Here is a 144,179-nt window from a genome sequence, read left to right as displayed (position 1 = left end):
AGCCTCCATAGTACCCCATTCTCGGCTCCTAGCGTTCACACGCCAGATTCCGATCCTGGGATCCTATAAGGAGGATTTTTTTTGTATAATGTACGTTTAACTTGTAACAAGCATAACTACAAGATTACCCAATTCACAAAGGCAACATCATCATCATATATCCACTAATATAATCATTTGGGTACAATGCTGAAAGGAAATACATAATTAAAAACCAAGCTCCAGAAGACCGCTGCATGCTCCAAGCTCAACACTACTGCAACCTAACATCACCTGCACGCATCTATCGTGCATAAGCTTATAGAAAGCTTAGAGGGTGGTGTAAGTGCGTAGAAGGTAAGTGCCAAGTATTCAACATAATGACATCATCATATAAGGCTAGAAATACCGGTAATCCATAAATCATACAATATCGGAATAAGCAGAAATATATTGATAAGATCATGAATTATCAAAGTAAGCAGGAATATTGACAAGATCATGAGTCAATTAATGTCAGAATATGCAATATAGAACCACTATGCAAATGAGGAATCATAGATAGCTAAATATCAGATGCAGAGGATACAATACAATATACATTCCTGACGGGTAACAGGAATAGCGTTAGCCGTACCTAAACCATATAAATGCAGAGATTCAATAGCCCAAAATGCCATATGTCATGAATGTTCTGCAATATGCGATGCGAATGGAATGACCATACTGGAGTGTGAAGTCGGGATGATATTATGTAGTGTTGTAAGCTATGGAGTCCATCACAAGGGACTTCTATCCAAACCAGTCCCATACCTAAATTTGGATAGTTAGACTCAATGTGGTAAACTCCTGATCTCAGGTTAGTCGCGCGCCCCAACCGAAATTCTGGCCATTGCGAAAGCACTCGTAACAAATAGTTGCGCACCACCAACCCGAGTGGATAGTGAATGAATGAATGCATGAATGAGTATGCAACTCCTACTCACTAAATCCACATATCAGTACAGTTCATCTCTAGGATCATCACCGGGGTTTAGTACACTCCAAATGGCACTGCCGCTCTCCCAGCCGCACAGTCCAAGTGAGCATAAGAAACCTCACTATCCGCCTTGCCAATAGTCTGCCAATACCTATCCGGCACGTCGATAGCGGACCCATTCACGAGCTGGTCAAACTCAGCCTAGTATTGCCCCTACCCTCGGGCGAGTAAGGCCACACCCCCTCCCAACCGACCACGACACAGTGGGAGACGCGGCCTCCTGGTATTCGGCACTCGGGCGCTCATGTATCCACTCGGTCTCGACGTTGGGGCGTCTCCTGGCCACGGAGGTTTAGGGATTTTCACCCAGGGACATCTGTGGCGCCCGTATGCTAGAACCAAATATTTCCGGTGTCCTATTTGGCCATCCACGATATGTCTGTGGAGGTTACGACCCTGATGTCGCTAGGGCATACAGTAATCATAATGCGAGATGCATGAGTCATACAATCCAGTCATGCATCAGTCCTGCACATACCGCGTGCTCATGTGAGATAACCTCCACCTATCAGGGAGTCTCATAACAACATGCTCAATGACATATGCAATGATCAACCACCTCTCATAACAAGCATGCAGATGATGTGCATGGGCATGTATCATGATGCTATGCTGACACATACTCATAACCGGTATCCACAACCAGCATCGATAATCGACCTCGACCATGTGGACATTTAACCAACATTGCCCCCAAGGAATGACCTACATAGAGTCAAACTTATAATGGGCCCACGGCCTCACACAAGGCCTAATATACAACACAATGGGTCTTACTCAAGGGCCACATATACACAACAGGTGGACCTTGCTCATGGGTCTAATACATATCACAATGGGCCTTGCCCATGGGCCATGAATACATCACAATGGGCCTTGCCCATGGGCCTCAAACACAGGACATGTGGGCCCTACACATGGGTCTTGAATACATCAGATGGACCATGCATCATAGGCTTAATACATATCACAATGGCCCTCAACCACGAGTCACATATACATCATATAGGTTTCGACAATCGGTCTTGGCAGTCGAATTCGACACTCAGAATCGGCCTTGACAATCGGAACCGGCCAATACAATCGACTTCGACAATTCGATACCGATAATCTACATCGATAATTGGCACCGACAATTAGCATCGATAATCAATACTGACGACCGGTCACATAGACAAGACTGGGTCCATAAATGAACATCTGATCAACCATAATATAAAGATTAGCCATCGGCCGTGGTTATATCAAATCTGGTAGCATGGAGCCATTCGTCCATGGTAAATGGGGCCCACTTATTTAGGTTAACCCACAAAGAGAATGATGAGAATGGGCCTGATAAGGCCTAAGGAAGGGTCACAATGTGGACATCTAACCATCACTGCCCAGTAATGTGGACATTTAACCAACATTGCTCCCAAGGAGTGGTCCACATAGAGTCAAACATAAGGTGGGCCCAAATATCCAACAAGTGGGCCTCAAACAGTCATCACAGGTGGGCCTTACACATACAGCACGTGGGCTTACACATCACGGTAGGTCGATACACTGGGCCTTACCATTGGGCCTAATATACACATCATGGTGGGTCGCATCATTGGGCCGCACCAATGGGCCTCATGCAATTCAAGTCGGGCCTCAATAAATGGATCGGAAATATATCACGATAGGCCACGCCATACGGCCAGAAATACGTCGCAATGGGCCGCACTAATACATCAAGGTGGGCCTCTTTACATGGGCCGCACCAAAAATCATTTCAATAGTTGTAGGTATAATATGTGTATCACTACACCCATGGCCCACGTATGATGATTCGCACTGGTACAAACATATCCATGTAAATCGGCGCCAACCAAACATTGTCCAGCACTATCCCAACATTATGGACGGGGTGGATACCAAATACAAACATCTAGGCGGGCCGCACAAGTAGACGGTGTGGGTGAAGTACACACAGCATGGTGGACCTGTACAGTGTAGGCGGGCCCAGCACATGCAGCAAGTGGGCCCTGCGCCATCAAGTCGGGTAGACGGTGCGGGTATACAATGCATTTATCATGGCGGAATCACACATTGAAAAGGTCCTTATATACATCATATTGGGCCTTGACCCATGAGCCCCAAATACATATAATGGGCCGCATCACAGGGACCTTGTATATAACAAGGTGGGCCTTAACAATGGGCCATAAATATGGTAAGTGGGCCACACCACATGGCCACGTGTATATCAATTGAGCCACACTCAAATATAAGTGGTGATTATGATTTCCACTACTAAAATTTCCAAGGCCCGCTATAACATTTATTTCTCATCCAATCTAATCATAAGATCTCAAGGATTTCAAAGAGAGTCGTTCAATCCTCACCGTGCACTATGGTCTACTTGATAAATAAATCTGTCTTATTTTCGTCCCAAACCTAAAAATCATTTTCCAAAAAAAATGGTTGGATGGTTAGTTGAAACACATGTCCCATAGGGATGGAAGGTATAGATAAGTCACATATTCCATGATGGAGGTCCATAATTATAGACACAACACATACATAAATGGGTCTTAAGTGAGACCCACCAAAACGTTTACTTTCCACCCAACCTAGGGCCCAACATACTGTCCATCCAAACTGGGGCCAACATAATGTTTATTTTTCCATCCAAACTGGTCGTAGGGTCACATGGGCCTAGGGCCCACTGTAATATTTATTTGCATCCAACTTGTTGGTGAGGTCAGATAGACCTGGGGCCCACTACAGCATTTATTTTTCTCCCAACCTGATGATAGGGTCACACGATCATGGGACCCATTGAAATGTTTACTTGCATCCAATCTGTTGATAAAGTGGCATGGGCCAGGGGCCCACTGCAATGTTTACTTACCATACAACCAGTTTATAAGGTCACGTGGGCCTTTAGCCCATTGTAATATTTATTTGCCACCAAACTTTTAGTACGATTATGTGGTCCTGGGGTCCACCGTGATGTAGTTCACAAATCCAACCCACTCATTGTGTGTGTCCCACCAATTTAAGGGTCCAAACCGAATTTCAGGTGGATCCAAGCTTCATGTGGACCCCAGCAGTTGATTCCATGTGACTTGGTACGCCGCTGCATGAAAGGTGATGGTGCGGGCCATCCGAGAACTTTTTATGACTAATTTTTTTGGAACCAACGCATCATAAAAGGGGACCTACTAAATGAACGGCATGGATGTAGAACATACATCATGGTAGATCCACAATTGAGGCCAAAGGGGCCCTCCCTATTTCACGCTGGACGTCCAGACCCTTCTGGACGTCATGGCATATTTATTGTTATTATAAATTTTTTTTTCTTTTTTTTATACTAGGTGGGGCCTACATTAATCAGATCCACTCCGTCCATTATAGGTGTCCCATATAATTAGGGGTCCAAACCAAGTTTCAATCACATCCAAAACTCAAGGAGGCCCTACCAGATTATTTTATATTTTTAGACATGTTATCACATGATTTTAGATGGTATGGCCCGCCTGAGTTCCGTATACAGCTAATTTTTGGGATGGACGGCTGGTCCATGGGGACCCATCAAATGCACGGTTTCGATATTCAAAAACCATCACGTGGGGCCCATGGCTGGAGCCGTGAGGTCCAGCCAGGCCGTCCGCCCGCCCATGCAGCCTCCTGACAGCAGCGCTGCCTCATGATTTTGTGTTTTTTTTTTTTTTTTTTCTAAATCCAATTTTTCTAGGGAATTTCTTAGGTGGGGCCCTCATCAGGAAAATCTATCCTGACCATTGCATCTCATGGCTCAATATTGACCAAACAAGACCAATATTGAGTATTTTTCAGCATGTAGAATCATTGGGTGAGTTTTCAACGGTAAAAATTACCATTTCCTACGGTATGGCCCGCTTGATTATCAGATCAGCCTCATCTTTTGGCTCAAGGCCTAAAATGAGATGAGAAGTGAAATGGGCGGCGTGGATTTTATACATACATCAAGGTGGGGTCTGCATGAGCAGCCCACCCCAAAGCACTCTTCCTTTTACTTTTTTTTTTTTTTTACACCACCATGTCCATGCCCGCTCCTTGTCCAGCGTCCAGGGGACGCTGGACAACGTGGATATAACATAATCATCATGGTGGGTCCCATGTATAAGTGGCCCACGTGTCATTAGGGTGGGTCCCACATGAGCGTGGCCCACCGTTCTTAAATTAATCTGATGTATGTGTGTTTCCACCACCATAAGGTAGGGTCCACATGATTTGGACGGTTTGGGTGAAACATACCACAAGGTGGGGTCCATCCAAGTGGGCCACACATCACACATAAAAAAAGAGGAGGAGGAAGAAAGGGCACCCACCTTTGATCTGCTCGGACCTCTTCTTCCATTAATGCATCCTAGAGCTCCAAATGGTGCATTTGAACGGTGGAGATTGATTTTGGAGAGTGGGATTGGGTAGTAGAGAGTGGGCCACACCAAGCTCCTCCATGGAAGCCATGGACGATGGAGCTCTTGGGGTTGTTTTGGAGAATGAGAGAGAGATGAGAGAGAGGAGTGAGAAAGAGATGGGTGATGGGAGAGAGGGATGGTGCATGTTGACTTTGGATAAAAAAAAATAATGGGTGCCATGCCTTGTTGGTGAAAAGGAGATGGCTAAGTAAGGTTGTGTACTTAAACTTGATTAATGATTGATGTGACATTTAGGCTAGAGATTCTCTTGGAAATTGCTACGCGCGGTGTTTTCTCGAACCGAACGCGGGCCCACATTTCCTGGCCTGAGTATCGCCTCGGCGAGCGAGACGCGGCGTCGGAATCACACCGACTGCGCGGTCGCAAGGGTATAGGTCTCGGGTCGAGCTGACTCTGGAATACGGGATACCACTCGGGGTCGCGCGCAACTGCCAATAAAAGATCGCGGGTCACCGGAATTCTACCGGGAGGACCACAGAAGCCTACGGGACGGTACGGGCTAGAATACGGGTCTTACACTAAACCTCTTAGCTAGGGCTAAGAGGTGAAGCTTGTGGCGTGATGGGAGCTTCTACAGGTTAGATTTGAACTGAACTGATTGACTCTGTTTTCATTTAAGATATTCTTTTAGTCATTAATGGTTTGTTGTAATTTAAATTACAGAAGATCTGTGATGGCTTGAATAATTCCTTTCCTTTTATTTTGATGTTCGGAAACCCTGTTGTTCGCCATCGTCTCATAGACATGATTGGATGATGGAATCCTTCCTAACACTCATACATCTTTTAGTTGGTTATGGATTGGTCTAAGTTCTGTTGTTTACCTTATCTCTTAGGCATGGATTTGTGATGGAATCATACCTAATTCTTATACCTTTCATCTCTTGAAAACTATATCAAGTAAGTTCAGTATAATATCTATAAAGCAGGCATAAGATCTCCCTGATCTCTACAAGTGGATCCTCTGAATCCCTAGTTCCCTTTCTCTGAATTCTTTAAGTTTAGATTAATATTTCACCATTATTCCTCAAATCACAATTGGTTTAGATTTCATCTTAGCCTAGTTCTAGATCTGGTTATTTTCAGATAACGTACAGGTTTCAGTCCCTGTGGATTTGACCTCGGTCTTACCGAGTTTATTATTACATCACAACCCTGCACTTGGGTGTGAACAACAGGGTATTACATTCTACCCACCTTAACAAAATTTTCTCCTCAAAATTTATATACCTAAAAGAGGTTAGGATACTTTTCTCGAATTTCTTGTTCTCGCTCCCATGATGCTTCTTCCTCGCTGTGATGACTCCACTGTACCTTCACAAGTGGTATAATTTTCGTCCGAAGTACTTTCTCCTTACGATCAAGAATGAGCACAGGTTGCTCTTTATATGTGACATTTTCTTGAATCTCTAGCGGCTCCCATTCAATGACATGAGAATCGTCCGGCTTGTACTTTCGAAGCATGGAGATGTGAAATACATTGTGGATATTGGATAACTGAGGCGGTAGGGCCAGCTTGTATGCTACCACTCTTACTCTTTGTAGGATGTCGAATGGTCCGATAAAACGTGGCGCGAGCTTCCCTTTCTTTCCAAAACGCATAACTCCTTTCATTAGGGAAACTTTTATGAACACATGATCTCCCATACAAAACTCTAAGTCTCTGCGTCGATTATCTGCATAGCTCTTTTATCGACTCTGGGCGGTGCGCATACGTTCCTGAATGATGTCAATCTTCTTGGAGGTCTCTTGAATAAGTTCTGGTCCCAACAATGTCCTTTCTCTTACTTCGGTCCAACAGCTTGGTGATCTGCAGGGTCTTCCATATAAAGCTTCAAATGGTGCCATACCAATACTGGCTTAGTAGCTATTATTATATGCGAATTCCACCAGCGGCAGATGATCGTCCCAATTACCCTTGAAGTCGAGAATGTAGCTATGTAACATATCTTCTAAAATCTGGTTCGTCCTTTCTGTTTGCCCATCAGTCTGTGGGTGAAATGTTGTGCTGCAATCGAGAGTAGTTCCCAAAGCTTCCTGTAGACTTGCCCAAAATCACGATTTAAACCTGGGATCTCGGTCGGAGACGATGGATACTAGAGTGCCATGAAGTCAAACGATCTCTTTAATATAAATTTTACTCAACTCCACTGCAGATGTAGAAATTTTTATCGGGATGAAGTGTGCGGATTTGGTTAACCTGTCCACGATCACCCATACAGTGTCATGGTGTCGACTTGTCTTCGGAAATCCAACTACGAAATCCATGGATATATGCTCCCATTTCCACTTGAGGACCGGTAATGGCTGCAATAGTCCTTGTCACGCCCCAAACTCGGAAACCGGGCTCACAAAATTCCCGATCGCCGAATCCGGCGCCGACAGCCTTCGTAGAACCCCATTCTCGGCTCCCAGCGCCCATTCACCAGGTTCCGATCCTAGGATGCTACAAGGAGGATTTTCAACATCAGTTTAATTCGTAATAAGCATAACCAAAGGCATAACCCACAAACAACAACTAAAAACTCTATCACATTTCCACTATGATAAAAAACTTTACAAGTACAGTGAGCATAAAGGGAAATACAAGGATGATGAACAAAAACTCCAAAATGATCTGCCACGCGTCCAAGCCTAAGCGCTGCTGCGATCCAACGTCACCTGCACGCAACAGTCGTGCATAAGCTTATAGAAAGTGGGTGGTGAAAGTGAATGCTCAAGGTGGTAATGTAGTTATGCAGTATCAGAGTAATGCGGAACATGCTGATGAATGCCAAGAATCCCATTAGCCGTACCAAGGCCATGCAATGCGAAATGCAACTCAAGCATGCAAATCCTCATCTAAGTCCACATATCAATACAGCTCAAAATCTGGAATATCACCGGGGTCTAGTACACTCCAAGCGAGATTGCTGCCCCATCGCGTGCAATAAGGTGAGTGGAAAAGACCTCACTATCCGCCTGCTAATATCGGGCTCGGCTCGTCAATAGCGAACCCATTCCTCGAGCTGGTCAGACTCAGCCTAGCATTGCCCCCTACTCTCGGACGGGTAAGGCTGCACCCCCTTCCAACCGACCACGACATAGTGGAAAGCACAACCGTCTGGTAATCGGCACTCAGCGCTCATGCACCCACTCGGTCTAGACGTTGGAGCAACCTCTTGGTACCATAAGGGTTTAGGGACTTTCACCCAGGGATATTTATCGCACCCCATGTAGAACAGTATTTCCGGTATCCAATCTTGCCAACCACGATACGTCTGTGGAGGCTACGGCCCTGATGTCGCTAGGGCGTACAGTAACCATATCACTCAATGCGAATGCATGAATCACACTATCCAGTCATGCAGCAATCCTGCGTGTATCGTGCGCTCATGTAGGGCAACACCCCTGTACGGGGCCCTTAGACAATCTGCCCGAAGGCATATGCTATGATCAGTCATTTCTCATATCAAGCATACGTATGATGCATATGATCATGAATCATGGAACTAAACATGTTATATAGGATGGATGATAATCATAACAAAGATGGGCCTAGACGGCCTACACATCAGACGTACGAGCCTAACAATGGGCCCTAGGGAAATTCATAATGCGGACATTTAACCACACTATACTTGCAATGTGGACGTCAAACCACCATTGCTCCCAAGGCATAGCCCTGACGTAAACATCATTACATAAATCATGTTGGGACTGCACATTGCAATGAACCTTAGGTATATCTCATTGGGCCTTCAATACATCAAATGGGCCGTATCATATGGGCCTCATGTTCATCAAGTGAGCCACATCAATGGGCCACACCAATGGGCCTTATGTGCATTGCAATGGGCCATAACCCGTGGGCCTTAGAATGCATTAAATGGGTCTAATCTCATGGGCCTTATGAGTATCAAATGGGCCACACCAATTGGGCCCCATATGTACATCAAGTGGGCCTCAACCCATTGGCCCCATTACATCTTAATGGGCCTCGACCCATGGGCCCCTAATGCATTAAATGGGCCTTGCATATACATCAAAGTGGGCCTCAATCATGGCCCACAAGTGAACTGAAATGGGCCTCCCACCACCTGAATATTAAATATGATATAATATATATAATATACATATATAGTACATATAATATTATATATAATATAATATTATATATGTATATATATATATATATATATATATACACACACGCACACACCACACCCTACATGCACACAACAGGCCCACACACGCACGCACACAACCATCACAGTGGGCTCCACCGTCCGCCTGGACGGTGGCAGCACACCACACAAGACTGTGGGCTCCACGTGGGGCCCACCATAATGTTTATATTCCATCCAAACCCTTGATAAGGTCACATGGACCTAGGTGAAGGGTAAAAATAAATTTCATGTTGATCCTAAACTTCTGTGGGCCCCAAAAGGGTTTCAAAGGTAGAGGTTCAATCCCACTGTTTCATACGGTGTGGGCCACCTGAGCCTTAGATCAAGGTGATTTTTGGAGTGGGCCCTTGTCAGGGGGTGGCCCACCCGATGAACGGGTCAGATGAGAGATAAACATCAAGGTGGGGCCCATGGCTACAGCCGTGGGTGACTGGCCAACCGCCAGTCCGTCCCCTGGATGATGTGCGCAGGCGCTGCCTGCTGCTGCTGTGTTAGTTTTTTTTTTTTTTTTTGATTTACAGGTTTTGTGTGGTTTTCACCGGTGGGGTCCACCTTTTGACGATCTACTCCGTCCAATGGCCTTCCATGGCTCAACAGGAGCAAAACAAGTCCAATATTGGACATATTTTGGCGTATAGGAAATCAGGGGAGGTTTCAATGGTGAAAACCATCATTTGGTATGGTATGGCCCGCCCGAAGGTCTGATTGATCCCATCTTTCGGCTCAACGCCTAAAATGGGCTTGGGAAAGGAATGGATGGTGTGGATTGGAGACATACATCAAGGTGGGGCCTACATGAGTGGGCCTCCTCCATTAGTTTATAACCAAGCTTGCATTTGTGTTTTCAGCAAACGTCCAGCGTCCCTGGACGCTGGACTCTCTGGCCGAGCAAGGTGGGCCTACTCATGAGGGCCACCACTGATGGATGGTATGGGTACAATACACGCAAAGTGGGCCCCACTTGTAAATGGTTTGGATAACATACTAACTTCATGGTGGGGTCCATTCAAGTGGGCCACACAACATCATTATCATCACAAAAATAAAATAAAATAAAAGAGAGAGAGATAGAGAGTGAGACTGTGTGATGGAGGGACCCCGGCACTATGGGCCTTCCCTTGCACTAAATCATACATCAAGTGGGTCCCATTACATGTGGATCCATGAAATCGAAATCCAACGGTGGAGATCCCTTCTCCACTAAAATAGACGGTCTAGATGACCCTGAGCATGCAAGGAAATAAACATCATGATGGGGTCCATGGAGAATGGCCCCATCATGGAATGATCATGATGATCCAAGTGGGCCATCAGCCACATCTTAGGGTCCAAAGTGAGATCCAAACCATTGATCGGTTGGCCTCACTTGGCCCATCATAAAAATATCAAAATCTACCCTATCAAGGCACCCACCACTTGATCTTCTTGCTCCCTTGGCTTCCTTAGCTATTTGTGCTTCTCTTTGATGGAGGAAGATGAGAAATGGATGGTTGAGATGAGAGATCTAAGGATGAAAAGGTGGGCCACACATGCATTTTCTCACCATGGGAGGACTCATACGTATGGATTTTTTTTTGCTTAAGGGAGAGTCGCAAATGAGAGAGACTTGTAAGGGAGAGAGAGAGAGAGGGAGTGATGGGTGATGGAGTGATGGATGGGAGAGAGAGATGGGTGTAAGAGACTTTTTGACTTTTTTGGCAAAATTTGTAAGAGAGGGTATGGGTGGTGTAAAAACTTTTTGACTTTGGGGTTTTCTTGGAAAAGGGTGAAAGGTGATGTGTACTTGACATGATGGGATTGATGGGATTGATTGATTGATGTGACACCTCATAGAGATTCCCTCAGAATTCACACGCGCGGCGTTTCCTCGCACCGAACACTGGCCCACAACTCCCGACCAGAGCATCGCATCGCATCAGCGCGCGAGTCGCGGCATCGGAACCGCAGCGACGACGCGGTCGGTAAGGTATAAGTCCTGGGTTGAGTCGACTCAGGGTGACGGCACGAGAATCCAGGTCGTGTGCAAATACCGGTTAAGGGTCGAAGGTTGCCGAAATTCGACCAGGAAGACCGCGAAAGCCTATGGAATGGTACGGTCTAGGATACGGGGCTTACAGTCCTGGTGGTCATCGATGGTTTGCCTTCACTTGTTGACATGTCGCACATTTAGATATGAACTCAGCGATTTTTCGCTTCATGTTGTTCCACCAGTATTGGCGCTTAACATCGTGGTACATTTTAGTCTCCCCTAGATGGATAGTGAATCTTGATCTATGAGCCTCGTCCAAAATCTCTTGCTTCAAGTCAGGTTTGTTTGGAACACATAGCCTTCCACGAAACCTAATTCCTTCATCAGTGTCAATTCGCCATTCTGCATTCTCCTTCCCTATTCTTTCTGCTCCTTTTTCTTGTAACCAAACGTCTTCCTTCTAAGTTTCTAGAATATGCCGAATCTAAGAGAAAAGTTTATCATGATCTAATCTCAATTATAAAGATTAATAAGTTAAACTTAACTATTAAACTTAAGAAAATAAAAATAAAATTACACACCAGGGCAAGTTGTGCTATTAGTTTACTTAGATGCGTCTGAGGTTCTTCAAGCCGGAGTTGCAGATTGAAATCCTTGATAACATTTAGCATCTCCCACTCTTTGATCATTAGGCTGGCCACAAGTCTTCGTGTCTTTCTACTTAGGGCATCGGCCACAACGTTTGCTTTTCCTAGGTGATATGAAATATCGAAATGGTAGTCTTTCAAAAATTTCATCCATCTTCTCTGATGCATATTTCATTCATTCTGATTAAGGAGATACTTTAAACTCTTATGGTCTAAATATAAGTCGAATTGTTCCCCATATAGGTAATGCCTCTAAATTTTCAAAGCAAAAACTACTGCTGCTAACTCCAAATCATGCGTCGGGTAATTTCGTTCGTGAGTCTTTAATTGTCGTGAAGCGAATGAGATAGCTTTCCCTCCTTGCATAAGAACACATCCTAATCCCTGATATGACGCATCGATATAAATGACGAATCTTTCTTCTTCCGTCGATAATGCCAGAACTGGGGCTGATGTCAACCGCTTCTTCAGTTCGGTAAATGCCTGCTCACAATCTTGATCCCACTTAAAGTTCGTATTCTTCTTAATTATATTAGTTAGAGGTCTTGATATATTAGAAAATTCTTCTATAAATCTTCGATAGTAACCAGCAAGGCCGAGAAAACTTCGCACTTCTGACACATTCGAGGGCTGCTGCCATTCTAATATTGCTTCAATTTTAGTTGGGTCCATAGATATCCCTTTCTCTGACACCACATGCCCCAAGAATTTTACTTCATGCTTCCAGAAGTCACATTTCGATGACTTGGCATACAATTGATTTTCCTTTAACGTTTGTAGCGCAGTCCTGAGATGTTCCTCATGCTCCTCATGAGTCTTAGAGTATATAAGAATATCATCGATGAATACAATAACAAATCAATCTAAATAAGGTTAGAATACCCGATTCATAAGATTCATAAATACTGCTAGAGCATTTGTCAATCCAAATGGCATTACTAAGAACTCATAGTGCCCGTAACGAGTCTTAAAAGCCGTCTTGGGCACATCTTCATCCTTTATTCTCAACTGATGGTAACCTGACCTCAAATCAATTTTAGAAAAGAACCTCGCTCCCTTAAGCTGGTCAAATAAATCTTCAATCCTAGATTGTTACTTTATTCAACTGACGATAATCGATACATAATCTCATAGTTCCATCCTTCTTCCTTACAAATAAGACCGGTGCTCCTCATGGCGACATGCTTGTTCTAATGAAACCCTGATCTAGCAACTGTTGGATCTGATCTTTTAATTCTTTTAATTCTACAGGAGCCATGCGATATGGTGCTCTAGAGATGGGTGCAATTCTGGGCATTAGATTGATACCGAAGTCCACATCTCTCTTTGGAGGTAACCTTGGAATGTCCTGAAAAACTTTTGAAAACTCCTTAACCACGGGTATTTGTTCAATCCCTTCTTCTAATTGCTCGATTCCCACCATAGCCGACAAACCAATCGGCACTTTCCTTCTTCGTGTCCTATAAAATTTCAGTGAAGATCGTCCTTCTATGTTTAATGCAATCGTCTTCCTGAAACAATCTATCTTGGCACGAAACTGGGACAACCAATCCATTCCTAAGATGACATCGTATTCCCTCATAGGCATAATTATGAGATTTGCTGGTAGTATTTCATTTTCAATTATGATGGGGCATTCTTCACATATTTGCTCTAAATTCATGGACTTACCAAGAGGGGTTGCTACGATAATTTTCTTATCTAATCGTACGGGTGATATACCAAGTGAGCATGCGAAGAAATAATATATAAATGAGTGTGTAACTCCTGAATCGAATAATGCTCTGGCAAGAGATGTGTAAGCTAAGATAGTACCTTCCACCACATCATTAGTAGCTTCAGCACCATGTTGAGGAGTGATATCTGCAGGTTGTGCTGGGTCCTCATAAGCAGAAGCAGTAGTCTCATACATTTGTGCAATATCATCTTGAGGTGGCGTTGGATCATCATAGCTTCGATTTGGATCCTCATACTCCTGAAGTTGGGCTGGATCATTTGGGAATGAAGACAGAGAGTAAACACGTCCTTGAGCTTGAGGTCGGGGCACCTGACTTTCTGGCCTCAGTTGTTGATATTGGGGAGGCTTGACATGTTGTTGCGATTGTTGAGGTGGTCTCGGATAAGCTTGAGGGGGTCCAGGCGGCTGGTATCGTAGATGTAGCTATACAGGTCTCTGAGAGTAAGGTTGTGCCGGTCTCGCAGTTGACTGAATCATTTGAGGGGGTGACGGAGGTCATTGATACGATGTAGACGGTGCATAATGAAGAGGTGGCCTATAAAACGATCGTGGCAGTCCTTGATTCCCTAGATATTGATGACGAGGTGGTAGAAGACAATGGCGGGCAGGATGACCCACCTTTCCATAGTTATGGCAAGTCCCAGTGAATTGCGTTGAAAGTTGTATAGTGGCATGACTGAGTATTGATGTTGGCATCATCTTCTGCCGCTTAGTTACTTCATATTGTGTGAGAGATGAATGGGGCGTGGTCCTAGCTCCACTCCTCATGTCCTTCCTCGGTTCGCTGTTCTTCCAATGATCATCAAAGTCCTTTTCCATTGCGTTAGCACGTTCCAGTACTTCTGCATACATTTTAATAAGAAATGGCGCCAGTCGAGTATGGATAGAAGGTTTCGGTTCCTCAACAAACTTCTGCCCTTTATGAAGCTCATCCGGTACGAGAAATGTCGCAAATCGTGCCAACTCTGTAAACTTTGCATCATATTGACGCACCGTCATATCTCATTGTTCTAATTTCATGAATTCTGTAACCTTTTGAGCACACACATAAGCTGAAAAATATTTATTTTCAACTTTTGTGCAAAATTGGTCCCATGTCCACCTTTCTATTCTCGGGTTCTCCCTGGTCGTAGATTCTCACCAATGATCAGCTTCTCCTTCCAATATATATATTGTTAATTTAGCCTTTTGTTGTTTGTTACATCTTATAGCTAAGAAAATTTTCTCCATATGCCTTTTCCAACCCTCAGCTTTACTTGGGTCTGACCCACCTTTAAACGTAGGCAGTCTCTGTCTCTTAAACTTTTCCAACAAGGATTCCGTCCCTTCAGGGGCTACAAGTGTCGCTTGAGCCTGCTTCTGAGATTGAGTTATAAGCACTTGTATTCCCATAAATGAGGCAAATCCTTTCATCGCCTGGAGGATCTTGTCAATAATTGCTCCTTGCCTAGCTACATCGGGTACTTGAGTCTCCAATGCGGCCTCAAGGTTCATACTTTGATCCGTCATAGCCTATGATAAATAAAGGGAATTATGAATTTCACTAAATAATTTTAAGATTATAAGAAATTAGATGGTTCAATGTAGAAATACATGAAGATCTAAGAGAAGTTGAACTAAGATGTAGTTTAGAACTATGTGCAAAAATTTATGGTCATAAGGGTGCTATTCTAATTGATATTTTTGATACTTTTAGACATTATTTTAACTTAAAATTTTTTTATAGATATATTTATAAGTCTATTATACCCCTATAAAATTTTATAATATTTCTAAGCCTATAAAATTTTTAAAATTTTAAAGAATACACGCTGTCCAGATTTAAACGATTTCTGGACAGGTTTTTCTTAACCTCAAATATGTATATAAAGGGTCAGTATTTTTAATTTTTAACTATTTTTTATAAAATTATACTTATCAATCTTTAATTAAGTTTTTGAATCACCTCAATCGGAGTTTTACTTAAATAGTTATGATTTTTCAAAGTCAGAAATTTTATATTGATTATTGCTGCCCAACTTAAGAAATAGTTAGAAAATTTTCAGAAAATTCCTAATGTTCAGATTTGATTTTTTATGTTAATATACAACCTAAATGGGATCTAAGTATTATATCACAATAGATTAAAATGTCCTACGTATGTATTCTAAATTTCTCATCTCCTAGTTAAGGTTGTTTAGGAAAACTTATAGTTAAATATTTATTTTAGGTCCAATATTTAAGATCAACCTGGCTTTGATACCAACTTTGTCACGCCCCAAAATTCGGGTACCCGAATAGGGTGTCCAGGACCCGAATTCCAGACCCGTGACCTATATAAAAATAAAAAAATAAAATACAATTAAAGTATGACAATTTCATATGCATTTCATTTTTTTTTCACCATAGCCCAAAACTTTAAAATCCAAACACAAATTAAAATATCCAATTACATAATCTGTTATTACATCGATGCATAATTATTTAACTTAACTTGAAGTAAGAAAGTCAAGTCCAAACATTACTACACTCAGAGTTCTAAAATAAAATAAAATTTATTCTATGTAGAATGACATGCCACGTGCATCTAACCACATTCCATGCTCCACTACTAATAGTATTACCCTGCATCTTCAAAATATTCATAACCTGAAACGGTTAAAATATAATGAGTTGACAATTTAATAGGATCACGTCAATCCCAAGTTGAAAATCTCACAAATATTACCAAATTTAATCCCAACATATTAATCAAAATAAGATGAATATTGGATGTAAAATCATAATAAATAATTTGACATTCATGAATATGGAATGAATAAATTATTTAACATAGCTTTTCTAAAGATGCTAAGATTTGGAGTAGGCAAAAAACTCATGTGTGCTGATCCTTTTAGGGGATGACCCACGGCAGAGCACTGGTGTTGATTCTTTCAGAGTATGACCCTCGGTAGAGCACTGGTATAACCTTTTAGGGACAAAAGCCCAGGGTAGTGCACCCATGTGTACTGATCCTTTTAGAGAATTGCCCAGGGCAGAGCACCCGTGCCGATCCTTTTGGGAATGACCCTGGGCAGAGCACCCGTGTCGTGCTGATCATTTCGGCAATGACCCTGGGCAGAGCACCTATAAGAATCATTATATAAAACAAATAATTATTCACATAAGATGCATCTAACTTACAAGGAAACATTATAACAAATAATATCAGAGCACCCGTAAGAATCATTGCATTAAAAAAAAATTAATTGATCACATAAATATTCATCATCCCACTAGATAATATCAAATGCAAAAAAAAAAATAATAATAATAATAATAATAATAATAATAATATTATTATTATTTGCATTGGTTCAGTAGTCACATAAAGAATATCCTTCAATAGGGAATTCCTTATGAATATTTCAATGTCTAGATTATATAAGACAATTTCTTATGAATTTTTCAAATAGGGAATGATTACTTACCTGTTATGGAAAAATTGCGTGATAAGAGGAAAATAATTTGAAATGATGCTGATTTCTGCGTGTACTAGCTTGGATTGATCAACTCTGAACTTGATGTTGAACCCTCATAGATACTCTCCCTTCTCCTAATATCTCTTTTTCTTCTCACAATCTTTCTTTTATGATTTTCTCTCTTGTTTCCTCTAGATAGCATGAGAAAAATGGGGTATAAAAAAAATACCAGGTGATTTAGTGGGTTGGGAATTTAATGAACGGTTTAGATTGAGGACTGGGTCCCACCATGATGATAGCAATCATGGTGGATGGGTTCCCATATGCAACCATACCGTGGAGTAGTGGGAAGAGAGGGAGTCGTGGAGGAGAGGGGGTTACTTTGTGGGTGATGTGCGTGAGCACGTCACTTGCTTTGCTTTTGTTTTATTTTTTTATTTTTTTTTGAAGAGTTGGCCCCACAGCTATGATGTGATAAATCCACACCGTTCATCAGTTTTGCCCGACAGGGTTAGGGCATGAGCCAAAAATGAGGGCCATCCAAAGCTTATGTGGGCCACATCATATGTAACAGTGGGTTAATGGTGGAACCAACCGTTTAAAAGAAACAGGGTATTACAGGAGGTGGAGGAGTTTGTAGGGACCACTATGGGAGACTGATCTTTGCCTTCTACAGACAATACAGAATTGAAACTAATACGGTGGCGGAAGCTCAGGCCATGCTTGATGGCTTGTCCATTTGTTCTAAAATGGGCCTGACAAAAGTGATTGTCGAATCGGACTCCAATATTGTCGTTAATGCGGCAAGGGATCCTCAAGCGGCCTATCCTTGGAGTATTGGTATAAGATGGGGGAAATTCAAGCAAAGACGACTACTCTTAATCTCATCTTCACTCACATTTTCCGAGAAGGAATTAATGTAGTTGCAGATGAGCTAGCTTGAATGGCCAGTGAAGGTTGCCTAGGCAGAATTTTCTGAATCATTTCTGACCTTCCATGTAGTGTCCGAGGAGCGGCGCTTGTCTTGGACAAATCAGGCCTAGGTTTTTTAAGGAGCTCAAGACCAGGAGATCTTGGTTTTTCTTTTCTTCGTCTGCACAGAGGTCCATTTGGATCCAATTAATTTTGTTTTTCTTTAATCTTTTAAGGGGCTACACGATAAGAGAGGTCCGTAGTCTTTTTGTTGGGACCCTCCCGAAATCCTGTAAACTTCTCTGATCAATGACCCCCCCCCCCTTTAACACCCTGTACTTTCCAGTACTCGAGTGTTACCATTTAATTTAATTTAATATGAATACAAAAAATAATACGACCTAAATACATGTACTATGAAATATTATTTATATATTTTATAAATATTTAAAGTTCATATTAGAATGATATGTAACTATAATCCATATTATATGCGTATGCTTACAATATCATTAATATAAATTACAAACTATGGAATTTGTAATACATAAAAAAATAAAATATACTGAAAATTTTTATAATGAGTAACATATTTCAAACAACTTAATGACTTGTATAATATTTAAAACCTAACACCTATATACCATGCAAATAATATACAAATAATATGTATATTAATTTCTGCTTACTAATATTCATATAATTTATATATATTAACGAATCCTGATAATATAAATTATATATGACAAAATATGTAAAGGAAATAATTAATAATAAGAATAATAAAAATAGTAATAACAATAATAATAATGAATGTTGAATTAACCCTAATAAAACCATTTAATGTTCAAAAATCATAAATCAGGTGGTCCTGGGTGTCTAAATAAATCCCTAGGACCATCTTGACCGTTGAGGTCCAAGTTCAAAACGATTCGATCACCAATTCAGTGGAAACCCTCAATTAGAACTTATAGCACCTAAACTTTAGATCTACCCCATCCTTAGTCAAGGGCCCTGATTAGAGCCTCCCAAAGTGAATGAACAGAGTGGATTCCCCTAAAACATCACAATGGGTCCCGCACTGGAGTGCATGTACACCGGTGCTACAGCACCTGAGGTGCACGAGACCCTCAACTTGGTCAGCTATAGGCTAACCTGACATTTCTAAAACTATGAAGGATTTCCCTCCTTTTCCTCGTTTGAAAGAGCGGATGGACAGGCATCCGCTATTTTTGATCACGGCCCACCATATGATCGTCCCATGAATGATCAAAACTGTCCATCGTGTGCATCCCTCAGCCCTGACAAAACTCTAGGTGGTTTCACCTGATGGTGTGCACCCACATGCACACAGGAACCGGCGTAAACAGGGCCTGGAAGCACATTGTTTCCAAAAATGGAAACTGCCCCTGCTGCCGCCAGCTTGGCGATCCATGTGAAGGGTCTTCAACTGATCTCGGTCGTCCGTTTAAGGGGCTCTCAGCCATCCGATGTTGGTGGTTTAGGTCTTGCAAACAAAACCACGACCGGTTTTTCCAACCCATGGTATTCAAAGGTGGTTTCAACCAAAGAAGATCCGGACCATTTGCTATTGATCCAATGGTCTAGGAAGGGTTAGGAGATGCATAAAAGGGCACAATGATCAAGAGATAGGGCACTCCTCCATTTTCGCAGCCGCAACCAAGGAAATAGCCATTTTCTTCTCCTCCCGAACCCACCGCCCAAACGATCCTAGAGCTTCGAAAGAACTCTCCCGTAAGCTCCCTAGGGTCCATGCGAACCACCTCATGCTGTTGGATTAAAGGAAGAAACAGTGGGTGGAAATCCGCCATTAGAGTCGTCACCTCCTTCTCCATTCGAGCCACCAAATCGCACCGGTTTGGGGCGATTTCTAGTCAGGTTGGAGCTCTCCCTGGCCAGAGATTGGAGGAGGAAAAGAAACGAAGAAAATGAAAGAAAGAAGAATGAGCGAGAGAAGGTAGTGCGGCTGTTGCACCGCACCTAACTGTCGGCTTTTCCTTGTCCATCCCAAAGCCTACTCCTCTTCCTATCTCTATGAATATATACGCGGAAAATCCTCTTTGCAATCCCCATATCTTTCATCTCGAATATCCTGATAACCGAGTCTTCGGTACATCGATTTCAGACATATTATAATTGGTGATCAACATGTCATCAATATGCAATACTAGGATAATGGTTCCAGGTTCTAGCCTTGTCGTGCCTTGTAAGTGACTGTTTTACTCCCAAAAGTATCAAATGTATCCTCACAATTTTGGAGGGTGAACGTTTTGTGTACATTATTTCGAATCAGCCCATCTAAATCACGGATAGAGCTGATTTTTAGGTACTTGAGCCTAATTGGGAGTGATTCACCTAGAGGTTTTGGTGGATTTCACATAAACATCCCCATCGGGCTTATCTCTTTGCTTGCATGAATTGACTCAAACCTGTTAATAAAAATCTAATTGAAGGTACTCTATTGATAATTATTGAGATTGAGGCAGCTCAGTGGAAACCTTTTGAAAGGAGACCAAAATGTAAATTCTGTAATGATTAGGCAGTTTTTTCTATAAAATCTCTTGGCATTATTCAATTTCTATCTGGATTGTACTCAGGAGGTATAAAGGCAACAGGTGGGGCCACATGATTTGGGAGTGGCCCGGCCTCACCCAAGACTGTGCAGCCTTTACCGTGGGGCTCATTTTGATGTACATATTCTGTATCAACGCCATCCATCCGTTTTAGGGAACGAGCCCAAAAAGGAAGTAGATCCACAGAATTTTGTGGATCAAGCTGATATTTGTTTTATCTCTTTATCAAGGCTTATGTGACATTATCGACTGATGCCAACCTTAAGCTTTCGTAGGTGTTACTGAGCTTCATCATCCCACCTCTACGATTGAGGGATCGAAGTTGGCAAAAGGGAAAAAAAAAAAAAAGTCTAGATGACAGATGAACATTACAGAAACCTTACAATGGCCCTATCAAATTTTTTTATGGTAGGAGGTGAAATTAGCACTGTTTCCCATTGTATGTCCACTTGAGAATTGGATCTTCTACCATTTTGGGCTCATGCCCTAAAATGATCTGGTAAAACAGACAAACGGTGTGGATATAGATTACATAATCAAGGTGGCGCCCACAGCAAGGACTGCACGAACTTGGGTGAGGCCAGGGCCACATCTAATCCCCTCCCATTCATGACAGGATCCATCAGCTGTGTCCCATAGCACAGGAGACAGGTTGGGAGGGCATGGCCACCATGTTGTCTATAAGCAGTCCTGATGCTTCATCTTCCCCCGATGAAGAGTTAGGACCAAAAATCAGCTGTTCTGCAACTCATGTGGGCTCTAGATAAAGTCAATGGTGAGTGTCCCCTTCCGACTTGTTCCCATGTTGTGGTCCACCCAAGCTTTGTATTGAACTAATATTCATGACATCGGATATAAACTGAGGAGATTCAGTGGATAGACGGGTTGGATATGATACATAAATGTTGTTGGCTCCACACAAGTACTAGTGGAGCATACTTTCTTTCCTCTTAGCCAGACCCACGGACAACCTTAAAAGGAAGTGTACTACAGTTGGCCACGTATCTTTGCACACCATAGACCACTAGACCGGCTTTTAATTATGGCAAGTGGGGCCATGGTTAGGTAAGCCATTCCATTTGTCTGTCCTACTGTGAATGGACCATACCTCTAAAATTTCCTCCCTACAAAAAATTCACCTTTTGACTGTGTCCTGATAGTAGACAGATGGTTAAGAAGCAAAAGGAGAAATATAACAACGGTCCATGTTCAAGTACTGAAAGGGACTTTAATTTCAGGATCGGGCATACTTTGAGAGAAGGTAATTTTGAAGTGGATGGTCTGGCTAAGATTGGGAGTGGTCCTGAATGGGGTATGGATGGGGTATATAGAAGCAAAGAGGAGGTCCCCAAAGGGATCAGGGCTTGATTAATTACCTTAGTCTATGAGATGGTAGAGGCGGAGAGAAAGCAAGGTGTTCGACCCTAATATTGGCTTGTGACAGGTTTGTGTTGGCTCGTATTGGTTGGTGCAGAGGGTTAGTTAGGTATTGGTGATTTTGGGTAAGGGTTGTTTAGTAGAACGAATGTAAGGGCAAATGATAGGTTGCACTATGTTTTCTTTTCGGTGTCGAATGTTTGTGAGGATATTTTCGTACTGATAATAAAATTATTGGTGGTGAGCTCCCATCTTTATGGAAAAAAAAATAAAAGTCATCGGGAGATATTGTTCGGTATCTTTGGAAAGAGTTGCCAAATTCAATGACAGTCCACATCAATGCATAAAAGTCCTAATTTTAGTTGTTATAATGTGAAAGCCATAGAATTTTGGGCCAATCAATAGTAGGATTCAGCATCAGTGACTTGACTGGTAAATAACATGCAGTCATAGAATTTTGGGTCAATCAATAGTGGGATTCAACATCAGTGACTTGACTAGAGAATAATGCGGAGAGCAGCGTTTTATGCTATGAAATGTGAGGCATTACCTACATAGCGTGTGGTGTAAGCTACACATTAGTTTTAATTTTTTTTAATGAAGGTTATGCTCGATTGCATCAAATATCATGAAAATTTATAATATTTTGTACCAAATTAAACAAACTAATAATGAAATTTTATAACATCTGATGCAACCAAACACAATATAAAATAACAGGAAAAGCAGATAAAAATTAACTAAAAAAATTAAAGAAAATTGTTGAAAAGATAAATTAATTTTTATTGAAAAATAGAAAATATAATAAATTATTGAAAATATAAATTAATTTAATTTTAATGAAAAATAACTTGTAGTGTAAACTATACAATGAGTAACATAAACTATATAGCTTATAGCATATGTAAATTCATCGACGACTGAAGCTATTTAATTGAGATACATGGCATTTAGTCCAGATCTGTAGCTTATTGGTCGATATACTACGTTTCAACATTGAGATCAAGAGATCAAGTAGATGTGATATGGCTGTGTGTTTTTTCTTTTTTTTTTTTTTTTTATTAAACAAAAAAAAAAAAGACTTATACGGTGTTAAGACTAAGATATATGCGTGGCATATGCTACATGGCACATAGCTACTTAAAGCAGCGCTTAGCATGCTAATGGTATGAATTATCCAAACATTGGACCTACCCGTCACAATTGAATAGGATGGTATGAATTATCCAACCATTGGGCCCCACCTGTCACAATTGAATAGGACCCATGACAGAGGTGGACTCCTTCACAGAGTAGGACCCGTGGTCGAGGTGGACAGTAGCCTTATCAGGATTCAGATTTCGTAGTAACCCCTCGGGTACTGACCTCATTCTGGAAAATCTGTGGGGCCATCATGATATATGTTTTTTTATCCATCCGTCCATTCAGATTTACAGCTCATTTTTAGGCATGATCTATAAATGTGTGCATAAAAAAGAGGTTATGCCATTGCATACTGCATGTGACGCAGGGATGAACGTGATGAGGTCAATCACCGTCTTCCTCAAGGATAACTACTCCGAATCCACGGAGCTTTTTAGGACTCATCACGGAGACTTTTCGAATTCACGAGGAAAGAAAGCAAAAAAATTGAAATAAATTCTAATAAAATTTAAAATTGACTAATGAATGAATAAAAACGAGTTCACAACCCTTTAAATAAATAGGGGTACTAAGCAATGGGAAAGAAATCAGAATCAAACTATAACTAAAACTCCTAGAATTTGCGACTTACTATAGATAGTAAACTTATTATTTATACACAGTTATGATGTCTACTAATGCACAAGGTTTTCGGCCAAAAATAGTAAGTGTCCTATTTGGCTTCACCAAACCGTTCTCCTAATTATTCTAAGCTCTTTTCACGTTGGACACAACTCCTAAAGCCCGACGGATGACGAGTTATAATCAAACTAAAACTTACTATTTATAGTAAAAATGAAATTAAAACAGGGAAACGACCGTCAATCCAGGGGTATTTTGCAAATCCAGGCTACGTAACCCGGCGTAGCGGGGTTGGTTGGCTAAAGTAGCTTGTTCTACCCCAAAACCATATATTTTACGCCCGATAACTCATTCCGGATTGTGAGATACGCCCGATCTAAGGTCCAACGGTCCGGATCACTTCTGTCATCGACCAGACATTTTTTGATCCATCTTGGCCATGAAACTGTCCGCAACCTGCTCTACATCAACGACACCACATGAAATAGTGGTGATTGAGTGCCCACCATTAAAAAATTCTTGGGGCCACACAAATTCATTGAGAATTTGCACATGCATCATGCAAGTAATTTTAACTAAACCATTTAAACTATTTTTACTTGTCCGGATGTATCATGAATACAAAATTACTTTTATGCCATTTTATAATTATTATATCGTTGAACATTTATTGAACAGTTTATAATGAAAATATCCATTAACCTGATTTAAAAAAACAAGGGTCCACGATTAAAAGTTAAGATTGCCGGAAAAATCTGAGTTTTAGATTTAAATTTAGGGCCTGTTTGGATACCACCAAATAAGTTAGTTTTTTTACTTGCAGCAGTAGAAAAATAATTTATTTGAGATAAGTTTGGTTTAAGATCAATTACAAGTAACTTTTCTAATTAAAAGTTACTAAATTACTTCAGTTTAATAAGTAGAAACCAAGATAAGTTAAAATAATAATAATAATAATAATAATAATAATAATAATAATAATAATACTTGCCAGATTTCATTGATAAACAGAGACATTTACAAGTGACATGCAAATCAGATTTGGGCTGTGCCTAGTGCAGAAAGGGCGGAGGCATCCTATCATATGAAAGAAACCAAGATAAGTTACTTAACGCATAAGCAAAGTTACGATCTAAACCCCCCATCAGAGATAGCATGTTCCACAAATTTAGCCCATTTAAATTGAGTTAATATATGCCGTGTGTACCATTTCAGGTGCCTAGGTATCGTTGAATTCCTCGTACAAAAGGGCTATGGTTTGGTAATCCGGATGGCGGGTCCTTTGCCGCTCACAATGGAGGGTCATGACCAACTCCTGCAAGTGCATTTTTACTCAGGGCATCTGTTAGGTGGGTCTAGCTTGATGAGAAGGTCAGATATTACAACTGTGTGCCGCATTGGCAAGGGCGGGCGGCAAGTTTTTGACAAAGTGCACTCAGGTAGACTTTTGCTTTTCTCCACACTGTAATAGGGGTGCACACCGAACCGCTAGAACCGGTAAATTGGACCGGAACCGACCAGACCGCACAAGTTTGGTCCGGTTCTGAAGTGTACCGGTTTCATTTCAGTTCTGAAAAAAAAAAGAAGCCGGTTAGTTTGGTTGGCTTCTCGATCTACATAACCCGACTGTAAAACCAAACCTGTAACTGGACTCCTTTGTCACTAAACATTTAAATTCTATTTTATTTTTTAAATATAAAAAATAAGACCATTCATCAAATGGATCACAACACCCATAGACATTGGCAGCAAAATCATTTTGGGAACACCAAAGGGTGGTGAACCGAACCGAGTCAGTTTTTTCCGATCCGGTTCCAATTTGGTTCTAGAGTGCAAACAGTCCGGTTCTGGTTCTAGTTTTATTGGAACTGTTGGAAACGGTGCAGTTCCGATTTCACCCCAGAACTAGACCGAACCGAACGGTGTCTACCCATGTTATGCAAGATTGGATTTTATTAAGAATAAATTTTGAAAAAATATTTATATATTATTATATTAATATTTTAATAAAATTTTAATCAATAAATATTGTAAACATAAATTTATTCCATCTCAAAAATAAACAAATGTGCATCATGATTCAAGTATTTAAATTTAATCTTATGCACGTACCTGATCAAACAATGCCTGATTAAGCATGATCAGATTAATGATTGATGAGAAGCGGTTGGAAATTTATACGATTCATGTATGGTCCACTCGTGCATTAACTGCAATGTTATCCACTAGAGAGGATAATAACATCAAGGGTCCCACACTAGATGTACCTGTTGAAAGGTGTAGATTGGGATTTTTAATTGAAAAAAGCGTGGTAATTCAGTATACCTCATTGCCACCATAACATGAGATGTACAAGATTTTACATCTAATTGGATTTCACTTATGAAGGAGGCTAATATAGATTTTATCTTTCCAAAATCTTAGTTCACCAAATATTAAAATCTCGGTGTCTCGTTTTTTCATCCATCATGTCGTCGAGAATCAACATTTTTAGTAGATTATTATTTTTGTACATATTCTAATAATATGAAGAAGACTATCATAGTTATGCATACAAACTAATTTGGTTCCAAAATTTTTTAAATCGAGGTATTTAAGGTAATTCCACTTCAAAAGGTACGCTGATGGTCGGTGAAAAGCAAAAAGGGTTCGCCCATCCTAATTTCTCCCGTCTCTCGAAGTACATAGATGAGCGGTTCTAATCTGTAACATGATTGTCAAGTTTCCACACGTGTAACAGGGCAATGGTGTAAATATTCCACCAAACAAGGAATACCATTTAATGGGCCAAAAGCAGAAAGTAGCATTTTCTTATTTAAATATATCATTGTCTAATCTCCAGATGCCTAATTTCCAGTAATAATGTGGTATGAACGCTGACAAGTTAATGCATGATTTCGGACCACAAGACGAGGGACCTGGCATAATAATTAAGACGTCTCCAGTCCTCATCACGTATTTAACTATTTCACCCAATGTTCAACCATATTTCGCATGTGTCGGTCCAACTATACGTGGAATTATATATATGGAGGCATGCTTACCTGCGCACCTGTGCGACTTTGCACATCTGTCATTGGTATCTAATCAGAATGGTCCATGTGATGCCGCATTCCATGAAATCTCAGGTAAACAATTTTCACCCTCATAATTAAATCTGGTGGCCCATAACAAAGAGAGATGTAAATCAAGGGAGGAAACTGTTTTTCTTTTTCATGGCCCACTAAAATTTTGGATCGAAGTAAAAGTTGAGCCCTGGGGGTTTCATGGGGTGGTGCATCATTGGACCGTTCAAATTTCGGACTCAGATAACGTATGATGAGTTGTCAAAAAGTTCCCACGAGTTTGGTGCAGTTGGTGGGAAATGGCACTAGGCGGTCTAGCTTTTATGTTCCGAACATGTACTATCCGTTCCATTGATTTATTGGTCCAGATTTTATTTTCTAGTTATTTATATTCTTTCCATGATAGGTTTCTTTTCTTTTTCTCTGTTCTTTTTTTTTTTAAAGGTGGAGACTCACCACCAAATATTATTAATCCAACACGGCAATATTATTAATCCAACAAGGCCACTAGTACTATTCTTGGGGCTGGCTCGGACAAAAAGGAAAGGAGTCTCGCCTATCATTTACTCACAATCTCATATTGCTATAAACGCAGCCACACCTACCCAACCAGAAAAAGGGAAACAAAAGAGGAGAGAGAAACTAATAGTGCACTCTTAGGACGTTGATCAAACTTTTTAGCCCGATTTCTTTCGATTGCAGTCATTTATATGATTGTCTTTTATTTTGACATACAACAGACTCCTCTAATTAAAATTTTAAACTTACCCCGAGTTTAGAATGGTAGTAGCCCATTGTGTTGACCCATCTTTATAATTCGTCTTCTGTATCTTTGGCAGCAAGTAATAATTAAATCATACACAACTAATTAGAATTTTATACTTATGGTATAATTTCAGAGACCAAAACATCACCTTTCATTTCATTGCCATCCTTCATATCCATGGTGTTAACTTCCACCTCTTTTGTAGCAATTAATTTGTGATTAGTCACTTTGGATTAACGTTGCTAGATACACTGTTGTTCTCGTCACTACCAGCCTTGCATCTATGTACTTTGGTCCTTATAAAGAAGGTAGAAGACTGTTCATCTTCATCATGATGACTGAAATTGTCCACATCCTTGGCCATCAAGTTGTCTTTAACAGTCGGTTCATTGAATCAATTGATATTTTGACTCCATCACAACTTTATGTATGAGGACCGTCAATCCATCAAGCAATTTGATGGTAGAATCTTTTTCTTGTCATGATGCATATGTCTTAAGTAATTGATCCATCCATGGATTCAATAAGTGGTCCGATGATGCATGTTTTCTTAATGAGGTTATTATTCCCCATCATATTATCCATCTCATGGCAATGTATCAGCAACAACTATCAACGGGGCCACATTCAAACTGAATCAACCATGGAAGCCCGCTCTTGATGGAGAACGCATGTGCCCCAGGCACATAGATACACCCATGCCCGGGGCTGTGTGGGTTCCACAGAAATGTCCGTGACAAATCCACTCCGTCCATCTGTTTTTAAAGATCACAATAGGATAGGATTATAAAATATCAGGCAGAACCAAAACTCAGGTGCAGTGGGAATGGAAACATCCACCGTTGAAACCTTTATCTGCCATCCAAACCATTCATATGGTTATTACCACTCAGATAAACCGTAAGAACAAGTATCATCCTAATAAAAAACTTCTGTCACGCCTAAGCGTTCAATCCCCACTGTTTCATGTGATATCGCCCACATGACATGAGTTTTGGATTTGCCTTATTTTTAGATTCCAATCCTATTGTGTTCTTTAAAAATAGATGGACAGTGAATTTGTCACAGACATCTCTGTATCATCATACACTCAACAGAAAAAACCAAGCATATAAAGAAATTTACCAATATAAGATTTAAACAAAACCATGCATAAAAACTATATTAACTTGCTACACCGATATGAATACATAAACCAAAAACCAGCAAAACATTAAACTAAAAGTCAGATATCTTTAATGTTGTTGGGGGGGACCGCAGAAGCACACAGAGGTGGATCTAGGATGGCGACCCATTGAGACCAAACAAAAGGGAGAAGTACATGAAGATTTTAATGTGGAAAAACATTTGCAGGAAAAACCACGGCACAAAATGATAGATGAATACTTTGAAAGCAAAATTACAAAGAGAAAGAGCTTGCCCGACTAGAACAACCTCGAATCTCACCATTGCTACACCCTTCGAGCCCCTTGGATGAATTTGAGAAGTCCTAGTAATCTTGTTTATACCCATATATATAACCTTGGGAAGAATCCCTAACGGAAAAGAAATCTAGGAAGAATCTCATCCAAAACCGAAAAGGAAACTGTGAAGAATCTCAAGCAGAAAAGGAAACTAAAACTTGATTAAAGACATCAAATAGAACCAACGCATCTCTTGCCTCAAGTACCCCTTTGCCTACAAGTAAGCAGTATTAAGCAAAAAAATCTATGCCTACCAATGGAAGGATGACGGGGCCATAAGGAGAGATACTTGACCTGTCTCTACTTGGATCTCTGCCTTATCTTTTGGCACTTCCTCTTCAGCCTCCTCATGCATTTCTTCTTATACTTGATCTTCATCTTTATCTTCTTCGGTCTCCATTTCATTTGTTGGTTGCTTCCACAAGACATGGCCGATTTTGGTTTTCTGTCACCCTTCTCTGTTGCTTTCAATTATGTTTGTCTGCTATTCTTCTGTCCTCTAGAGGCATTCCTTCAACATAAATTTTTATTGATTGATAAGATTTTATTGTACTTTGATTATTAACTCTATTGCAAGGATATACACCCAAATATGCCCTATGGAAAGGCTTTTATTGATCTGGGAAGAGAATACATTTCAGGTCTTGGTTTGACATAGGTTCATAATTGCATTCCTTCAAGAAACAAGCTTGATTAAAATACATGGCATGATTCGAAAATTTAAAATTATGTTACCTCTCAGCATGCCAAAGTGATAACTATGGCCTGGCCTCTACCATGCTAATCGTCAAATCATTTATAGAATAATTCCTGGATTCACTAGAAGATGGATCGACAGCAATGGAGCTCCTACTTGTTGAAAAGGCTGGTTTCTTGGGCGTTGGTGGTAGCACAGTTCCATTTCCCAACATAGAGATAACGGAATACATTGTTGGGCGTTCACCTGGGTCATCTTGGACACACAAAAGCCCCACATGGATGCATCTCTCGACTTCATGAGTGACATGCGAACTGCTTATCGATGGATCCATCAGCTCCATGGTCTTACCTTCTTTCCATAGTTTCCATGCCTGAAGAAATTAAAATTCACCATTGGCATCATGTAAATTTCATCTTTATGGAATATGCAAAACAAGAATCAGCCCAAGGTGGAAAACACGGCATGCTGCCACATTTTCATTCATGAAAAATGGCAATCGTTGATGAATAAAACAAGTTGGATTGGACTGTCGCCTGTTTGGGATTGATGTGCATTCCAATCCCATTTTCAATGTTCAAAGGGATGTGCCCATTTGGGATTAATGTTTGGTTTGTAAGGGGGCTACGCAGAAATGTATCCAAGTTCAACATGAGGTACGGTCCTCAGCCAGCCCAAACCAAATTGTTACCCTACAAAATGCATTACTGCTAGCTGAAGCATGTCCAACTCCAACACGAGCTATGGCCCTCAGCTAGCCCAAAGCAAATTGCCACCCTACAAAATGTGTTAGTGCACAATATCATGTGTACAAAAGCTGGGCGGGAAAATAAAATAATGTATGCTACTTACATATACTAAAGTATTTGACCATCGATCTGTGGGATAAAAACCTGCATTCCTCTTTCCAGTAACTATTTCTAACAGCAACACCCCGAAACTAAATACGTCGGATTTCTCTGAGAAGTGACCCGCCAATGCATACTCGGGGGGCATATAGCCACTGCAGAAATTAATACAACCAATCTAATTAGAAAATTGGTTGAGTAATAAGCATCAGTTTGTGGTGCATATGCATTCAGACGTTTGAATGCAAGTGAGTCTCCAAAAAATGGCACTTACTATGTTCCCATGATTCTATCAGTACTCGCTTCAATCTGGTTTCCTCCAAAAATTCTAGCCAAACGAAAGTCTGATATTTTGGGGTTCATTTCACCATCCAGTAGAATATTGCTGGCTTTTAGATCTCGATGAATGATTCTTAACCTCGAATACTTGTGAAGATAAAGAAGCCCTTGAGCAATACCTTCAACAATGCAGAAGCGTTTCCCCCAATCTAGTTGTGATTTTTGGGTTGGATCTGATGGATATTCTTTATTAGATATTTTCATTTAAAAAAAATTATATAAATAAATTCCTAAATCAAATGGAATTGAGATATTCTTTTGTCATGTGCTAAGTAACAAACCAAACAGAAGTTTATCCAAGCTTTTGTTGGGCATGTATTCATAGATTAGCATCTTTTCTTCCGCATGAATGCACCAACCCAACAGTTTAACGAGATTCTTGTGCTGGAGGTTTGCAATAAGTTCTACTTCGTTCTTGAACTCCTCCAGGCCTTGCCCAGAACTCTTGGAAAGTGCTTTTACTGCTATTTCTAAACCTCCTGGCAACCTTCCCTGAAAACACCAGAATCGTTGTTATTAATCCGCTTTGCATTCACTATTTCCACCAACCTTTCTTTATGAACAAATGTTTAAAGTTCGACTGGTTGGAGCATAAGTTAAAGTTCACCGATAACTTAGAAAATATTACTTTCATGCAACATCCAACCCTTCCGATAGGTTTCCTCCCCATGAGGATCACCTATTGCAAAATTCTGCCTCATATAATCATTGGGTGGGCCACAACATAGAATACAATTTCTATATATCCATTGATAAATAGAAATATACATGGGTGGTCCACTTGATTAGTCAATGTTGCTAATGCTAGTGTTCACACAAGATGATTCTAACTAACTGCCCAACCTAATGCATGGAGTAGATGTTGGGCAGGCGCACATGAAAGGTTCAAAGTTATCCGCTGGGTGAACAGTAACTTATAGTCCAACCCCTACTTTATAAACACCCATCTATTATACCACTGACAAGATACTTAAACAAAGTTGAAAAAAAAAAAAAAAAAAAAAAAAAGAAAAAGAAAAAGAAAAAGAAAAGAAAAAAGAAGAAGAAGAATATCCATCAATATGTATTTTATACCACCCATTTGTAGAATATCCATCAATATATATTTTATACCACCCATTTGTTTTCCCCAACTTACAAATTTGGTCATGGCGATTGGACGTTACCTTGTAAACAGGACCAAACCCACCTTCCCCAAGCTTATTCGCCAAAGAGAAGTTTTCTGTAGCGTCTACAATGCTACCGAATGTGAATAGTGGTAACTGATCTGGAATATACTCCCCATTTAGAAGTGTATCATCACTTCTAAACTCGGTTGCAAAATAATTAGCTCTTTGATCAAGTGTTGCAGTATTTGCATCTCTCTTCCCTAAAAGACAATAATTTAGTGCTTTTAATACTAAACGAGAATGTAATTAAATCTCCGTGATGCAAAGAAGGTTTGAAATCTTACACCTAGGGATTAATTACTCTATTGAGGAACTATGCAACCCTTGAAAAGAGGAAATTCAGTCCCTCATGAAAGTGGTAACCATGGATGAATGATCCAGTCTATTCGTTTATCAGCCCCAGCTACGGATGGAAGATGCTGTAAAAGTCACCGTCAAAAAAGTTCCGTGATTGGTGGCCAGAATCTTTCAAGTTAGGAGATTTTTGGGGGCACAGCTAGTCCAGGGTGGCACCCAACAACTCATTTGTTTGTATCATTAAACCATTGGGTTTAATGGCCCCACTTTTGCCCGAAGGCCTAGTCATACGGATGCATATATATTCACTGCTACAAATACATATATTTCCGCTAAAATGGTGATCAGAAGATACTAGAATTACCTTGTTTCTTGAGTCTCCTCCATAAAAAATAGCCAAACATTCCCAAAACAACCATGGAAGTAGCAATTATGGGTAGTATAATCCGAAGCAAACGGTTTCTCTTACTAGAGACGTCGCTTATCTGATTGCTTCCACCTGCATTGAAAGGGAAGACAATTTACCACTTCATTAGAAAACTATCTTCACCTGCCTTCCATTTAATAAATGACATTGTGGTAACATTGACTGATTATTCTCGTTAATGTGTTCAGGTCCATATTGATCTAGAGCTCAAGTGGGCGAACTTGTGATTGCGCATGGTCCTAGAATTATCCTGATCAAGTGGTCACAACAACCTAATTAAGGGCTTGCAAAAGGGATTGTAAGACTTATTTTCCAAGTCGTAATTGGATGTTTATAATTGTCATGCTTCGAAATTCGAATGCATAGAGTGCACCTTCGGACCCGAGTTATGACACATGACTTGTACACCATGTGTACTAAAACCATTTTTAAAAAATAAAATAAAATTAAAACCCAAATTTTCAATTTATATATCAAAGAAAGTTGTACAACCACTTTACATTCGGGCCCGATAGGCAACCAGCCTCTCCGGAGCCTATCGTAAAAGGAAGAAAAGGACATCAAATTGAAGGAAAGAGCAAGGAATCATCTCTTTAGAACGCCTAGGTCCGTTCTATCTAGAAAAATTCTACCCTTCACTTCTATCGGGAGATCGTTCAGGTGCACGAAGAGAGCGGAGGTTTGCAAGCCAGTACCCAGCCTTGCTATTCATCACTGAGAGTACTCATTTATTCATACCATTTTCCAGAGGGTTAATTAAAATGTACACTAAGTTTCCAAACTCAAACCTTTAACAAAACATTTCACATTCATTTATTTCAATCACATGCACATATATCCACCATCGAGATCATTTGTAAGCATTCAATTTACATATTCATAATATTCACAAAAGTTAAGCATGATACCACCACCCACCCATTTGGGACTCTATTAAACCATTTACAATTAAAAATTTAACTATTCATAACTTTTAGTTACTCAGCTTAAAATTTATTTAGACACATAATTAAAGGAATAACATAAGTTCAACTAGATATGTTAGTAATTTAATATATTCAATTCATCTTCATTAAGATAGGGCCATAACCCTTGTAAATCATCCACCGATTCACCTTCTTGCCTTGAAACTTGAGCAGTTGTTTCATCGTTCAGTAAATATGTATGATTTTTCCATTAATAAAATATCACCTGGCTAGGCCCAGTGAGTGAACCCATCATATTTCATGCACATCATAATTAAAATAAAAATGCATGAATGTCATGAGATGCATGGATGCGTGAATGCATCAAGTCGGTTAATCAATCCATTTGCTTGAGTTAGATCTCATCAACCCACATCTCTCCCTTTTTGGGCAGGCTTCTACCATCTTGGTATGCTTCCACATATTGTGGGCATCCATAAATGGTCCCCTAGGTCACTCGATACTGTAAGTACTTACAGGTAATCCGAAGAGTGCCCACAGGTATTCAATGTGGATATGCAATGCATGACATAGATGCATGAGAATGATTTATACATCATGCTGACAATTGTCACTTATATAACAATAATATCATTTTTATTTTTAAGTAAACAAGCATTCAACACAGAGAATCACAATCAGTAAAAATAATCAGATGACTAATTTAATCACAATGGAGAAGAAACATATTAGGATCACTCACTTGAAATCTAGTGATGTGGATTTCAATATGTTATATTGAGATCAATCAGTTAGCAATTACCTAATTACATAGTTCAATTAATTCCTTATTTACATCTTTCTAATCTATTTGATTAATTCATATTTGGTTAATAAATTCTCAATTTAGATAGCCCACATGGAGAATTCAATCGTTTGATTCTAAATTCTCTTAGATTGAATACTAGCAGTTAGTAATCTTATCATGTGGGGTGCACTCGATCAACCAAGTGTGCTGATCGTCATGTTAATTTTATATGATTAATGATTGTTATTAATTTAACTCACAAAATTTAAAATGTTAAAGTTTAGAAAAATAAAAAGTTTTAATTAACTTTTTAAGTGTCATTATTTATCTTATTGTAAACATTCCACTGATCATATGGTATAGATCCAAGTCATCCATTGGCATTGTAAAATTTTAAATTAAGAATGGGTCAATAGATTGCTTAAATCCAAATCATTTATGTTTCCAAAAAAAAACTTATTTAAAGTATAATATGTATGATACTAATCTTTTATCTTTATGGCCCATCAAATGGTTAGATTGACTCATATTCTCTTGATAATAATTTATATCTATTACAGAATGAGCATACGTAGTGGGGATCTAATGTAATATGTTTGATCACCATTTTAGAATCTAAGGTATAAATAATCCGTATGGTTAAATCTAGTAAAAATGGCTCATCCACTGATCAGATTGATTTAAAATTTAAGGCAAGCACTAGTATCTTTTACCACTTGGGATCCAATGAGAGGTTCATATTTATCTTAACACAATCAGATGTTAACAATTAAATTTATTCCTAAAATACTATTGCCCATATTTGAAAATACAAATAATCTCTTTGTTAAAAAAGTTCCACGCACCTATACAATGATTGTGTGGATGATTCACATTGTCCATTGCATAGATCAGGAGGAGATTTTAAAAAAAAAATAATAATAAAATGGATCTAAGGGTTGGAACTTACCTATCAAGCCCTCTTAGAATATCCTCTCTTTCTCTATAGGGTTTTCTTTCTCTTATTTGTTTGCACATCCTCAAGCTCTTTCTCAACCAAAATATCTCTACCAATTCAAATATTAAATTGTGTTCATTTCTTAATTAAAATAAAAATATTTATTTATTTATTTTAGTTCTAAGTATACTAAAATTCAGGAACATTACATTAATAATCTGATTAGCGTTGCATTTTACACATCATAGGTGTTCTACGATGGAATTTTCACCTAAGAAGTCATTATGGACCATTGTTTGATAACATTACTATGGCTGTCTTTCCCTTACTCCTATCAATTTAGGGTCGACCCTTGAATGGACGAAAAGGAAAAACTACAGTGCAAATGAAGCTTGAAGGAGAATGAAAATTCCGGCCACCCCATTGTGAGTGGAAAAACAAAGTACCACCACACATGCCAACATGGTCTACGTGTGCACGTCCTGGGACAAACTTTCCCCTCAGTGCATATGTTCTATCCTGAAATCATATTGGCCCACTTGTCAGAGACATATGCAGGTGAATGTAGACTGTCCATCTGATTCTACGTGTGTACAACCCGTGTAATGGGCCAGATGAATCTTTTACATAACAAATATTTCATGCGGGGACACGTTCTGGATTCTTCACACGTGCCTTGTTGGCATATGCAATGAGTTTGCACTTGTGATAAAACTTGGGGCGTCTGGAATTAACATTCCTCACCTCGAAGAGATCTCAGACATACCGAATTCGGAGCCGGCAAGGCGTATGTAGATATCCGGAGTCATTCCAGAACCCTCCACAAGATCAATCAAATCCCCATTCCAAATCAAGCATCTCCAAACAACCGAGCCAGTCGGATTACTGTAAACATAAGCCGTGCAAGAACAGTTGTTGTGGCATTGTAGTTCACAATCTCTCATACTCACGTTTCCTAAGGATATCGAAAAATCAGGCAGTTTCATATTTTCCAGCTTCATAAATCCGTCTCCCATCTTACATTCCAACGGCTCCTGCCTCACACAACCTCCAGACCATTTCCCCATATCCCAATCTTTCTGAAATTTTGGCTTGAATCCTTTCAAACACTTACAGATAGTCAGTGACATTCTACGATCACAGCTAGCAAATGGACCACATGGGGCATAAAAATCACATCCAATCGTCGGAAATGAAATAATCGGTTTCCACTTCCTGGAATCTTCCTCCCATATCAGCGCCTGGACTAGCCCAGTAGGAGCCAAAAAGTACCTTGCCATGATCTTACTGCCTGTGATTGTAATGGTGAAATAGATCTCCTGGTCGTCAGTTACAGTAGCTTGGTAGAATACAATATTTTTCCCAAACATCGTTACAACCGCTCCCAGCTGCCCAACATCACTTCTCCAGTACTTGTCCGATCTTCTCAGCATGATCAGCTGGCGCGGTGTGTGAGGGTCCATACATACAGAAAATTCTCCTGGTGTTGGGTTATTGGCATCTTTCCACGAAAAAACGCATGTGCTTTCACCAGTTTTTAGGTTTGCTGATAGTTTCATACCTGGGAGAAAGGAATTGGAAGGATAGTCGAAGCTCTGCCACAAGACCGACTGACTGTCATCTCTTAAAACAAGATTACCATCATCCAAGAGTATTGCAGTAGTATTTCTTCGAGCTGGAATCGACACATTCGATGACCAAAGGATGTTTTCAGTTGTACCCAAGAAAGCGAGATTTCCATCTTGGGTAATTGTAAGAACTCCTGAGGAATCTGTGACTGGGTTTTCTCTGTTAGCAACCCATACGACAGTTTGAACAGGAATATTGTGATACCATATCCCAACATAGCGGTTTGTGGAATTTTGAGGACTGAAGAAACCTAGTGAGAAAATTCCACGCTGAGAGGTAATGGTTTGGTTTGCTGTGATGGATTGGCCTAGGGTTATCCTATCTTCCCCGGTGCAGGTTAGAAGATAGAAGGATGATAGGATGAGCAATGGAATAGAGAAGGGACACTCCATTGATGTCTTTGATTTTCTTTTTTGGATGTTCTCTTGTTGTTCTTCTTCTTTTGTTGGAGGGAAATGTGGGATGAAAAGCTTGCTGCACGCAAGAGTGGCTATCCAAATTCTACTCGCCTTATCCAGGACGTTGATCTCATGATACACTAAAAGTATGTAGCCTGGCTCTATTGTCAAGACGATCCAGTTAGAGATTAATGATGGGACACAGATGATGAACGGCCTAGAATTCACACCTATGACATTTGCATTAAGGGGTGCTTCAGTGGATTCGGGGATGTACCCACCTTGATGTATGTTCCTTACATCCACGCCGTCCAACCATTTTAACAGATTCTTTTTACGCAAGATCCCAAAATTGAGCCGATACAAATCTCAGGTGGACCACGCTACAGGAAACAGCAGTGACTGACAATTAAAAACTTCTTGTGAGCCCCAAAAGTTTAGGATCAAGCTGATATTTGTGTGGTCGATTCATCCAGATATTTTTGACCTTATCCACAGGTTGGATGGAAAATAAACGTTCTGTTCGCCCCGAGATGTTTTTTTATGTTGGGTATTCAATCACAACTTTTCCTATGGTGTGGTCCACCTAAGATTTGGATCTACATATTTTTTAGGTCACGCCGAGCTGTCTAAATGGTTGGGCGGTGAGGATGTAAGTATCATACTTCACGGTGAGCCCCACAGTTAGGGATCCAACCACCTCGCATCTGCCTGATGGAAGCTGCTGGGAGAGTAGGATATGGATGGCTAATTAATATTGGCAGCAGCAATGACAAGCTCCGTAGAAAGGCTTCCGAGAAAAGTCTACCCTATTTAGTACCTTGGATTAATTATAGAGAAGGGATGTTACAACTTTAGCCGTGGGGCCCACAGTTACAGGACCTTCATAAAGTTTACTACCAGCAAGACTGTGAATAAATAGTTCACTAAGTCAGAAGAGTTAAAGTCGCTGTGATAGCTAGCTAATTAGAGGTCTTTTGTCCAAAGTCACGGTTGGACTACATGTTACAGTCTGCCATTGGATAACTTCGAACTTTTCATTTATGTTCAAAATCCAACCCGTGCATATGTGGACCGCAATTATGTTTTGTATTTCTTCTTCACAACTACAAAATGAACCTCTCACTTGATGCCCGCGTTACAGGGGAAGATTAACAAAGCCAGAAAAGATAGAAGGAGGCAGAGCAAGCCCACACCAACCCATCAATTTGGGATCCAATTGGGGATTTAATTTTGCTTGGCTGCTAGCAACCGATCTCTTCTAGCAGGAGTGAGTTTCCAATGCATTTCTGGCTTCTCCGGCTGAGCCAGGGAAGAAAGGCCCATTTATAATTTACTAGATACATTCGTCTTTAGTACTATTCATTTACCTTCTCCTATTTTTTAACAACATTTCCGCCAAGTTTTAAAGTAGTCATTTATCTTTCCTATGCAACATACATTATTTTTAAAATGGTTCTTAATATGGCAATTCAAACTTAAGATGCTAATGCTTTTTTTTTTTTTTTTCCAATAGAGACTCATGTAAAGTTTTATGCGGAATTGCAAAAAGACCTTGCGGTGCATTGAGAATGAAGATTAGATAAATGAAATAGCATACTTTCTTGGGACGTCATCGTTGTAGGCTTGATGTCGCAGTCTTCCTCTCCTTACACCCTTAGAGAAGCCCTGATGAGAATTCTTGCTTCTATTGATGTGTTGGATTGGAGACCCACCTTTGTTCTTATAGTTATAGATGGCAGATCGAGGAGTTTGAAACCCATCGAAACTCCTTTCCCTATGGTTGTACACAAATTAGGTAATCTCAGTCCCACTTGAATACTATTTGTGTATTACAGTTCTATCATCTCACTTCTAACACGAATTTTCTGGATGCATCACAACTTAATAGGGCCCACTGGTACAACCGATCACATTATCCAAACCTTAGGACATTCCAGACCGTTGATCAATTAGGCCCACCTTATAAAATTCTTACATTCTCTCACTTGGGCTACATTGATAAATATCCATGATTAATCTTTTGAAAACATTTTGAAAACATATTTTAATTTGAAAAAACATTCAAATGGTTAACCAATGCAATTGTTGAATAATACGGGCAATGCTATGACATTCTAGTCCATCAAGACCACTAGCATTGGATTATAGTAGTCATTAAAACATTTAATGTAAGTGAATTGAAACTAAGTGCAGTTACAAATACTATCGATCTTGACGACATAAATCTTAAAATAGGAACTGTGGTATAAGAATTAGACACGTAGTGTAATGACATGTGCCTATCCTTAAGATGTCTTGGAGCTTTCAAATATCTCCAACGAGACACGACTTTAGTTCTACTTACTCAAAACAAATTACGCATACTTAGATAGAAGCATAAATAAACCTTATATTAAAATCATCAAAACAGATTGCATGGTAAAGAACAACAAAGATAGGATGTCGACCATTAGTGACTAATGATGTGCGATCCAGATCGACAAGGTGGGCTCCACAAAGATGGGTGGCATATAATGTCGGTTGAATTGGAGAATCAAAGGAGGTAAAGGAGGGAGCAGGAGAGATGGCCAAGCTTGGGATTCTTCACCGATATATATATATATATATATATATATATATATATATATATATATATATATATATATATATATATATATATATATGATGCAAGACAATTAACCACTTATTCTAAAAGCTCGAACTGATAGAGTATGGTGAATTAATCCCTTTATCTCATAACCTAGACCCCACATCTCATGGGTTAGGACCTCGGCCGAACCCCCTTCGTGAGCCCCAAATTACATGGGTTGCCCAACCCGAGTGTGTCCCCGCATCCCATGGGCTACCCCACTCAAGCCCGGTGTAAAATGCGCGTTACTCACCCCTGGTAAGGAGTCTCAAACATGAGACCTCCCCCGTGGGCCCCAAATCGCATGGGTCACCCACCCCGAGTGTGCCCCTGCATCCAACAGGTGACCCCACTCGAGCCCAGTGTGAAAATGCCCCTGCATTAATCACCCCCGGTGAGGAGTCCCAAACACGAGACCTCCCGCTCTGATACTAACAATGATGTGCACCCAACATTCTAGCCAATTTCAAAGGAAATAAAAGTATCTTGATTCTTTTATCAAAACCACAATTGTATTTATGAATTTAATGTTTCTTGGTGTAACACGTATAAGGTGCACACAAGTGATAATTCATGAAGGGATAGTGTAGATTTGATCTTGATAATAAGAAAATCTAATTTAGGTAGTTTAGATTTACTCAAATGATGTTGGTGTGACTTACAAATATGAAGCGGTGCATTTAAAGAGCAGTACTGGAGTAAACAATTTAGGTCCTTAATTTCTACGGATGGGTAGTTGAGGTAATATCTAAGTGAGTAGTCATGATAAGATTGTCGGATGGGATGGATGGATAATGGCCAGGATTTCAAGGCATATTCAATTTTATTTTTTTTGTTCTTTTTTTGTTTTTTGTTTTTTTTTTAAGTAGATCGGAGCCACCAACGATTTATTGAAACAAAATGAACCTGGACAGCCCTTTGGACAACCTCCAACAAAAAGCTAGGGATCATGGCATATTCAACCTAGGTGGCCATTCCCGTGGTGACTTTCACTTCCAAAAAGAAAAGAGACCGTACTCCTCACATCCCACTTTTGTAATAAAAAATTTTCAAACAAAAATAACTTTTATTTGGACCATTCGCTTGGAATGAAATTTCAACACGGCTTGTAATTTTATGTGCTCTACCAATGGGTTAAGTTTGGGCCTTGATCTTACTAGGATGGCCAAGATGCCTTTCTAATGACATACACATATCCATAATTCAAAATAATATGTTTCAAACATACTGAATGAAAATTAACTGATAATTTTGATGTATACTCTATGATCTTCTAATTGAATAGTTTATTTTGATATTTAGATGACCCGTTTGGTGAATACAAATATGATAAGTGGACAGATGAAGGGCTAAAATTTAAGTAATTAGATGATTAGGATATTAATCATATTTACGGGTTATTATACGGTTAGTTTTATAAAATGATACATATAAAGTAATTTTTTGAAGTAATCCATATTACAAATGTATACCATTAGATTCAAGTGATTAGTTCACGGGTGTAAAATGCTTATATTATATTTTTTTATGGTAATATAAGTATATTTATAAGTGACAAACAAGATGAGTAGATTTAAATTTTAATTTGATGTGTGAACGAGTGGATATAAAGATCCGGTAGTTAATTTCCTTTGATCGGGTGGTTCAAATTCAAAGTGGACGGTTAGATATCTTTATCTGATAGTGATAGGTTACACCATGATTAGTTTTAATGTACAAGTAATACTAGTGTATTTCATGGTTTGTCCTATCATTAACGGTCAAAAAGTACTCCTTATGGTTTAAAATCAAGCTAAACTACATATAGACAGTTAAAATTAATGGATCTACAGGTGTACAGTTAAACAAGTGTAATAGTATATTCTTATGTGTGGGTAAACTTGCATAAAAATTTCAGATTGTTAAATGAGAAAGATGGAGCTATATGTGAAAGTTCGTGTATAATATTATTATATGATGATTTTAAGAATGGGTGGATTCATGTGCTTCTTGATTGTAATCAAAACCCAAATTTATTGGATTGTTACTTTCAGGGGTAAGGTGATGAACAGTCAGGAATTGGCGATGAAAAGGCTTTCTAAGATTTCTGGGCAAGGGAATGAAGAATTCAAAAATCTGCAGGTTTTGTATTATTTTTTTTTACACACGCACACACACCCCCACACACACTCACGCCGTAGTGGGCTTTCACCAGCTATGGATACTCGAACCCTTGACCGGGTGTCGAAACTCCCGAGAGTCTATCACCCGAGCAAGAGCAAGGTTTTGTTGATTGCAAAACTTCAACACAGGAATCTTATTAGGATTATGGGCTGCTGCACTTAAGGAGAGGAAAAGATGCTGATTTAGGAACATAGGAATCTTATTACGATTATGGGCTGTTGCACTTAAGGAGAGGAAAAGATGCTGATTTAGGAGTACATGAGAAACAAAAGCTTGGAGTGGTTTATTTTCAGTCTGACTCTCTTAATACCTGATTACTCATCTTTATTTGTATAATAGGCGGATTCCATTCAAGGATGACAAGCGACCCACCTGATTTGTATGAGTCCTTGACTAAATCAATATAACTGATCGGGGAACTTAAAAATCTACATATCACTACTAGCCCTCTTTGTTTGATTCTTTTATGCGTATGCATTAATTGTGGCATGATCATGAGCTTAAGTTATAAATAAAATTACCATCTCTATGCCAAATTGATGCATGCGTGCATATTGATCCAGAGCACCCTCAAATCAGTGGGCCATCTCTCATAGGTCGTCGCCTGCAGAAACAAAAACTGAATCTCCTGATCATTACAGTCCATACCAATCTTACAGTTTGGAACATTAGATCAACCCTATTTTAGGTTATGTCCCATACAAGAGATGGCCCATTGTATGAACAGTTTTGATTGATTGGAATCTGTATCGATCATGTGCAAATATGGTTTATAAACCTACTCTTGGTGTATAGGTATGGGGAAAAAAATGTTACACAAAAAAGCATCAAAATCATTACAAGACTCTCTTCCCTGATTATAATTTCTCAATTCTGGTGGAGCACAAACACGCATATATACATACACACATGACATTAATTTCCTATAACTAGATTAAGATCTGGTGCAGATGAAACGAGGAGAGTGTTATTGGATTGGAGACGGCGGTTTAAGATTATCATGGGGATTACTCGTGGGGTTCTCTATCTTCATCAAGATTCTAAACTTCGAATTATTCATATGGATCTAAAGGCCAGCAATGTTCTTCTAGACGATGAGATGAACCTTAGAATCTCAAATTTTGGTTTGGCAAGGATATTTGGTGGAAATCAGACTCATGTAAGTACTAATAGAGTTGTTGGGACTTTATAAGCACTTCAAAACACATGATGAACACTCAAAACTTCAAGTACTCAACAATGAGTGACTAAGGATATCAAATGCCCGGCCCCAATTGCATCAGGTGGTACCCAGTTTATCAGATGGTCCAAGCCTCTGATAGGCTAGCTGAAAATGAACACTAATGGCTCGTCCAGAAACAACCCATGTGAAAGTGGAGGTGTCACGCCCCAAAATTCGGGTACCCGAATAGGGTGTCCAGGACTCGAATTCCAGACCCGTGACCTATATAAAAATTAAAAAAAATAAAATACAATTAAAGTATGACAATTTCATATGCATTTCATTTTTTTTTCACACCATAGCTCAACACTTTAAAATCCAAACACAAATTAAAATATCCAATTACATAATATGTTATTACATCGATGCATAATTATTTAACTTAACTTGAAGTAAGAAAGTCAAGTCCAAACATTACTACACTCAGAGTTCTAAAATAAAATAAAATTTATTCTATGTAGAATAACATGCCACGTGCATCTAACCATATTCCATTCTCCACTACTAATGGTAGTACCTTGCATCTTCAAAATATTCATAACCTGAAACGGTTAAAACATAATGAGTTGACATCACGTCAATCCCGAGTTGAAAATCTCACAAATATTACTAAATTTAATCTCGACATATTAATCAAAATAAGATGAATATTGGATGTAAAATCATAGTAAATAATTTGACATTCATGAATATGGAATGAATAAATTGTTTAACATAGCTTTTCTAAAGATGTTAAGATTTGGAGTAGGCAAAACACTTATGTATGCTGATCCTTTTAGGGGATGACCCACGGCAGAGCACCGGTGTTGATCCTTTCAGAGTATGACTCTCGTTAGAGCACCGGTATAACCTTTTAGGGACAAAAGCCTAGGGCAGTGCACCCATGTGTACTGATCCTTTTAGGGAATCACCCAAGGCAGAGCACCCGTGCTGATCCTTTTGGGATTAACCCTGGGCAGAGCACCCGTGTCGTGCTGATCATTTCGGGAATGACCATGGGCAGAGCACCCGTAAGAATCATTGTATAAAATAAATAATTATTCATATAAGATGCATCTAACTTACAAGGAAACATTGTAACAAATAATATCAGAGCACCCATAAGAATCATTGCATAAAAAAATAATTGATCACATAAATATTCATCATCCCACTAGATAATATCAAATGCAAAAAAAAAAAAAAAAATCAGAATAATAATAATAATAATAATAATAATAATAATAATAATAATAATAATAATATTTGCATTGGTTCAGTAGTCACATAAAGAATATTCTTCAATAGGGAATTCCTTATGAATATTTCAATGTCTAAATTATATAAGGCAATTTCTTATGAATTTTTCAAATAAGGAATGATCACCTACCTGCTATGGAAAAATTGCGTGATGAGAGGAAAATAATTTGAAATGATGTTGATTTCTACATGTACTAGCTTGGATTGATCAACTCTTAACTTGATGTTGAACCCTCACGGATACTCTCCCTTCTCCTAATCTCTCTTTTTCTTATCACAATCTTTCTTTTATGATTTTCTCTCTTGTTTCCTCTAGATAGCATGAGAAAAATGGGGTATAAAAAATAATGCCAGGTGAGTTAGTGGGTTGGAAATTTAATGAACGGTTTAGATTGAGGACTGGGTCCCACTATAATGATAGCAATCATGGTGGATGGGTTCCCATCCGCAACCATATCGCGGAGTAGTGGGAAGAGAGGGAGTCGTGGAGGAGAGGGGGTTGCTTTGTGGGTGATGTGCGTCAGCACGTCACTTACTTTGCTTTTGTTTTTTTTTTGAAGAGTGGGCCCCACAGCTATGATGTGGTAAATCCACACCGTTCATCAGTTTTGCCCAACAGGGTTAGGGCATGAGCCAAAAATGAGGGCCATCCAAAGCTTATGTGGGCCACATCACATGTAATGGTGGGTTAATGGTGGAACCCACCGTTTAAAAGAAACAGGTGTTGAGGGTCAAATATTGCATATCAGACCCAGTTATTGCATGGATTTACAAGCATGACACCGTTTAATAGCCTGATTTAATCGTGTTTGTGATGCAGAGTGTATTTACAAGCATAAACTGAAAAAGGGTGCTTAAACCATGGATTTAACGCTCTGATGACACCAATGGCAAGGGACGGACTCCAGGGGACCAAGATCGATGAAATTACACACCAGGGATCCGAGGAAATCAAGCCATTCACGTTAAAGAGGCCTGAAATTGGTGAAAAATACAAGATCACATAGTTCTCGTCATCTGATTGGCTCAAAACTTTATACATGGCCTGAGGGCCATAAATTAACCGTACATATCAAATTTTAGCCCTCGGATCACTATAGAAGCACCCCAACTGATAGATCAGCCCATAAATCATTAATTCTGGCCCGCATGATATCTGGATATACTCCAATTTTGGTCTCAACCCATTAAATTAGATGGGAAACCAGATGGACGATGTGGATTTATCAAAAGAAGCAAGGTGGGTCCCACTTTACGCGCGTGCGTGTGCACAACACACGTAGACCCAAGCCGCACCGAGCCAACTAACGCGGGTCAGCAGCGCTGACCCGCGTCTTCTTCCCAAAAACAGCAACTGTCGTTTCACGTTGTATAACGAACGGACGCTGTCCGTTTTTGCGGGCGCTAGTGGGCCCCACACATTGTCCCAGTGGACAATCCAAACCGCCCATCGTGTAGAGGGCCTCGACTACTACAAAACCTTACTGAACTTTTAGACCCATGCAAGCACACGTGCGCGATACAGAGGCCACAAACAGGCGGTATTGCGACGTTCAAAACGATTTTTGGGGTGATTTCTTCTCTGGGTCGCGTCAATGGACGTTTAAAACCATTCATTCTTGATTGAAATTTCGTCCCGAATCTAATGGATGGGGTGGATTTCTCTAAAAATACCTCTGTGGGGCCCACCAATCACGTCAGCGCCGGACGTGCGAAAGGCTACGCACGTCCACGAAATCTGATCTTCCAGGTAGTTGTGGCCCACCATCTTTGATCATATGGCAGATCTGAACCGTCCATCGTGTAGGCCAGCCAAAATACTTCCAAGAGATGCTGATTTTACAGAAATAATGTAAGGAACGTGAGAGTTATGAAGCCCCGAACTTGGCTGCGAAAAGGCTTTCGTTGCGCGTGCGATAGCTTCCCAAATCCGATTTCCACCACTCCAAAAGCTATAAAAAGAGTTCCAAACGTAGAGAAAGGGGTGTGCTTAACCAGGGGACATCAGATAGAGAAAGAGAGGCGGAGAGAGAAGTGTTTGGAATTTTTATATATATATTTTTTATTTTTCTTCTTTTTCTTATGATTATGTTAGGCTAAACCTCTTAGCTAGGGCTAAGAGGTGAAGCTTGTGGCGTGATGGGAGCTTTTACAGGTTAGATTTGAACTAAACTGATTGACTCTGTTTTGATTTAAGAAATTCTTTTAGTCATTAATGGTTTGTTGTGATTTAAATTACAGTAGATCTGTGATGGCTTGAATAATTCCTTTCCTTTTATTTTGATGTTCGGAAACCCTGTTGTTCGCCATGTCTCATATACATGGTTGGATGATGGAATCCTTCCTAACACTCATACATCTTTTAGTTGGTTATGGCTTGGTCTAAGTTCTGTTGTTTACCTTGTCTCTTAGGCATGGATTTGTGATGGAATCATACCTAATTCTTATACCTTTCATCTCTTGAAAACTATATCAAGTAAGTTCAGTATAATATCCATGAAGCAGGCATAAGATCTCCTTGATCTCTACAAGTGGATCCTCTGAATCCCTAGTTCCCTTTCTCTGAATTCTTTAAGTTTAGATTAATATTTCACCATTATTCCTCAAATCACAATTGGTTTAAATTTCATCTTAGCCTAGTTCTAGATCTGGTTATTTTCAGATAACGTACAGGTTTCAGTCCCTGTGGATTCGACCTCGGTCTTACCGAGTTTATTACTACATCACAACCCTGCACTTGGGGTGTGAACAAGTTTTTGGCGCCGTTGCCGGGGATTGACGGCTACGTTTCCTGAAGTTAACCGGTTTTAGGATTAGTTTAAGATTAGGACTTTTCTGATTTTTTGGATTTATTTTAGAATTTTCTAATTCCAGGTTTTTCTTTAATTTTTAGAAATTTTCTATTTAAGTAACTTTCTATTTTTAAATAGTTTCCTATTTTAGAAACTAACCCAACTTTCTTATTTTGTAGGATTCTGAGATAGGTTTCTAAATTGGTAATTTCTCTCTTCCTTACTATTTCTAGATTAGGATTCCTTTTTAGTAAGTTTCTAATTCTAACTCTTTTAGAATCTAATTTTGTTTCCTATTTTATTTTTAGAAATTTTCTATTTTAAGACTTTCTGTTTAGAAACTAACTTTCCTGTTTTGTAGGCTTATTAGAAATTTCTAATTCGGTACGCTCTTTCTAAATTTCTACTTTCTAATTTAGGAATTCTTCCTTGTTTCTTTTTATTTCTATATTTCTCTTCTTAAGAATTTTATAGGCTTGCTATTCTTAGAAACTAACTTGTTTTGTTCTATTTTGCAGGTTTCAATTTAGGGACTCCAATTTAGTAACTTCCTTCCAACCCTCTTTCTCTTTTTAGATTTTTATTTTCCTTCTTAGGATTAGGTTTAGAATTTGATTGAGGGCTGCGAGTGTTTCATGCCCAAGTGGGCTCGTGACAACACTCGACGTCTCTTGACTGAAGGAGGATTAGTTAAGGGGTTAACTGTCCATCGTAGGACTAAACACCGCTCGAAATCCCCTGAGTTAATGGAGGATATGGCTGGAAATCAACCTCTTCTACCCCAACCTAGGGTAGAAGATCTCCAAGATGAGAATGAGGTGCATCAAGCACCCCCGCCTCGTACCTTACGATATTACTTACAACCGGCGGGGGTGAGTACGCCCTCATGCATGGTTTTTCCTGAGAATGCAGGACACATGGATATCAAGCCAGGGGTGATCCAACTCCTCCCTAAATTTCATGGGCTTGAGTCAGAGAATCCTTACTTACATTTAAAAGAATTTGACGAGATCATAGCTACCTTATACTTTCTTAACGTGTCTGATGACACGGTCAGGTTGAAACTCTTTCCCTTTTCTTTGAAAGAGAAAGCCAAGACGTGGTTACATTCACTACGACCTCGATCAATTGGCAGATGGAATGACATGACAAGGGAGTTCATTAAGAAGTTTTTCCCATACCATAAGACGAACACCCTAAGAAAGTCGATCATGAACTTCGACCAAAGGGAAGATGAAACATTCTTCCAATGTTGGGAGCGGTTCAAGGATCTTGTTAGTTCATGCCCACAACATGGTTTTGAAACATGGAGCATCACGAACTTTTTCTATGATGGACTGATATCTCCCATGCGCCAATTAGTCGAGACGATGTGTAATGGGGAGTTTATGAATAAAGGAGTCGATGAAGTGTGGGATTACTTTGATAAACTTGCTGAGAACACACAAATATGGGACATCTCCCCTAGACCTGGTACTACCTCTACGCCGACTCATTCCAAGGAAAGGGGTGGAATGTATCTCCTGAGAGAAGACAATAATATTAATGCTAAGGTAGCTAATCTCACTAGGAAACTCGAGGCCATGGAATTTAAGAAGGATAAGGCTAAGGAAATTGTTTGTAGCATCTGTGGTTGCAACATTCATACTACTGAAAACTGTCCAACTATCTCTGCCTTTCAAGAGGTATTAAATGAGCAATCCAATGCTGTAAGCAATTACCAAAGATCTTTCAGTGGGCCCACCTCTAACACATACAATCCTGGCTGGAGAAATCATCCCAACTTCAGTTGGAGGAATGGACAAACCGCTACACCTCAAGGTCACCTAAATCAAAATCTAACTCAAGAGAAACCTCAAGAGGATTCGGTTCTGAAACATTTTCAAAAGCAAGAGCTTTTCAATCAAGGTATGCTACAGGCCTTCCAAGACCTAACAAAAGCAATACAAGGACTTAAGGCTGAAAATACGATTGGGAACAAGGGGAGCTTCCCAGCTCAACCTCTTCCCAATCCTAAACTGCAATATGAAGTTAGTGACCCAAGCTCTTCAAATCAGATGGAGCAAGCTAAATCCATCACCACTCTTAGGAGTGAAAAGATCATTGACAAAACCATTCCGGTTAGGGTTGAAAAGCCTAAGGACCCGGAAGTGGATAAAGAAGATGGATCTAGCCATGCCCCACCAGAGTTAGAACCGGAACCTCAAGGAAAGCCGGTTGCTCCATTTCCCCAACGGTTGGTTGCACCAAAATCGCTCTCTAACTCTCAGGATATTCTAGAGGTGTTAAAACAAGTGAAGGTCAACATTCCACTACTTGATGTCGTGAAACAAATACCTTCATATGCCAAATTCCTGAAAGACTTATGTACGACCAAAAGACGGCAAAATATTCAAAAGAAAATCTTCCTGACTGAGAAAGTGAGTGTCATCCTAAAGCAAGATGTGCCGCAAAAATTCAAAGACCCCGGTAGCCCAACCATATTATGTGTAATTGGGGACCATCGAATTGATCACGCACTTCTTGACTTAGGAGCGAGCGTTAATCTTATCCCCTACTTGGTATATAAACAGTTGGGCTTAGGTGAATTAAAACCCACCTTAACCACACTACAACTTGCTGATCACTCTGTTCGTATACCAAGAGGGATAATTGAGGATGTGTTGGTCCAGGTTGATCGATTTTACTACCCAGTTGATTTCATCATCCTGGATACCGAACCCATCGGTAATACAAGCACTCAGATTCCCGTCATTCTTGGTCGCTCATTCCTTGCCACTTCAAACGCAATTATCAATTGTAGGAATGGTGTCATGAGTATGTCTTTCGGGAATATGACATTAGAAATGAATATCTTTTTCAACACGGCCAGATGGATAGAGGAAGATGACGATATCCACGATATTAACATGATCGATACTTTCGTGGATGACAGGACACCTCTTACCTTATCCTCTGATCCTCTAGAGACGTGCCTGGCCCACTCCCATGAGTTTGATGATGACATAATTAGGGAGACGTGTGCCATGCTTGATGCGGTACCGGTACTTGAAGTTAACCGGTGGAGGCCACAATTTGAAGGGTTACCCCAAACTGATGAAGTGCCTCTACCGTCTAACCTCAAGCCACCGAAGCTTGACCTAAAACCCTTGCCCTCTGATTTAAAATATGCACACTTAGGTCAAGATGAGACATACCCAGTGGTGATTTCTGCCCACCTTGAGAAAGAACAAGAGATTATGCTCATATCTACTCTCCTGGAGCATAAGGGAGCCCTTGGATGGACAATCGCGGACCTCAAGGGAATCGACCCCTCGATTTGTACTCACCGCATATATCTTGAGGATAATGCGAAGACCGCTCGGCAACCACAATGTAGACTAAATCCAAACATGAAGGAAGTGGTTAAGGCCGAGGTTCTTAAACTAATGGATGTGGGTATCATATACCCTATATCTGATAGTCAATGGGTGAGTCCAACTCAAGTGGTTCCTAAGAAGTCCGGGATCACCATCATAGCCAATGCCAATAATGAACTCGTGACGACTAGAGTCACTACTGGTTGGAGGATGTGCATTGACTACAGAAAATTAAATACCGTCACGAGGAAAGACCACTTTCCTTTGCCCTTCATTGATCAGATCTTGGAAAGGTTAGCTGGTCATTCCTATTACAGTTTCCTTGACGGGTATTCGGGCTACAACCAGATAGAGATCGCCCCTGAAGATCAAGAAAAGACTACATTTACATGTCCCTACGGCACCTTTGCTTACCGAAGGATGCCGTTTGGACTATGTAATGCCCCTGCCACCTTCCAGCGATGTATGATGAGCATATTTTCTGACATGGTGGGGCAATATTTAGAGGTCTTCATGGACAATTTCTCTGTCTTCGGTCCATCTTTCAACGAGTGCTTGGAAAGCCTTAAATGCATGCTGAAAAGATGTGAAGAAAAGAACTTGGTACTTAATTGGGAGAAGTGTCATTTCATGGTTCAGAAGGGAATTGTCCTTGGGCACATTATTTCATCCAAAGGAATCGAGGTGGATAAGGCAAAGATCGATCTTATCTCTAACCTACCTCCACCCAAGAACATAAGGGACGTGCGATCCTTCCTAGGACACGCCGGGTTTTACAGAAGATTCATAAAGGACTTTAGTCTCATCTCTCGTCCTCTATGTAATCTACTTCAAAAGGATGCACCATACGAGTGGACTGAACCATATCAGGAAGCTTTCACTAAGCTTAAGGGCATATTGACTAATGCACCCATCATACAGCCACCTGACTGGAGCATTCCTTTTGAACTTATGTGCGACGCGTCTGATTATGCTCTTGGGGCAGTTCTAGGCCAGAGAAAAGATAAGAAACCCTACGTTATTCATTATGCAAGTAAGACTCTAAATCCTGCCCAAGTGAACTACTCGACTACGGAAAAGGAACTCTTAGCCGTAGTGTTCGCCTTGGACAAATTTAGGTCCTACTTGATTGGATCCGAGATCATTATTTACACTGATCATGCAGCGCTCAAGTATCTTCTGTCTAAGAATGATGCTAAGCCCCACCTGATACGATGGATCCTCCTACTCTAGGAATTTGACCTAGAGATAAAAGATAAAAAGGGAGTAGAGAACGTAGTGGCTGACCATCTTTCTCACCTTAATCCCTCTGATTCCATTGTTCAGAGTCTCCCATTTACCTTGGTTTGCTGATATTGCTAATTATCTTGCCACAAGTTCCATACCGACATATTGGACTGCGCAAGATAAGAAGAAATTTTTCACCAAGGTACGTAACTTTTTCTGGGATGATCCATATTTGTTTAAATATTGCCCAGACCAAATCTTGAGGAGATGTGTGCCAGACGATGAGCATCAAAGTATCATCTCCTTTTGTCACTCACAGGCCTGTGGTGGTCACTTTTCTGCTAAAAAGACCACAGCCAAGATTTTGTAGTGTGGCTTTTACTGGCCCACTATGTTCAGGGACACTCACGAGTTTTACAAAGCTTGTGACGTTGTCAAAAATTGGGAGCGTTGTCCCGTCGAAATATGATGTCATTGAATCCCATTGTTATCATCGAGGCATTTGATTGCTGGGGCATCGATTTCATGGGGTCATTCCCCCAATCTTTTGGAAATTTATATATTTTGCTTGCCGTAGACTATGTTACTAAATGGGTCGAAGCGATTCCATGTCGAACTAATGACCATCGCACGGTCATTAAATTCCTGAAAGAAAACATCCTTTCCCGATTTGGAACGCCTCGAGATATCATTAGTGATGGGGGCTTACACTTTTGTAATAGACCATTTGAGAGTTTAATGAAGAAATACGGTATCTCTCATAAGGTGAGCACCCCATACCACCCACAGACAAGTGGGCAAGTTGAGATTTCCAATAGGGAGATCAAACACATTTTAGAAAAAACGGTTAACCCTGACCGTAAGGATTGGTTAATTCGATTGACCGATGCCTTATGGGCGTACTGTACTGCTTTTAAAACCCCTATTGGAATGTCTCCCTTTAGACTTGTCTATGGGAAAGCTTGCCACTTGCCTATGGAGTTGGAACATAGAGCCTACTGGGCGATCAAAAGTTTGAATTTCAATTTAGACAACGCTGGCTCACCACGCAAACTTCAGTTACATGAACTCAAAGAAATTCGGAACGATGCTTATGAGAACTCGAGAATTTACAAAGACAAGATGAAGGTGTTTCATGACCAACATATTTTATGAAAATCATTCACACCAGGCCAGAAAGTCCTCTTGTATAACTCTCGATTACATCTCTTTCCGGGTAAGCTTCGATCTCGTTGGACCGGCCCTTTTACTGTTATCACTGCGTATCCTCATGGGGCCGTTGAGATAAGAGATCCAGACAATGGCAAGGAGTTTAAAGTAAATGGACATCGCTTAAAGCCATTTGTCGAGAAATTTGATTCAGAGGACATGTCCATACCTCTGACTGATCCTGTTTACCAGGATTGACCTCCTAGTCTGATGGAGGTATAGGTAGGTTTCCTGTTTTCTTAGGACTAGGATAGTTTTCTTTATTCTGTTTTAGGATAGACGGTGAACTTCGCGCTCCTGGGAGCCAACCCAGCTTTTCATTCTGTTTCATTTTCCTAGTTAGTTAGTTCAATGTTTGTGGGTAACATTGCTGCAAACCCTCACGAGACTACAACTCGTCCACTAGGGGCAACCTAGGGGTTTAAAGGCTTGTTGCATACGCTAAATGCAATCGAGAGTACTTGCGAAAGTGATGTAGGTAGGATTTTATTTTTGTTATTTTTATTTTACTTCTGTTGGTTTCTCTCTTGTGCTGACCCGATGTTACGTAGATATCTTTGGAAAACCTTTTGATTCTTTCGTCCAGGTACTATCTTTCCATCACTCTTCTTATATTTTTGTTGTCCCATGTGCATTGCATGCTTATTTCTTTTACATTGAGGACAATGTAGATTTTAGGTTGGGGGTGGGAGATTAGGGTTCCTAATCAGTGTTTTCTTGGTCTTGAACAAAAATTGTGAAATTTTTCTCTTGAGCAAAAATTGTGAAATTTTTCAAAAAATTTTCTGACATTTTTATGAATCCAAAGTGATTTTGACAACCATCTTGGATTTAGAATTACAAGATGAGTGATGTTGGTAATTTATGACTATTAGATTCAGTTATTTATTATATTAGATTTCACAGTTAAGTTTGAAGTGTTAATCTCTGATTAGAAGTTGTAAACATTGATTGAGTTATGATCTCACATGTCACATCTCGCTTTCACATTAAGGTTTCAGTTTGATATTGAAGGATTTACTTGGTACTCACTAAGCTTGAAAGGAACCAACCTGAGAAATTGAAACGATTGGGCGAATGGTCGACGCCATAGGTTTGCTCCTTATAGGTGTAGATTTAATTCCCTTTGAATGATATGTGAAAAATTTGGGTGTATAGTCTTCATCATAGGTTTGCTCCCTGTAGGTGAGGATTTGATTCCCCTTCTTGGCGTTACTTTTAATAGAAAAATCAAAAGCTGAAGGAATGAAAAGATGATCTGTGAGGCAAGTTTTGGTTATCATGAATCTTCTTATTGGTTACGAATGATATCCTGAAATAGAGAAGTGAATTTTAATGATGATAAGCTGAGATTACACTGTACGCTCATAGATCTCAATGATTAGAATTTTTCTAATTAATGGAATAATACTTTGAACTTGATTATGAAGTTTACTGTGCGCTTGAGTCTAGGAGAAAGTAATATCCAACATTTATGAATCTGGGAATTCTCATATCTGGATTATTCTACAAAAAATCACTCGAGTTTATAGAAATTGTTCTGTAATTCTCAACTTACTTTTCGCATATTTTGCTCGGGACTAGCAAAATGCTAGTTGGGGGTTGTGTTAAGGGTCAAATATTGCATATCAGACCCAGTAATTGCATGGATTTACAAGCATGACACCGTTTAATAGCCTGATTTAATCGTGTTTGTGATGCAGAGTGTATTTACAAGCATGAACTGAAAAATGGTGCTTAAACCATGGATTTAACGCTCTGATGACACCCAAGGCAAGGGACGGACTCCAGGGAACCAAAATCGATGGAATTACACACCAGGGATCCGAGAAAATCAAGTCATTCATGTTAAAGAGGCCCGAAATTGGTGAAAAATGCAAGATCACATAGTTTTCGCCATCTGATTGGCTCAAAACTTTATACATGGCCTGAGGGCCATAAATTAACCGTACATATCAAATTTCAGCCCTCGGATCACTATAGAAGCGCCCCAACTGACAGATCAGCCCATAAATCATTAATTCTTGCCCGCCTGATATCTGGATATACTCCAATTTTGGTCTCAACCCATTAAATTAGATGGGAAACCAGATGGACGATGTGGATTTATCAAAAGAAGCAAGGTGGGTCCCACTTTACGCTCGTGCATGTGCACAGCACACGTAGACCCGAGCCGCACCGAGCCAACTAACGCAGGTCAGTAGTGCTGACCCGCATCTTCTTCCCAAAAATGGCAACTGTCGTTTCATGTTGTATAACGAACAGACGTTGTCCGTTTTTACGGACGCTAGTGGGCCCCACACATTGTCCCAGTGGACAATCCAAACCGTCCATCGTGTAGAGGGCTTCGACTACTACAAAATCTTGCTGAAATTTTGGACCTATGCAAGCACACGTGCGCGATACAGAGGCCACAAACAGGCGGTCTTGCGACGTTCAAAACGATTTTTGAGGTGATTTCTTCTCTAGGCCGTGTCAATGGACGTTCAAAACCACCCATTCTTGACTGAAATTTCATCCTGAATCTAATGGATGGGGTGGATTTCTTTGAAAATACCTCTGTGGGGCCCACCGATCACGTCAGCGCCGGACGTGCGAAAGGCTACGCACGTCCGCGAAATCTGATCTTTCAGGCAGTTGTAGCCCACCATCTTTGATCATATGGCAGATCTGAACCATCCATCGTGTAGGCCAGCCAAAATACTTCCAAGAGACGCAGATTTTACAGAAATAATGCAAGGAACGCGAGAGTTATGAAGCCCCGAACTTGGCTGCGAAAAGGCTTTCGCTACGCGTGCGATAGCTTCCCAAATCCGATTTTCACCACTCCAAAAGTTATAAAAAGAGTTCCAAACGTGGAGAAGGGGGTGTGCTTAAACAGGGAATGTCAGATAGAGAAAGAGAGGCGGAGAGAGAAGTGTTTGGAATTTTTATGTATTTTTTCTTTATATTTCTTCTTTTTCCTATATTATGTTAGGCTAAACCTCTTAGCTAGGGCTAAGAGGTGAAGCTTGTGGTGTGATGGGAGCTTCTACAGGTTAGATTTGAACTAAACTGATTGACTCTGTTTTCATTTAAGATATTCTTTTAGTCATTAATGGTTTGTTGTGATTTAAATTACAGAAGATCTGTGATGGCTTGAATAATTCCTTTCCTTTTATTTTGATGTTCGGAAACCCTGTTGTTCGCCATCGTCTCATATACATGGTTGGATGATGGAATCCTTCCTAACACTCATACATCTTTTAGTTGGTTATGGATTGGTCTAAGTTCTGTTGTTTACCTTATCTCTTAGGCATGGATTTGTGATGGAATCATACCTAATTCTTATACCTTTCATCTCTTGAAAACTATATCAAGTAAGTTCAGTATAATATCCATAAAGCAAGCATAAGATCTCCCTAATCTCTACAAGTGGATCCTCTGAATCCCTAGTTCCCTTTCTCTGAATTCTTTAAGTTTAGATTAATATTTCACCATTATTCCTCAAATCACAATTGGTTTAGATTTCATCTTAGCCTAGTTCTAGATCTGGTTATTTTCAGATAACGTACAGGTTTCAGTCCCTGTGGATTTGACCTCGGTCTTACCGAGTTTATTATTACATCACAACCCTGCACTTGGGGTGTGAACAACAGGGTATTACATTCTACCCACCTTAACAAAATTTTCTCCTCAAAATTTATATACCTAAAAGAGGTTAGGATACTTTTCTCGAATTTCTTGTTCTCGCTCCCATGATACTTCTTCCTCGCTGTGATGACTCCACTGTACCTTCATAAGTGGTATAATTTTCGTCCGAAGTACTTTCTCCTTACGATCAAGAATGAGCACAGGTTGCTCTTCATATGTGACATTTTCTTGAATCTCTAGCGGCTCCCATTCAATGACATGAGAATCGTCCGGCTTGTACTTTCGAAGCATGGAGATGTGAAATACATTGTGGATATTGGATAACTGAGGCGGTAGGGCCAGCTTGTATGCTACCACTCTTACTCTTTGTAGGATGTCAAATGGTCCGATAAAACGTGGCGCGAGCTTCCTTTCTTTCCAAAACGCATAACTCCTTTCATTAGGGAAACTTTTATGAACACATGATCTCCCATACAAAACTCTAAGTCTCTGCGTCGATTATCTGCATTGCTCTTTTATCGACTCTGGGCGGTGCGCATACGTTCCTGAATGATCTCAATCTTCTTGGAGGTCTCTTGAATAAGTTCTGGTCCCAACAATGTCCTTTCTCTTACTTCGGTCCAACAGCTTGGTGATCTGCAGGGTCTTCCATATAAAGCTTCAAATGGTGCCATACCAATACTGGCCTAGTAGCTATTATTATATGCGAATTCCACCAGCGGCAGATGATCGTCCCAATTACCCTTGAAGTCGAGAATGCAGCTATATAACATATCTTCTAAAATCTGGTTCGTCCTTTCTATTTGTCCATCAGTCTGTGGGTGAAATGTTGTGCTGCAATCGAGAGTAGTTCCCAAAGCTTCCTGTAGAATTGCCCAAAATCACGATTTAAACCTGGGATCTCGGTCGGAGACGATGGATACTGGAGTGCCATGAAGTCGAACGATTTCTTTAATATAAATTTTACTCAACTCCACTGCAGATGTAGAAATTTTTATCGGGATGAAGCGTGCGGATTTGGTTAACCTGTCCACGATCACCCATACAGTGTCATGGTGTCGACTTGTCTTCGGAAATCCAACTACGAAATCCATGGATATATGCTCCCATTTCCACTTGAGGACCTGTAATGGCTGCAAGAGTCCTTGTCACGCCCCAAACTCGGAAACAGGTCTCACAAAATTCCCGATCGCCTAATCCGGCGCTGACAGCCTCCGTAGAACCCCATTCTCGGCTCCCAGCGCCCATTCGCCAGGTTCCGATCCTGTGATGCTACAAGGAGGATTTTCAACATCAGCTTAATTCGTAATAAGCATAACCAAAGGCATAACCCACAAACAACAACCAAAAACTCCATCACATTTCCATTATGATCAAAAACTTTACAAATACAATGAGCATAAAGGGAAATACAAGGATGATGAACAAAAACTCCAAAATGATCTGCCACGCGTCCAAGCGTAAGCGCTGCTGCAATCCAACGTCACCTGCACGCAACGGTCGTGCATAAGCTTATAAAAAGCTTAGAGGGTGGTGAAAGTGTATGCTCAAGGTGGTAATGTAATTATGCAGTATCAGAGTAATGCGGAACATGCTGATGAATGCCAAGAATCCCATTAGCCATACCAGGGCCATGCAATGCGAAATGCAACTCAAGCATGCAAATCCTCATCTAAGTCCACATATCAATACAGCTCAAAATCTGGAATATCACCGGGGTCTAGTACACTCCAAGCGAGATTGCCGCCCCATCGCGCGCAATAAGGTGAGTGGAAAAGACCTCACTATCCGCCTGCCAATATCGGGCTCGGCTCATCAATAGCGGACCCATTCCTCGAGCTGGTCAGACTCAGCCTAGCATTGCCCCTTACTCTCGGACGGGTAAGGCTGCACCCCCTTCCAACCAACCACGACACAGTGGAAAGCACAACCGTCTGGTAATCGGCACTCAGCGCTCATGCACCCACTCGGTCTAGACGTTGGAGCAACCTCTTGGTACCATAAGGGTTTAGGGACTTTCACCCAGGGATATCTATCGCACCCCATGTAGAACAGTATTTTCGGTATCCAATCTTGCCAACCACGACACGTCTGTGGAGGCTACGGCCCTGATGTCGCTAGGGCGTACAGTAACCATATCACTCAATGCGAATGCATGAATCACACTATCCAGTCATGTAGCAATCCTGTGTGTATCGTGCGCTCATGTAGGGCAACACCCCTGTACGGGGCCCCTAGACAATCTGCCCGAAGGCATATGCTATGATCAGTCATTTCTCATATCAAGCATACGTATGATGCATATGATCATGAATCATGGAACTAAACATGTTATATAGGATGGATGATAATCATAACAAAGATGGGCCTAGACGGCCTACACATCAGACGTACGAGCCTAACAATGGGCCCTAGGGAAAGTCATAATGCGGACATTTAACCACACTATACTTGCAATGTGGACGTCAAACCACCATTGCTCCCAAGGCATAGCCCTGACGTAAACATCATTACATAAATCATGTTGGGACTGCACATTGCAATGAACCTTAGGTATATCTCATTTGGCCTTCAATACATCAAATGGGCCGTATCATATGGGCCTCATGTTCATCAAGTGAGCCACATCAATGGGCCACACCAATGGGCCTTATGTGCATTGCAATGGGCCATAACCCATGGGCCTTAGAATGCATTAAATGGGTCTAATCTCATGGGCCTTATGAGTATCAAATGGGCCACACCAATTGGGCCCCATATGTACATCAAGTGGGCCTCAACCCATTGGCCCCATTACATCTTAATGGGCCTCGACCCATGGGCCCCTAATGCATTAAATGGGCCTTGCATATACATCAAAGTGGGTCTCAATCATGGCCCACAAGTGAACTAAAATGGGCCTCCCACCACCTGAATATTAAATATGATATAATATATATAATATACATATATAGTACATATAATATTATATATAATATAATATTATATATGTATATATATATATAAATATACACACACGCACACACCACACCCTGCATGCACACAACAAGCCCACACACGCATGCACACAACCATCACAGTGGGCTCCACCGTCCGCCTGGACGGTGGCAGCACACCACACAAGACTGTGGGCTCCACGTGGGGCCCACCATAATGTTTATATTCCATCCAAACCCTTGATAAGGTCACATGGACCTAGGTGAAGGGTAAAAACAAATTTCATGTTGATCCTAAACTTCTGTGGGCCCCAAAAGGGTTTCAAAGGTAGAGGTTCAATCCCACTGTTTCATACGGTGTGGGCCACCTGAGCTTTAGATCAAGGTGATTTTTGGAGTGGGCCCTTGTCAGGGGGTGGCCTACCCGATGAACGGGTCAGATGAGAGATAAACATCAAGGTGGGGCCCACGGCTACAGCCGTGGGTGACTGGCCGACCGCCAGTCCGTCCCCTGGATGCTGTGCGCAGGCACTGCCTGCTGCCGTCTGACACAGCAGCCGCTGCTGCTGTGTTAGTTTTTTTTTTTTTTTATTTACAGGTTTTGTGTGGTTTTCACCGGTGGGGTCCACCTTTTGACGATCTACTCCGTCCAATGGCCTTCCATGGCTCAACAGGAGCAAAACAAGTCCAATATTGGACATATTTTAGCGTATAGGAAATCAGGGGAGGTTTCAATGGTGAAAACCATCATTTGGTATGGTATGGCCCGCCCGAAGGTCTGATTGATCCCATCTTTCGGCTCAACGCCTAAAATGGGCTTGGGAAAGGAATGGATGGTGTGGATTGGAGACATACATCAAGGTGGGGCCTACATGAGTGGGCCTCCTCCATTAGTTTATAACTAAGCTTGCATTTGTGTTTTCAGCAAACGTCCAGCGTCCCTGGACGCTGGACTCTCTGGCCGAGCAAGGTGGGCCTACTCATGAGGGCCACCACTAATGGATGGTATGGGTACAATACACGTAAAGTGGGCCCCACTTGTAAATGGTTTGGATAACATACTAACTTCATGGTGGGGTCCATTCAAGTGGGCCACACAACATCATTATCATCACAAAAATAAAATAAAATAAAAGAGAGAGAGATAGAGAGTGAGACCGTGTGATGGAGGGACCCCGGCACTATGGGCCCTCCCTTGCACTGAATCATACATCAAGTGGGTCCCATTACATGTGGATCCATGAAATCGAAATCCAACGATGGAGATCCCTTCTCCACTAAAATAGACGGTCTAGATGACCCTAAGCATGCAAGGAAATAAACATCATGATGAGGTCCATGGAGAATGGCCCTATCATGGAATGATCATGATGATCCAAGTGGGCCATCAGCCACATCTTAGGGTCCAAAGTGAGATCCAAACCATTGATCGGTTGGCCTCACTTGGCCCATCATAAAAATATCAAAATCTACCCTATCAAGGCACCCACCACTTGATCTTCTTGCTCCCTTGGCTTCCTTAGCTCCTTGTGCTTCTCTTTGATGGAGGAAGATGAGAAATAGATGGTTGAGATGAGAGATCTAAGGATGAAAAGGTGGGCCACACATGCATTTTCTCACCATGGGAGGACTCATACGTATGGATTTTTTTTTGCTTAAGGGAGAGTTGCAAATGAGAGAGACTTGTAAGGGAGAGAGAGAGAGGGAGTGATGGGTGATGGAGTGATAGATGGGAGAGAGAGATGGGTGTAAGAGACTTTTTGACTTTTTTGGCAAAATTTGTAAGAGAGGGTATGGGTGGTGTAAGAACTTTTTGACTTTGGGGTTTGCTTGGGAAAGGGTGAAAGGTGATGTGTACTTGACATAATGGGATTGATGGGATTGATTGATTGATGTGACACCTCGTAGAGATTCCCTCGGAATTCGCACGCGTGGCGTTTCCTCGCATCGAACGCTGGCCCACAACTCCCGACCAGAGCATCGCATCAGCGCGCGAGTCGCGGCATCGGAACCGCAACGACGACGCGGTCGCTAAGGTATAAGTCCTGAGTTGAGTCGACTCAGGGTGACGGCACGAGAATCCAGGTCGTGCGCAAATACCGGTTAAGGGTCGAAGGTTGCCGAAATTCGACCGGGAAGACCGCGGAAGCCTATGGAATGGTACGGTCTAGGATACGGGGCTTATAGTCCTGGTGGTCATCGATGGTTTGCCTTCACTTGTTGACATGTCGCACATTTAGATACGAACTCAGTGATTTTTCGCTTCATGTTGTTCCACCAGTATTGGCGCTTAACATTGTGGTACATTTTAGTCTCCCCTGGATGGATAGTGAATCTTGATCTATGAGCCTTGTCCAAAATCTCTTGATTCAAGTCAGGTTTGTTTAGAACACATAGCCTTCCACGAAACCTAATTCCTTCATCAGTGTCAATTCGCCATTCTGCATTCTCCTTCCCTATTCTTTCTGCTCCTTTTTCTTGTAACCAAACGTCTTCCTTCTAAGTTTCTAGAATATGCCGAATCTAAGAGAAAAGTTTATCATGATCTAATCTCAATTATAAAGATTAATAAGTTAAACTTAACTATTAAACTTAAGAAAATAAAAATAAAATTACACACCAGAGCAAGCTGTGCTATTAGTTTACTTAGATGCATCTAAGGTTCTTCAAGCCGGAGTTGCAGATCGAAATCCTTGATAACATTTAGCATCTCCCACTCTTTGATCATTAAGCTGGCCACAAGTCTTCGTGTCTTTCTACTTAGGGCATCGGCCACAACGTTTGCTTTTCCTGGGTGATATGAAATATCGAAATGGTAGTCTTTCAAAAATTTCATCCATCTTCTCTGACGCATATTTAATTCATTCTGATTAAGGAGATACTTTAAACTCTTATGGTCTAAATATAAGTCGAATTGTTCCCCATATAGGTAATGCCTCCAAATTTTCAAAGCAAAAACTACAGCTGCTAACTCCAGATCATGCGTCGGGTAATTTCGTTCGTGAGTCTTTAATTGTCGTGAAGCGAATGAGATAGCTTTCCCTCCTTGCATAAGAACACATCCTAATCCCTGATATGACGCATCGATATAAATGACGAATCTTTCTTCTTCCGTCGATAATGCCAGAACTGGGGCTGATGTCAACCGCTTCTTCAGTTCGGTAAATGCCTGCTCACAATCTTGATCCCACTTAAAGTTCGTATTCTTCTTAATTAGATTAGTTAGAGGTCTTGATATATTAGAAAATCCTTCTATAAATCTTCGATAGTAACCAGCAAGGCCGAGAGAACTTCGCACTTCTGACACATTCGAGGGCTGCTGCCATTCTAATATTGCTTCAATTTTAGCTGCGTCCATAGATATCCCTTTCTCTGACACCACATGCCCCAAGAATTTTACTTCATGCTTCCAGAAGTCACATTTCGATGACTTGGCATACAATTGATTTTCCTTAAATGTTTGTAGAGCAGTCTTGAGATGTTCCTCATGCTCCTCATGAGTCTTAGAGTATATAAGAATATCATCGATGAATACAATAACAAATCGATCTAAATAAGGTTAGAATACCCGATTCATAAGATCCATAAATACTGCTAGAGCATTTGTCAATCTAAATGGCATTACCAAGAACTCATAGTGCCCGTAACGAGTCCTAAAAGCCGTCTTGGGCACATCTTCATCATTTATTCTCAACTGATGGTAACCTGACCTCAAATCTATTTTAGAAAAGAACCTCGCTCCCTTAAGCTGGTCAAATAAATCTTCAATCCTAGATTGTTACTTTATTCAACTGACGATAATCGATACATAATCTCATAGTTCCATCCTTCTTCCTTACAAATAAGACCGGTGCTCCTCATGGCGATATGCTTGTTCTAATGAAACCCTGATCTAGCAACTGTTGGATTTGATCTTTTAATTCTTTTAATTCTACAGGAGCCATGTGATATGGTGCTCTAGAGATGGGTGCAATTCTGGGCATTAGATTGATACCGAAGTCCACATCTCTCTTTGGAGGTAACCTTGGAATGTCCTGAAAAACTTTTGAAAACTCCTTAACCACGGGTATTTGTTCAATCCCTTCTTCTAATTGCTCGATTCCCACCATAGCCGACAAACTAATTGGCGCTTTCCTTCTTCGTGTCCTATAAAATTTCCGTGAAGATCGTCCTTCTATGTTTAATGCAATCGTCTTCCTGAAACAATCTTTCTTGGCACGATACTGGGACAACTAATCCATTCCTAAGATGACATCATATTCCCTCATAGGCATAATTATGAGATTTGCTGGTAGTATTTCATTTTCAATTATGATAGGGCATTCTTCACATATTTGCTCTAAATTCATGGACTTACCGAGAGGGGTTGCTACGATAATTTTCTTATCTAATTGTACGGGTGATATACCAAGTGAGCATGCGAAGAAATAATATATAAATGAGTGTGTAACTCCTGAATCGAATAATGCTCTGGCAAGAGATGTGTAAGCCAAGATAGTACCTTCCACCACATCATTAGTAGCTTCAACACCATGTTGAGGAGTGATATCTGCAGGTTGTGCTGGGTCCTCATAAGCAGAAGCAGTAGTCTCATACATTTGTGCAATATCATCTTGAGGTGGTGTTGGATCATCATAGCTTCGATTTGGATCCTCATACTCCTGAAGTTGGGCTGGATCATTTGGGAATGAAGACAGAGAGTAAACACGTCCTTGAGCTTGAGGTCGGGGCACCTGACTTTCTGGCCTCAGTTGTTGATATTGGGGAGGCTTGACATGTTGTTGCGATTGTTGAGGTGGTCTCGGATAAGCTTGAGGGGGTCCAGGCGGCTGGTATCGTAGATGTAGCTATACAGGTCTCTGAGAGTAAGGTTGTGCCGGTCTCGCAGTTGACTGAATCATTTGAGGGGGTGACGGAGGTCATTGATACGATGTAGACGGTGCATAATGAAGAGGTGGCTTGTAAAACGATCGTGGCGGTCCTTGATTCCCTAGATATTGATGACGAGGTGGTAGAAGACAATGGCGGGCAGGATGACCCAGCTTTCCATAGTTATGGCAAGTCCGAGTGAATTGCATTGAAAGTTGTATAGTGGCATGACTCCGCTTAGTTACTTCATGTTGTGTGAGAGATGAATGGGGCGTGGTCCTAGCTCCACTCCTCATGTCCTTCCTCGGTTCGCGGTTCTTTCAATGCTCATCAAAGTCCTTTTCCATTGCGTTAGCACGTTCCAGTACTTCTGCATACATTTTAATAAGAAATGGCGCCAGTCGAGTATGGATAGAAGGTTTCGGTCCCTCAACAAACTTTTTCCCTTTACAAAGCTCATCCGATATGAGAAATGTCGCAAATCGTGCCAACTCTGTAAACTTTGCATCATATTGACGCACCGTCATATCTCATTGTTCTAATTTCATGAATTCTGTAACCTTTTGAGCACACACATAAGCTGAAAAATATTTATTTTCAACTTTTGTGCAGAATTGGTCCCATGTCCACCTTTCTATTATCGGGTTCTCCCTGGTCGTAGATTCTCACCAATGATCAGCTTCTCCTTCCAATATATATATTGTTAATTTAGCCTTTTGTTGTTTGTTACATCTTATAGCTGAGAAAATTTTCTCCATATGCCTTTTCCAACCCTCAGCTTCACTTGGGTCTGGCCCACCTTTAAACGTAGGCAATCTCTGCCTCTTAAACTTTTCCAACAAGGATCCCGTCCCTTCAGGAGCTACAAGTGTCGCTTGAGCCTGCTCCTAAGATTGAGTTATAAGCACTTGTATTCCCATAAATGAGGCAAATCCTTTCATCGCCTGGAGGATCTTGTCAATAATTGCTCCTTGCCTAGCTACATCGGGTACTTGAGTCTCCGATGCGGCCTCAAGGTTCATACTTTGATCCGTCATAGCCTATGATAAATAAAGGGAATTATAAATTTCACTAAATAATTTTAAGATTATAAGAAATTAGATGGTTCAATGTAGACATACATGAAGATCTAAGAGAAATTGAACTAAGATGTAGTTTAGAACTATGTGCAGAAATTTATGGTCATAAGGGTGCTATTCTAATTGATATTTTTGATATTTTTAGACATTATTTTAACTTAAAATTTTTTTATAAATATATTTATAAGTCTACTATACCCCTATAAAATTTTATAATATTTCTAAGCCTATAAAATTTTTAAAATTTTAAAGAATACACGCTATCTAGATTTAAACGATTTCTGGACAGGTTTTTCTTAACCTCAAATATGTATATAAAGGGTCAGTATTTTTATTTTTTAACTATTTTTTATAAAATTATACTTATCAATCTTTAATTAAGTTTTTGAATCACCTCAATCGGAGTTTTACTTAAATAGTTATGATTTTTTAAAGTCAGAAATTTTATATTGATTATTGCTGCCCAACTTAAGAAATAGTTAGAAAATTTTCAAAAAATTCCTAATGTCCAGATTTGATTTTTTATGTTAATATACAGCCTAAATGGGATCTAAGCATTATATCACAATAGATTAAAATGTCTTACGTATGTATTCTAAATTTCTCATCTCCTAGTTAAGGTTGTTTAGGAAAACTTATAGTTAAATATTTATTTTAGGTCCAACATTTAAGATCAACCTGGCTTTGATACCAACTTTGTCACGCCCCAAAATTCGGGTACCCGAATAGGGTGCCCAGGACCCGAATTCCAGACCCGTGACCTATATAAAAATAAAAAAATAAAATACAATTAAAGTATGACAATTTCATATGCATTTCATTTTTTTTCACCATAGCCCAAAACTTTAAAATCCAAACACAAATTAAAATATCCAATTACATAATCTGTTATTACATCGATGCATAATTATTTAACTTAACTTGAAGTAAGAAAGTCAAGTCCAAACATTACTACACTCAGAGTTCTAAAATAAAATAAAATTTATTCTATGTAGAATGACATGCCACGTGCATCTAACCACATTCCATGCTCCACTAATAATAGTATTACCCTGCATCTTCAAAATATTCATAACCTGAAACGGTTAAAATATAATGAATTGACAACTCAATAGGATCACGTCAATCCCAAGTTGAAAATCTCACAAATATTACCAAATTTAATCCCGACATATTAATCAAAATAAGATGAATATTGGATGTAAAATCATAATAAATAATTTGACATTCATGAATATGGAATGAATAAATTATTCAACATAGCTTTTCTAAGATGCTAAGATTTGGAGTAGGCAAAAAACTCATGTGTGCTAATCCTTTTAGGGGATGACCCACGGCAGAGCACTGGTGTTGATCCTTTCAGAGTATGACCCTCGGTAGAGCACCGGTATAACCTTTTAGGGACAAAAGCCCAGGGTAGTGCACCCATGTGTACTGATCCTTTTAGAGAATCGCCCAGGGCAGAGCACCTGTGCCGATCCTTTTGGGAATGACCCTGGGCAGAACACCCGTGTCGTGCTGATCATTTCGGCAATGACCCTGGGCAGAGCACCTGTAAGAATCATTGTATAAAACAAATAATTATTCACATAAGATGCATCTAACTTACAAAGAAACATTATAACAAATAATATCAGAGCACCCGTAAGAATCATTGCATTAAAAAAAAATTAATTGATCACATAAATATTCATCATCCCACTAGATAATATCAAATGCAAAAATAATAATAATAATAATAATATTATTATTATTATTATTTGCATTGGTTCAGTAGTCACATAAAGAATATTCTTCAATAGGGAATTCCTTATGAATATTTCAATGTCTAGATTATATAAGACAATTTCTTATGAATTTTTCAAATAGGGAATGATTACTTACCTGTTATGGAAAAATTGCGTGATGAGAGGAAAATAATTTGAAATGATGCTGATTTCTGCGTGTACTAGCTTGGATTGATCAACTCTGAACTTGATGTTGAACCCTCACGGATACTCTCCCTTCTCCTAATATCTCTTTTTCTTCTCACAATCTTTCTTTTATGATTTTCTCTCTTGTTTCCTCTAGATATCATGAGAAAAATGGGGTATAAAAAAATGCCAGGTGATTTAGTGGGTTGGGAATTTAATGAATGGTTTAGATTGAGGACTGGGTCCCACCATGATGATAGCAATCATGGTGGATGGGTTCCCATCCGCAACCATACCGTGGAGTAGTGGGAAGAGAGGGAGTCGTGGAGGAGAGGGGGTTACATTGTGGGTGACATGCGTGAGCACGTCACTTGCTTTGCTTTTGTTTTATTTTTTTATTTTTTTGGAAGAGTTGGCCCCACAGCTATGATGTGATAAATCCACACCGTTCATCAGTTTTGCCCGACAGGGTTAGGGCATGAGCCAAAAATGAGGGCCATCCAAAGCTTATGTGGGCCACATCATATGTAACAGTGGGTTAATGGTGGAACCAACCGTTTAAAAGAAACAGGGTATTACAGGAGGTGGAGGAGTTTGTAGGGACCACTATGGGAGACTGATCTTTGCCTTCTACAGACAATACAGAATTGAAACTAATACGGTGGCGAAAGCTCGGGCCATGCTTGATGGCTTGTCCATTTGTTCTAAAATGGGCCTGACAAAAGTGATTGTCGAATCGGACTCCAATATTGTCGTTAATGCGGCAAGGGATCCTCAAGCGGCCTATCCTTAGAGTATTGGTATAGGATGGGGGAAATTCAAGCAAAGACGACTACTCTTAATCTCATCTTCACTCACATTTTCCGAGAAGGAATTAATGCAGTTGCAGATGAGCTAGCTTGAATGGCCAGTGAAGGTTGCCTAGGCAGAATTTTCCGAATCATTTCTGACCTTCCATGTAGTGTCCGAGGAGCGGCGCTTGTCTTGGACAAATCAAGCCTAGGTTTTTTAAGGAGCTCAAGACCAGGAGATCTTGGTTTTTCTTTTCTTCGTCTGCACAGAGGTCCATTTGGATCCAATTAATTTTATTTTTCTTTAATCTTTTAAGGGGCTACACGATAGGAGAGGTCCGTAGTCCTTTTGTTGGGACCCTCCCGAAATCCTGTAAACTTCTCGTTATAGAGATTCTCTTTGTAACACCCCGTACTTTCCAGTACTCAAGTGTTACCATTTAATTTAATTTTATATTAATACAAAAAATAATACAACCTAAATACATGTACTATGAAATATTATTTATATATTTTACAAATATTTGAAGTTCATATTAGAATGATATGTAACTATAATCCATATTATATGCATATGCTTACAATATCATTAATATAAATTACAAACTATGGAATTTGTAATACATAAAAAAAATAAAATATATTGAAAAATTTTATAATGAGTAACATATTTCAAACAACTTAATGACTTGTATAATATTTAAAACCTAACACCTATATACCATGCAAATAATATACAAATAATATGTATATTAATTTCTGCTTACTAATATTCATATAATTTATATATATTAACGAATCCTGATAATATAAATTATATATGACAAAATATGTAAAGGAAATAATTAATAATAAGAATAATAAAAATAGTAATAACAATAATAATAATGAATGTTGAATTAACCCTAATAAAACCATTTAATGTTCAAAAATCATAAATCAGGTGGTCCTGGGTGTCTAAATAAATCCCTAGGACCATCTTGACCGTTGAGGTCCAAGTTCAAAACGATTCGATCACCAATTCAGTGGAAACCCTCAATTAGAACTTATAGCACCTAAACTTTAGATCTACCCCATCCTTAGTCAAGGGCCCTGATTAGAGCCTCCCAAAGTGAATGAACAGAGTGGATTCCCCTAAAACATCACAATGGGTCCCGCACTGGAGTGCATGTACACCGGTGCTACAGCACCTGAGGTGCACGAGACCCTCAACTTGGTCAGCTATAGGCTAACCTGACATTTCTAAAACTATGAAGGATTTCCCTCCTTTTCCTCGTTTAAAAGAGCAGACGGACAGGCATCCGCTATTTTTTATCACGGCTCACCATATGATCGTCCCATGAACGATCAAAACTGTCCATCGTGTGCGTCCCTCAGCCCTGACAAAACTCTAGGTGGTTTCACCTGATGGTGTGCACCCACATGCACACAGGAACCGGCGTAAACAGGGCCTGGAAGCACATTATTTCCAAAAATGGAAACTGCCCCTGCTGCCGCCAGCTTGGCGATCCATGTGAAGGGTCTTCAACTGATCTCGATCGTCCGTTTAAGGGGCTCTCAGCCGTCTGATGTTGGTGGTTTAGGTCTTGCAAACAAAACCACGACTGGTTTTTCCAACCCATGGTATTCAAAGGTGGTTTCAACCAAAGAAGATCCGGACCATTTGCTATTGATCCAATGGTCTAGGAAGGGTTAGGAGATGCATAAAAGGGCACAATGATCAAGAGATAGGGCACTCCTCCATTTTCGTAGCCACAACCAAGGAAATAGCCATTTTCTTCTCCTCCCGAACCCACCGCCCAAACGATCCTAAAGCTTCGAAAGAACTCTCCCGTAAGCTCCCTAGGGTCCATGCGAACCACCTCATGCTGTTGGATTAAAGGAAGAAACAGTGGGTGGAAATCCGCCATTGGAGTCGTCACCTCCTTCTCCATTCGAGCCACCAAATCACACCGGTTTGGGGCGATTTCTAGTCAGGTTGGAGCTCTCCCTGGCCAGAGATTGGAGGAGGAAAAGAAACGAAGAAAATGAAAGAAAGAAGAATGAGCGAGAGAAGGTAGTGCGGCTGTTGCACCGCACCTAACTGTCGGCTTTTCCTTGTCCATCCCAAAGCCTACTCCTTTTCCTATCTCTATGAATATATACGCGGAAAATCCTCTTTGCAATCCCCATATCTTTCATCTCGAATATCCTGATAACCGAGTCTTCGGTACATCGATTTCAGACATATTATAATTGGTGATCAACATGTCATCAATATGCAATACTAGGATAATGGTTCCAGGTTCTAGCCTTGTCGTGCCTTGTAAGTGACTGTTTTACTCCCAAAAGTATCAAATGTATCCTCACAATTTTGGAGGGTGAACGTTTTGTGTACATTATTTCGAATCAGCCCATCTAAATCACGGATAGAGCTGATTTTTAGGTACTTGAGCCTAACTGGGAGTGATTCGCCTAGAGGTTTTGGTGGATTTCACATAAACATCCCCATCGGGCTTATCCCTTTGCTTGCATGAATTGACTCGAACCTGTTAATAAAAATCTAATTGAAGGTACTCTATTGATAATTATTGGGATTGAGGCAGCTCAGTGGAAACCTTTTGAAAGGAGACCAAAATGTAAATTCTGTAATGATTAGGCAGTTTTTTCTATAAAATCTCTTGGCATTATTCAATTTCTATCTGGATTGTACTCAGGAGGTATAAAGGCAACAGGTGGGGCCACATGATTTGGGAGTGGCCCGGCCTCACCCAAGACTGTGCAGCCTTTACCGTGGGGCTCATTTTGATGTACATATTCTGTATCAACGCCATCCATCCGTTTTAGGGCACGAGCCCAAAAAGGAAGTCGATCCACAGAATTTTGTGGATCAAGCTGATATTTGTTTTATCTCTTTATCAAGGCTTATGTGACATTATCGACTGATGCCAACCTTAAGCTTTCGTAGGTGTTACTGAGCTTCATCATCCCACCTCTACGATTGAGGGATCGAAGTTGGCAAAAGGGAAAAAAAAAAAAAAGTCTAGATGACAGATGAACATTACAGAAACCTTACAATGGCCCTATCAAATTTTTTTATGGTAGGAGGTGAAATTAGCACTGTCTCCCATTGTATGTCCACTTGAGAATTGGATCTTCTACCATTTTGGGCTCATGCCCTAAAATGATCTGGTAAAACAGATAAACGGTGTGGATATAGATTACATAATCAAGGTGGCGCCCACAGCAAGGACTGCACGAACTTGGGTGAGGCCAGGGCCACATCTAATCCCCTCCCATTCATGACAGGATCCATCAGCTGTGTCCCATAGCACAGGAGACAGGTTGGGAGGGCATGGCCACCATATTGTCTATAAGCAGTCCTGATGCTTCATCTTCCCCCGATGAAGAGTTAGGACCAAAAATCAGCTGTTCTGCAACTCATGTGGGCTCTAGATAAAGTCAATGGTGAGTGTCCCCTTCCGACTTGTTCCCATGTTGTGGTCCACCCAAGCTTTGTATTGAACTAATATTCATGACATCGGATATAAACTGAGGAGATTCAGTGGATAGACGGGTTGGATATGATACATAAATGTTGTTGGCTCCACACAAGTACTAGTGGAGCATACTTTCTTTCCTCTTAGCCAGACCCACGGACAACCTTAAAAGGAAGTGTACTACAGTTGGCCACGTATCTTTGCACACCATAGACCACTAGACCGGCTTTTAATTATGGCAAGTGGGGCCATGGTTAGGTAAGCCATTCCATTTGTCTGTCCTACTGTGAATGGACCATACCTCTAAAATTTCCTCCCTACAAAAAATTCACCTTTTGACTGTGTCCTGATAGTAGACAGATGGTTAAGAAGCAAAAGGAGAAATATAACAACGGTCCATGTTCAAGTACTGAAAGGGACTTTAATTTCAGGATCGGGCATACTTTGAGAGAAGGTAATTTTGAAGTGGATGGTCTGGCTAAGATTGGGAGTGGTCCTGAATGGGGTATGGATGGGGTATATAGAAGCAAAGAGGAGGTCCCCAAAGGGATCAGGGCTTGATTAATTACCTTAGTCTATGAGATGGTAGAGGCGGAGAGAAAGCAAGGTGTTCGACCCTAATATTGGCTTGTGACAGGTTTGTGTTGGCTCGTATTGGTTGGTGCAGAGGGTTAGTTAGGCATTGGTGATTTTGGGTAAGGGTTGTTTAGTAGAACGAATGTAAGGGCAAATGATAGGTTGCACTATGTTTTCTTTTCGGTGTCGAATGTTTGTGAGGATATTTTCGTACTGATAATAAAATTATTGGTGGTGAGCTCCCATCTTTATGGAAAAAAAAATAAAAGTCATCGGGAGAGATTGTTCGGTATCTTTGGAAAGAGTTGCCAAATTCAATGACAGTCCACATCAATGCATAAAAGTCCTAATTTTAGTTGTTATAATGTGAAAGCCATAGAATTTTGGGCCAATCAATTGTAGGATTCAGCATCAGTGACTTGACTGGTAAATAACATGTAGTCATAGAATTTTGGGTCAATCAATAGTGGGATTCAACATCAGTGACTTGACTAGAGAATAATGCGGAGAGCAGCGTTTTATGCTATGAAATGTGAGGCATTACCTACATAGCGTGTGGTGTAAGCTACACATTAGTTTTAATTTTTTTTAATGAAGGTTATGCTCGATTGCATCAAATATCATGAAAATTTATAATATTTTGTACCAAATTAAACAAACTAATAATGAAATTTTATAACATCTGATGCAACCAAACACAATATAAAATAACAGGAAAAGCAGATAAAAATTAACTAAAAAAATTAAAGAAAATTGTTGAAAAGATAAATTAATTTTTATTGAAAAATAGAAAATATAATAAATTATTGAAAATATAAATTAATTTAATTTTAATGAAAAATAACTTGTAGTGTAAACTATACAATGAGTAACATAAACTATATAGCTTATAGCATATGTAAATTCATCGACGACTGAAGCTATTTAATTGAGATACATGGCATTTAGTCTAGATCTATAGCTTATTGGTCGATATACTACGTTTCAACATTGAGATCAAGAGATCAAGTAGATGTGATATGGCTGTGTGTTTTTTTTTTTTTTTTTTTTTTTTTTTAATTTTAAAAAACAGACTTATACGGTGTTAAGACTAAGATATATGCGTGGCATATGCTACATGGCACATAGCTACTTAAAGCAGCGCTTAGCATGCTAATGGTATGAATTATCCAAACATTGGACCTACCCGTCACAATTGAATAGGATGGTATGAATTATCCAACCATTGGGCCCCACCTGTCACAATTGAATAGGACCCATGACAGAGGTGGACTCCTTCACAGAGTAGGACCCGTGGTCGAGGTGGACAGTAGCCTTATCAGGATTCAGATTTCGTAGTAACCCCTCGGGTACTGACCTCGTTTTGGAAAATCTGTGGGGCCATCATGATATATGTTTTTTTATCCATCTGTCCATTCAGATTTACAGCTCATTTTTAGGCATGATCTATAAATGTGTGCATAAAAAAGAGGTTATGCCATTGCATACTGCATGTGACGCAGGGATGAACGTGATGAGGTCGATCACCGTCTTCCTCAAGGATAACTACTCCGAATCCACGGAGCTTTTTAGGACTCATCACGGAGACTTTTCGAATTCACGAGGAAAGAAAGCAAGAAAATTGAAATAAATTCTAATAAAATTTAAAATTGACTAATGAATGAATAAAAACGACTTCACAACTCTTTAAATAAATAGGGGTACTAAGCAATGGGAAAGAAATCAGAATCAAACTATAACTAAAACTCCTAGAATTTGCGACTTACTATAGATAGTAAACTTATTATTTATACACAGTTATGATGTCTACTAGCGCACAAGGTTTTCGGCCAAAAATAGTAAGTGTCCTATTTGGCTTCACCAAACCGTTCTCCTAATTATTCTAAGCTCTCTTCACGTTGGACACAACTCCTAAAGCCCGACGGATGACGAGTTATAATCAAACTAAAACTTACTATTTATAGTAAAAATGAAATTAAAACAGGGAAACGACCGTCGATCCAGGGGTATTTCGCAAATCCAGGCTGCGTAACCCGGCGTAGCGGGGTTGGTTGGCTAAAGTAGCTTGTTCTACCCCAAAACCATATATTTTACGCCTGATAACTCATTCCGGATTGTGAGATACGCCCGATCTAAGATCCAACGGTCCGGATCACTTCTGTCATCGACCAGGCATTTTTTGATCCATCTTGGCCATGAAACTGTCCGCGACCTGCTCTACATCAACGACACCACATGAAATAGTGGTGATTGAGTGCCCACCATTAAAAAATTCTTGGGGCCACACAAATTCATTGAGAATTTGCACATGCATCATGCAAGTAATTTTAACTAAACCATTTAAACTATTTTTACTTGTCCGGATGTATCATGAATACAAAATTAATTTTATACCATTTTATAATTATTATATCATTGAACATTTATTGAATAGTTTATAATGAAAATATCCATTAATCTGATTTCAAAAAACAAGGGTCCACGATTAAAAGTTAAGATTGCCGGAAAAATCTGAGTTTTAGATTTAAATTTAGGGCCTGTTTGGATACCACCAAATAAGTTAGTTTTTTTACTTGCAGCAGTAGAAAAATAATTTATTTGAGATAAGTTTGGTTTAAGATCAATTACAAGTAACTTTTCTAATTAAAAGTTACTAAATTACTTTAGTTTAATAAGTAGAAACCAAGATAAGTTAAAATAATAATAATAATAATAATAATAATAATAATAATAATACTTGCCAGATTTCATTGATAAACAGAGACATTTACAAGTGACATGCAAATCAGATTTGGGCTGTGCCTAGTGCAGAAAGGGCGGAGGCATCCTATCATATGAAAAAAACCAAGATAAGTTACTTAAGGCATAAGCAAAGTTACGATCTAAACCCCCCATCAGAGATAGCATGTTCCACAAATTTAGCCCATTTAAATTGAGTTAATATATGCCGTGTGTACCATTTCAAGTGCCTGGGTATCGTTGAATTCCTCGTACAAAAGGGCTATGGTTTGGTAATCCGGATGGCTGGTCCTTTGCCGCTCACAATGGAGGGTCATGACCAACTCCTGCAAGTGCATTTTTACTCAGGGCATCTGTTAGGTGGGTCTAGCTTGATGAGAAGGTCAGATATTACAACTGTGTGTCGCATTGGCAAGGGCGGGCGGCAAGTTTTTGACAAAGTGCACTCAGGTAGACTTTTGCTTTTCTCCACACTGTAATAGGGGTGCACACCGAACCGCTAGAACCGGTAAATTGGACCGGAACCGACCAGACCGCACAAGTTTGGTCCGGTTCTAAAGTGTACCGGTTTCATTTCAGTTCTGAAAAAAAAAAAAAAAAAAAAGCCGGTTAGTTTGGTTGGCTTCTCGATCTACATAACCCGACTGTAAAACCAAACCTGTAACTGGACCCCTTTGTCAATAAACATTTAAATTCTATTTTATTTTTTAAATATAAAAAATAAGACCATTCATCAAATGGATCACAATACCCATAGACATTGGCAGCAAAATCATTTTGGGAACACCAAAGGGTGGTGAACCGAACCGAGTCAGTTTTTTCCGATCCGGTTCCAATTCGGTTCTAGAGTGCAAACAGTCCGGTTCTGGTTCTAGTTTTATTGGAACTGTTGGAAACGGTGCAGTTCCGATTTCACCCCAGAACTAGACCGAACCGAACGGTGTCTACCCATGTTATGCAAGATTGGATTTTATTAAGAATAAATTTTGAAAAAATATTTATATATTATTATATTAATATTTTAATAAAATTTTAATCAATAAATATTGTAAACATAAATTTATTCCATCTCAAAAATAAACAAATGTGCATCATGATTCAAGTATTTAAATTTAATCTTATGCACGTACCTGATCAAACAATGCCTGATTAAGCATGATCAGATTAATGATTCATGAGAAGCGGTTGGAAATTTATACGATTCATGTATGGTCCACTCGTGCATTAACTGCAATGTTATCCACTAGAGAGGATAATAACATCAAGGGTACCACACTAGATGTACCTGTTGAAAGGTGTAGATTGGGATTTTTAATTGAAAAAAGCGTGGTAATTCAGTATACCTCATTGCCACCATAACATGAGAAGTACAAGATTTTACGTCTAATTGGATTTCACTTATGAAGGAGGCTAATATAGATTTTATCTTTCCAAAATCTTAGTTCACCAAATATTAAAATCTCGGTGTCTCGTTTTTTCATCCATCATGTCGTCGAGAATCAACATTTTTAGTAGATTATTATTTTTGTACATATTCTAATAATATGAAGAAGACTATCATAGTTATGCATACAAACTAATTTGGTTCCAAAATTTTTTAAATCGAGGTATTTAAGGTAATTCCACTTTCAAAAGGTACGCTGATGGTCGGTGAAAAGCAAAAAGGGTTCGCCCATCCTAATTTCTCCCGTCTCTCGAAGTACATAGATGAGCGGTTCTAATCTGTAACATGATTGTCAAGTTTCCACACGTGCAACAGGGCAATGGTGTAAATATTCCACCAAACAAGGAATACCATTTAATGGGCCAAATGCAGAAAGTAGCATTTTCTTATTTAAATATATCGTTGTCTAATCTCCAGATGCCTAATTTCCAATAATAATGTGGTATGAACGCTGACAAGTTAATGCATGATTTCGGACCACAAGACGAGGGACCTGGCATAATAATTAAGACGTCTCCAGTCCTCATCACGTATTTAACTACTTCACCCGATGTTCAACCATATTTCGCATGTGTCGGTCCAACTATACGTGGAATTATATATATGGAGGCATGCTTACCTGCGCACCTGTGCGACTTTGCACATGTGTCATTGGTATCTAATCAGAATGGTCCATGTGATGCCGCATTCCATGAAATCTCAGGTAAACAATTTTCTCCCTCATATAAAAATCTGGTGGCCCATGACAAAGAGAGATGTAAATCAAGGGAGGAAACTGTTTTCCTTTTTCATGGCCCACCAAAATTTTGGATCGAAGTAAAAGTTGAGCCCTGGGGGTTTCATGGGGTGGTGCATCATTGGACCATTCAGATTTTGGACTCAGATAACGTATGATGAGCTGTCAAAAAGTTCGCACCAGTTTGGTGCACTTGGTGGGAAATGGCACTAGGCGGTCTAGCTTTTATGTTCCGAACATGTACTTTCCGTTCCATTGATTTATTGGTCCAGATTTTATTTTCTAGTCATTTATATTCTTTCCAACATAGGTTTCTTCTTTCTTTTTTTTTCTTTTTTTTTTCTTTTTTTTTTCTTTTTTTTTTTTAAGGTGGAGACTCACCACCAAATATTATTAATCCAACACGGCAATATTATTAATCCAACAAGGCCACTAGTACTATTCTTGGGGCTCGCTCGGACAAAAAGGAGTCTCGCCTATCATTTACTCACAATCTCATATTGCTATAAACGCAGCCACACCCACCCAACCAGAAAAAGGGAAACAAAAAGAGAAAAGAGAGAAACTAATAGTGCACTCTTAGGATGTTGATCAAACTTTTTAGCCCAATTTCTTTCGATTGCACTCATTTATATGATTGTCCTTTATTTTGACATACAACAGACTCCTCTAATTAAAATTTTAAACTTACCCCGAGTTTAGAATGGTAGTAGCCCATTGTGTTGACCCATCTTTATAATTCGTCTTCTGTATCTTTGGCAGCAAGTAATAATTAAATCATACACAACTAATTAGAATTTTATACTTATGGTATAATTTCAGAGAACAAAACATCACCTTTCATTTCATTGCCATCCTTCGTATCCATGGTGTTAACTTCCACCTCTTTTGTAACAATTAATTTGTGATTAGTCACTTTGGATTAACGTTGCTAGATACACTGTTGTTCTCGTCACTACCAGCCTTGGATCTATGTACTTTGGTCCTTACAAAGAAGGTAGAAGACTGTTCATCTTCATCATGATGACTGAAATTGTCCACATCCTTGGCCATCAAGTTGTCTTTAACAGTCGGTTCATTGAATCAATTGATATTTTGACTCCATCACAACTTTATGTATGAGGACCGTCAATCCATCAAGCAATTTGATGGTAGAATCTTTTTCTTGTCATGATGCATGTCTTAAGTAATTGATCCATCCATGGATTCAATAAGTGGTCCGATGATGCATGTTTTCTTAATGAGGTTATTATTCCCCATCATATTATCCATCTCATGGCAATGTATCAGCAACAACTATCAACGGGGCCACATTCAAACTGAATCAACCATGGAAGCCCGCTCTTGATGGAGAACGCATGTGCCCCAGGCACATAGTTACACCCCTGCCCGGGGCTGTGTGAGTTCCACAGAAATGTCCGTGACAAATCCACTCCGTCCATCTGTTTTTAAAGATCACAATAGGATAGGATTATAAAATATTAGGCAGAACCAAAACTCTGGTGCAGTGGGAATGGAAACGTCCACCGTTAAAACCTTTATTTGCGATCCAAACCGTTCATACGGTTATTACCACTCAGATAAACCGTAAGAACAAGTATCATCCTAATAAAAAACTTCTGTCACGCCTAAGCATTCAATCCCCACTGTTTCATGTGATATCGCCCACATGACATGAGTTTTGGATATGCCTGATTTTTAGATTCCAATCCTATTGTGTTCTTTAAAAATAGATGGACGGAGTGAATTTGTCACAGACATCTCTGTGTCATCATACACTCAACAGAAAAAACCAAGCATATAAAGAAATTTACCAATATAAGATTTAAACAAAACCATGCATAAAAACTATATTAACTTGCTAAACCGATATGAATACATAAACCAAAAACCAGCAAAACATTAAACTTGTTGGGGGGACCGCAAAAGCACACAGAGGTGGATCTAGGATGGCAACCCATTGAGACCAAGCAAAAGGAGACCAAGCAAAAGGGAGAAGTACATGAAGATTTTAACATTGAAAAACCCTTGCAGGAAAAACCACGGCACAAAATGATAGATGAATACTTTGAAAGCAAAATTACAAAGAGAAAGAGTTTACCTGACTAGATCATCCTCGAATCTCACCATTGCTACACCCTTCGAGCCCCTTGGATGAATTTGAAAAGTCCTAGTAATCTTGTTTACACCCATATATATAGCCTTGGGAAGAATCCCAAACGGAAAAGAAATCTAGGAAGAATCTCATCCAAAACCGAAAAGGAAACTGTAAAGAATCTCAAACAGAAAAGGAAACTAAAACTTGATTAAAGACATCAAATAGAACCAATGCATCTCTTGCCTGAAGTACCCCTTTGCCTACAAGTAAGCAGTATTAAGCAAAAAAATCTATGCCTACCAATGGAAGGATGACGGGGCCATAAGGAGAGATACTTGACCTGTCTCTACTTGGATCTCTGCCTTATCTTTTGGCACTTCCTCTTCAGCCTCCTCATGCATTTCTTCTTATACTTGACCTTCATCTTTATCTTCTTCGGTCTCCTTTTCATTGTCGCTTGCTTCCACGAGACATGGCCGATTTTGGTTTTCTGTCACCCTTCTCTGTTGCTTTCAATTATGTCTGCCTGCTATTCTTCTGTCCTTTAGAGGCATTCCTTATTGACTGATAAGATTTTATTGTACTTTGATTATTAACTCTATTGCAAGGATATACACCCAAATATGCCCTATGGAGAGGCTTTTATTGATCTGGGAAGAGAATACATTTCAGGTCTTGGTTTGACATAGGTTCATAATTGCATTCCTTCAAGAAACAAGCTTGATTAAAATACATGGCATGATTCGAAAATTTAAAATTATGTTACCTCTCAGCATGCCAAAGTGATAACTATGGCCTGGCCTCTAGCGTGCTAATCGTCAAATCATTTATAGAATAATTCCTGGATTCACTAGAAGATGGATCGACAGCAATGGAGCCCCTACTTGTTGAAAAGGCTGGCTTCTTGGGCGTTGGTGGTAGCACAGTTCCATTTCCCAACATAGAGATAACGGAAGACATTGTTGGGCGTTCATCTGGGTCGTCATGGACACACAAAAGCCCCACATGGATGCATCTCTCGACTTCATGAGTGACATGTGAACTGCTTATCGATGGATCCATCAGCTCCATGGTCTTACCTTCTTTCCATAGTTTCCATGCCTGAAGAAATTAAAATTCACCATTGGCATCATGTAAATTTCATCTTTATGGAATATGCAAAACAAGAATCAGCCCAAGGTGGAAAACACGGCATGCTGCCACATTTTCATTCATGAAAAATGGCAATCGTTGATGAATAAAACAAGTTGGATTGGACTGTCGCCTGTTTGGGATTGATGTGCATTCCAATCCCACTTTCAATGTTCAAAGGGATGTGCCCATTTGGGATTAATGTTTGGTTTGTAAGGGGGCTACCCAGAAATGTATCCAAGTTCAACATGAGGTACGGTCCTCAGCCAGCCCAAACCAAATTGTTACCCTACAAAATGCATTAGTGCTAGCTGAAGCATGTCCAACTCCAACACGAGCTATGGCCCTCAGCTAGCCTACAAAATGTGTTAGTGCACAATATCATGTGTACAAAAGCTGGGCGGGAAAATAAAATAATGTATGCTACTTACATATACTAAAGTATTTGACCATCGATCTGTGGGATAAAAACCTGCATTCCTCTTTCCAGTAACTATTTCTAACAGCAACACCCCGAAACTAAATACGTCGGATTTCTCTGAGAAGTGACCCGCCAATGCATACTCAGGGGGCATATAGCCACTGCAGAAATTAATACAACCAATCTAATTAGAAAATTGGTTGAGTAATAAGCATCAGTTTGTGGTGCATATGCATTCAGACGTTTGAATGCAAGTGAGTCTCCAAAAAATGGCACTTACTATGTTCCCATGATTCTATCAGTACTCGCTTCAATCTGGTTTCCTCCAAAAATTCTAGCCAAACCAAAGTCTGATATTTTGGGGTTCATTTCACCATCCAGTAGAATATTGCTGGCTTTTAGATCTCGATGAATGATTCTTAACCTCGAATACTTGTGAAGATAAAGAAGCCCGTGAGCAATACCTTCAACAATGTAGAAGCGTTTCCCCCAATCTAGTTGTGATTTTTGGGTTGGATCTGATGGATATTCTTTATTAGATATTTTGATTGAAGAATTTTTGAAAAATTATATAAATAAATTCCTAAATCAAATGGAATTGAGATATTCTTTTGTCATGTGCTGAGTAACAAACCAAACAGAAGTTTATCCAAGCTTTTGTTGGGCATGTATTCATAGATTAGTATCTTTTCTTCCGCATGAATGCACCAACCCAACAGTTTAACGAGATTCTTGTGTTGGAGGTTTGCAATAAGTTCTACTTCGTTCCTGAACTCCTCCAGGCCTTGCCCAGAACTCTTGGAAAGTGCTTTTACTGCTATTTCTAAACCTCCTGGCAACCTTCCCTGAAAACACCAGAATCGCTGTTATTAATCCGCTTTGCATTCACTATTTCCACTAACCTTTCTTTATGAACAAATGTTTAGAGTTCAACTGGTTGGAGCACAAGTTCACCAAGCAGATAACTTAGAAAATATTATTTTCATGCAACATCCAACCCTTCCGATAGGTTTCCTCCCCATGAGGATCACCTAATGCAAAATTCTGCCGCATATAATCATCAGGTGGGCCACAACATAGAATACAATTTCTATATATCCATTGATGAATAGAAAAATGCATGGGTGGTCCACTTGATTAGTCAATGTTGCTAATGCTAATGTTCACACAAGATGATTCTAACTAACTGCCCAACCTAATGCATGGAGTAGATGTTGGGCAGGCGCACATGAAAGGTTCAAAGTTATCCGCTGGGTGAACAGTAACTTATAGTCCAACCCCTACTTTGTAAACACCCATCTATTATAGCACTGACAAGATACTTAAACAAAGTTGAAAAAAAAAAAAAAAAAAAAAAGGAAGAAAAAGAAAAAGAAAAAAGAAGAAGAAAAGAAGAAGAAGAAGAATATCCATCAATATATATTTTATACCACCCATTTGTTTTCCCAACTTACAAATTTGGTCATGGCGATTGGACGTTACCTTGTAAACAGGACCAAACCCACCTTCCCCAAGCTTATTCGCCAAAGAGAAGTTTTCTGTAGCGTCTACAATGCTACCGAATGTGAATAGTGGTAACTGATCTGGAATATACTCCCCATTTAGAAGTGTATCATCACTTCTAAACTCGGTTGCAAAATAATTAGCTCTTTGATCAAGTGTTGCAGTATTTGCATCTCTCTTCCCTAAAAGACAATAATTTAGTGCTTTTAAGACTAAACGAGAATGTAATTAAATCTCCGTGATGCAAAGAAGGTTTGAAATCTTACACCTAGGGATTAATTACTCTATTGAGGAACTATGCAACCCTTGAAAAGAGGAAATTCAGTCCCTCATGAAAGTGGTAACCATGGATGAATGATCCAGTCTATTCGTTTATCAGCCCCAACTACGGATGGAAGATGCTGTAAATGTCACCGTCAAAAAAGTTCCGTGATTGGTGGCCAGAATCTTTCAAGTTAGGAGATTTTTGGGGTGGCACCCAACAACTCATTTGTTTGTATCATTAAACCATTGGCTTTAATGGCCCCACTTTTGCCCGAAGGCCTAGTCATACGGATGCATATATATATTCACTGCTACAAATACATATATTTCCGCTAAAATGGTGATCAGAAGATACTAGAATTACCTTGTTTCTTGAGTCTCCTCCATAAAAAATAGCCAAACATTCCCAAAACAACCATGGAAGTAGCAATTATGGGTAGTATAATCCGAGGCAAACGGTTTCTCTTACTAGAGACGTCGCTTATCTGATTGCTTCCACCTGCATTGAAAGGGAAAACAATTTACCACTTCATTAGAAAACTATCTTCACCTGCCTTCCATTTAATAAATGACATTGTGGTAACATTGACTGATTATTCTCGTTAATGTGTTCAGGTCCATATTGATCTAGAGCTCAAGTGGGCCAACTTGTGATTGCGCATGGTCCTAGAATTATCCTGATCAAGTGGTCACAACAACCTAATTAAGGGCTTGCAAAAGGGATTGTAAGACTTATTTTCCAAGTCGTGATTGGATGTTTATTTGTCACGCTCCAAAATTCGATTGCATAGAGTGCACCTTCGGACCCGAGTTATGACACATGACTTGTACACCATGTGTACTAAAACCATTTAAAAAAATAATAATAATAATTTTGAAACCCAACTTTTCAATTTCTATATCAAAGAAAGTTGTACAACCACTTTACATTCGGGCCCAATAGGCAACCTGCCTCTTCGGAGCCTATTGTAAAAGGAAGAAAAGGACATCAAATCGAAGGAATGAGCAAGGAATCATCTCCTTAGAATGCCCAGGCCCGTTCTGTCTAGAAAAATTCTACCCTTCACTTCTCTCAGGAGATCGTTCAGGTGCACGAAGAGAGTGGAGGCTTGCAAGCCAGTACCCAGCCTTGCCATTCATAACTAAGAGTAATCATTTATTCATACCATTTTCAGAGGGTTAGTTAAAATGTACAATAAGTTTCCAAACTCAAACCTTCAACAAAACATCTCACATTCATTTATTTCAATAACATGCACATATATCCACTATCGAGATCATTTGTAAGCATTCAATTTACATATTCATAATATTCACAAAAGTTAAGCATGATACCACCACCCACCCATTTGGGACTCTATTAAACCATTTACTAATAAAAACTTTAACTATTCATAACTTTTAGTTCTCAACATAAAATTTATTTAAACACATAATTAAAGGAATAACATAAGTTCAACTAGATATGTTAGTAATTTAACATATTCAATTCATCTTCATCAGGATAGGGCCATAACCCTTGTAAATCATCCACCGATTCACCTTCTTGCCTTGAAACTTGAGCAGTTGTTTCATCGTTCAGTAAATATGTATGATTTTTCCATTAATAAAATATCACCTGGCTAGGCCCAGTGAGTGAACCCATCATATTTCATCCACATCATAATTAAAATAAAAATACATGAATGTCATGAGATGCATGGATGCGTGAATGCATCAAGTCGGTTAATCAGTCCATTTACTTGAGTTAGATCTCATCAATATACATCTCCCCCTTTTTGGGCAGGCTTCTGCCATGTTGGTATGCTTCCACATATTGTGGGCATCCATAAATGATCCCCTAGGTCACTCAGTAATGTAAGTACTTACAGGTAATCCGAGGAGTGCCCACAGGTAGTCAATGCAGATATGCAATGCATGACATAGATGCATGAGAATGATTTGTACATCATGTTGACAATTGTCACTTATATAACAATAATATCAGTTTTATTTTTAAGTAAACAAGCATTCAACACAGAGAATCACAATCAGTAAAAATAATCAGATGACTAATTTAATCATAATGGAGAAGAAACATATTAGGATCACTCACTTGAAATCTGTAGATGTGGATTTCAATATATTATATTCAGATCAATCAGTTAGTAATTACCTAATTACACAGTTCAATTAATTCCTTATTTACATCTTTCTAACCTATTTGATCAATTCATATTTGGTTAATAAATTCTCAATTTAGACAGCCCACATGGAGAATTCAATCGTTTGATTCTGAATTCTCTTAGATTGAATACTAGTTGTTAGTAATCTTATCATGTGGGGTGCACTCGATCAACCAAGTGCGCTGATCGTCATGTTAATTTTATATGGTTAATGATTGTTATTAATTTAACTCACAAAATTTAAAATATTAAAGTTTAGAAAAATAAAAAATTTTAATTAACTTTTTAAGTGTCATTATTTATCTTATTTTAAATGTTCCACTGATCATATGGTATAGATCTAAGTCATCCATTGGCATTGTAAAATTTTAAATTAAGAATGGGTTAATAGATTGCTTAAATCCAAACTATTTATGTTTCAAAAAAAAAAAAAAAAAGAAAAAAAAAAAACCTTATTTAAAGTATAATATGTATGATACTAATCTTTTATCTTTATGGCCCATCAAATGGTTAGATTGACTCATATTCTCTGGATAATAATTTAGATCTATTAAAGAATAAGCATACGTAGTGGGGATCTAATGTAATATGTTTGATCACCATTTTAGAATCTAAGGTATAAATAATCCGTATGGTTAAATCTAGTAAAAATGGCTCATCCACTGACCAGATTGATTTGAAATTTAAGGCATGCAATAGTATCTTTTACTGCTTAGGATCAAATGACAGGTTCATATTTATCTTAACACGATCGAACGTTAACAGTTAAATTTATTCCTAAAATATTATTGCCCATATTTGAAAATACAAATAATCTCTTTGTTAAAAAAATTCCACGCACCTATACAATGATTGTGTGGATGATCCACATTATCCATTGCATAGATCAGGTGGAGATTAAAATAATAATAATAATAATAAATAAATAAATAATAAAAAATAAAAAAATAAAAAAATAAAAATCTAAGGGTTGGAACTTACCTGATCAAGCCCTCTTAGAATATCCTCTCTTTCTCTATAGGGTTTTCTATCTCTTATTTGTTTGCACATCCTCAAGCTCTTTATCAACCAAAATATCTCTACCAATTCAAATATTAAATTATTTTTATTTCTTAATTAAAATAAAAATATTTATTTATTTATTTTAGTTCTAAGTATACTAAAATTTAGGAAATTTACATTAATAATCTTATTAGCGTTGATTTTTACACATCATAGGTGTTCTACGATGGAATTTTCACCTAAGAAGTCATTATGGACCATTGTTTGATAACATTACTATGGCTGTCTTTCCCTTACTCCTATCAATTTAGGGTCGACCCTTGAATGGACGAAAAGGAAAAACTACAGTGCAAATGAAGCTTGAAGGAGAATGAAAATTCCGGCCACCCCATTGTGAGTGGAAAAACAAAGGACCACCACACATGCCAACATGGTCTACGTGTGCACGTCCTGGGACAAACGTTCCCCTCAGTGCATATGTTCTATCCTGAAATCATATTGGCCCACTCGTCAGAGACATATGCACGTGAATGTAGACTGTCCATCTGTTGCTACGTGTGTAAAACCCGTGTAATGGGCCAGATGAATCTTTTACATAATAAATATTTCATGTGGGGACACGTTCTGGATTCTTCACACGTGCCTTGTTGGCATATGCGATGAGTTTGTACTTGTGATAAAACTTGGGGCGTCTGGAATTAACATTCCTCACCTCGAAGAGATCTCAGACATACCGAATTCGGAGCCGGCAAGGCGTATGTAGATATCCCAAGTCATTCCAGAAACCTCCACAAGATCAATCAAATCCCCAGTCCAAATCAAGCATCTCCAAACAACCGAGCCCGTCAGATTACTGTAAACATAAGCCGTGCAAGAACAGTTGTTGTGGCATTGTAGTTCACAATCTCTCATACTCACGTTTCCTAAGGATATCGAAAAATCAGGCAGTTTCATATTTTCCAGCTTCATAAAGCCGTCTCCCATCTTACATTCCAACGGCTCCCGCCTCACACAACCTCCAGACCATTTCCCCATATCCCAATCTTTCTGAAATTTTGGCTTGAATCCTTTCAAACACTTACAGATAGTCGGTGACATTCTACGATCACAGCTAGCAAATGGACCACATGGGGCATAAAAATCACATCCAATCGTCGGATATGAAAAAATCGGTTTCCACTTCCTGGAATCTTCCTCCCATATCAGCGCCTGGACTAGCCCAGTAGGAGCCAAAAAGTACCTTGCCATGATCATACCACCTGTGATTGTCATGGTGAAATAGATCTCCTGGTCGTCAGTTACAGTAGCTTGGGAGAGTACAGTATTTTTCCCAAGCATCGTTACAACCGCTCCAAGCTGCCCAACATTACTTCTCCAGTATTTGTCTGATCTTCTCAGCATGATCAGCTGGCGCGGTGTGTGAGGGTCCGTACATACAGAAAATTCTCCTGGTGCTGGGTTATTGGCATCTTTCCACGAAAAAACGCATATAGTTTCACCAGTTTTTAGGTTTGCTGATAGTTTCATACCTGGGAGAAAGGAATTGGAAGGATAGTCGAAGCTCTGCCACAAGACCGACTGACTGTCATCTCTTAAAACAAGATTACCATCATCCAAGAGTGTTGCAGTAGTATTTCTTCGAGCTGGAATCGACACATTCGATGACCAAAGGATGTTTTCAGTTGTACCCAAGAAGGCGAGATTTCCATCTTGGGTAATTGTAAGAACTCCTGAGGAATCTGTGACTGGGTTTTCTCTGTTAGCAACCCATACGACAGTTTGAACAGGAATATTGTGATACCATATCCCAACATAGCGGTTTGTGGAATTTTGAGGACTGAAGAAACCTAGTGAGAAAATTCCACGCTGAGAGGTAATGGTTTGGTTTGCTGTGATGGATTGGCCTAGGGTTATCCTATCTTCCCCGGTGCAGGTTAGAAGATAGAAGGATGATAGGATGAGCAATGGAATAGAGAAGGGACACTCCATTGATGTCTTTGATTTTCTTTTTTGGATGTTCTCTTGTTGTTCTTCTTCTTTTGTTGGAGGGAAATGTGGGATGAAAAGCTTGCTGCACGCAAGAGTGGCTATCCAAATTCTACTCGCCTTATCCAGGACGTTGATCTCATGATACACTAAAAGTATGTAGCCTGGCTCTATTGTCAAGACGATCCACTTAGAGATTAATGATGGGACACAGATGATGAACGGCCTAGAATTCACACCTATGACATTTGCATTAGGGAGTGCTTCAGTGGATTCGGGGATGTACCCACCTTGATGTATGTTCCTTACATCCACGCCGTCCAACCATTTTAACAGATTCTTTTTACGCAAGATCCCAAAATTGAGCCGATACAAATGTCAGGTGGACCGCGCCACAGGAAACAGCAGTGACTGACAATTAAAAACTTCTTGTGAGCCCCAAAAGTTTAGGATCAAGCTATATTTGTGTGGTCGATTCATCCAGATATTTTTGACCTTGTCCACAGGTTGGATGGAAAATAAACGTTCTGTTCGCCCCAAGAAGTTTTTTTTATGTTGGGTATTCAATCACAACTCTTTCCTATGGTGTGGTCCACCTAAGATTTGGATCTACATATTTTTTGGGTCATGCCGAGCTGTCTAAATGGTTGGGCGGTGAGGATGTAAGTATCATACTTCACGGTGAAACCCACAATTAGGGATCCAACCACCTCGCATCTGCCTGATGGAAGCTGCTGGGAGAGTAGGATATGGATGGCTAATTAATATTGGCAGCAGCAATGTCAAGCTCCGTAGAAAGGCTTCCGAGAAAAGTCTACCCTATTTAGTACGTTGGATTAACTATAGTGACGGGATGTTACAACTTTAGCCGTGGGGCCCACAGTTACAGGACCTTCATAAAGTTTACTACCAGCAAGACTGTGAATAAATAGTTCACTAAGTCAGAAGAGTTAAAGTCGCTGTGATAGCTATCTAATTAGAGGTCTTTTGTCTAGAGTCACGGTTGGACTACATGTTACAGTCTGCCATTGCATAACTTCAAACTTTTCATTTATGTTCAAAATCCAAGCCGTGCATATGTGGACCGCAATTATGTTTTGTATTTCTTCTTAACAACTACAAAATGAACCTCTGACTTGGTGCCCGCGGTACAGGGGAAGATTAACAAAGCCAGAAAAGATAGGAGGCAGAGCAAGCCCACACCAACCCATCAATTTGGGATCCAATTGGGGATTTAATTTTGGTTGGCTGCTAGCAACCGATCTCTTCTAGCCGGAGTGAGTTTCCAATGCATTTCTGGCTTCTCCGGTTGAGCCAGGGAAGAAAGGCCCATTTATAATTTACTAGATACATTCGTCTTTAGTACTATTCATTTACCTTCTCGTATTTTTTAACAACATTTCCGCCAAGTTTTAAAGTAGTCATTTATCTTTCCTATGCAACATACATTATTTTAAAAATGGTTCTTAATATGGCAATTCAAACTTAAGATGCTAATGCTTTTTCTTTTTTTCTTTTTTTTCCAATAGAGACTCATGTAAAGTTTTATGCGGAATTGAAAAAAGACCTTGCGGTGCATTGAGAATGAAGATCAGATAAATGAAATTGCATACCTTCTTGGGACGTCATCGTTGTAGGCTTGATGTTGCAGTCTTCCTCTCCTTACACCCTTAGAGAAGCCCTGATGGGAATTCTTGCTTCTATCGATGTGTTGGATTGGAGACCCACATTTGTTCTTATAGTTATAGATGGCAGATCGAGGAGTTTGAAACCCATTGAAACTCCTTTCCCTATGGTTGTACACGAATTAGGTAATCTCAGTCCCACTTGGATACTATTTGTGTATTACAGTTCTATCATCTCACTCCTAACGCGAATTTTCTAGATGCATCACAACTTAATAGGGCCCACTGGTACACCCGATCACATTATCCAACCCTTAGGACATTCCAGACCGTTGATTAATTAGGCCCACCTTATAAAATTCTTACATTCTCTCACTTGGGATACATTGATAAATATCCATGATTAATCTTTTGAAAACATTTTGAAAACATATTTTAATTTGAAGAAACATCTAAATGGTTAACCAATGCAATTGTTGAATAATAATACGGGCAATGCTATGACAATCTGGTCCATCAAGACCACTAGCATTGGATTATGGTAGTCATCAAAACATTTAATGTAAGTGAATTGAAACTAAGTGCAGTTACAAATACTATCGATCTTGATGACATAAATCTTAAAATAGGAACTGTGGTATAAGGATTACACATGTAGTGTAATGACATGTGCCTATCCTTAAGATGTCCTGGAGCTTTCAAATGTCTCCAACGAGACACGACTTTAGTTCTACTTACTCAAAACAAATTGCGCATACTTAGATAGAAGCATAAATAAACCTTATATTAAAATCATCAAAACAGATTGCATGGTAAAGAACAACAAAGATAGGATGTCGACCATTAATGACTAATGATGTGCGGTCCAGATCAACAAGGTGGGTTCCACAAAGATCGGTGGCATAGAATGTTGGTTGAGTTGGAGAATCAAAGGAGGCAAAGGAGGGAGCAGGAGAGACGGCCAAGCTTGGGATTCTTCACCAAGCACATTGTTTATATATATATATATATATATATATATATATATATATATATATATATATATATATATATATATATATATTTGATGCAAGACAATTAAGCACTTGCTCTAAAAGCTCGAACTGTTAGAGTATGGTGAATTAATCTCTTTATCTCATAACCCAGGCCCCACATCTCATGGGTTAGGACCTCGGCCAAACCCCCTTCGTGGGCCCCAAATCACATGGGTTGCCCACTCCGAGTGTGTCCCTGCATCCTACGGGCTACCTCACTCGAGCCCGGTGTGAAATGGACATTACTCACCCCTGGTAAGGAGTCTCGAATATGAGACCTCCCCCGTGGGCCCCAAATCGCATGGGTCACCCACCCCGAGTGTGCCCCTACATCCAACATGCGACCCCACTCGAGCCCAGTGTGAAAATGCCCCTGTATTAATCACCACCCGTGAGGAGTCTCGAACACGAGACCTCCCGCTCTGATACCAACAATGATGTGCACCCAACATTCTAGCCAATTTCAAAGGAAATAAAAGTATCTTGATTCTTTTATCAAAACCACAATTGTATTTATGAATTTAATGTTTCTTGGTGTAACACGTATATGGTGCATACAAGTGATAATTCATGAAGGGATAGTGCAGATTTGATCTTGATAATAAGAAAATCTAATTTAGGTAGTTTAAATTTACTCAAATGATGTTGGTGTGACTTACAAATATGAAGTGGTGCATTTAAAGAGCAGTACTGGAGTAAACAATTTAGGTCCTTAATTTCTACGGATGGGTAGTTGAGGTAATATTTAAGTGAGTAGTCATGATAAGATTGTCGGATGGGATGGATCGATAATGGCCAGGATTTCATGGCATATTCAAACCTTCTTTTTTTTTTTGTTCTTTTTTTGTTTTTTTTTTTTTTTTTTTTTAAGTAGATCGGAGCCACCAACAATTTATTGAAACAAAATGAACCTGTACAGCCCTTCGGACAACCTCCAACAAAAAGCTAGGGATCATGGCATATTCAACCTAGGTGGCCATTCCCGCGGTGACTTTCACTTCCAAAAAGAAAAGAGACCGTACTCCTCACATCCCACTTTTGTAGTAAAAAAATTTCAAACAAAAATAACTTTTATTTGGACCATTCGCTTGGAATGAAATTTCACCACGGCTTGTAATTTTATGTGCTCTACCAATGGGCTAAGTTTGGGCCTTGATTTCACTAGGATGGCCAAGATGCCTTTTTAATGACATACACATATCCATAATTCAAAATAATATGTATCAAACATACTGAATGAAAATTAATTGACAATTTTGATGTATACTCTATGATCTTCTAATTGAATAGTTTATTTTGATATTTAGATGGCCCGTTTGGTGAATACAAATATGATAAGTGGACAGATGAAGGGCTAAAATTTAAGTAATTAGATGATTAGGATATTAATCATATTTACGAGTTATTATACGGTAAGTTTTATAAAATGATATATATAAAGTTATTTTTTAAAGTAATCCATATTACAAATGTATACCATTAGATTCAAGTGATTAGTTCACAGGTGTAAAATGCTTATATCATTTTTTTTTTATGGTAATATAAGTATATTTATAAGTGACAAACAAGATGAGTAGATTTAAATTTTAATTTGATGTGTGAACGAGTGAATATGAAGATCCAGTAGTTAATTTCCTTTGATCGGGTGGTTTAAATTCAAAGTGGACGGTTAGATATCTTTATCTGATAGTGATAGGTTATACCATGATTAGTTTTAATGTACAAGTAATACTAGTGTATTTCATGGTTTATCCTATCATTAACGGTTAAAAAGTACTCCTTATGGTTTAAAATCAAGCTAAACCACATATAGACAGTTAAAATTAACGGATCTACAGGTGTACAGTTAAACAAGTGTAATAGTATATTCTTATGTGTGAGTAAACTTGCATAAAAATTTCAGATTGTTAAATGAGAAAGATGGAGCTATATGTGAAAGTTCGTGTATAATATTATTATATGATGATTTTAAGAATGGGTGAATTCATGTGCTTCTTGATTGTAATCAAAACCCAAATTTATTGGATTGTTACTTTCAGGGGTAAGGTGATGAACGATCAGGAATTGGTGGTGAAAAGGCTTTCTAAGATTTCTGGGCAAGGGAATGAAGAATTCAAAAATCTGCAGGTTTTGTATTTTTTATTTTTTTTTTACATACGCACACACACCCCCACACACACTCACGCCGTAGTGGGCTTTCACCAGCTATGGATACTCGAACCCTTAACCGGGTTTCGACACTCCCGAGAGTCTACCACCCGAGCAAGATCAAGGTTTTGTTGATTGCAAAACTTCAACACAAGAATCTTATTAGGATTAAGGGCTGTTGCACTTAAGGAGAGGAAAAGATGCTGATTTAGGAACTCGAATCTTATTAGGATTATGGGCTGTTACACTTAAGGAGAGGAAAAGATGCTAATTTAGGAGTACATGAGAAACAAAAGCTTAGAGTGGTTTATTTTCGGTCTGACTCTCTTAATACCTGATTACTGATCTTTATTTGTATAATAGGCGGATTCCATTCAAGGATGACAAGCGACCCACCTGATTTGTATGAGTCCCTGACTAAATCAATATAACTGATCGGGGAACTTAAAAATCTACACATCACTACTAGCCCTCTGTTTGATTCTTTTATGCGTATGCATTAATTGTGGCATGATCATGAGCTTAAGTTATAAATAAAATTACCATCTCTATGCCAAATGGATGCATGCGTACATATTGATCCAGAGCACCCTGAAATCAGTGGGCCATCTCTCATAGGTTGTCGTCTGCAGAAACAAAAACTGAATCTCCTGATCATTACAGTCCATACCAATCTTACAGTTTGGAACATTAGATCAACCCTATTTTAGGTTATGTCCCATACAAGAGATGGCCCATTGTATGAACAGTTTTGATTGATTGGAATCTGTATCGATCATGTGCAAATATGGTTTATAAAATTACTCTTGGTGTATAGGTATGGGGGAAAAAATGTTACACAAAAAAGCATCAAAATCATTACAAGACTCTCTTTCCTGATTGTAATTTCTCAATTCTGGTGGAACACAAACACGCATATATACATACACACATGACATTAATTTCCTATAACTAGATTAAAATCTGGTGCAGATGAAACGAGGAGAGTGTTATTGGATTGGAGACGGCGGTTTAAGATTATCATGGGGATTGCTCGTGGGGTTCTCTATCTTCATCAAGATTCTAGGCTTCGAATAATTCATATGGATCTAAAGGCCAGCAATGTTCTTCGAGATGATGAATGAACCCTAGAATCTCAGATTTTGGTTTGGCAAGGATATTTGGTGGAAATCAGACTCATGTAAGTACTAATAGAGTTGTTGGGACTTTGTAAGCACTTCAAAACACATGATGAACTCTCAAAACTTCAGGTATTCAACAATGAGTGACTAAGGATATCAAATGCCCGGCCCCAATTGCATCAGGTGGTACCCAGTTTGTCAGATGGTCCAAGCCTCTGATAGGCTAGCTGAAAATGAACACTAATGGCTCGTCCAGAAACAACCCATGTGAAAGTGGAGGTGTCACGCCCCAAAATTCGGGTACCCGAATTGGGTGTCTAGGACCCGAATTCCAGACCCGTGACCTATATAAAAATTAAAAAAATAAAATACAATTAAAGTATGACAATTTCATATGCATTTCATTTTTTTTTTCACACCATAACCCAACACTTTAAAATCCAAACACAAATTAAAATATCCAATTACATAATCTGTTATTACATCGATGCATAGTTATTTAACTTAACTTGAAGTAAGAAAGTCAAGCCCAAACTACACTCAGAGTTCTAAAATAAAATAAAATTTATTCTATGTAGAATGACATGCCACGTTCATCTAACTACATTCCATGCTCCACTACTAATAGTAGTACCCTGCATCTTCAAAATATTCATAACTTGAAACGGTTAAAACATAATGAGTTGACAACTCAATAGGATCACGTCAATCCCGAGTTGAAAATCTTACAAATATTACCAAATTTAATCCCGACATATTAATCAAAATAAGATGAATATTGGATGTAAAATCATAGTAAATAATTTAACATTCATGAATATGGAATGAATAAATTGTTTAACATAGCTTTTCTAAAGATGTTAAGATTTGGAGTAGGAAAAACACTCATGTGTGCTGATCCTTTTAGGGGATGACCCACGGCAGAGCACCGGTGTTGATCCTTTCAGAGTATGACCCTCGGTAGAGCACCGGTATAACCTTTTGGGGACAAAAGCTCAGGCAGTGCACCCGTGTGTATTGATCCTTTTAGGAAATCACCCAGGGCAGAGCACCCATGCCGATCATTTTAGGAATGACCCTAGGCAGAGCATCCGTGTCATGCTGATCATTTCGGGAATGACCCTGGGCAAAGGACCCATAAGAATCATTGTATAAAACAAATAATTATTCACATAAGATGCATCTAACTTACAAGGAAATATTGTAAAAAATAATATCAGAGCACCCGTAAGAATCATTGCATAAAAAAAAATTTGATCACATAAATATTCATCATCCCACTAGATAATATCAAATGCAAAAAAAAAATAATAATAATAATAATAATATTTGCATTGGTTCAGTAGTCATATAAAGAATATTCTTCAATAAGGAATTCCTTATGAATATTTCAATGTCTAGATTATATAAGGCAATTTCTTATGAATTTTTCAAATAGGGAATGATCACCTACCTGCTATGGAAAAATTGCATGATGGGAGGAAAATAATTTGAAACGATGCTGATTTCTGCGTATACTAGCTTGGATTGATCAACTCTAAACTTAATGTTGAACCCTCACGAATACTCTTCCTTCTCCTAATCTCTCTTTTTCTTCTCACAATCTTTCTTTTATGATTTTCTCTCTTGTTTCCTCTAGATAGCATGAGAAAAATGGGGTATAAAAAATAATGTCAGGTGAGTTAGTGGGTTGGGAATTTAATGAACAGTTTAGATTGAGGACTGGGTCCCATCATGATGATAGCAATCATGGTGGATGGGTTCCCATCCACAACCATACTGTGGAGTAGTGGGAAGAGAGGGAGTCGTGGAGGAGAGGGGGTTGCTTTGTGACGCACATCACTTGCTTTGCTTTTGTTTTTTTTTTTTTTTTGAAGAGTGGTTCCCACAGCTATGATGTGGTAAATCCACACTGTTCATCAGTTTTGCCCGACAGGGTTAGGGCATGAGCCAAAAATGAGGGTCATCCAAAGCTTATGTGGGCCACATTATATGTAACGGTGGGTTAATGGTGGAACTCACCGTTTCAAAGAAACAGGGTATTACATTCTGAAAAAGCCAAGCTATATGTCCTAAAGGGGGGGTGAATAGGACAATGCCAAATAAAAACTTATAACAGCGGAATAATAAAGAGTAAGATAGCCAAAGTAAATCACAATGCAGTAAATTAAAATAACCTCAAAATTCAGATCTTGGGAGGTTGATACAAACGTTGTTCTAAGGACAACCTTACACCAAAAACAGAGTTTATGGTAGGACAACCTTATTTCTAGAAAGGTCTTTGTATCAAGTCTCAAATCGAAAAGGAATATAAAAAGAAATACAAACTGAATTGAAATAACTTGTAATTAAAAATGTATTGTTCTAGGGATAGCCATACACCATAAAAATGGCAGGGCAACCTTGCTGGAACAACTTTCAAATGAAATTAAAATATCAAGCTGATAAAGGAATAGCAGAAAATAAATTCTAAATTATTACAACATTCCCACAAAGCTTGAATTAAATAATTACAGCATTCACCACCATACATACATCCCACAAAAGAATAATTAAAAATTAGAAGAATAAAACAAACAACCACAACACAAGGGTTTATAGTGGTTCGCCTGTGTGTTCACCAACTGTTATACAACAGCCACACAAAAAGCTACTCCACTCCTAATATCCTCACACAGGGGATATTAGCGTTCACTAAAAATAGGTTTTCCCAGGTTCACGCAGAACCCTTACAATTGTGTCTTTGTATGTGGGCTTACACAATTAAAAAAAACCCCACTTCTGAGTTTTCCTGGCTCTCCTCAGATAACCAATATAACAAGATTTTTCTGACAAATCCTGAAAGAAACCAAAATAATAGAAAGGAATTTACAATATGTAAAATACCTGAATATCTTCTTCGTTGTAGCAACCCGGTAGAACCAAATCAAAGTAGATGATTGAATGTCCAAGTTCAATGTCCAGTACTCGATTACAATAGTTCTAGTTCTAATAGATTTTAAATTAAACCAAATAGGGCTTGCCTTAATTGATTTTGATTCCAAAGAAAGGGAATAACAATTCCTCTTTATCAAATCAGATTGAGATAGCAGAAACAAAATCAATTAAAATAAAGCTAAGGAAAGAAGAATATTAAATAAGCACACTTAGCTTAGATGGAGCACAGAATTATCTCTCAGAAGTTCGACGAGGATTGACTTGGATACTTTTATTAATTCGATAATTTCTTCTGAGATTTGTGCACTATTTATAGGTGAGAAGATTGGGTCTTCGACTGGTCTAGAGTGCTCTACGACTAATCGAAGCCATAACAGATATTTGAAAGATTAGGCGAGATAAGCTTTGACCATTCTACGACTGGTCGTAACCCTCCTACGACTGGTCGTAGGTCACCTACGACTGGTCGTAGGTTTCCTTCGACTGGTCGTAGGTCCTGTAAACCTTCGCTGGACTTCGAGTCGAAGGTTGTACGACTGGTCGAAGATCAGTCGACACTGTTCCTACGACTGGTCGAACAGATTCCTGGACTAGTCGAAGGCTAACAGATTTTATCCGGAATATGTAACAAACTTATGACTGGTCGAGGAATATCTTAGACTGGTCGAAGCAAGTCTAGGACTAGTTGAAGAAGGCCTAGGACTAGTCGAAGAACAGACCAATCACATGTAAAATAAACATTCGGTTTATGTATCCGAAATGACCTACTTCTAAGGTCAACCTATGGTCAATCAAACCTCAATCATGAAGTATGGACATTGAAACATTCGGAACTTGAGACCTTGAAGTATAAGCCTTGTAATCTTGATGTAGATCAAACCTTGATGTAGCTCAATCTTGAAAGTGTATTAACTGCTTTGAATTCTTCATGAAGTCTTGCAGCTTGAGTCTTGTCTTGTGAGCTTTGCTTGTTGTGAGCTTAGCTTGGTCATGGAGTCATGAATGTTGATCCTTGAGAGAGCTTCACTTAAGCAGGTTATATATAACATAACAGTGATTTTGGCACCACAAATTTGACAACAAACAGGGATATAAACTATAGCACTTACACATTCTACCCACCTTAACAAAATTTCGTCCTTGAAATTTATATACCTAAAAGAGGTTAGGATACTTTTCTCGAATTTCTTGTTCTCGCTCCCATGATGCTTCTTCCTCGCTGTGATGACTCCACTGTACCTTCACAAGTGGTAAATCTTCGTCCGAAGTACTTGCTCCTTACGATCGAGAATGCACACGGGTTACTCTTCATATGTGACATTTTCTTAAATCTCTAGCGGCTCCCATTCAATGACATGAGAATCGTCCGGCTTGTACTTTCGAATCATAGAGACGTAAAATATATTGTGGATATTAGATAACTGAGGCGGTAGGGCCAACTTATATGCTACCACTCCTACACTTTGTAGGATCTCGAATGGTCCGATAAAACGTGGCGCGAGCTTCCCTTTCTTTCCAAAATGCATAACTCCTTTCATTGGAGAAACTTTTATGAACACATGATCTCTCACACAAAACTCTAAGTCTCTGCGTCGATTATCTGCATAGCTCTTTTGGCGACTCTGGGCGGCGCGCATACGTTCCTGAATGATGTCAATCTTCTTGGAGGTCTCTTCAATAAGTTCTGGTCCGAACAATGTCCTTTCTCCTACTTCAGTCCAACAGCTTGGTGATCTGTAGGGTTTTCTATATAAAGCTTCAAATGGTGTCATACCAATGCTGGCTTGGTAGCTATTATCATATGCGAATTCCACCAACGGCAGATGATCGTCCCAATTACCCTTGAAGTCGAGAATGCACTGCGTAACATGTCTTCTAAAATCCGGTTCGTCCTTTTTGTGTGCCCATCAGTCTGCGAGTGAAATGCTGTGCTGCAATCGAGAGTAGTTCCCAAAGCTTCCTGTAGACTTGCCCAAAACCGCGATTTAAACCTGGGATCTCGGTCGGAGACGATGGATACTGGAGTACCATGAAGTCGGACGATCTCTTTAATATAAATTTTACTCAACTCCACTGCAGATGTAGAAATCTTTATCGGGATGAAGTGTGCGGATTTGGTTAACCTGTCCATGATCACCCATACAGTGTCATGGTGTCGACCTGTCTTCGAAAATCCAACTACGAAATCCATAGATATTGCTCCCATTTCCACTTGGGGACCGGTAATGGCTGCAAGAGTCCTGGTGGTCTTCGATGGTCTGCCTTCACTTGTTGACATGTAACACATTTAGATACGTACTTAGCGATTTCCCGCTTCATGTTGTTCCACCAGTATTGGCACTTAATATCGTGGTACATTTTAGTCTCCCCTGGATGGATAATGAATCTTGATCTATGAGCCTCGTCCAAAATCTCTTGTTTCAAGTCAGGTTTGTTTGGAACACATAGCCTTCCACGAAACATAATTCCTTCATCAGTGCCAATTCACCATTCTGCATTCTCCTTCCCTATTCCTTCTGCTCCTTTTTCTTGTAGCCAAACGTCTTCCTTCTGAGCTTCTAGAATACGCCGAATCTAAGAGAAAATTTTATCATGATCTAATCTCAATTATAAAGATTAATAAGTTAAACTTAACTATTAAACTTAAGAAAATAAAAATAAAATTACACACTAGGGCAGGCTGTGCTATTAGGTTACTTAGATGCGTCTGAGGTTCTTCAAGCTGGAGTTGCAGATTGAAATCCTTGATAACATTTAACATCTCCCACTCTTTGATCATTAGGCTGGCCATAAGTCTTCGTGTCTTTCTACTTAGGGCATCGGCCACAACGTTTGCTTTTCCTGGGTGATATGAAATATCGAAATGGTAGTCTTTCAAAAATTTCATCCATCTTCTCTGACGCATATTTAATTCATTCTGATTAAAGAGATACTTTAAACTCTTATGGTCTAAATATAAGTCGAATTGTTCCCCATATAAGTAATGCCTCTAAATTTTCAAAGCAAAAACCACTGCTGCTAACTCCAGATCATGCGTTGGGTAATTTCGGTCGTGAGTCTTTAACTACCGTGAAGCGAATGTAATAGCTTTCCCTCCTTGTATAAGAACACATCCTAATCCCTGATATGGCGCATCGGTATAAACAATGAATCTTTCTCCTTCGGTCGGTAATGCCAGAACTGGGGCTGATGTCAACCGCTTCTTCAGTTCGGTAAATGCCTGCTCACAATCTTGATCCCACTTAAAGTTCGTATTCTTCTTAGTTAGATTAGTTAGAGGTCTTGATATATTAGAAAATCCTTCTATAAATCTTCGATAGTAACTAGCAAGGCCGAGAAAACTTCACACTTCTGACACATTCGAGGGCTACTCCCATTCTAATATTGCTTCAATTTTAGCTAGGTCCACAGATATCCCTTTCTCTGACACCACATGCCCCAAGAATTTTACTTTATGCTTCCAGAAGTCACATTTTGATGACTTAGCATACAATTGATTTTCCTTTAACGTTTGTAGAGCGGTCATGAGATGTTTCTCATGCTTCTCATGAGTCTTGGAGTATATAAGAATATCATCGATGAATACAATAACAAATCGATGTAAATAAGGTTTGAATATCTGATTCATAAGATCCATAAGTACTGCTAGAGCATTTGTCAATCCAAATGGCATTACCAAGAACTTATAGTGCCCGTAACGAGTCCTAAAAGCCGTCTTGGGCACGTCTTCATCCTTTATTCTCAACTAATGGTAACCTGACCTCAAATCTATTTTAGAAAAGAACATCGCTCTCTTAAGCTGGTCAAATAAATCTTCAATCCTAGGAAGAGGATATTTGTTCTTGATTGTTACTTTATTCAACTGACGATAATCGATACATAATCTCATAGTTCCATCCTTCTTCCTTACAAATAAGACTGGTGCTCCCCATGGCTAGGTGCTTGTTCTAATGAAACCCTGATCTAGCAATTGTTGGATCTGATCTTTTAATTCTTTTAATTCTACAGGAGCCATGCGATAAGGTGCTCTAGAGATGGGTGCAGTTCTGGGCATTAGATTGATACCGAAGTCCACATCTCTCTTTGGAGGTAACCTTGGAATGTCCTGAAAAACTTCTGAAAACTCCTTAACCACGGGTATTTGTTCAATCCCTTCTTCTGACTGCTCGATTCCCACCATAGCCGACAAACCAATTAGTGCTTTCCTTCTTCGTGTCCCATAAAATTTCAGTAGAGATCGTCCTTCTATGTTTAATGCAATCATCTTCCTGAAACAATCTATCTTAGCACGATACTGGGACAACTAATCCATTCCTAAGATGACATCATATTTCCTCATAGGTATAATTATGAGATTTGCTGGTAGTATTTCGTTTTCAATTATGATGGAGCATTCTTCACATATTTGCTCTAAATTCATGGACTTACTAAGAGGGGTTGGTACGATAATTTTCTTATCTAATCTTACGGGTGATATACCAAGTGAGCATACGAAGAAATAAGATATAAATAAGCATGTAGCTCATGAATCGAATAATGCTATGGCAAGAGATGTATAAGCCAAGATAGTACCTTCCACCACATCATTAGTAGCTTCAGCAGCATGTTAAGGAGTGATATCTACAGGTTGTGCTGGGTCCTCATAAGCAGAAGTAGTAGTCTCATACATTTGTGCAGCATCATCTTGAGGTGGTCTTGGATCATCATAACTTCGATTTAGATCCTCATACTCTTGAAGTTGAGCTGGATCATTTGTGAATGAAGATAGAGTGTAAACACGTCCTTGAGCTTGAGGTCGGGGCGCCTGACTTTTTGGCCTCAGTTGTTGATATTGGGGAGGCTTGACATGTTGTTGCGATTGTTGAGACGGTCTCAGATAAGCTTGAGGGGGTCCAAGCGGCTGGTATTGTGGATGTAGCTGTACAGGCCTCTGAGAGTAAGGTTGTGCAGGTCTCGCAGTTGACTGAATCATCTGAGGGGGTGGCGGAGGTCGATGATATGATGTAGACAATGCATGATGAAGAGGTGGCCTGTAAAATGATCGTGGCGGTCCTTGATTCCCTGGATATTGATGACGAGGTGGTAGAAGACAATGGCGAGCAGGATGACCCACCTTTGCACAGTTATGGCAAGTCACAGTGAATTGCGTTGAAAGTTGTATAGTGGCATGACTTGGTATTGATGTTGGCGTCATCTTCTGTCGCTTAGTTACTTCATGTTGTATGAGAGATGAATGGGGCGTGGTCCTAGCTCCACTCCTCATGTCCTTCCTCGGTTCGCAATTCTTCCAATGCTTATCAAAGTCCTTTTCTATTGCGCTAGCGCGTTCCAGTGCTTCTGCATACATTTTAATAAGAAATGGCGCCAGTCGAGTACGGATAAAAGGTTTCGGTCCCTCAACAAACTTCTGCCTTTTACGAAGCTCATCAGGTATGAGAAATGTTACAAATCGTGCCAACTCTGTAAACTTTGCATCATATTGACGCACCGTCATATCTCCTTGTTCTAATTTCATGAATTTTGTAACCTTTTGAGCACACACATAAGCTGAAAAATATTTATTTTCAAATTTGTGCAAAATTGGTCCCATGTCCACCTTCCTATTCTCAGGTTCTCCCTGGTCGTAGATTCCCACCAATGATCGCTTCTCCTTCCAACATATATATTGCTAATTCAGCCTTTTGTTGTTCGTTACATCTCATAACTGAGAAAATTTTCTCCATATGCCTTTTTCAACCCTCAACTTCACTTGGGTCAGGCCCACCTTTAAACGTAGGCGGTCTCTGCCTCTTAAACTTTTCCAACAAGGATCCCGTCCCTTCAGGGGCTACAAGTGTCGCTTGAGCCTGCTCCTGAGATTGAGTTATAAGCACTTGTGTTCCCATATATGAGGCAAATCCTTCCATCGCCTGGAGGATCTTGTCAATAATTGCTTCTTGCCTAGCTACATCGGGTACTTGAGTCTCCGAGGCGGCCTCGAGGTTCATACTTTGATCCGTCATAGCCTATGATAAATAAAGGAAATTATGAATTTTACTAAATAATTTTAAGATTATAAGAAATTAGATGGTTCAATGTAGACATACATGAAGATCTAAGAGAAATTGAACTAAGATGTAGTTTAGAACTATGTGCAGAAATTTCTGGTCATAAGGGTGCTATTCTAATTGATATTTTTGATATTTTCAGACATTATTTTAACTTAAAAATTTTTTTTATAGATATATTTATAAGTCTACTATACCCCTATAAAATTTTATAATATTTTGAAGCCTGTAAAATTTTTAAAATTTCAAAGAATACACGCTATCCAAATTTAAATGATTTCTGGACAGGTTTTTCTTAACCTCAAATACGTATATGAAGGGTCAATATTTTAAATTTTTAACTATTTTTCTATAAAATTATACTTATCAAGATTCAATTAAGTTTTTGAATCACCTCAATCGGAGTTTTACTTAAATAGTTATGATTTTTCAAAATCAGACATTTTATATTGATTATTGCTGCCTAACTTAAGAAATAGTTAGAAAATTTTTAGAAAATTCCTAATGTCCAGATTTGATTTTGTATGTTAATATACAGCCTAAATGGGATCTAAGTATTATATCATGATAGATTAAAATGTCCTACATATGTATTCTAAATTTCTCATCTCCTAGTTAAGGCAGTTTAAGAAAACTTATAGTTAAATATTTATTTTAGCTCCAACATTTAAGATCGACCTGGCTTTGATACCAACTTTGTCACGCCCCAAAATTCGGGTACCCTAATATGGTGTCCAGGACCCGAATTCCTGACCCGTGACCTATATAAAAATTAAAAAAATAAAATACAATTAAAGTATGAAAATTTCATATGCATTTCATTTTTTTTTCACACCATAGCCCAACACTTTAAAATCCAAACACAAATTAAAATATCTAATTACATAATCTATTTTTACATCGATGCATAATTATTTAACTTAACTTGAAGTAAGAAAGTAAAGTCCAAACATTACTACACTCAGAGTTCTAAAATAAAATAAAATTTATTCTATGTAGAATAACATGCCACATGCATCTAACCACATTATATGCTCCACTACTAACAGTAGTACCCTGCATCTTCAAAATATTCCTAACCTAAAACGGTTAAAACATAATGAGTTGACAACTCAATAGGATCACGTCAATCCCGAGTTGAAAATCTTACAAATATTACCAAATTTAATCCCAACATATTAATCAAAATAAGACGAATATTGGATGTAAAATCATAGTAAATAATTTGACATTCATAAATATGGAATGAATAAATTGTTTAACATAGCTTTTCTAAAGATGCTAAGATTTGGAGTAGGAAAAATACTCATGTGTGCTAATCCTTTTAAGGGATGACCCACGGCAGAGCACCGGGGTTGATCCTTTTAGAATATGACCCTCAGTAGAGCACCGGTATAACCTTTTAGGGACAAAAGCCCAGGGCAGTGCACTCGTGTGTACTAATCCTTTTAGGGAATCACCCAGGGTAAAGCACCCGTGCCGATCCTTTTGGGAATGACCCTAAGCAAAGCACCCGTGTCGTGCTGATCATTTCGGGAATGACCCTGGGCAGAGCACCCGTAAGAATCATTGCATTAAAAAAAATTGATCACATAAATATTCATCATCCCACTAGATAATATCAAATGCAAAAAAATAAAATAATAATAATAATAATAATAATAATATTTGGATTGGTTCAGTAGTCACATAAAGAATATTCTTCAATAGGGAATTCCTTATGAATATTTCAATGTCTAGATTAGGCAATTTCTTATGAATTTTTCAAATAGGGAATGATCACCTACCTGCTATGGAAAAATTGCGTGATGGGAGAAAATAATTTGAAACGATGCTGATTTCTGCGTGGACTAGCTTGGATTAATCAACTCTGAACTTGATGTTGAACCCTCATGGACACTCTCCCTTCTCCTAATCTCTCTTTTTCTTCTCACAATCTTTCTTTTATGATTTTCTCTCTTGTTTCCTCTAAATAGCATGAGAAAAATGGGGTATAAAAAATAATGCCAGGTGAGTTAGTGGGTTGGGAATTTTGTGAACGGTTTAGATTGAGGACTGGGTCCCACCATGATGATAGCAATCATGGTGGATGGGTTCCCATCCGCAACCATACCGCGGAGTAGTGGGAAGAGAGGGAGTCGTGGAGGAGAGGGGGTTGCTTTGTGGGTGACGTGCGTCAGCACGTCACTTGCTTTGCTTTTGTTTTGTTTTTTTTTTTTTGAAGAGTGGGCCCCACAGCTATGATGTGATAAATCCACACCGTTCATCAGTCTCAAGACCAGGAGATCTTAGTTTTTCTTTTCTTTGTCTGCACAGAGGTCCATCTGGATCCAATTAAATTTGTTTTTCTTTAATCTTTTAAGGGGCTACACGATAGGAGAGGTCCGCAGTCTTTTTGTTGGGACCCTCCCGAAATCCTGTAAATTTCTATGATCAATGAAACTGACCCTCGCCCCCCCCCCCGGTAACACCCCGTACTTTCCAATACTCGAGTGTTACCATTTAATTTAATTTAATATGAATACAAAAAATAATACGACCTAAATACATGTACTATGAAATATTATTTATATATTTTATAAATATTTAAAGTTCATATTAGAATGATATGTAACTATAATCCATATTATATGCGTATGCTTACAATATCATTAATATAAATTACAAACTATGGAATCTGTAATACATAAAAAATAAAATATACTGAAAAATTTTATAATAAGTAACATATTTTAAACAACTTAATGACTTATATAAGATTTAAAACCTAACACCTATATACCATGCAAATAATATACAAATAATATGTATATTAATTTCTGATTACTAATATTCATATAATTTATATATATTAACGAATCCTGATAATATAAATTATATATGACAAAATATGTAAAGGAAATAATTAATAATAAGAATAATAAAAATAGTAATAACAGTAATAATAATGAATGTTGAATTAACCCTAATAAAACCATTTAATGTTCAAAAATCATAGATCAGGTGGTCCTGGGTGTCTGAATAAATCCCTAGGACCGTCTTGACCGTTGAGGTCCAAGTTCAGAACGATCCGATCACCAATTCAGTGGAAACCCTCAATTAGAACTTATAGCTGAGAGTATGGCCCACCTAAACTTTAGATTTGCCCCATCCTTGGTCAAGGGCCCTGATTAGAGCCTCCCAGAGTGAATGAACGGAGTGGATTCCCCTAAAACATCACAATGGGTCCCACACTGGAGTGCATGTACACCGGTGCTACAGCACCTGAGGTGCACGAGACCCTCAGCTCGGTCAGCTATAGGCTGACCCAACATTTCTAAAACTAGGAAGGATTTCCCTCCTTTTCCTCGTTTGAAAGAGCGGACGAACAGGCATCCGCTATTTTTTATCACGGCCCACCATATGATCGTCCCATGAACGATCAAAACCGTCCATCGTGTGCGCTCCTCAGCCTTGACAAAACTCTGGGTGGTTTCACCTGACGGTGTGCACCCACATGCACACAGGAACCGGCGTAAACAGGTCCTGGAAGCACATTGTTTCCAAAAATGGAAATTGCCCCTGCTGCCGCCAGCTTGGCGATCCACGTGAAGGGTCTTCAACTGATCTCGGTCGTCCGTTTAAGGGGCTCTCAGCCGTCCGATGTTGGTGGTTTAGGTCTTGCAAACAAAACCACGACCGATTTTTCCTACCCTTGGTATTCAAAGGTGGTTTCGGCCAGAGAAGATCCGGACCGTTTGTTATTGATCCAATGGTCTAGGAAGGGTTAGGAGATGCATAAAAGGGCGTAAGGATCAAGAGATAGGGCACTTCTCCATTTTCGCAGCCGCAACCAAGGAAATAGCCATTTCTTCTCCTCCCGAACCCACCGCCCAAACGATCCTAAAGCTTCGAAAGAACTCTCCCGTAAGCTCCCTAGGGTCCATGCGAACCACCTCATGCTATTGGATTAAAGGAAGAAACAGTGGGTGGAAATCTGCCATTGGAGCCGTCACCTCCTTCTCCATTCGAGCCGCTAAATCGCACCGGTTTGGGGCGATTTCTGGTCAGGTTGGAGCTCTCCCTGGCCAGAGATGGGACAAGGAAAAGAAATGAAGAAAATGAAAGAAAGAAGAATGAGCGAGAGAAGGTAGTGCGGCTGTTGCACCGCACCTAACTGTCGGGTTGGGATTCGTGACTCGGTCTCACTCGAAATGAGCTGAGTTGCTGCCCAACGTTGTCCAGCTAAACTTCTGTCTGAATATGGGCGCTGCTGGTCATTGCAATAGGAGAGAAAGAGCGGGGGTGAGATGAGTTTGTTGCCATTCGAGTTGGGCCCAAACTCGAGTTGGGTCCAAGGCATGCAGCTCGCCATTGAGTTGACTCAGCTGACGACTCACGACCAGGGCTGAGAGATGGAGGCTGAATGCGTGCCATTTGGGTCGAGTTTTGCTGAGTCCAGGTGTTGGACGTGTGTAAAAGGAAGAAATGGGAAGTAAGAGAGAGTTTGGGTTTGAGCTATGGCTAACTCGCTGAGTCAGCTGGGACGAGTTGACCATGGGACTGGCCTAGGTCTAGCTGGGCTCTAGTAGGAAGAAAGAGAAGAAGAAAATAAAGGAGGAAATGAGGGGAAAGAAGAAGAAAAGGGAAAGAGTTGAGAAGGAGAAATGAGAGAGAAGATCGAGTCAACCCGGTTTCAAACCGAGTCAACTCACTGAGTCGGGCTGACCCGAATCCCATATTATTCGGGGATCGTACTCAGTCAGCAGATCGATGATGTAGGGGCTCACTGTCCCGATCCTAGTGCTAGGAATCATCATCAGGTAATCTTTCCAACTCAACTGAGTCGACTCAATGAGTCAATATTTTCCTTCTACACTAGACATGTCTCATTGTATTAATATAATTGATACACTCTTATTATTAAGATTTACTAACCTTAGATATGATTAACCAATGATGGATAACCTATGCTAAAACTAGTTATTACAAACAAAGTTACAATAGTTACTTTCAACGTTACCATTATTAGTATATCATAATAGCATCGTAAGGATTAAAGTTGTCATGATAGCTAATAATGATCGCTAGTATCAATGGCAGTTTTGCAATTACTAATATCATTAGTATAGTGAATAATCGTACATCAATTGGCATATTAAATCCTATAACTTATCCTAGACTTAATTAATCTCAACCCTAGACCTATACGTAAAATGTAAATAATAAGTTGAGCTTTGGGCCTAATAGTAGAGTGTCATAAATCATGATAGATCCTAATATCTGGATTCATTAATAATAACAATTAATATTAGAATTAGAAAATATTCATGACTTCCCTTGTATAATACTTGTTAATATAATCATTAGTCTTAACCCTTATTATATTTTCACTGGTAAATATTCTATTATTATTACCCATATTATTTAGAAGATGGTTGGTTAGTATAAGAATATTGGATAATGTGGTACATCTAAATGTGGATGTACGAACCATCATTATTAATACTGAGAAATTTATACTCCTAATAAAAATATTACTTAATCCATTGTACAATAATAATGATAATAATATTATTAATAATTTATGATTAAAATCCTAAAGTCTAAGTTTAAGGCTAAACCCTAGGATAAAAATTCTAAATTCTACATTAAAACCTTAAGATAAATAATCTAAACCCTAGGTAGTGATTAGAACTTGGACCTAATTGTACAAGTTCATGATTTGTAGTAGGATACAATTCTAAGGGCGCAAGTACTTAACGACACTAGAAGGCGATTCAAAACATAAGGTGATGATTCTTCCCCTTAAGCTTTTCATCTTCTCATTAGCTTAAGTTATAGTTTTTATTAAAAATTATAATCGATATCTCTCTCTTATAATCACATGTGTTAGCTGGTGGAAATTAAATTGATATGTTGTTTACTTGATGTTCATCCTGTACATTTGTTCATGCTTGTAGATTATTTGTGTATTGCTTATGGACTTTAAACTAGTACATTAGTGGGAAACCCCCACCTATAAATGTACACCCATACTTGGGATGTAACCTGACTGGTTGTGATTAAAATGAACCTTCGACTTAGTGGTTATTGAGTGGTGGTCTAAATGGATCACTGATGTGGGCCTACCACCCATGATTGTTGTGTCCAATGGTTTTCAAGGATGATCTTTTATCGCATGGTTTTGATACTCGCCCTATGAGGCTTATTTTGATAATTGCCCTATGTGGCGTGTTTGATATCGCCCTATGTGGCTTTGTTCTAGTATTTTTCCTATATGGTTTCGATGTTTTATACTGTGCAACCATGCGATGGTAAGCCCCATATACTGTAATATGATTGGCCACTAGTCGACAGGTTTTCATTAAACATCCCAAGATGGTAGCCTCATAGGCCGGGGATAGTATTCATGGGATATTATGCCCGAGCCATCGGCCTATGCTAGGCCCTGTGCTCCCCGCAGTGACCGTGAGCTTATTCTAAAATAGGTGATTGCAATTGGACTAATAATGGGCTAGCAAATTATGTACACATAGCATATTACGATGGCTTGGATCATTATGCCCATACGATTACGCCGCCTGTTGCGCTAATGACCAGCCGATCATTTTAAGATGATGACTTGGATCACTCATGCCCAAGCGATTACGCTGATTGTTATGCTGATGACCAGTCACATCCTTGGGTGACGACCCCATTGCCTGTCTGGATGTTTTTTTCGGGGCACAGACCGTCTTGATGTTTTACCTGGGTCGATGATTGAATTCATGCATCCATGCATCTAATAAGACTGCATTTACTCAGTTTTAGTTGTCTGGATGTTTTATACTATTTCTTACCTAATGCGGCGGTGTATAATCTTGAGAGAAATTCACACTGAGTTGTCTACTCATCCATCAAATATACAACTGTACAGGTAATACAGGTAGCTTAAATAATATGCTTGTTCGGACTTGATGAGGAGTATGGTACGATCGCCATGGATGTATGACTGTATTTGCTTGGAGGAGCTGCGTGATCTCGCGGCTTATGTTTATATGCTTTCTGTTATTCTTCATGTATTAAATCATGTAAATCTTGTACTTGTTTAAATTCAGAGACATTGGTTTATATAAGTCATTATGGGCAGCTTCTTGTATATTTGAACGATAATGAAATTTTTCTTTATGTCGATTTGTCCACACTACGTTCATTGCTTACTCTGATGAAGGAAAAAAAATGTACACTCAAATTTGACCATCCTTTAAAGTTAACACTTGAGCTTTTAGGACACGGGTTATATACTCGGGTCCTGAAAAGTCGGGGCGTTACACCTCCCCCCCGGAAAAAAAAATAATTAAAAAATAATTTAAAAAAAAAAAGAGTGACTAAGGATATCTCAAGTGATCTGCTTGATTTTTAGTTTGCGAAAGTTGGACCCATGGCTTATCAGTCCAAATATATGGATATGATGGGTTCAACATGGATGGCCTATGGAACAAAAGCACCTGTTCGAGTCATCAAATCCATGTCGTCTTTCTGTTATGCAGATCATTGTTCCATTTTAACCATTAATTATTTTCTGGTCACCAGTTGAAAGCTTTGAATTTTCCTGTCTTGGAATTTTTCGGTGCACTAGCCATCCACAGTTGGGCCCATTGTTGTATCTTTGGTTCACCATATTGAGAACTCCAGCAGACTCTAAACCTTATGTAGAAAAATTGAATGTAGTGGTTATATGTCTAAAGAGTATGCTATAGATGGGCTTTTCTTAGATAAATCAGATGTCTTTAGCTTTGGAGTCTTACTGCTAGAGGTCATTAATGGCAAGAGGAACAACCTCTGTTTCAGAGACGATTCGCAGAATTTGATAAGATATGTAAGTGCAAGTTTTCGTTCTTGATCAAGTCAAAACTCATGTTTCTTGAAACATGAAACAAAAAACCACTTAGCTAGGGGTGTCAATGGGCTGGGCTCGAGCCTGAAAAAACAGACTTTTGAATAGGGCACTATAAGAAAACTAGCCTTTACTAGTGGTCAAAACCGCTGGCAAAGGCTAAGAAAACCGCCAGCAAATCCTTTGCCTGCGATTATCTAACAGCTAGTAAAGCCTCAGTCGGTGAAGGCTTTACTGGCAGCCAGTACCTTTACTGACAGTTGTGCTGGACACCGCTAAATCATCAATTTTTGTTGCAAAAGTGGTTAAAAGCTACGGTTAAAATCCGTAGCTAAATATGACTAGCTCCACAGTACAACCGTAGCCATTGGTATCGTAGCCACGGTAGATGCATGGCCTGCTGAGTGGGGTTCAGAAAATCAATTTCACATCAGCTGATATAGTAGTGTTGAATCCATATTAGCTTACCCCAATAAGATACAGGGAAACTCTTAGTTATTCTTGGTATATGATAGGCAATAAATAAAATTCATGGAAGCCCTCCTAGGCATATACTGTAAAGAAATTGCTTCCTATTTCAGTTTTTAACTAACATATTACGGGTAGACAATGCCTATAATGAAATAAATCAAACCTTAATTAAACAGTTTCTGTGAAATAAAGTATAGAACATATAACAAATATTAGCACATGGTTACATATCAAAATATCTGAAACAAATCTTTATACACTCTAAATCACCTACAAATAAGTTTTGTAAATTTTAAAGCCAGCAATTCAACAATGTAATGCAAGTTCCTAATTGAAATATAAATTGATCTATCAAAAAAGAAAAGCAAGAAACTGAATGTAGCTCAAAAGAACCTTTGTACGAAAAGAAAAACGCAATATTACCTTCTATTGACCAATGATACACTGATGTTTGTGTGACCAGCCCCAACATCTTTAGTGTAATCCACTTCCAAAACACAACCCGTGAATATAACAATCTAGCATGGAAACTAATTGAGAAACGAAACAACCTATGAAACAAATCGAAAAGTAAGCTAATAAAGTTTGGATGACATTATCACCTGCTCAGGCATCTAATGTGATTTCATTTTTGCCTTCGTCTCAATGTTGAATATTTGTAGGTGGTCCTGAATAGTTCCCTAAAGTTGAGCTTCAAACAGAACGCCACAGTTCACTCATCATATATGAGATGCAACAAAGAAGATGCTCACCACCACAAGCACAAAGAAACAGACGCATTTAATAGCCAACGCCAAATAGCTAGGACAATCCTGAATAATGATATGACACATGCATTCCACGAACAGCCATGACAACCATTTATCGAATGGAGATTGAACAAATTAGCTCCAAACTAAGGAATAGGCATGAATATACAAAATAAATGGCATCAGGAAAAAAAGATGAGGTAAGTCAAACTATTTTACAAATGTTAGGTTCATCTGGTATTATCTAGTGTGGAAGGGTTATAGTCTATCAAAGAGATGCTGAGAAATATGAAAGTTCTCCACACCATGCAGTAAAGTCATCCTCAATGCATTGATCATCATCTCCAAGACCCACCGAGACAAGCCACTTGCCACCTATAGAAAAGGAAAAAAAAAAACAGATATGAGCTACCATCAATGGATTAGGAGAATTGCATAAAAGCAATGGGATGTACAATAGCACTTTCTATCAAAACTGAAATAAGCAAACTCAGTAACACTCTTGCTCTATTGATTGCAAAGTCCTAAATTAAAAAAGAGAGTGATCCATCAGATACAATGAACACCATACACATCCAAACTGAAAAATGCTTTTGGTTCCAAACATATTTCACATGCAATTGTTTCTAGAGAATGGTCAAGCTTTCTAGAACTCCATAAATACAACACCTCTTTTGTAGTGTAATTTGAATGTACTGTTATGCACATTATACAGAAACATTTTAAAGACTATCTAACTTAAAATATCAATGAGCAAGCAAAATCATTTGCAAACACATCTTTACACAGCACAAATGCCAACTTGGCAAGTGCGTGGGATATCCAACAATGCATAAGGTGATCCCCACCATGCAAATGAATGCATACAACATAAGGAATGTATGGCTAAAAATACACTTGCCAAAGTGCCCATTCAACGTATAATTGTGGAGCAACATGAATGCACCATACTGAATCCTAATTTTTTGTGTTCATTCATCTTGCTGCTAGGGGCCCCTTGTACACCCGTTCAGAGGATGCATGCCAAACGGACTATCCCGAATCATAATTTTGCATTCATTCTCTTAGCACACGTGCTGCACATAAAGGTGCATCTAGAGAGGGGTGAGCATAGCAGCATCACCAAAACTCAGTAAACATCATATTAAAAACAAAAAAATACAAAGCTAATGAACAAGACCCTGCCCTATATCGGTTAAAAAGACACATTTTCCTCATGACGTTAACAGGTAACATAATGAGGAGAAATGAATGGCACTTAATACAAATCATATTTATTAATCTATAACAAATCACTAAATTGATCAAAATCCCAATTGAATCAGTGCCGCAATTTTTATTTCAACAGAAAAAGACACAAATAGAACTTCTAACCAATTACAATGGGTCATGAATTCATCAATTGAAGTAAACCATGAAATTAATCCAGCAAATGTAAGGCAGATACCATTGATAGAGGCAAGTTCATTGGTTAAGATGGGATTTTGCAACTAATTCATGGAAAGAGGTAGGTATTTAATAACGCATACAAAGATGACACAGTTGGATATCACTTAATCAAGTTCAATGACCTCAACAAGCCCATATCGTCCAAACGTAGAAAAAAATAATAAAGAAAAAGAAAAGGGAATCAGGCTATCTAAAACACATACCCTGTTCTGCAATCAAGTCATTCACCACCTTAGCTATCTGTTTTTTAAAACACAGCATAAACCAAATGTCAGGAGCAGCCAAAAGGTAAAAGAAGTGTAATGACTAAAAGCCCATAATATTCAACATCTTTTTTTCCCCTAACCTTATTAAAATGCTCATACTGCCTATTTCCAAGCCCAAAAACACCATATTTGAGGTTCTGAAGCCAGTTTCCACTCTCATTCCCTTGAAAAAACCAAGTAATAGAAATCACCATGCAAATTCAAAAGAAAAGAAATAAAAGGAGATCATCTCAGCTGAAATTCTCAAAATTCACCTCTGTAAACCATTTGTAAAACCTTACAGCATTATTTGTTGGCTCACCATCTCCATATCTGAATTTTAAAAAATAGATACATATATAAAAATTGAGAGAACAGGAATTTAAACCAATCTAAAAAAGGCTCTAACTTATGTTGCTAAAAAGAAAAATGATATAGTTTCTTTCTTCATCTTCTCCTCATATTCATCGTCATCGACCGCATAATCATCCTGTCACAAAATTCAATCCTTTCATCAACATCTAACCATCTAACAACTGATCCAACAACTATAAATTCTCAGAAGTTACTCAAGATCAGTGGAAAAAAAAATCAAATTACCAGATCAACAACTTTAAAAATCACTTTGTCATACCGTGCCCTCACCTCTTCCGCCAGTGCCTGAATTAAAATGAAAAATAAAATTAAGCAACAGAACCGAGGAATCCAAGGCAGAGATCAAAGAAACAGGACGAGCAAGCACTGACAAATGTAAGTCAACTCAATAAACATACAAAGCATACATCATATGGTTATCAAGATTAGCAACTTCATTCTCATATATAACAACTCTGAATAAACTGTGAATGCCAAGATTGTCTATAGATAATTAGCATAACCCAATATCACTCACTTGTGGAGAAGAAAAAATACACCACACAAGACAAATGTGACCGCGACAAGGATCCAACGAATGACCACCAAGCTACGGCAAGTAGGAATCAAGCATTGGGTCAGATAACCAATGACAATAAAACATGAATGTTATGAAAAATTGCTACAACCAAAACTTTGACCCCTCTCCAACCTTTAGCAAAACCCTCCTTTCAATATTTAATAATTATAATTTAAAGGCATTTAAGATTATTAAAAGGAATTGACATATGTATGTATGATGTGTACATGTATGTATGTGTAAAACACCATTCATCACAAAACCCAGTTTCCTGTTTTTGCTTTGGGATATGTATGCATGATGTGCACATATATGTAACGCCCTGAAAATCGAGGGTCGAGCATATCTCAGCTCCCGAGTTCCAAAACATCACTTATGCAACATATGTAATGATGAATGTATATTGTCTGTATTAGTGCACAAAACATGAAGTAGATTAAGCCAAAACTGCAAACATAATCCAAGGACCGGTAAAATATGTAAGCGGAAGGCTAAAGGAATATATATATATATATATATATATATATATATATCAATATAAGTCCCTGAGATATGTATGCTCTACTAGGTCATAGTTACAAGTGTTTGTTTCAAAATATAAGTATCAAAATGAAATAAACTATTATAAAATAAGCCCTGAATCCCCGTAGCTTAGGATACGGCTCACATGAACCCGCCTGAGAACTGCATAAAGGAGAACGCCTCCTCATCATCCTCAAACTCCTACTCTGAATCGTGGGTTGCATCATCATCTGCATCTAAGATAGAGTCTGGTTGGTGTTTAAACACCGTCCCAGAACGTGGGAGTGAGTGATCAACTCAGTAGAACTATATAGTAAAAGTTAACACGATATCAAATCAATCAAGTAGTAATGATAAGGCAATACAATTAAACACTCCTAAGTACTCTTGTTAATACAAGGATGTATGAAGAAATGATGTATGCCCTCGCCTGCACTCCCTCAGTGTCTTCATCTTACGGTACGCATGAAAACCTCCTACAGTGCCAACGACTCCTACGCACATGCAATACGGTGCATGAACATGATTACCAAGTTATTATTAGTCCTTTTCATACAGCAGGATTAGGAAGGTAAGGTACCTTACCCATATCAATTTTCACACAGTGATCCATTCTAGGGTCGTCAGTCCTAGGCAGTCTCATACAATCATATGGTTCTAGGTCGCTGCAAAGGGCTCGCCACCAATCAATGTATGCTTATCATACCTTAGTTACTACCCTAAGGCTCGTCGCCTTAATGCAGTATTAAGGTATGCTCGAGGTTACTACAAAGGTCTCGTCACCAATCAATGTAGGCCGGCGGCGCGAATATAGTGTCCCATACCACCATAATCGGCTCACGAGTCTGGTGTGCTCACTGGTCACTACGGGGAGGCTCATCACCCCAGCGTAGGCCGACAGCTCGACCACGGTGTCCCATACCACCATGTCCGGCTCATGAGTCTTAGCGGATCAAGGTACAATGGTTAACGGGATTGCATTGGTAAGTTTGGTACCCTACATTCAAACAATAGCGTCCATACATGGTGAACATACATCGGGACAATCGGGTTACTTGACGAACTCGACTAGCACGAGCACACGTTGAGTTGAACGACATAGAGTGCGTAAACACTCCGTGTGGCCAAATCACTGCCGATAACCCTAATACGACTCGGGTTCGTCAAACACGTCTTACATGGCGAAAATAACTTCGGCCACGAACTCAAGGTCTGTTAACGATTTCCTGGACCATTTCATAGTCCCAAACACATTCAATTATAACAGATATTCATATTAACAATTTAGAACAGTAATGGAACAACAATTCAAATCATACAGTATGTGAGCATTTGAAGAATATCAACTTAACATGGATTTCAACATAAGTAGTGCTTGAACTTAAATAACAAAGAATGTAACTTGAATGTAGGAAATCATACACACCAATAGGAGAGTTGAGAATCTCTTCTCAACGCCTGTAAATAGGATAATATATTACACATTAGATCATTTAGACATTTCTATAAACACTTAGACTATATATTCCAATATACATAACGTATGTTAGTGATAACACATATTTGGACAATTCCTTTTACCAAGGAGTTGACATACATACAACTAGCACAAGTACACGACAATTAATCATGGCAAACACATGTTCGTATTTTATACATATACGATACTTTGTACATACATAAGGAATACACAAATCTCAATATAACTCAAATATATCAGGAACGCAATATAAATATCGCATTTGGCATGTGAAATTACACCCACAACAATATTAAACCATTATCTGACATTGAAAGCCTTGAAAACCATAACCTATACAAATATAGTCCGCACCTTAAACTAGAAAGTGTGCAACTGATCTGATTTGGACGATAAGTCTTCGTCAACGGCGACTAGATAACCTAAGGCATGAATTAAATTAGCTACATCAACACTTAGACTATCCTAAGCTCCAAAACAGGTTAGGGTTTAATTGACTTACCCAAAAATGAGATTAGAATCACCGAGATAACGATTCAAAAGCGACAGGTTAGTTACGCAAAGTAACTAGAAGGAATTCCAAGATGATTCACCAACTTCTCTCTCTCTTCCTCTCTCTTTTCCTCTCTCTCTCTCTCTTAGCTAGGGTTTGGAAATTTCGTATGGAATTACAGAGTGAGGGTTTAAGGTCTTTATATAGGCCTAATATTCATGAAATAGCCCCAGGGCCAAGGTATACTTAGGTTATAACCAAATCGGGTCTATTTCGGTCCAACGGAGCACTTCTGGTAGTCCCTTTTCCACGTGCGATCGGACTTAAGCTCCCTGACCATGGATCTAGGTCAGGCTGAGTTTTTGTACCAATCGCATTTACAGATCAGCCGTGGCGGACCAATTTCAATTCAACGGTCACCGAAACTCAATCAGGTTCACCGGCACTTTGACATGTATGGGTCATCTTCCCTGATTCGAGGGTAAATTTGGGTCAGATTCTAACGGTCAGAATGCTTAAAATTGGCGCGCAAGCGACATGACTCAGATTTCTTAATTTCATATTTAATTTCTAAATAATTTCACCTTTCTCACACTCTTTACTCCGGGCTCAAGCAAATCGTCTCAGGACATCATTTGGACTTAATTTTTGAGGTGATTGTCAAGTCCAACTAGATGATCATAATTGTCTAAGTTCATCACTATCGGACTTTCGATGTGCGGTCTAGGTCCAATATGAAGTTTCAAAGTACTCCCGAGAGCAACTAGGTTTAAAGTTGAATCCTAGGTTTCTAGGTAACGTAGCATTAGCGGTCCTACTCATTTTGGGTCTTGTAGTTCATATTTAAAGTGGTTCAAGTTCATTCTACTGAGTATTCAGTTTAGTACTCAACCAAATTCTACCCTAATTATGACAGAATACGGTCCTAGGGCCATTCTATGCCCCATTTTTGGCACTTCTAGTTATTACATTATTTTAATTATTTTTTTAGTATTTCATCATCAAGTTTACCCCGTCTCCACCAAATTTCATGAGATTTTGTGTTGCAAAAAAATTCTAAAAATTTCATAAGCAGCAGCTGTCCAACAAGTGATTTTTGGATAGTTGTCACAACAACCTACTTTAAACTATATTAAATATTTTATTATATTTTTCACATATTTTTATATAAAACTAGACTCATTTAGCTTCAATATGGTTTTTAAAAATCGGAGTTATAACGAGAGAGATATGATTTTTCAAAGTTGGACAAAACGCGCAGAAAAATTGCAGAAAACGGGCTGCCCAACCGCTGTACGGACGAGGCCTCGCCAAACCGGCAAACCCCTCACCGGTCACTGGACATATGGGCGAGGGCTCCCTTTAGGGGCGATCCCCCCCCCCCCGGGTTGCCGGAAACATGTGGGACCCACCCCGGGTCCCCCCGAATTGAGTCGTTTGGGCCCACGAGTCCGTCGAGGCATTATTGGGTCTCATTTACAAATGGGAATGAGTTACACAGTGTACAATATATGATTTTAGGGTAGGAGAAGCTAATCTATCCAATTAACCTATCTATTTTATTAGATTCTAAAAGTTTAAGGGTCAAAAACCTATTTTATCCATTTAGTTACTATTTATGGTAAGTTTTAGTTTCGGTATTGTTCTTCATCATTTATACTCTAGGATTGATGTGTATTATGAATGTGCTTAGAAAAAATTGAAGGATAGGATAGTGAAAGATGAGATCTCGAAGGAAAAGGATTAAAATGGAACTTGACGCTTTGGGATTGAGCTTTGAGAGTGTTATGGTTGACCCATTTCCTAAGGATGTCTAACTCTAGGTTGGCAAAAATCCGGGGTGTTACAATATATGTATAAGTAAAACACTATTCTACACAAAACTAGTTTCATGTTATGCTTTGGACATGTAACTATGAATGATATGTACATGTATGTATGTGTAAAACATCATTATTCACCAAACCCAGTGTCCTATTTTTGTTTTTGACATGTATGTATGTATCTGTGATGTGTATGCATACGTATGGGTTATAATACACCATTCTTGACAAGACCCTGTTTCCTGCGTTGCTTTCACATTTATGTATATATGATAGGTACATATATGTATCCATAAACTCCATTCTTCAGCCAATTTTGTTGTTTTTGCTTTTGGTATGTATGTGTATGTGTACATATATTGTATATATTGACTAGAGTTTGTATATGGGTACTTGTATTTTGAGCTGATTGATTCCTGTGGTTCTCATTTTTCTGCTGTTTGGATTTTTTTTCCCTCTTTAAATTTTGGTTTCTTTTGCTTTTTGTTTTTCTTTTATGGTTGTTAATTTGAAGCTTCATGTTGTTGGTAGCTTCCTTATATATCTTTTGTGTGTGTGCGTGCTTGGTTATTTTATTGGATTCTTTTTGGGTGTTTTTTTCCCCTTCATTTTTACCTTTTCCATTTGTTTGCCTTGATTGATGTTTTTCTTGAATATCCCCTTCTTGTGGGTTGTGTTTGATTATTTAATTGGATTCTTAGAAATGATTTTTTTTTTATTTAGTTTTAGTTTTTTTCCCAATTCTTAGAAAACAGGAAAATGTTGTTTGGATTTTCCTACTCATGCACATAGGCATATCCGATACTCATGCACATAGGCATATCCGATCGCACATGATCACCTGTGCAATTCAACAACATTGGGATTGAGTGACAGATGATTAAATTTTTCGAAAGGCATAGCTGGCAATAAAACCATGCCCTAATTCATAACAGGCAAATGTATAAAAATCCACTTAGACTTAGTTACACAGAGGAAGAAAGTAAGCAACAACAGATTCAGGTGCATAAGTAGGAAGCATCTATTCAAAATATTATGAAGCATAAACAGTTTGGAAGCAGATGCACAAATCCAATGCATGATTGAAAGTAGGAAAGGCAGCTGGGAAGAAAGTTCGTGCAACCAAGCCCTAAATACATCAGAATACATGGTTTGAACCAAGAATCGGCTCCGATACTCCCTAAGTTTGTCCTGGTTTCTTTCAAATCTGTGGCATTGTATCATTGTCAGCATCATCATCATCATCTTAGCGTTTCTCCCAACCATTTGAGTTGACCTTTAAGTATAACGCTCTACAATCGATTACCCACTGCACATCAACCTTCCTCATTTACTTGGGATTGGAACTGGAAATGGCAATGCTCACAACAATTTGTGGGCTGATGAAGGGAGCTGGTCATTGAACTTCTGCAAAGTAATTACTGGAATTCTTGTTTCAAATCTTCAAAATAATTGGATAAAAAGGAACCCTTCAGCAAAAAATGGATAAAAGGATTGGGAAAGCCTACCCCAAACATCTTGACAAGACTAATGACTTTTATATGAAAGCCACTCTAATGAGTCATCAGCGTCATCAATATTAACCACCATCATCACCACTATTGCCGTCTTCACGATGTTGACACCAAATAGTTAGGACAAGGTTCTATCAAGTCATCATTATATCACCACCATGAACACAACCACAGCCTTGTCCCAAATATTTGGGATCAACTTTACAAATCATGTGTCGCCAACATATCAAGGCCCTACTCTCAGTAGGTGAGCAAACATTTGTATTTCTTCTCACTAGCTCAATCCAAGTCCTTCTAGGCATTCCTCTCATCTATATCCAGGCCCTTCAACCATAATTGAGGTTCTCTTCTTATAGAAGTTGTCTCCAATTGCACACATGACTGAACCATCTCAATATACTCTCCATCTACTTATCTCTATTGAGACTACTCCTATGCTACTTTCGATGACTCTATTCTTAATTCTATCCTTCCCAATTTTCTCACACATCCATTTCATTCTCAACATTCCCTTATCCATAACACTCATACTCTACTCATTTTGCCTTATCTATAGTACTCATGGACACTCAACAATTGGACCAAAATCAATTATGGCTCACCAGACTCGGAACCAACACGTCCAGATAAGGAAAAACTCATTCTGATTCGGAACAAGTCGGACCGAGTCGCATACATTATGCATAGCAGATGTCCACCTCAGACTGGTTCCTAGGCTTCCAATTAAAACTGGTCAGGGGACATCTTGTTGTATGGGACAATTTTTCACACCATGGTCATGTGACAGTCACGCAGCAATCCATGGGTATGTCCCCACTTCTCCCACCACCAACTTGAATTCCAGTGGGAGCATCCTCATCAATCTCTCCATTTTTTAAGCCTCTAGATTCTAAAGCCTTCTTCCAAACCACCGATTTAGCATTTTTCCTCTCTCAAGTTTCAAGTCTCGTCAACCAATATGTCAAGGTAACAGGAAAATCACAGCGGTTTGAACTTGGAGAACTAGGAAACAGGAAAAGACATTAATGACCTTGGAGAAATCACAGCGGTTTGAAGCAAGAGTGGCATCATCCCAAGTAGAAAATCTGCGCAATTATATTCCATGATGAAATGGAAAGCTAAGATGCTACACCCCAACATCATAATTGCAAATTTGAAATTTTGAGTAAATCTAATTATTGAAACCAAAATCAAATAGGACAGAGACTCCTATATAGCAATTAAGAGAGGAGAAACGGAACCTGAGATTCAAATCTTAGCTTGCTGATGCACCAGGCTTCACCTTCTCTCTCAGGAACTGCAGTATATGTTCACGTTTCCAGTTGTTAATTCTACAAAATCAAATACAAAAACCCTCAGTGCACAGAAAATAGCCTCAAGTTGGAAATCACAGCAAGAAAACACATCTACAGAAGATCCAGTGCAGAAAACAGAGAAATTAGGGCAGAGATGGGAAAATCACCTGCTTATGATGGAATCGAAGGAAGATCAAGATCTCACAGAAAGCGAGCGAAAGAGAGCTAAGGTTTTTTTAATTTTTTACCAACTCCTCCGATCTCCACCATGGAGATGAAGGAACACTTGAAACTTCAAAGAGTGAGAGGAGAGCGAGTGGAGAGGGAGAGGGAGAGGGAGAGCGCACAAGACGGAGAGGGCCGGAGAGGCAGAGAGAAGGAGGGAGATGGAGAGGGAGAGCACGCGAGAGCGAGAGGGAGAGGGAGAGAGAGGGAGGGAGAAGGAGAGCGTGCGATAGGGAGAGGGAGAGGGAAGGAGAGGGAGAGGGAAAGAGAGAGAGAGAGACAGTGGAGAGGGAGAGGCAGAGAGAGGGAGATAAGGTGTAAGGGAGATGTAGAGAGAGGGAGATACGGCTTTATGTTTTTTTTTAATAGAAAGGTACCCTTTACCCGTAGCCGTTAAAACGGGCTGCGGGCAAAGGGTAAGCCCATCAGTTAGCTAAGCCCTATTTTGTTGTAGTGGGGCCTGCTTGATAGCTCAACCCAAAAATCAAAAGTCTGGGCCGAGACCTACCCCTTAGCATAAATGACTTTTATGAAAGGAGGAAAGGGGAAGGAATCCACACATTGATTTTTATTTGTTATTATTATTATTATTATTATTATTATTATTATTATGGAAATTTTGAGTTTTAAACCATTCCTACATGAATCCGGATAGGTTGTTGCAATCTAATTGGACCACAATATTACACACTGCATTTAATGCAGCATTACTAACAATGATGTAGACCAATCACACTGAAGGAAAGCAAGATTTTCCTGCCTGGGGCAAGCAGAGGATCCGGATTGCTTTCTACATGTATGGAGATGGTACTTTATTATATCATGTTTACTTTAATTTATTTCCTCCAAATTGCTAACGTTGTTGTTAGCCGACACGTCCCAGTTCAAGAATTTTAACCTGATTCCCTTTCGAAGTTCGCGTGGCACACACTCTCTGACGAGCTACCCCTCTCTCTTAGGATCGACTAACCCATGTGCAAGTGCGCATATATATATATATATATATATATATATATATATATATATATATATATAGATATATAGATATATATATATATATATATATAGCGAAATGGTCCCCCCCCCATACACACACACACACACACACACACACACACACACACACACACACACACACACACATATATAGGGATATAGGGAAATGGTTCCATGCGGTCGACCTCATGGTAACTTCCCATGAGGTCGAGTTGTGTGGGCCCACTATGATGCGTGTCAAACATCTACCCCATCAGTCAAATGCACCATTCCATGGTGGTCCTCAGGCTTAAAAATCTAGTCAATCCATGACTTTTGTGGGCTACACCACATACAAAAGTTGAGAGGGGTTACCCTCCCATTAAAACATTCATAATCATTTGTTGGGCCCACCGAGATGTGGTTTACAAATCTAGCCCATCCATTATGTGTGTCCCACTTGGATGAGGGGTCAAATCAAGTTTCAGACGCATCCAAATTTCAAGTGGGCCCACCAAGTGCTTTTATATGTTTTAGGCATGTCTTCACATGATTTTAGATGGTATGGCCCACCTAAGTTCCGTATATGGTTGATTTTTGGGATATCCCATAATTTAAAGGGGACCCATAAAATGAACGATGTTGATATTCGACACACATTATGGACGTATATATATACATAAACATATACGGGAAATGTTTCTATGTAGTTGACCTCATGGGAACTTCCCATAAGGTCGAGCTGTGTGGGCCCCACCATGATCTATGTTGAACATCAACATTGTGCATTTGATAGGTCCCCTTTAAATTATGGGATATCCCAAAAATCAGCTATATAGGGAACTCGGGTGGGCCATACCATCTAAAATCATGTGAAGACATGCCTAAAACATATAAAAGCACTTGGTGGGGCTCACCTAAAATTTGGGTGCATCTGAAACTTGGTTTAACCCCTCATCCAAATGGGACACACATAATGGAGGGGCTGGATTTACGAACCACACCACAATGGGCCCAAAAAATCATTATGAATGTTTTAATGGGAGGGTAACCCCTCTCAACTTTTGTACGTGGTGTGGCCCACAAAAGTCACCAATTGACTTGATTTTTAAGCCCTAGGCACACCATGGAATGGTGCATCTAACTTAGGAGGTAGATGTTTGACACGCATCACAGTGGGGCCCACACAACTCGACCTCATGGGAAGTTCCCACAAGGTGAACCCCATAGTACCATATATATGTGTGTGTGTGAGAGTGTGTGTGTGTGTGTGTGTGTGCATATACATAGATATATGTGTACATACACACACACACATGCACATATATATACACATATATATGTGTGTATATATATATATGTGTGTGTGTTTGTGTGTGTGTGTGTGTGTGTGTGTGTGTACAACATTGATACACATTTTGTATTCAGGCCACCCTTGGTAAACAAAAAAAAAAAAGGAGGAGGGGGGGTAAGAGGTAGCCTATTGTGACCCTCATATGGTAAGACTAAGAAGGGGTATTTCGATTCAGGCTGATTCTAACTGCACCTAAGCCCGTTCTCTCCAGGACAAGGTCTCCTCTAGTGCATGGGGAGAGAAGAGACTTGTCAAAAAGCACCCTGTTTTGCTTGTTAGCGTTGCCAATTCGGGTTAGACGATCCGCTACTTTGTTGGCCTCTCTAGGGGTATGGACAATCGAGATAGAGGTTAAGTTCTTGAAATCATCGAAGCGCCTTTTCCAATAAAAGGCCTTCCACGAGGCAAGGTTCGTTTTCAAGAAAAGGTCCACAACCTCTGTTGAATAACTTTCCAGCACTACCCTAACATAGCCTTGGGCCACGCATAGGCCAAGTCCATCCACCACTGCCCTGGCCTCCACTTGTATGTTGGATCCAACTCCATAGCCTCTGGAGAATGCAAATATGAGATTACCTCTATCATCTCTACAAACTCCTCCACTCCTGGATGGCTTCGAATTCCCGCGAGAAGAACTATCGACATTTAGTTTGGACCATCCATCCATGGGCCTCTTAAGGTCTCTGATCACCTCTCTGCTGTATCGGTCGATGGAATGGGGTAAAGGGGAGTAGGATGTTATGCGATTGAACCAACCTTTGACCCCGTGGATAGACTGGGCCACCGAGATAGAGGAATTATCAAACCGTTGTTGTTTCTCGAGGTCCAGATTTCCCAAAAGATTAGGGAGGGGGTTAGACCTTGTAGGATCCCAATACTAGAGTTCTTTGCTGTCGCTGCCCACCTTTGGGACACCCGGGTTGTGGCAGATTGACCTAGCAAGAATGTAACGAAAAGGAGGGCAAGAGGCTAGATTCACCCATTGGTCCATGGATTCTTTCTATCGGGAAATATCTTCATGGCAGTAGAGGCAGCAAGAGGCTAGATTCACCCATTTCCTCTTCACGCACGTCTCCGCTGGGATTGCACCTAACAGCACTCTCCATACCAGCATAGCTAGTTTGGGAGGGGTTTTATTGAATCATACCCATTTCACCCAAGACCTCCTTGTACCCAAGGGATGGATGATTTTCCGGGCAGATTTGACGAAGAATCTTCCCGACGGTTCCCTAATCCAGACAGTGCAGTCTTCTCCAATCGTTGTTTTAATCCCTTCAGCGAGTACATGTTGAAAAATGAAAGTTGGGAGAAGGGTTGGCCACTACATTCCAGGTAGTAGACCGTTGGGGCCCAGGAAATAGCTGACTAGCAGTTGACGCTGTTCAGGAGGGATTTCCTCTGTGGCCCATCTGTGCAGCGACCTAAGACCGGTCCAGTTTATGTCCCAGAAATTGTTGTTGCCCTCCCCAAGAAGAACTCAGGAGTTGTTTGAAACTGTGTCAAACAGTTTTCTCACCTCTCCCCAACACTTTGACTCGGAAGAACGCCTTAGGAGGTTAGAAGGAGAAGAGGAGTCGAGCCTGTACTTTTCTCTCATAAACTCGCTCCATGAGATTTTTTTTATGGGCGTGGAGGACTGACCACGCCATTTTTATATGCATGGTCTTCATGACAATTTGCAGAGGTGGAATGCCTAGACCACCTTCGTCTCTTAGGGCCTTAATCTTCTTCCAACCTACCCACTAGTATTTCTTCTTACCCTCAGCCCGGCCCCACAAGAAATCTGTAAATTTTTTTCCATTTGCTATGAACACTACAGGAAATTTCTCTTTTACCGAAGACATAATTCGTCGTTATTTTATCTTTTTTCATCGGTAATGAAATTATTACTAAAAGAATCTGTCGTCAAAAAGATCGTTGCAATAAGACCGTGGCTAAAGGCTTTTCCCGACAAAATATGACTTCGTTGGCAATGATAAAACAAATACCAACAACTAAAATCGTCGACCAAACATGTTACTTTTGGTAGGAAAAAACTATATATTTTGTCGGTAAACACAGATTATACCGACAAAATAATTCGTTGGTATAAGCCCACCATCACCGATAAGTATGTTCGTCGGCATAAGCCCGCTAATACCGACATTATCGATAAGTATATTCGTCGGCATAAGCCTGCTATTACCGACAATTAGTTCATCGGTATATCTCATATATATTTTGTCAATATAAATTTTTGCATTAATTTTTACCTACGAAATATTTCGTCGATATAAGTTTTCGACTTTCTATTACCGACGTACCAACGCAATATTTCGTCGGTAATAGTCTCTTTTTTTTTTCAAAATTCATGAAAAAAATTCCTGATATACACCTGTTACAATACATTTTCATCATATTCACATCCACATCCATCCAAACACAAACTACATCCATCCATACACAACAATCCTATCCACATCGACATATATACAACTCACATTCATCCACGCACAAATACATATAAGTTTAACATTCAGATATAAAATAAATCATAAAAAAAATAAAAAAAATTACGAAGATGAAGGTGGAGGTGGTGGGGCATCAGTGGCAAAGTGTGCAGCGAGAGCCTAAAATATCTCCTACATCCGTCACTCATACTCCACTCGCATCTCCTCGATCCTCCTCTCCTGCTCCTCTCATTGCCTCTGCTCCTCCTCCTCCCGTTGCCTCTACTCCTCCCTACGCCTCTGCTCCTCCTCTCTCCACCTCTACTCCTCCTCTCTCCCTACGCCTCTACTCCTCCTCTCTCCGCCTCTGCTCCTCCCTACGCCTCTGCTCCTCCTCCCTCTGCCTCTCCAGCTGCCCTCTGATGTCATCGACGACGACCTGTAGCTACTGAACATCTTTCTGCTATATCAGCTCGGCGTAGGGCGCTCTCCCCAGCGACGAATCGGCTGGAGGCAGCTCTAGCAGGTGTCATGAGCTTGGCACCATGGCCAAGCCCATGCACATATCCAGAACGGGTGCCAAGCACCTCACTTAGGATATCTGACTCACTCTGTTGACTACCATCGGGAGTGGGCTGATTGCGTATGTTATCCATCATGGCCTGTAATGAAAACATATGAATTTTCATAACGAATAACATTATTATAAATCAATGCAATTAAATTTTACAATGTAAGGATTTTTACCCAATTCTCGCTCGCTCTAGGATGAACCAAAGATCCCGTCGCCTACCAACAGTGAGTCCCTCTGTGGAGGTCTACTGATCTAGGCTCCTGGCTGGTGATGGAATCTCGCTGCACAATCAAAAGGACAATAAAGTTAATATGAGTGCACGAAAAGAATATATCAACTTAATAATCACCAGTAACTTCTTACCATATCATAATGATGTCGTACAAATGACATTGAACCAGCTACGTGGTTCACTTCTAACTTTCCCCTGTTCGCAAAATTTATTTCGCTCATCTTCTGAACACATTATTCATAATACATTGTTATTAATTCTGAATTTAATTGTTACCTTAAGATATCGTAACTATGTAAATATTACCTGAAAAGCCTCAGATGAAAATCTCTCGCAGAATATCCGTCAGTCGTTTGTAGTCACGTGCGGAAGTTCGAACAGTATGACCTCCTCGTGGGTCCTGCACTGCTTGTACCGCTTGTGTAACTCCTCGCAGTACTCCTTGAATCGCTCCCTGACTATGTCGTTGACGACATAGGAAATGTAAGGAACACTCAAATCTAAGACAAATTTATCCTGCAGTTTCGTAAATAATAAATTAAGGCAATAAACTTATTAAGAAAATAACTTAACTGTAAATGAACTTTCACAAAAGAAAATTTGATTTACTAAAATTTACCTAAGGGGGTTGACGGATGAGCTGCCCCACAGCATCTGTCATGACTGCCCAATGAAGGGTGGTGGTGGGGATCAGAGATCGGCATAGGACGCCCTACCTCACGGGTGGTGGAGGTAGTCTAGTGGGAACTTTACCATTACCCTACCCTCATGCGTAAGTCGCTCTAAAACTAACCCACACGTGGGTCCACGTCCTCATCAACTGGTCAACGATGTTATCGCAAAAGAAATATGTAAGTCTAAAAAAAAAGTCTAAACATAAACAGAAGTCACTAAAAGAAATATATGTCTAGACTTACATGCAGTGCCTAGTGTATGCTCAACTGAGGGCTCAGACGCCTGTGATGCAGCATGCGATATCGATGTTGTCTCCGTCGCATCACGAGTAGAAGGGGTAGATCCAACGCGTGAGCAGTGTTTCCATTGTCGACAAAAAATCGATAATATCGCCAATATTATCGATGTCGCTGGACCGGCGACATCGAAACACCAAAAATTCATTTCTCTTCCTAATATCGACGAAATATCGGCGATATTTTCGATTTTATCAGGAAAAAAATAATTATCAGCGACAACTTTGCCTATTATTTTTTTTTTTAAAAAAAAAACAGATATAGAAAAAAAAATCTCTTACCATTTTTTTCTCAAAATCTGCCCGCTAGAGTGGCTTTCGGATGGATTTGGTGGGCCAATCACGCTTCATAGTGCCGGATTTTCAGAAGTAAGAAATCTCTTCCTTTTTTTTCTTTGAAAAGAATAGGTTTGAAAGAAACCCAATTTCGGCGAGGTTGAAGGGGATTTGAGTTGGAATTTGAAAAGGAGAGAAATTTGGGGAAAGATATTCAAAATTTTATTTTAGGCGGAAAAAACGATGGAAGCTTTTTAGTTGAAGATGAGACGAAAAGGGCGCGGATTAGCTACTGACAGGTTGAGTAGCTAGACTAGCTACTGAAGTGACGTCACCAAGTTCCGTGGGCCCCATCATGATGTATGTTTTGTATCCACGCCTTCCATCCATTTGAAGAGATCATTTTAGGTCAATATCCAAAGAATGAGTTAAATCCAAAGATCCAGTGAGCCCCAGCACAGAAAACTGTGGGAACAGTGACGTCCACCATTAAAAACTTCTAAAGGCCACAAAAGGTTTAGATCAAGCTGATATGTATGTTTCCCTTATTTCAGGTATTTTTTAACTTTTGAATGGGTTGGATTTCAAATAAACATTACGGTGGGCCGTAGGATAGTTTTAACGGTGGGAATCACTCTCCCCACTACTTTCTATGGTGGGGTCCGCTACAGATTTTTATCTCCCTCATTCCTTGGCTCATGCCCTAAAATGATATCTCAAAATGGATGGACGGTGTGGATACAACACATATATCATAGTGGGGCCCACATAACTTGGTAACGTCACTTCAGTGGCGGACTCGCTATTCAAACTATCAGTATCTAATCTGCGTTCGGACTGCCAGTGTGGGTAAGTGTCATGTGATGACCAGCACTGAAGCTCCTCGAGCTCCGAGTTGTACGAACGGTTCAAAGGTTATCAAAATTAAATGGGCCCCAAAATGATGTATTTATTACATCCATACCGTTCATTCATTTTTCAAAATCATTTTAGAGTATGAATCAAAAATAAATCATAGCCAAATCTCAAATGGACCACACCAGAAATAGCAGTGGGTAATGATTTTCACCGTTAAAACATTCGTAGGGCCTACCATAAAGTTTATTTTCAATTCAATCTGTTCATAAGGTCAAAAATACCTGGATTAAGAGGAAAAACACATATAATATTGATCCAAATCTTATGTGACCCCCAAAAAGGTTTCAATGGTATACGTTCAATCCCCCAAGGCTTTTTGCGGTGTGGTCCACCTGATCTTTATATCTATCTTATTTTTCAGCTCAAGCCTAAACACCCGCTCATAAAATGAATGGAAGGTTTGGATATAACACATACCTCATGATGGGACCCACAGAACTTGCTAACGTCAATACACCCAGATACTTGGTACACCAGCCAAACGAAAGCTCCCTTTTGGAGAATGAACTCGGTGCAATTACAGGGCTTTACAAACAGTGGTGCATCTCTCACGGTGGGGCTCACATTGATGTATTTATTTTTTATGCAAGTTGTCCAAAGGTTTTTTCAGATTATTATAAGACACTAGCTCAAAAAATGAAGTAGATCGATATCTAAGTTGGGCCATATTTTAAGAAAGAGTGGTGGTTGAACCTCCACCATTAAAAACTTCTTTGAGCCTACATTAATGTTTTTATGTTTTTGTAATGTTTATTTGTCATCCAACCCTTTGATAAGGTCTCATAAACCTTTATATAGAAAAAACAAATATTAGGTTGGTCCAAAACTTCTGTAATCCATGGGAAGGTTTTAATGGTCTATCACCACTGTTTCTTATGTAAAGGTCCACCAAAGATTTGAATCTGCTTCATTTTTTAGATTATACTCTAAATTGATTTTTAAAAATAGATGAACAAGATGGATATACAATAAATATATCAAGGTGGGCCCCACCATAAGTGTTGTACTGTCTTCCTGAAGGCTAAGGTTGCACATAATCCACTTTACTCCCTTGCACCACTAAGTGGGTGGGAGGGGGCTATTATTTATTTATTTATTTATTTATTATTATTATTATTATTTTCAATTCATCCCAGCAGGAATGGGACCATGAACTATTTGAATGTATATAAACATCATGTTGGACCAAGGAGGTTTATTTGTCATCCAAGTTGAAACCTTCCTAAGAGCTATGGCCCACAGTGGTATTTATTTGTCATCCAAGTTGTTCATAAGATCACACAGAGATGGATGAAGTTAAAATACAAAAATGACATGGATCCAAAACTTTTGTGGCCCCTAATGATTTTTCAACGGTAGGCATGTTTAATTCACATTGTTTCCTATAGTGTGGTCCATTTGAGCATTGGATACGCTTCATCTTTAAGATGAAGCCTTAAATTTATCTTGTAAAATGGATGGATGGGGTGGATAAAATACATAAATCATAATGGGCCCCACATAGTTGACTCAGTACAATAAGCATACTGATTTATATGGTGCGCATGTGTCACTTGTTTGTATCTTTGGATTGATGGGTCGATGCTCCGTGGGGACATCATAATGATAAATATTTTATCGATGTCGTCCATTTATTTTGACAGGTAATTTTAAGGCATGAGTCCAAAATGAGGTAGATTTGCATCTCAGGTGGACCACACTAAGGGAAATAGTGGTGATTAAATGCCCACCATTAAAAACAGTGGTATGGCCCACCACCAGAATTTTGGATCTACCTAACTTTTAGAATATTATCCTATTGTGGCTTTTCAAAACAGATGGTAGGAGTGGATTTGTGACGTACATCTTTATCATGCAAAAAATCACACTGATTGGATAATCCAATCCATCCTTGATTTGGCATATTTGAGTTCATTCACTTTTACATGTCTTAATTACTGTATGCCAGCTTCATTTGTAATATATAAACTCATTTTAGTTATTATTAAAGTGATTTTTTATGGCATCACATGCTTTTTTTGTCCCATTAAATGAAAACTTATTATGTAATGTATTTTTTTGTAATTTTTTATTCCTGAATATGTAAATGTGTATTCATGTATGTCGTGAAGTTTCACTAAAAAATTTCATCATTTTCTCCATGTTTCCCCATTTTTTCCTGCATTTCCGGTTATCGGCGATATTATCGGCGATAACGATATTATATCTTTATCTCTGGCCAGCGAAACTTGTAGCGATACCGACAACTCGAACACTGTGCGTGAGCGACCTAATCTCTCACCTAGTGTCATGACTAAATATGTGCGAACTACGAACTTATAAATTTAAACAATGTCTGTACAAGTATATGAACATCAATATAATAAACACATTAAATTCTATAGTGCAAGTGGAATATACTAAAACATTATACAAGTAGTGTTGATGGTAGAATGAATTTGTGCTTATACTTAGAGAGATGATTAAAATATGATTAGACCATTATACTATAATGCAAGCAGAATATAATAAAACCGTAAACATTCTAGTAAATTTTGAAAATTCCATTACACATTGTCATTCTATATAAAATACATGTATTTCATTGTAATACGAAACAACTTCAAATTAACTATCTTAAGTACTCCCTATGTAAGTTATTGTACGCTGCAGAAGTATATGTCAAGCTGTGTAAAGCACTCGACATTGCTACAGCCAACATGCCAGTCACAATAGGAGAAATCTGGTCTCTCGGGACTTTATTCAGATGTGCAAGTGACAAAACTGCATCTTTCATATGAATATTCCCATGGTTATATTCCTCCATTAGGTCCGAAATTTTTTTGAAATTGTATAATCTTTCATCTAAGTCATCGTCGATATATTCCTCCCTACATTCATCGACCAGACCGGGTATTTCTTTGACCCTACCAGAAGATAATAGGGCCTGAAAGTTCATCCGTAACAGCTAATGAAGTATGCTGCGTGCTTCCGCTACACTCCAGTTTGAGGAGGACATGATAAAAAATTGACTCAACTGCAAATGTGGATTATAAACAAGTCAATTAAAGGAATAAATCATGACTTACAAAACATGTATACATGTACTAATCAAATTATTCAAATTGAAAAATGACATGTAAATCATGTGTATATTTAATAATTGTCGTCTGTATCACTATTGCTTAAGACTATTTCTTCTTCACCATCACTATCGCGGATCAGTATTTCCTCTTCATCGTCTGCAACATCATCATCAATCAAATTGCTATCATTTCTAACAATGTCATGTATTATTAAGGCATCAACATAATTAAGTGGCACATCATCTCTATCCAATTGCACCACATCAATATCAACATTTGGATCAGTCCCTCTATCCCCAGATGGCATGTGTTATTGATATGCTTATTCAACCCTAGATGTTTCATTTCCCCCGTCCTCGCTATCTTCAGCGTCTGGTTCGAGAACGTCAAATATGTTCCTGGGCTTTATTTTCTGCACCACGTGTTAAGAGCCACTTAACTTAGTGTCAGCGAGGTAAAATACTTGTTCGACTTGGCTGGCGAGGCTAGCGAGAACAAATGGGTCGTCCTTAAACCACTTCCAAGATAAATTTACACTCGTAAAGTAGTCGTCAATCTGTATTCTCAACTTCTTATTTCTAATGTCCCACCAATCATATTTAAATAAGTACACCCGCTTTCTCATACAATAACTCAGCTCAATAATATCCGTCAAAGCGCAACAAAAGTCAATTTCTACCTCCTTATGCGTTCCCTTCACAACCACCCCACTATTTTGTGTGGTCCTATACTTCTCACGCTCTTCAACGTGAAACTGAATCCTGCTTATAATACAACCTGTATATCTAGATATACATCTATCAGGGTCACACGCTAGTGAGTCGAGTGCCTCAGACGCATCTACAGAGTTACTAGCGTTCAACGTCTTCATTTATTATCATGTACAGAATGTAATTGTTTAGGAATTTTTTAGGTTTAAATATTGTGTAACACAACAAAATTCTAAGTGTGCTGAGATACAAGGTGAAATCTTACACGTTTTGCGAACGATGCTGGAAACTGATCCTGATACATTCGATCATAATTTGTTGGGTATTGGGACTTCATCTCCTCGGTTTGTTCGCTACACATAGTTGGCACGTCATCAGCAAGAAACATTAAGATCACCGTATGTAAAGATACAATTATCGATGGAAGACTTACTCTAAGTACGACTCTATTTCTTCCCAATTTTGCAACACATACTATTGCACCCTTGCTTGATCCCCAAGGTCCATATCCTAAAACATTGAGATCCTAAAGGACGGAAGTTATGTGCGAATACAGATATGAATCCTTGTTCATGCTCCTACCCTTCGTCGGCATTCCGATCTTCTCTGTTAAATCTAGTCTATATGTCACGAAGATACATGGAGCAAAATGTCAAGTACTCATTATCAATGTATGCCTTAGCAATGGATCCCTCTGAACGTGCCTTATTCCTCACAAATCGTTTGTGTGTGAAGGTATCTGCACACAAAATCGCTATGTTATATGTATGACAACATAGATATATGTAGTTTATGGAATGAATAAAAATTTTAATAAGTTCTACCACCTTTCGATCGGATACATCCAATGATATTATACTGGGCCTACAAGCTTCGTCTCGTGTGGTAAGTGAATTGCTAGGTGTACCATGACATCGAAAAGCATACGTAGAAATATTCTTTCAAGTTTACAAAAGACAACGACAATGTCCCTCTCCAGTTGTTTAATAACCTCTACATTTAACGATTTCGAACACATCCTTAAAGAATATCCTCAACACAATTAGCGTCACACTGATATCCTTGCTCAGGAATGCACGAATCGCAACCAGTAGTAGATATTGTAGAAAGACATGACAATTATGACTTTTCATTCCTTTTACCTTACAGTCCGTAATGTTTATGCGCCGAGAGATATTTGATGCATACCCATCGAAAAACTTTGCCGATCTCAACCATTCACATAAAAGCTTTTTCTCTAGTTTTGTCAATGTATAATAGGCTGCCGCATAGTATATGAATTTTTATGTAGTTGCAAGTGCAAATCTTTCCTTAAATCCATTGCTTCTAGATCCAATCAAACCTTAAAACTGTCTTTTGTTCTCTTCTCTATGTTCATCAATGTTCCGATGACATTGTCACATATATCTTCTCAATATGCATGACATCTAAGTCGTGTCGCAATTTCAGATCACTCCAATAAGGCAAGTTAAAAAAATATTCTTCTTCCTCCAGTTATACTCCAAATACTGTACGTTTCCTCTCCTTCAAGTGCGATGACTTACCAAATCTAACTTCTCATCAATTGTTGTATCACATCTTCTCTAGATAACTCTTTTGGTGGTAGCTTGTGATCTTGTTTGCCATCAAAGATCATCGTCTTCTTGTGCCAACTATAATTGCTCAGACGTTTTTTTACCATGCTTTAATGACAATGAATAAGTCTCAATACTACATATAGGACAAGCCAATTTTTCCTTCGTACTCCACCCAGACAAATTCTCATACACGGGGAAGTCATTTATTGTCCACAAGACCGCTGCATGCAATCGAAATGTCTTTCCTACAAATGTATCATACGTCTGTACAACTTGACTTCACAACTCGTTTAACTCATCTACTAACGGTCGCAAATACACATCAATGTCATTCCTAGGTGACCTGGATCTAGGAATAAGTAATGACATCATGAAAAATGACTCCTTCATATACAACCAAAGAAGTAAATTGTAGGGCATAAGTACCATTGGCCACATACTGTACGAGCTACTTATATTACCAAATGGATTAAAACCATCACTTGCAAGACCGAGTCGAACATTGCGAGAATCCTCTGCAAACCAGTCATATTGCTTGTCAAAATTTTACCAGGCTTCAGAGTTCGCAGGGTGCCTTAGTGTACTATTATCATGAACGTGTTTCTCCTTATGTCACCTCATATCTTCAGCCATCTTGCGAAACGTAAACAATCTTTATAATCTGAGTTTCAATGAGAAGTACCTTAACTCCTTTTGCAAAATTTTCTTACGCTTGGCTTCGTCATACTTCCACCTAGACTCTCCACATTCGGGACACTCTTCAACATTTTCATGATTTGTCCAATACAATACACAATCATTTATACATGCATGTATGAGGATGTAATCAAGGCCCAAGTCTCGCATCAAGGATTTTACCTCGTAATGAGACTTAGGCAATGTCTCACCGTCCGGTAATGCTTCTTTCAACAAGTCAAGCAACATGTCTAACGATTTGTTACTCCAATGATTTATTGTCTTCAAATGAAGTAATCTTGTAAGAAAATTTAACTTGAAGAAGTTCTCACACCCTAGATAAAGTGGACATTGCGCATCCCTCAACAACCTACTAAACTTTTTTAATTCGACATCACCATAGGAGGAATATCTTAGCTACTACTTGTCGCTGCAAAATCAGTATCCGCAATTGTTCCCCTGAACACATCCCCTATGATATCTTGCATTTCGTCAATGTCTTCATCCTTTTCATCCAACACAATTGGGTCGGCAAGGACTTCAGTGGCCTCAACTCTTTGGTGGAACTCTTCACTCTGATGGATCCACCAACTGTAACCCTGGTTAATCCCAACTATGAACAAATCGTCTTCTACTTTGTCTAAAGTTTTATGAACCATATTCTTACATTTTCGACATGGACACCTAATCCTATTGCCTGAATCTGCCCAATATTGTGCAAATTCCATGAACTCTTGAACCCCTTATTTATACTCTAAGTCAAACATGTTCTTAGCTCGTATCCAACTCTTATCCATCTCTACAATGAAAAGATTAGATTCAGTTTACGGAAATAGGTTTAATATTAGGTTAGGGTTATAGGTTTAGGATTAGGTGTAGGTTTAGGTTTAGGTTAAGTGAATTAAGTTTAGGTTTAGGTTTGGGTTTAGGTGTAGGTTTAGGTTTAGGGATTTGAGAATAGGTTTAGGAATAGGTTTAGGAATTCGGGTTCGGGTTCGGGTTCGGGATCGGATTTAGGTTTAGGTTTTTGAGTTTAGGTTTAGGTTTAGGTTTTCGAGTTTAGGTTTAGGTTTAGGTTTAGGTTATAGGTTTAGGTTTACGTGCAGGTGTAGGTTTAGGTTTAGAGATTTGAGAATAGGTTTAGGTTTAGGTGTAAGGTTTAGGGATTTGGATTCGGGTTCGGGTTCGGGTTCGGGATCAGGTTTAGGATTAGGTTTTCAAGTTTAGGTTTAGGATTAGGTTAGGGTTATAGGTTTAGGATTAGGTGTAGTTTTATGTTAAGTGAATTAAGTTTAGGTTTAGGTTTGGGTTATAGTTTAGGTTTAGGTTTAAGGATTTAAGAATAGGTTTAGGTTTAAGTTTAGGAATTCAGGTTTGGGTTCAGGTTCGGGATCAGGTTTAGGTTTAGGTTTTCGAGTTTAGGTTTAGGTTTATGTTATAGGTTTAGGTTTGATATAGGTGTAGGTTTAGGTTTAGGGATTTGAGAATAGGTTTAGGTTTAGGTGTAGGGTTTAGGGATTAGGATTCGGGTTCGGGTTCAGGTTTAAGATCGGGTTTAGGATTAGGTTTTCAAGTTTAGGTTTAGGTTTAGGTTAAGGTTAAGGTTATAGGTTTAGGATTAGGTGTAGGTTTAGGTTAGGTGAATTAAGCTTAGGTTTAGGTTTAGGTTATGGGTTTAGGTTTAGGTTTAGGGATTTGAGAATAGGTTTCGAGTTAAGGTTTAGGTTTAGGTGTGGGATTTACGGATTCGGATTCGGGTACGGGTTTAGGATCGAGTTTAGGATTAGGTTTTCATGTTTAGGTTTAGGTTTAGGTTAGGGTTATAGGTTTAGGATTAGGTGTAGGTTTAGGTTAAGTGAATTAAGTTTAGGTTTAGGTCATAGGTTTAGGTTTAGGTTTAGGAATTTGAGAATAGGTTTAGGTTTAGGTTTAGGAATTTGGGTTCGGGATCGAGTTTAGGTTTTGGTTTTCGAGTTTAGGTTTAGGTTTAGGTTTAGGTTTAGGGATTTGAGAATAGGTTTAGGTTTAGGTTTAGGAATTCGGGTTCGAATTCGGGTTCGGGATCAGGTTTAGGTTTAGGTTTTCGAGTTTAGGTTTAGGTTATAGGTTTTGGTTTAGGTGTAGGTTTAGGTTTAGGGATTTGAGAATAGGTTTAGGTTTAGGTATAGGTTATAGGTTTAGGTTAGGTTTATGGATTTGAGAATAGGTTTAGGTTTAAGTTTAGGAATTCGGGTTCGGGTTCGGGTTCTGGATCGGGTTTAGGTTTAGGTTTTCGAGTTTAGGTTTAGGTTTAGGTTTGGGTGTAGGTGTAGGTTTAGGTTTAAGTTTAGGGATTTAAGAATAGGTTTAGGTTTAGATTATAGGTTTAGGTTTAGGTTTAGGGATTTGAGAATAGGTTTAGGTTTAGGTTTAGGAATTCGAGTTCGGGTTCGGGATCGGTTTAGGTTTAGGTTTATGTTATAGGTTTAGGTTTAGGTGTAGATGTAGGTTTAGGTTTAGGTTTAGGGATTTGAGAATAGGTTTAGGTCTAGGTTTAGGTTTAGGCTTAGGGTTTAGGGATTCCGATTCGGGTTCGGGTTCAGGATCGGGTTGAGGTTAGGTTTTCAAGTTTAGGTTTAGGTTTAGGTTAGGGTTATAGGTTTAGAATTAGGGTTATAGGTCTAGGTTACGTGAATTAAGTTTAGGTTTAGGTTTAGGTTTAAGTTATAGGCTTAGGTTTAGGTTTAGGTTTAGGTGTAGGGTTTAGGAATTAGGATTCAGGTTCGGGATCGGGTTTAGGTTTAGGTTTTCAAGTTTAGGTTTAAGTTAGGGTTATAGGTTTGGGTTTAAGTGTAGGTTTAAGTTAAGTGAATTAAATTTAGGTTTAGGTTAAGGTTAAGGTTATTGGTTTAGGTTTAGGGATTTGAGTTTCGGTTTAAGTTTAGGTTTAGGAATTTGGGTTTGGGTTCGGGTTTGGGATCGGGTTTAGGTTTAGGTTTAGGTTTTCGAGTTTAGGTTTAGGTTTAGGTTATAGGTTTAGGTTTAGGTTTAGGTGTAGGTTTAGGTTTAGGGATTTGAGAATATGCTTAGGCATAGGGTTTAGGTTTTCGAGTTTAGGTTTAGGGTTAGGAAATCATTATACCCACTATAAATATATGTAGTTTATTTACACCGTCCATCTGCTTTTCTAGATCATTTAAGGGGTTGAAGCCAAAATTGAATCATATCCAAAACTTAGGTGGACCATACCAACAGTTCCCACCTTCCAGAGATCACAGCTTTGGCATGGTCATAACAGCGATTCCCACCTTCCAGGGTCCACTGCTCAATTAAATCCTAAATTATTTACTCATCTAAGGTTGGATAGATTGTAATACTTTCATATTCTCATTTAAATATCCACACCGAAAATCCGGCAACATCTCCTCATACCTTTCCAGATAAGTTGATCTTACGTTACATTCCGATGTCAAATATCTAAAGCAATGTAAAGATATTTGGCATTGGATACAGAACAGAAGAAATATATCAAGAGAGAAACGAGAAGATGGACCGCGGATTAGGCATGAACATTTAAATAGATTATATGAAAGCATACTATCCATCTAACCTTGAACTGTCCAAAATGAGACAATTTGAGCGATTTCTATGCCACTAAAAACACACCATATCTATATATGGCCACATAGAAATCCTTGAACGGGTAACTAATTATCTAACTTACAAATCACAATCACAAGTCACAACTATAAACTAACAAGTTACAATAATAATTTAAGAAAAAAAATTTGTAATACATATTAAGCATATTAAGCCTCATTTCGACCAAGACCTATACATGTGGTGCCCACATGAAGAACAACCTTGATCTCATCTACAAGTTCCAATCTCCAACCTTAGAGTTTTGTACTGTATTTATGGTTCCAGTCGTAAATGTAGTAATTAAAAATGACAATATGCTTAGTGCACCTTCTTACGTGAACACTTGTGCGCACCCTTGCACACCTGTCATGGGCACAAATTCTAAATGGCCCATGTGATGCGGCACCTCTTAAAACCCTAAAAGCTTAATTTTCAGCCCGAACCAAAACTCTAACGAACCATGGCAAAGAAAAATGCAAATGAAGGGAGGAAACAGTTTCCTTTTGCCGTGGCCCACCCCACCAGACTTTTGTATTGGGCTGAAAGTTGGGCTATCTTATATATATATATATCACTTTTTTCCACTTGCTGAAAAGTCGAAAGCCATCATCCACTGGAGAAACACAGCATAGGATTCAACTCTCCTGCATAGGGTGATAGTTCACCACCGTTAAACCTAATTCGGGCCAAGAGAAGTTTTGGATTAGGCTGATATTTGTATTTCACTTCATCCTAGTGTAGGATTCACCTTATGAACAAGTTGGATGGCCCACTTGATAATTGGACCGAACCATTTATCATTGGCCAAGGCTCAGCCTAACTAATACTAGGCCTAGAGTTCAGCCTAGTTTAAGGTTCCAATGCGTCTGGACGCATTGCCACACATAGCATCAATTAACTACTAATGTTCTTTTTATGATAGAAACCCATTTTTTAAATTAAGATAATAAAAGAAACTAATGACATGATTGTTTATCTACAATACCATTGAAATGAAAATGATATTAGAATCTTATTTTCAGATGAAAAATGGCACAGGATGCATTTTCCATTTCCAAACTAACCAACAGATAATGGAAAAATCAATGTCACCCCAAAAAATAAATCAATTTGGAACAGCTACTAGGAAACAAATGGACTGTTCGACTATGGTCTTTTCTACATTTTTTACATTAATCCATGGAAAACTGCACAGCACACCAACTTCATTGATTTCCTTATGAAATATACAATTTCCATTGAGGATTCCCTGTCTCTTTCTCAAATCTACAAAATGGTTCAACAAAAACAGAACCTTCCAAAAAGGGCACGTTTGTTTTCATTGGATGTCGATGAAATGAAAACCATATCCACAAAATCCTAGTTTTCGGTTGTTTGCAAATGTAAAAAGGGTGTGGAATGTCTTTCCATTTCCATCCTTTCCTTCAAAGAGTGCCATACTTGCATCTCACTAAAAAGGCAATGAATTAATTTCCACCTAGACGATGGGTTTATGCTTTATAGGAAAATCCATCATTCCGAACATAGAATCCATACAGGAATGATGGGAAGAGAGAGAGAGAGAGAGAGAGAGAGAGAGAGAGAGAGAGAGAGAGGATTCTACAATAGTAGATCCATCATTCCAAACATAAGAATCAAAACAAGAATAATGGAAAAGGGGAAGATTCTAAATTCGATGCGCAAAACAAAAAATAGTTTTCCTCGAGGATTTCATTCAATTCGTCTACATATAGATTCCAATTTTCTATTTACATATCCACATTTTGGATTCAACCAAAACAAACATGCCCAACCTCAGAATGAAAGCAGGTTAATTCACCACACCCAATTCACAATCCTGACCAATATTCATTTATTGAAATTGGACCATTGTATGTATTTTCAAATTCTATCCTAAAGAAGATAACATTTTCAATGGCTCACATTCAACTACAAGAGAATTAAATCCATGGTCATCTTTACTACATCTTTTCACATGAGTCATCCACGGCAGTGGCGAGGACATGATGTCAATGGTTTGGATATAAATCTCAAGTAGACCACACCACACGAAAACAGTAGTAATTGAATGTCCACCATTAAAAACTTCTTAGGGCCCACTGTAATTTTTATTTGACATCCAACCTATTGATTAGTTCAAACGAACCTGGATGAAGGGGGGAAAAATAAATATTATCTTGATCCAAAGCTTTTGTAGCCCTTGAGAAATTTTTAATGGTGGTCATTCAGCCAACACAGTTTTCTGTGATGGGTCCACTTGAGATTTAGATCTATCTCTTTTTTCAATCTCGCAACATAAAATGATCTTAAAAAAAATGGATGGATGGCGTGGATGAAACAGATACGTAATGGTGGGCCCTACCATGTGCATTGACGAATCCACCAAAAAATCCCCCAATTCCTATTTTGGACAATCCACCCTAAAATCCCCAATCCCTAAATTGTCATTGAGATTGATAGAGATTGAGTGAGAGAGAGAGAGAGAGAGAGAGAGAGAGACACTACGTGAAAAATGGGAAAAAATGACGGATTTAGAGACGGTTCTGGACCGTCTCTAAAATTGCTTGGTTTAAAGACGCTTTAGAGACGGCTGTAAACCGTCTCTAAATTTTTAGACGGCCCTTGACCGTCCTTATTTTTGTCCTAAAAATTTGAACGTTGAAAATTATTTAAGACGGTCAAAAACCGTCGTTATCTGCAAATAAAAGACGGCCACTGACCGTCGGGAATAAGAGACGGTCCCTGACCGTCTTATATGGTGGAATTTGAGATGGTCAAAGACCGTCCCTATTAGAGACGGTTATTGACCGTCTCTTACTGGTAATTTGAGACTGTCAAGGACCGTCTCAATTAGAGACGGTCGTTGGCCGTCTTTTCCTGTAATATGGGACTGTCAAAGAACGTCTGTATTAGGGACGGTTCTTAGCTGTCTCTGTTTGAGACTGTCAAGGACCGTCTCATACTGGTAATCTGAGACTGTCATTAACCGTCTCAATTATAGATGGCTGATGGCCGTCTTTTACTAGTGCTGGAAGTGAGGAGAAAATAGGCTGGATTAGGGACGGTCCTTAGCAGTCTCTATTGGAGACTGTCAATGACCGTCTCTGTTAGAGACGGTCCTTAGCCGTCTTATTATAGTTATTTGAGACTGTTAACGACCGTCTGCATTAGAGACGGTCCTAAACCGTCTCTAATGCTCAAGTCAAACATTAAGAATAATATAAATTATGAATTTCGAAAATAAAAAAGATTAAAAAACTTATAAAAATAACTAACAATGTTGAAGAAAAAAATTTAGATTTTGAAAAAAAATGTAATTTTATAAAAATCTAGATTTTGAAATAAAAGTTAAGAACTTTTAATAATGTTGATAATTTTGAAAAAAAAAAATCGATAAGAAAATGATATTTTGACAAAGAAAATTTAAAAAATTAAACAAAATTGTAAAAAAAATTGTCAAATTGCAAAAAAATATATATTTTAAAAAAGAAAACTAGATTTTGTATTTTGAAAAGAAAAATTAAAAAGTTGTATAACAAAAGTGATATTTAAAAAATGATTTATTGAAAAATAAAATTTAAAAAACTTAAACAAAATTGTAAAAAAATTGTCAAATTGCAAAAAAATATATTTTTTTTTAAAAAAAAAACTAGATTTTGTATTTTGAAAAGAAAATTTAAAAAGTTGTATAAGAAAAGTGATATTTAAAAAATGATATTTTGAAAAAGAAAATTTAAAAAATTAAACAAAATTGTGAAAAAATTGACAAATTGTAAAAAATATATATATTTTAAAAAAGAAAACTAGATTTTGTATTTTGAAAAGAAAAATTAAAAAGTTATATAACAAAAATGATATTTTGAAAAAGAAAATTTAATAAATTAAACAAAATTGTGAAAATTTGACAAAATGTAAAAAAAATATATATTTTTTAAAAAAGAAAACTAGATTTTGTATTTTGACAAGAAAAATTAAAAAGTTATATAACAAAAGTGATATTTTGAAAAAAAATATTTTAAAAATAAACAAAATTGTGAAAAAATTGACAATTTGTAATTTGTAAATTATATATATATATATATATATATATATATATATATATATATATATATATATATATATATATATATATTAAAAAAGAAAACTAGATTTGTATTTTGAAAAGAAAAATTAAAAAGTTATATAACAAAAATGATATTTTGAAAAAGAAAATTTAATAAATTAAACAAAATTATGAAAAAATTGACAAATTGTAAAAAAATATATATTTTTTAAAAAAGAAAACTAGATTTTTTGACAAGAAAAATTAAAAAATTATATAACAAAAGTGATATTTAAAAAACGATATTTTGAAAAAAAAAAATTAAAAATTAAACAAAATTGTGAAAAAATTGAC

The 144,179-nt window shown here is 38.9% G+C and overlaps 2 protein-coding genes and 1 non-coding gene across 4 annotated transcripts; all 3 read right to left on the bottom strand.

The window, feature by feature from the left end:
- Positions 1-29,851: 29,851 nt before the first annotated feature.
- Positions 29,852-88,565, bottom strand: LOC131220252 (uncharacterized). Its single transcript, XM_058215206.1, has 21 exons — positions 87,186-88,565; positions 83,649-83,783; positions 83,000-83,202; positions 82,152-82,362; positions 81,798-82,035; positions 81,528-81,678; positions 80,756-81,066; positions 78,784-78,894; positions 67,684-67,741; positions 66,019-66,150; positions 64,743-65,070; positions 63,204-63,790; positions 58,048-58,168; positions 57,382-57,718; positions 36,569-38,124; positions 33,090-33,224; positions 32,426-32,628; positions 31,541-31,751; positions 31,195-31,432; positions 30,925-31,075; positions 29,852-30,445 (listed from the first exon to the last, which is right to left on the bottom strand). Exons 1-21 carry the CDS (start codon positions 88,438-88,440, stop codon positions 30,134-30,136), a joined length of 6,984 nt encoding a protein of 2,327 aa, XP_058071189.1. The 5' UTR covers positions 88,441-88,565; the 3' UTR covers positions 29,852-30,133.
- Positions 49,071-49,177, bottom strand: LOC131222148 (small nucleolar RNA R71). Its single transcript, XR_009159855.1, has one exon. It is a non-coding gene; the product is annotated as a small nucleolar RNA R71 (small nucleolar RNA).
- A 23,694-nt stretch (positions 88,566-112,259) lies between the features above and the next one.
- Positions 112,260-114,783, bottom strand: LOC131220646 (NADPH--cytochrome P450 reductase 2-like). 2 transcript variants are annotated; one of them, XM_058215442.1, is made up of 7 exons: positions 114,722-114,783; positions 114,535-114,611; positions 114,397-114,454; positions 114,223-114,305; positions 114,080-114,116; positions 112,733-112,802; positions 112,260-112,490 (listed from the first exon to the last, which is right to left on the bottom strand). In XM_058215442.1, the coding sequence occupies exons 3-7, from the start codon at positions 114,407-114,409 to the stop codon at positions 112,427-112,429; spliced, it is 267 nt and encodes an 88-aa protein (XP_058071425.1). In that variant the 5' UTR covers positions 114,410-114,454; positions 114,535-114,611; positions 114,722-114,783; the 3' UTR covers positions 112,260-112,426. The 2 variants fall into 2 exon arrangements, 1 of the variants encoding a protein (XP_058071425.1); XR_009158751.1 differs by lacking the exons at positions 114,535-114,611; positions 114,722-114,783 and having other exon boundaries at positions 114,080-114,112.
- Between the last annotated feature and the right edge of the window lie 29,396 nt (positions 114,784-144,179).

The sequence above is a fragment of the Magnolia sinica genome, chromosome 12, assembly GCF_029962835.1.
Source record: "Magnolia sinica isolate HGM2019 chromosome 12, MsV1, whole genome shotgun sequence".
NCBI classification, from domain to species: Eukaryota; Viridiplantae; Streptophyta; class Magnoliopsida; order Magnoliales; family Magnoliaceae; genus Magnolia; species Magnolia sinica.
Note: the sequence above shows the minus strand (reverse complement) of the source record. Positions and strands in the feature narration are given on the sequence as shown.

Excerpts from the sequence above, each read along its gene's own strand:
- LOC131220252 (XM_058215206.1), bottom strand. The coding sequence starts at position 88,440 with ATGGAGTGTCCCTTCTCTATTCCATTGCTCATCCTATCATCCTTCTAT. Across the intron at positions 78,895-80,755 it reads ACGCTAGAGGCCAGGCCATA|TCATCATGATGAAGATGAAC; the intron begins GTTATCACTTTG and ends GGACAATTTCAG. Across the intron at positions 63,791-64,742 it reads TACTAATGATGTGGTGGAAG|ATCGATTTGTTATTGTATTC; the intron begins GTACTATCTTGG and ends AACCTTATTTAG.
- LOC131220646 (XM_058215442.1), bottom strand. Across the intron at positions 114,117-114,222 it reads AGTATGAGCATTTTAATAAG|ATAGCTAAGGTGGTGAATGA; the intron begins GTTAGGGGAAAA and ends TTTAAAAAACAG. Across the intron at positions 112,491-112,732 it reads GAGGATGACTTTACTGCATG|GATTGTCCTAGCTATTTGGC; the intron begins GTGTGGAGAACT and ends ATCATTATTCAG.